The 144,179-nt window shown below is 43.6% G+C and overlaps 1 protein-coding gene across 1 annotated transcript; it reads left to right on the forward strand.

The window, feature by feature from the left end:
• The first annotated feature begins 9,774 nt into the window (after window positions 1-9,774).
• CNGA1 (cyclic nucleotide gated channel subunit alpha 1) lies at window positions 9,775-108,426 on the forward strand. Its single transcript, XM_069745786.1, has 9 exons — window positions 9,775-9,985; window positions 81,019-81,137; window positions 82,357-82,473; window positions 88,323-88,382; window positions 88,499-88,534; window positions 89,098-89,256; window positions 93,851-93,958; window positions 100,636-100,742; window positions 106,834-108,426. Exons 1-9 carry the CDS (start codon window positions 9,959-9,961, stop codon window positions 108,240-108,242), a joined length of 2,142 nt encoding a protein of 713 aa, XP_069601887.1. The 5' UTR covers window positions 9,775-9,958; the 3' UTR covers window positions 108,243-108,426.
• Window positions 108,427-144,179: the final 35,753 nt, after the last annotated feature.

Here is a 144,179-nt window from a genome sequence, read left to right on the forward strand (position 1 = left end):
AATTGTCTATACCGTGAAGATACGAGATGTGCAGCATCTGAAACAACAGATATTGGAAGCCTGTGCTAGCATTTCTTCTGCAGTGTTGCTATCAGTGTGTCAAGAATGGGAGAAGAGGGTTGCATTGACAATCCAACACACTGGGCAGCACTTTGAACACATTTTATAAGTGGTCATAAACTTGTAAATAACTCATGAAAGAATAAAGTTATGTTAAAACCAAGCACACCATTGTTTTTCTTGTGAAATTCTCAATAAGTTTGATGTGTCACATGACCCTTTTCCCATTGAAAAAAATAAAGTTGGATCCAAAATGGCCGACTTCAAAATGGCCACCAGGGTCACCACCCATCTTGAAAAGTTATCGCCCTCCCATATACTAATGTGCCACAAACAGGAAGTTGATATCTCTAACCATGCCCATTTTATTTAGGTGCATCCAAATAAATGGCCCACCCTGTAGTTGATGCAATATATGCAATAATAAGGTTAGGTTCACATGGCGTTGGTGCAGTCCATTCAACGTATACGTTAAACAAACTGCCTTAACGCAAGTGCCAAAAAAGATCGAGTTTATGCGATCGCACTAGCGCAGATGCTCTATCTGTGCTAGCGGTGACGGACCTGAAAATGCTGCAGACTGCATCCGAGGGTCCGTCACAGAATGACGGCACAACGCTAATGCATGCCGATTATGACATATGTTAGCGATGCGCTACATAATGGCAGTTAATGGGTGCGCTAACGCATCCGTTACATAGCGTTAGTGCCGCTATGTAACGGATGCCGTCAACGTATTGCCATTAACGCAATGTGAAGCCAGCCTTAGCATTATTCCAACAGAGGACTTTATTACAGAAAGGTGCCAGGATATAGGACATTATTAAAGGAAGGAGCCAGGATGGGGAACATTATTATAGGAAGGGGTCAGGATAGGGAACATTATTACTGTATGGGCTAATCAACCCTTTCATGACCTATGACGTACAGGTGCGTCATAAGTCAAATCCCTCTCTTTGATGCAGGTTTCGGTGCATAACCCGCATCTTTTTAAGCACATGACAGCATTTAAACTGCTCGATCTGGAAGCGTGTCACTAACTTCGTCTATCGGCACCACGTCATATAATCGCGGGGCACCGATGGGATGGCATCACAACTGGGGGTCTGCAGAAGACCCCCATGCTTGTCATTGCTGATGTGCTGTGGCCACTGGGTGGCCCTGCGGCCCTACTAAGTGTAGCACAAGCAATCAGAAAATCACAGGTTCAAGTCTCCCAAGGAGACCATTGAAGCATGTAAAAAGTTAAAACAATGTTTTTATAAACATAAAAAATTAAAAAAATATAAAAGTTCAAATCACCCCCCTTTTGCCACATTAAAAATAAAACAGTAAACAAAAATAAAAATTACACATATTTGGTATCGTCGAGTTCAGAAACACCCGATCTATCAAAATATAAAAAGAATGAATCCAAACGGTAAATGGCATAAATAAATAAGCCTTCACTCAGCCCCAGATTATGAAAAATTGAGACATTTTGGAAAATGCCACCATTTTTTGTTTTACAAACTTTGGATATGTTTTTCACCACTTAAAGAGGTTGTCCGCTACCAGGACAACCCCTTCTTGAACTAAATGTTTGGCCCAAAAATAAAATAATAAAGTCTGCACTCACCTCTCATGCTGATCTCATGGGGGCTCTTGTGCTGTTTTGTGACACGTGATGCCGGTGGTGGATACGGTGACGCCAGCGCTGATTGGGTGCCGGCGTCACTTGTCACATCACTGCACAAAAGCCCCAAGGAGGGCGCGTGTCGACACAGTGGGAATGGTGCCGGAATGGGAGGTGATTACAGGCTTTATTATTTTATCGAGGTCAAACATTTAGTTCAAGAAGGGGTTGTCCTAGTAGTGGACAACATGTACATGTTTAATATCTACTCATACTGACCTGGGAAATCATAGTGGTAGGTCAGTTTTAGCATCTAGTTTTAGCATTTAGTGAACATGGAAAAAAAATCTGAAAAACAATTGCACTTTTTTTGCAATTTCACAGCACTTGGAATGTTTTTGGGTACACTATATTGTAAAATCAGTGTAGTTCAAAAGAACAACTTGTTCCACAAAAAACAAGCCCTCACATGGCCATATTGATTAAAAAATACAAAAGTTATGGCTCTGGGAAGAAGGTGAGCAAAAAACAGAAATGCAAAAACGGGAAATCCCAAGGTCGTGAAGGTGTTAAGGTATATTTTTACTGCTATGATGCATTTTATTTTTGAGTATACTTTTATCAATGGGGGGTGTCTTGTTACTGTGCAGGGCGGCACTGTGTTCCTTTTTTTTCTTCATCTGGTGATGTGTAGAAAGTGGGGCATGTGCTCTAGAAGCGATCAGCTATAGATTATGATGTGTTATTTTCTGCAGAGACGAGTTCTGGCTGGAAGAAGAGATGGCGGTCTGCGCTGGATGAAGAAGAAAAGCTAAAAGCAACACTTCAAGTACAGAAGTCACTGGTGAGTCAGTGTGATACCTGTACACTTACACTATACACTATATAGTATATACAGAGCTCCTGTGTGTGAAGTCACCAGTTATAACTGTATTACCTGTACCCTGAAATTATATACAGATAGTTCTTGTGTATAATATCACCAGTGATTCCTGTATTACTTGTAAACTATACACTGGATACTATATACAGAGCTCCTGTGTATAATGGCACTTATGACAATACTAGTGTTATTAGTATTTTTTTAAATTATGACCAGCATTGTAGTATTCGGTCACTGCGTGGTGGTAATATGTGGTCTTTTCATTTCTGAAGAAAAACAGTGTGAAAATGATTCAGTGGCCAAATGTCTCCTGATCTGAACCCAATCAAACACACATGGGGACTTCTGACGAGACAAGTTGCCATCATTCTCCATCCAGCATCCAGGCTCGAAAAGTAGTCGTTCTTCAAGAATGGAAAAAGTTGTTGCAATATGTAACCAACTTATTCATTCCATGCCTAGAAAACTTGACCCTGTCCTTAAAAATCATGGTGGTCATACAAAATACTAGATGTAGTAGTTTTTCATGTGGGGTGCTATTATTTTTGCATCAACTAATTTGAATAAAACTGAAGTTATTGTAATGAAAGTTGAATTAGTAACCTTACTTTCATTTTCTGGGTTAAAAAATGTTCTATGAAACTTGTCAAAATATTTTAAATTGTTCTTGCATTTAGTGAGATATTGATTAAAATCTTACTTTTTCAAAGGGGGTGTACTAATTTAGGCTGATATAAAAATATCAAATACATATTAAGTGTAGTTGTTTGCAGCTCTATGTCTCGTTTATGCAAATTCACAGATATTCAACAAATAGGATTAGGTCGCATTATAGAGAGCTGAGCAAGCAAGATAAAAGGAGCAGATTATTGACCTGGTATCAACATAATCCAACGTTAGTGCAATTCCTTTCAGAGAAGGTGATGAGCCAACAAAGAGTTTGTAGCAATTTTCTACACTGAAAACAGGAGACATTAGTGAAATATTACTGTATCTACAGTATACCCTATACAGTGAGGAAAATAAATATTTGATACACTGACAATTTTGCAAGTTTTCCCACCAACTGTACAAAGAATAGAGAAGTCTGCAATTTTTATCACAGGTACACTTCAACTGTGATAGACAGAATCTAAGAATAGAAACCAGAAAATCACATTGTATGATTATTACATAATTAATTTTATTGCATGAAATACGTATTTGATACAATAGAAAACGGAACTTTATATTTGGTACAGACACCTTTGTTTGTAATTACAGAGGTCAGACGTTTCCTCTAATTCTTGACCAAGTTTGCACAGACTGCAGCAGGGATTTTGGCCCACTGCTCCATACAAAACTTCTCCAGATCTTCCAGGATGGGCAACATTAAGTTTCAGCTCCCTCCATAGATTTTCTATTGTGTTCAGGTCTTGAGACTGGCTAGGTCACTCCAGGACCTTGAAATTCTTCTTACGGAAGCACTGCTTAATTGCCCTGGCTGTGTGTTTCAGGTCATTTTCATGCTGGAAGACTCAGCCATGACCCATCTTCAATGCTCTTACTGAAGGAAGGAGAGTGTTGGCCAAAGTCTCGCAATACATGACCTCATCCATCCTCCAATATGGTGCAGCCATCATGTCTCCTTTGCAAAAAGCACCCCCAAAGTATGATGTTTCCCCCACCATGCTTCTCAATTGGGACGGTGTTCTTGGGAATGTACTCATCCTTCTTCTTCCTACAAACACGGTGAGTGAAGTTGATATCAAAAAGTTCTATTTTGGTCTCATCTGACCACATGACCTTCTCCCATGCCTCCTCTGGATCATCCAGGTGGTCATTGGTGAACTTCAAACGGGCGTGGACATGTGCTGGGGTGAGCAGGGCGACTTTTGCGTGCCTGCAGGAAAACAGGTGCAATTAATACAGGTAATGAGTGCAGAGTAGGAGAGCTTCTTAAAGAAAAACTAACAGGTCTGCGAGAGCCAGTATTTTTGCTGGTTGGTAGGTGATCAAAAACTTATTTCATGTAATAAAATGCAATTTAATTTCTTAAAAATCATACAATGTGATTTTCTGGTTTTTATTTTTAGGTTCTGTCTGTCACAGTAGAAGTGTACCTACAATAAAAATTATAGACGTCTCCATTCTTTGTAGGAGGAAAAACTTGTAAAATCAGTAGTGTATCAAATACCGTATATACTCGAGTATAAGCCAAGATTTTCAGCCCACTTTTTTGGGCTGAAAGTAACCCTCTTGGATTATACTCGAGTCATACCCAGGGGTCGGCAGGGGAGGTGGAGCGGAGCTGTGTAATAATACTCACCTGCTCCTGGCGCGGTCCCTGCACGTCGCTGGTTCCACGGCGCCGGCAGCTTCTTCCTGTAGTGAGCGGTCACATGGTACCGCTCATTACAGTAATAAATATGGACCCGACTCCACTCCCATAGGGGTGGAGCCGCATATTCATTACTGTAATGAGCGGTACCATGTGGCCGCTGACTACAGGAAGAAGCTGCCAGGGAACAGACGTGCAGGGACTCCGCCAGAAACAGGTGAGTATAACTCTGCGCGATATTTACCTGCTCCCCGTTCCACCATCGGCGCCACTGCGTCTTCCACGTCCTCTGCAGTGACGCTCAGGTCAGAGGGTGCGATGACGCGATTAGTGCGCGCCACCCTCTGCCTGAACATCAGTGCAGAGGACGGACAAGACACAGCGGCAGTCGGCGATGGAACGCGGAGCAGGTGAATATAGCAAGTGCCGGGGGCCTGAGAGGTGAGTGTGTCATTTTTTATTTTTTTAATCGCAGCAACAGTATATGGGGCAAATGTCTGTATGGAGCATCTTATGGGGCCATGTGCAACATTATATGGGGCAAATATCTGTATGGGGCCATGTGCAGCATTATATGGGACAAATATCTGTATGGGGCCATGTGCAGCATTATATGGGACAAATATCTGTATTTAGCATCTTATGGGGCTATGTGCAGCATTATATGGGGCAAATATCTGTATGGGGCCATGTGCAGCATTATATGGGGCAAATATCTCTATGGAGCATCTTATGGGGCCATAATCCACATTTGTGGAGCATTATACGGGGCAAATGTGTCTATGGAGCATCTTATGGGGTCATAATCAACATTTGCGCAGCATTATATGGGGCACATTTTAATATGGAGCATCTTATGGAGCCCATCATGAACTGTATGGAGCATTATATGGGGCGTATTTTGTATGGAGCATCTTATGGGGCCATCATGAACTGTATGGAGCATTATATGGGGCTCCTGATTCAATATGGATATTCCAAAACACTTAAACTACTGATGTCTCAATTAATTTTACTTTTATTGGTATCTATTTTTAATTTTGAAATTTATCAGTAGCTGCTGCAATTTCCACCCTAGGCTTATACTCGACTCATTAAGTTTTCCCAGTTTTTTGTGGCAAAATTAGGGGTCGGCTTATACTCGTGTCGGCTTATATTCGAGTATATACGGTACTTATTTTCCCCACTGTACACTGGATAATAATCACACAAGACATGACAATCATTATTGCATAATTCTACAAAGTGGAAAATAAATATAACAGAACAAGCCCTTCTCAATCTGAATATGTGGCCCCTTTAAAATAAAAACTCTTATACTCACCTCCAGTGCCAATGCCTTTCTAGCTGTGTCGGCACTTGCTTTCTCAGGACTCACATGAGGTTGTTCATTCACACAAGCTCTGCATCCAATAAGCGCAGATTGCAGTGTCCACGCTTTAGGACAAATCAAATATCAAGAAGATGTCAGAGAGCAGACGCAACTCTGACTTCCTCTTTGTGTTCAATTTGTAGTTGACAACCCCTTTAATTGATAACGTTTTATTAGTATGTGTTGTAAAATTTGTGTACAGTATATATATTTATATATATATTGTGGTAGGGCGGCTCACTCAGCTGAACACAGAGGTAAAACTAGAACACTGTTTCTCTAAGAAAAGGCTTGGTTTATTGTAGCAGCATAAACCAAGCAGGGAAAGTAAAGACAGCCCTCTGGGCAAAACAGCGAGACAAAGAAACTAAAAGAAACACAGTCCTTTTCCTAGTGGGATCAGCCCGCTCACAAGCAGCAATGTCCACGGTTCAGATTGAGCACACAACTTCCTGGAGTCCTATCTCTGCTGGAACCACTGAACACTGAAGGCTTTGGCAGTCAGCCATTTAAGTCCAGACCTTGTGACCCCTCCATCATGTGACTGATCACATTATTCTGACATCACACAGGTCCTGTAAAGACAATGCAAGTGGAGATACGTGAACCTCGTCCCACCCGCACTATGGAGGTCCACTAAAACCAGCCTATCATATAACTTTATATAAACAGTCCCAACACACAGTGTGCTGGAGGAAACTATTCTGATTTTACATCACTGATGCCATCATGCGCAGTGACACATATCTCCCCTCCATCACTTCACCAGTGACTCTGTCACAATATATATATATATATATATATATATATATATATATATATATACACACACAGTATATATATATATATATATATATATATATATAACTCAGTGATGGAGCAGGGAGATATCATTGCCCCGCACTACTACTCCATGTTCTACAGGTCTACAGAAAAGCAGGGAGATGCACAGAGGGGGCGGGGAGCAGGCACCGACGCGATGACATCACTCTATGTTCCCCTATGCAATGACATCACCGCATTAGATGAGTATAAGATGTTTGTTTTTTATTTTATTTTAATAGTGCTCGTGGAGAGACGACTGGGCTACTACTAGACTAATTTGGGCCATTCATACAGTGTGGGAACTACTAGGGGCCATCCATACAGTGTTGGGGGAATAACGGGGGCCATCATTCAGTGGGGTGACTACTGGGGGCCATCATGCAGTGCAAGGGGATTACTGGGGGCCATCATACAGTGGGGGATTGAGGGCCATCATATAGTGGGAGGCTACTGATGACTGTAATACAGTGGCTATCATGCGGCCCATGATGCTTTTTATGTGGGAGCTGTGATGGGATCATGCTGTGTATAGGGAGCTGTGTGCTCAACATGCTGTTTATAGTGAGCTGTGGGCTTTACAGGATGTGTATAAGGAGATGTGTGCTCAACATGCTGTGTATAGGGAGCTGTGGGCTCAGCATGCTGTGTATAGGGAGTTGTAGGCTCAACATGCTGTGTATAGGGAGCTGTATGTTCAGCATGCTGTGTATTGGAAGCTGTGGGCCCGAAATGCTGTGTATAGGGAGCTGTGGGCTCAACATGCTGTGTAGAGGGAGCTGTGGGCTCAACATGCTGTGTATATGGAGCTGTGGGTTTTTAAATAAGTTTGAAATAAAAAGTGAAACTCTATCAATTCCAGGCATTCTCATGGTAAAAATTTGTAATAACATGTTTCAATACATTAATAAAGTTGATCAAATTCACTAAACTTACATCCAAACAAAAGTGAGTAATTGGGTAAGGCTTTCAGACATCCGTATTTTACATACAGTACATGTTTTATCTGTAGATTTCACAGATAGAACTCGTTCCCAATATTGTTGAAGAGTCTGCTCACATGTCTGCCAAAAAAATCCTGATACATATCTAATTAGGATCTTATTCATGGCTCAACATCACACATTCACGAATAAACATTGGCCCTGTTTCATCAAGACTGACGATTTTTTTCTCACCGGTGTTGATAAGGGGGTGGAGGAGTCAGACTCTCCAGATACATGAAGAGGTGCACACCTCTTCATGAGTCTGGAGCATGTGAGGAATGCCGTACTCCATGTGCTACGCCAGAAATTTAGCTCCAGTCAGTGACTGGAGTGAGATTACTGGTGTATGGAATTCCGCAGCTCATCACGAATTAGATGAGCTGTGGCATCATGCCCCCACTGTATCCCCGGAAATGAGACCAAAACAAGGATCTTAGTGTTGAACCACAACGCGTTTCAACGGTTAAACCGTCTTCATCAGGTGGAAGTTCCACCTGATGAAGACAGTTTAGGCTACTTTCACACTAGCGTTTTTTGCAATACGTTGCAATGCGTCGTTTATGTGAAAAAACGCATCCTGCAAAGTTGTTTGTAGGATGCGTTTTTGCCCCATAGATTAACATTAGCGACGCATTGCAACACATTGCCACACGTCGCAACCGTCGTGCGACGGTTGCGCCGTGTTGTGGCGGACCGCCGGGAGCAAAAAACGCTACATGTAACGTTTTTTGCTGCCGACGGACTGCTTTTTCCGACCGCGCGTGCGCGGCCGGAACTCCTCCCCCACCTCCCCGCACCTCACAATAGGGCAGCGGATGCGATGAAAATCTGCATCTGCTGCACTCGTTGTGCGGCGCAAACAACGCTAGCGTCGGTAACCTTGGCCCGACGCACTGCGACGGGCCGAGCCCGACGCTAGTGTGAAAGTAGCCTTAACCGTTGAAACGCGTTGTGGTTCAACATTAAAATCCTTGTTTTGGTCTCATTTCCAGCGCTCCTAGGACCGTTATTACTATTTACTGCATTTTGTATCCTCCTAGAAGGTTAACGGCTGGAGCTGCGGTGGACCTTTTGCTTTCAATTCTAACTGTGACCCTCACAGCGCTCCCTAGTGACCGCTTTCTTTTCCCTTGAATCCCACTGTATCCCTGTCCCTCTCTGCACATTTCAGCGAAACTTGGAGAAACTGATAAGAAAATTCTAAAAGCCGCTAAATTTTGGCACCACTGCAAGTTGTGGCAAACTTTTGCAACTTTTCAAATCTGTTATGCCACCTTTTTTTTGCCAAAGCTTTGATGAACTGGAGCCTGTATGTGCTTTACTTTTTTTATTGTTTCATAGTAGGAGAGTTATAAAAATTGTATTTTCTTTTGCTAATGAAAAAAAAACTAATACCACATGTAAGGTAAAAATGGACACGTGGACCCAAAATGGGCGAAAATCGGATGCAGCGCATTGATGAAAAAAGGTCAGTTTTTTCCTCCTGCACAAAATGAATGGATGCTTGAATGAACACTTAAAAAACATTTTCTTTGGACAGTTAGCTTAAGAAACATTTGGAGTTACCTCTTCTATTTTGTATGACTATGGGGACACATATCACCGCCAGACATTTGTTTGTACTGTGTATAAAGACCTCTTAGTACATGGACCCTTCTGACATGTTCATGAGCCTCATAAGCTGCTTCTCAAGAGAAAGGATAATGATAACTCTATCTGTGCTAGCCGCCTCAATCTCCAAATCCTAAAGGAAATCTTATGCTGCATCAGAAAAAATTGTAGCCCTTATTCAGATGGGGGAAATTGTCTTATTCTAGGCATTTTATAGGCCTGCATTATTGCATGACTTTGGATATGGTTGGAACTTGTGGAAAAAATATATTGGCTATCCTGGCTGAGAATGCTGGAGAAGACGGACACTAAGGAGGTGAGAGAATTGCTTCAGAGATGCCTTTACTCGTATCTTCTCTAATAAGTAAGTTATGACATTTATTGATTACGGTAATAATAATAAGGTAATAAGTTAATTAATGCGAGTCACATATAGAAGACACTTGACCAAAGTAGGTGAAGCCAATGTATTATTATCATAGTTAATGCACATCTTTATGAATATGATAATCTAATATATCCATCAAATGCAAATAGCAATAACAGTGCAGCACGGTGGCTCAGTGGTTAGCATATATTGTATATATTATATATTATACTGTATATATATATATATATATATATATATATATATATACAGTATATATACTAGCTGAAGAGCCCGGCGTTGCCTGGGCATAGTAAATATCTGTGGTTAGTTATGTTAAGTCCTTCTCAGTCCCTGGCTTACTAGAGGTAGGGATCCTGAGTAAATGACACGCAAACAAGGTATTGTGTGATCATATACAGGGGAAGCCCAGGAGCACATCTCTCTCTCTGGGCTTTGCCCTTCCTTTATATAGAAAAGAATTATTCTTTTACAGACATGCGCACAAGCGCTCATATTTCACTATCTCTTACATAAACAATCTATACCAGTCTTTATCAGTAGAAAGTTACATCATCTGGAAGGTGAATGAAAGGCTGCTATTGAAAGAAGGAATGCACACATGATTACTTCCATAAAAGGAAATGTCAAGTCAGCAGAAATGTATCTTGTTGTAAGCGAGATTTCTCAGGAAGAAGACAAGATGGATTCCTTTAGTTCAGTCTGATCTCCACAATTCCCCCCTTTGACATTTTCTTTTATTTATTTTATTACCACAGGGCCAAAGACAAAGCCTTTATTTGGTATTACACATGTACATGCTTGTATTCAATAAGAGAATCAAATCTAGTATTAATTCTTCCGTTTAACTCTCGCAACCTTTTCTTTGTTTTGCAATAAGTACAGATATTACAAAGGGATAGCAAAATAAGCGCAATAATCAGTATTAGCAAAGGATAACATAAGAGAAGAAGGAAAAAAAACTTTTTCCACACAAACACAAAGTTTATCTGTGCATACTGAGATACTCTTGAGCACAATCTGGAATAGTACGTATATGACTACAATAATCATAACTATATGTATTATGCTCTGCATAATCCCAGCAACCCACCCACCGATTCCTCTGAACCAGTTGGCTGGGTTAAGAAAAGAAAAGGTATCTGACCACCAGCTATCCTTATTCTGGTCATTGTCTTTGTCATACTGATCTCTGAGTCGTTGTACGTCCTTTAATTTAAATGTCATACTCATAGTACTATTCGGGTCTATATAATGACAGCAGGTGGGTCCGATGATTTGACACATACCCCCTTGTGAGGCAGTTAGGTAATCCAATACCAGGGTATGTTGGTTAGTGACTATTATAAGCTGATTCTGTACAGCTATACTAGTGTTTAGTATATCCAATATATCCCAGATCTGATCATCTAGATAATCCGTGGCTCTAACTAATTTATCCCACATCTGTGTTAACATAGGATAAATAAAAATGGTACTAGCAATTTTGTTAGGAATTCCCATTTGTACTATATGTGGCCTCCCCGAGGGACGTGGTGAGTTATCTGCAGCTCTTTTATACAGTGTGTGCTTGGGCACGGCTTGCATATTCACTTGTTTATTTGAAATTATGAATGTAGCCGGGGTTAGGCGTCCTAATGTACAAGTACCCTTTATACCTACGGGAAGCCATTTATATGCTCCTTCTCCGCATATCCAAAATGTACCTTCAGGCAGATCCCATAGAGCTGAGTGCTGCAATACCAATCTGTGAGCCAAGTCCACAAATCTAGATACATTCTGAAGCATACACCAAGAGGGTTTTTGTCCCAAGGGGCTACAGTACCCGGCTGCGGGATTCCCACATACAGGCATTCCTTTGATATACTCATCGGATTTATTACAAACCAGGTTCCCCAGCTTACTTGTACAACTGTTTGCATCACCTTGGGGGAACAATTTAGAATGTTTCCATTTTCTATTATGTATGTATCTTTCCAATACTACAGGTTTGAAAGCATCAGAGGGGGGGACGGTTGTACTGAAACTAAGCTGTAGATTTTCTGTGGGGACCTGTCCTAAATTAGTTAATCCAGTCTTATTTCTAGGTACCCATTTTCCTCCCCTAAATGCTAAATATTGTAGATGTGTGTTACTCCCTGAGAGATTACCCTGCCACCAAGGAAATTCTACCCATCCCACAATTGGTATGGCGATTGTAGTATTCCACAGCCTAGCATTACCAATTTGGTTGTTGGCCAGGTTGTCTGAACAATTAGGCCAAGCGAATATTTCTTCTGCTAATACGGGAACTGCTAGAAAAGGTATACTTGTGGCTGATACCGGCGAATGGGTACAGATCCAACAATCTGTCAGGGTTTGTGTATTGTTTAACAAGTCATGCACTAATTTTCTATGATGTTGTACGAATCTATTGTTCAAAGGGGCTAGAGAATTCAGTCTATCCCACGCCTCCGTTGAGGTTATCATTATTAACATCAATATCATGAGTTTATACTGCTTTTCTTGCAATGGCTTGCATGTATCCATGATGCCTTTCCTTCAAGCTTGACTGATGTAGGTGTTGTCAACAGGACTTGGAAGGGTCCGTCAAACCTTGGTTCTAGAGCCTTTCTGGTGTGTCTTTTTACATAGACTTGATCACCTGGTTCCAACTTGTGACTTCCTTCTGTGTTGTCAGGATCTGGAAGGGAAGCAAAAACTTGTGCATGCACCTTAGTTAATTGTTTCTGAAGATTTTGCACATAAGAAGTCAATGACTCAATATTTAACACAAGTTGCTGTGGAAAATAACATCCTAAATTGGCAGTCCTGCCAAACAAAATTTCATATGGAGACAGTTTAGTCTTACCCCTTGGGGTATTGCGTATTGAGTAAAGGGCCAGTGGAAGGCATTCTGTCCAAGGCTTTCCTGTTTCAGCCATGGCTTTCTGTATTTTTAATTTTAAAGTTCCATTCATGCGTTCTACCTTACCAGAACTTTGAGGATGGTACGGAGTGTGTAACTGACTTTCAACACCCAACATTTTCAGTACATTTTGAAATATTTCTCCAGTGAAATGAGTACCCCTATCTGACTCGATCACTTCAGGGAGACCGTAACGGGGTATCAGTTCGGCAACTAGCTTTACAGCAGTGTTTTTAGCTGAAGCCTTCCGAACTGGATAGGCCTCTGGCCACCCCGAGAACATGTCCACACATACCAACACATACTCATACCCATTACTTTTTGGCAGCTGGATAAAGTCTATTTGTAATCGCTGAAACGGGTAGAGAGGTCGGACGTGGTGCTTCATAGGGGTCTTTGTTGTCTGTCCGGGATTATGTGCCAGGCATATAGCGCATGCAGCACAATAGTCTCTTGCATAGTTGCCAAAACCTGGAGCCAACCAGACTTGCTTTGCCAGTAGTGTCATTGCATTTGCAGACACATGAGTAGGGTGGTGCAGTCCACCAACTACAATCGGATACCAGGCTCTAGGTAGACATATTAGTCCATCTTTCTTCCAAATTCCCGCTTGTTCTTCTGCCCCTTCCTTTTTCCACCTGTCCCTCTCCTCTTCTCCTGCATCTTCCTGTGCTTGTCTCAGTCTATCTTCAGTATTTTCTGTGGGGTTTACAGTATGAACCTGTTGTAAGGGTTTGACAGCTGCTGCTTTGGCTGCTTTATCAGCCCTATCATTTCCCCTAGATTCCCTAGTGTCGAGTCTCACATGTGCAGCTACCTTGATTACTGCTACTTCTTTTGTTTCTTGTGCAGCCTCTAAGATCTGTTTGATCAGAGAAGCATGTTTTACAGGTTGTCCTGACACTGTCATGTAACCTCTAGCTCTCCAGATTACTCCAAAATCAAACACAATACCATGTGCATACCTAGAATCAGTGTATATATTAGCTGTCTGGTTCTCAGCTATTTTAAGAGCTTCAATCAATGCTGTTAGTTCTGCTTCTTGTGCAGACTGTTTCGGTGGAAGTGGTTCTGCTTTGAGAGTTTCAGATTCTGACACAACTGCATACCCTGTATGGAAGTTACCTGTGTCATCTGCAAACCTACTACCATCTATAAACAGCTCTAAATCTGGATTTTGAAGTGGTGTTTCGGATACATTGGGTAAGCCTACCGTTTCTTGTAAAATGAGCTCTGTACAATCATGTGTGTCTGTAGGGAAAAAATTTGCGTGTGGATCAGTGTCCTTATTCCCCCCTTCAGACTCGAGAGGTAGCAGTGTAGCTATATTGAGAGTCTGAAGCCTAGCAAATGTGATAGTAGAGGGGAGCAACAAAGAACACTGTAGCCGCAAATGTCTGGCCATGGAAATGTGTTTTGGTTGGACCTGGTTTAATATCCCATAAACATCATGTGTAGTTTGAACTGTGAGTGGATACTCTAGGACAATTTCTGATGCTTTGTCCAACAATAGTGAGACAGCAACAACTACACGTACACAGGTTGGCGCTGCTCTAGCTACGGGATCTAACCTTGCTGAAAGATATGCAATTGGTCTTTGTTTCCCTGCATGCTTCTGGGTAAGAACTCCTGTAGCATGGGAATCAACTTCTGCAGCCATAAGCTGAAACGGTTTGGTGTAGTCTGGTAGCCCTAACGCTGGAGCTGAAACAAGGGCATCTTTTAATTGTTGGAACGAAATCTGACCTTCTTTTGTCAACAAATAAGGTTCACTTTTTACACAGTCATACAGTGGTTGCATTAGTTGACTGGCATGTATAATCCATTGTCTACAATGAGACACTATTCCTAAAAATGCTCGTAGCTGTTTATGATTTCTAGGCTCATTCATCTGTCTTATTGCTTCAGTTCTTTGTGGTGTAAGATGCTTTTTACCTTGAGAAATGCAATGACCTAGAAAGACCACTTTGGTCTGACAAACTTGTAGCTTTTGTCTATTCACTTTACACCCTTCTTTTTCTAAAAAACATAGTAAACTCACAGTGGACCTTTCTGCAGTTTCTAGATCTGGGCAGCAAAGTAGTAGGTCATCCACATACTGCAAAATTACTACCTGTGGTTCGGGTTCAAACCTCTGAAGGACTGTTTGTAGGGCATTTGAATAAAGAGTAGGGGAGTGTATCATTCCCTGTGGAAGGCGTGTCCACGCCAACTGTTTGCCCTTAAATGTAAATGCAAACAAATGCCAACTATCTTGGTGTAAAGGAACCGAGAAAAATGCATTTGAAAGATCTATTACAGTAAATACTTGAGAACTGGCTGGTATCTGTGATAGTAACGTATGAGGATTGGGTACAACTGGGGTGATTGGATCTAGAACTTTGTTTATTTCTCTTAAATCATGTACCATACGATATTTGGGCATAGAACTCTTATCAAGAGTTCTCTTTTTGACTGGATACAGAGGAGTGTTAGCAGGTGATTGTATCTCTACCAAAACTCCTTTCTCTTTATATCCCTCTATCTGTTTTGTAATCGCTAGTTCCTGCTGGGCACTCACAGGGTATTGTCTGAGCTGTGGGAGAACAGTTCCTGGTTGCACAGATAGTTTTACAGGAGAGATATGCAATAGTCCCACATCGGTGTCACCCTGTGCCCACAGTGTTTCTGGGACCATTGAGAGGTCTAGATCTGTGGTGTACTCTTTTTCTTCAGCATAATCCTCAAAAGCCTGAATTCTAACATATTGTTCTAATGTTTCTGCATCATCAGGGATAGTCAGTATAACTGTGCCATCTTCCCTAAAATTGATGTTAGCTTCTAATTTCTTTAGGACATCAGTTCCTAACAAACATGTTGGGGCACCTCTGGCATACAAAAATCTGGATGCAAAACATTTAGGTCCTAATGAGACCTCTAGGGGCACAGTATATGGCAGTGTTCGAATTACCCCATCATAACCCTCAGCAAAAGTTGTTTGTTCTGAAATATCTTCCGGATTCGGAAGAAAATCTTGATTCAAAATTGAGGAAGTTGCACCTGTATCTATCAAAAATGGAATCTCTCTCCCCCCCACATTCACCTGTATCATAGGTCTTCTAGCTGGTAGGGAAGTTTGTAACACATCGAGTCAATCTGAATCTGGTATGGGACCATCTATGATGGTAGATTTCTGCTGGTTGTCCGTTTGGGGAGGGTTATTTCTGGGAACAAATTTGCCTGACTTTATATCTGCCAACTTCTTCCTGCACTCTCTTTGGAAATGACCTGGCTTTTTACAGTAGTGGCAAGGAAAGTTGTGTCTCACTCTTCCTCCTGTATTAGCTTGTGCTATTCTAACAGGCTTACGATTCTCTCTCATATCCATGACTATTCCTAAACATCGTTGTTTCACAATATTTGGTTGTTCAATTGTTCTCCAATCTGGAGTAGAGGATTTAAATTTTTCTCTGATTTTCGGATCTAGCCCCTCTATTAATTGTTTTGTAAAAAGTCTCCTTACTGAAGCATCAGTCAAATCCAATCCTTCATCCCTAAAGCTATTTTCTAATTCTTGACTATATTCTTCAATACTTTGCCCAAATTTCTGCATAATCACACCCGTAGATCCCCTTTCCCTCTGTTTTTCTCTCATGAAAATTATTAATGCCTCTGTGAACTGGGTACCTGATGCTTCTGTCTGTAAGGCACCCCCTTCTGCCACTGGTCTATTGGGCTGTAGGTGTGTCAATAATTCCTGAAAAAGTCCGGGGGACATTTTCATTCTACATAATTCTTCCCCGTCCGCCCAGACCCCAGCATGAGTCTGCATGATTTGTTGTATGTATTGTGCAAATCGGATGGGATATTGAGTGGGATCAGGCGCATTATGCAGGAGGGACATACCTTCAGCAGGGGACCAAGGAAAATACTGTCGGGTCTGGTGATATCTAGTTCCCATTACCCCGTCAGCACCAGGTTCCCTAAAGGGTCTTGGTACTACCCTAACAGGGGCAAGTACAGCGCCATGTCTAGGTGTACCACAGACTAGGCAATCATTTCTCCAATCTGGATTTTGTTGTCCACAGTGTGAACATACCCATCCTCCTACCCCACCAAGATTGGGATACAAGGCTGGAAATTGTTTTCCTCCTTCTGCTCCTCCAGATGGTACAAATGATTGGGCTTTTGGATCTAGGTAAGGTGGTGGGATTATGTCACAACTTTTTCCCTTCCCCATAATCCATTTGGAAGTGTCTGGATCATACTTCCAATTCTCCTCTTTAGCTGTTTTTGAGACCTCTATCATACAGTGTATGATTTCTTCCCACCCATTGTCTTTGATAATTCCACCTCGTTCTTTACTCAGTTTTTCCCATTCTGTACTGAACATAAGTGCTTCTGAAATTCCCAATTTTTCTCTTACCCTTCTAATCTGACTTCTGACTGTCTTCCCACATCTTTCCTGTATGATATCTGCTGCTTCCACTTGTCCTAAGACGGTTTTTGTCTGTTTATTTCCCATTTTTCTTTTTTTTTTTTTTTTTTTTTTTCAATATTAGCTATTTCTACCCCAGGTGACGTTTGGACAATCACTTATCCTAGGTGATGTCTCGTTGCCTTCTCTCCTAGGGAGCTAAAATATTGAAGGGCTGATCTGCTCCATTCTTTCTAATGTGCAGAATGTACTTAAGTGCTATTATGCACGCAAACAGACCCAGCAACACCATACAGATCACAAAACTTTCTGTGTCAGTTAGCATACTTGTCCCAGGCTCATGGACCCGCGTCCTGGGCTCATTCTATCAAACCTTATCCAGAAATGAAGGAGGTTAAGCACTTAAATGAGAGTCAAGCATGGGCGGAGGTCTCCCCGAAAGGACGCAACCACATGACCCAGTTAGGCTGACTTCCGTGTATAAGGCTTATACCCCAACTATTTCGGCTTATTTTTCTACGCACTTTTGCTCTTCTTTCACAACATACCACAACCTTCACACTGTTCACACACTGCCAGGGACAGGACTCATAAATCTATACAATATAGTAACCCGAGTTTTATAGGTATCTACTCACTACTAGACTAACCCAGCGTGACACGGCTCATAGAGATCTTTCGGATAATACAAGGCAGATAAAAGAGAACTAATAATGTCTCTTACCTGGCCAGGTTTTTCAGTTCATTTGCCGTCCATTATCCCAGATCTCCATTGTCCGTATCTGCAGGTGAATCTCGAGCAAATACTCTCATCTCGGGTCCCTGTTCGGTGCGCCAAAGAAATGTTAAGTCCTTCTCAGTCCCTGGCTTACTAGAGGTAGGGATCCTGAGTAAATGACACGCAAACAAGGTATTGTGTGATCATATACAGGGGAAGCCCAGGAGCACATCTCTCTCTCTGGGCTTTGCCCTTCCTTTATATAGAAAAGAATTATTCTTTTACAGACATGCGCACAAGCGCTCATATTTCACTATCTCTTACATAAACAATCTATACCAGTCTTTATCAGTAGAAAGTTACATCATCTGGAAGGTGAATGAAAGGCTGCTATTGAAAGAAGGAATGCACACATGATTACTTCCATAAAAGAAAATGTCAAGTCAGCAGAAATGTATCTTGTTGTAAGCGAGATTTCTCAGGAAGAAGACAAGATGGATTCCTTTAGTTCAGTCTGATCTCCACAGTTATAGCACCTCACGTCTCTTATTTTCCCATCATGCCTCTCATATTCTCCCTTACACCTCTCATTTTCTCCCTTACACCTCTCATTTTCTCCCTTACACCTCTCGTTTTCCCCCTCACTTCTCTCATTCCCCCCTAACACTTGTCATTTCGACCTCACATCTGTCATTTTCCGATCACTCCACTATTTTCCCTCACTCCTCTCATTTTGCACTCACACCTTTTCATTTTCACCTCACATCCCTCATTTTCACCTCAGTATATACATGTTTGTTATCTCCCTTACATATAGTATACACCTGTATGTCTTCTCTTGTATATAGTATATACCTGTATGCCATCTCCCCTGTAAATAGTATATACCTGCTGTATGTCATCTTCTCCTGTATATTGTATATACCCATGTGTCATCTCCTCCTGTATATATTATATACCTGTATGTCATCTCTTCTGTATATACTATATACCTGTATGTCATCTCCTCCTATATATAGTATATACCTGTATGTCATCTCCTGTATATAGTATATACCTGTATGTCATCTCCCCTGTATATAGTATATACCTGCTGTATGTCCTCTCCTCCTCTATACCTATGTGTCATCTCCTCTTTTATAAAGTATATACCTGTATGTCATCTCCTCCTGTATATAGTATATACACGTGTGTCATCTCCTCCTGTATATAGTATATACCTGTGTATCATCTGCTCCTGTATAAAGTATATACCTGTGTGTCATCTCCTCCAGTATATAGTATATACCTTTATGTCATCTCCACCTGTATATAGTATATACCTGTGTCATTTGCACTGTATATAGTATAAACCTGTGTGTCATCGCCCCTGTATATAGTATGTACCTGTATGTCATCTCCCCTGTATATAGTATATACCAGGATGTCATCTCCTCCTGTATATAGTATATACCTGTATGTCATCTCCTCCTGTATATAGTATATACCTGTGTGTCATCTACCCTGTATATAATATATATGTGTGTGTCATCTCCTCCTGTATATAGTATATACCTGTGTGTCATCTCCTCCTGTATATTATATACCTGTGTGTCATCTCCTCCTGTATATAGTATATATGTGTGTAATCTCCTCCTGTATATAGTATATACCTGTAAGTCATCTCCTCCTGTACATAGTATATACCTGTGTGTCATCTGCTCCTGTATATAGTATATATCTGTAAGTCATCTCCTCCTGTACATAGTATATACCTGTGTGTCATCTGCTCCTGTATATAGTATATACCTGTGTGTCATCTGCTCCTGTATATAGTATATACCTGTGTGTCATCTCCTCCTGTATATAGTATATACCTGTGTGTCATCTCCTCCTGTATATAGTAAATTGGCAGCCTGATAAATCCCCAGCCAACAGGAAGCCCTCCCCCTGGCAGTATATATTAGCTCACACATACACATAATAGACAGGTCATGTGACTGACAGCTGCCGTATTTTCTATATGGTATATTTGTTGCTCTTGTAGTTTGTCTGCTTGTTAATCAGATTTTTATTTTTAAAGGATAATACCAGACTTGTGTGTGTTTTAGGGCGAGTTTCATGTGTCAAGTTGTGTTTGTTGAGATGCATGTGGCGACATGCATGTAGTGACTTTTGTGAGATGAGTTTTGTGTGGCGACATGCGTGTAGCAACTTTTTGTGTGTCGAGTTGCATGTGACAGGTTAGTGTAGCAAGTTGTGTGCAGCAAGTTTTGCGCATGGCGAGTTTTGTGCGTGGCAAGTTTTATGTGTGGTGCATTTTGAGTATGTGCAAGTTTTGAGTGAGGCAACTTTTGCATGTGTTGCAACTTTTGTGCATGTAGCAATTTTTCCGCGTGTGCAAGTTTTGCGTGTGGCGAGTTTTCCATGAGGTGAGTTTTGCACGTGTGGCGAGTTTTGCGTGAGCCTAGTTTTGCATGTGGCGAGTTTTGAGCGGCGACTTTTGTGTTTCAACGTTTATGTGGTGAGGTTGGTGTATGTGTGGTGAAATGTGTGCTAAGGGTGGGATATGCGTTCAAGCACGTGGTAGTTTGTGGCGCCTTTTGTGTGTGTGTTCATATCCCCGTGTGTGGTGAGTATCCCATGTCAGGGCCCCACCTTAGCATCTGTACGGTATATACTCTTTGGTGCCATCGCTCTCACTCTTTAAGTCCCCCTTGTTCACATCTGGCATCTGTCAATTTGCCTCCAACACTTTTCCTTTCACTTTTTCCCATTATGTAGATAGGGGCAAAATTGTTTGGTGATTTGGAAAGCGCGGAGTTAAAATTTCACCTCACAACACAGCCTATGACGCTCTCAGGGTCCAGACGTGTGAGTGTGCAAAATTTTGTGGCTGTAGCTGCAACGTCTCCAACACTTTTCCTTTCACTTTTTCCCCATTATGTAGATAGGGGCAAAATTGTTTGGTGAATTGGAAAGCGCGGGGTTAAAATTTCACCTCACAACATAGCCTATGACGCTCTCAGGGTCCAGACGTGTGACTGTGCAAAATATTGTGGCTGTAGCTGCGACGGTGCAGATGCCAATCCTGGACATACACACATACATACATACATACACACATACACACACACATTCAGCTTTATATATTAGATATATATATATACACTGTTCAGAAAAATAAGTCCAAGTCAATCACACTTATGTGTCCAGTTAATAAGCAACCCCCATTGTGAATCAATTTCTCCTGCAGTTGTGCAAATGAAACAGACATCAGGTATAGGCAATTAGCAAGACAACCAATATAAAGGAGTGGTTCTGCAGGGGGTGACCACAGACCATTTCTCTGTTTTCATCCTTTTTGGTCACTTTTGCATTTTATTGTTGCTCCCGCCCCTAATGGTACTGTACAATAGAATGAGGCAGTGTCTACAGTACAACTCACAGAAGTTGCTCAGGTAGTGCAGCTCATCTAGGATGGCACTTCAATGTGAGCTGTGGCAAGAAGGTTTGCTTTGTCTGTCAACATAGTGTCCAGAGCATGGATCAGATACCAGGAGACAGGCCAGCACACCAGGCGACGTTGAGAGGGCCAGAAGAGGGCAACAACCCAGCAGCAGGACCTCTACCTCCTCCTTTGTGCAAGGAGGAACAGGAGGAGCACTGCCAGAGCCCTGCAAAATGACCTCCAGCAGGCCACAAATGTCCATGTGTCTGCACAAATGGTTAGAAACCGACTCCATGAGGATGGTCTGAGTGCCCGACGTCCACAGATGGGGGTTGTGCTCACAGCCCAGGATGCTTGGCATTTGTGACAGAACACCAGGATTGGCAAATTCGCCACTGGCGCCTTGTGCTCTTCACAGATGAAAGTAGTTTCACACTGAGCACAAGTGACAGATGTGACAGAGTCTGGAGACGCTGTGGAGAGTGATCTGCTGCCTGCAACATCCTTCAGCATGACCGGTTTGGCAGTGGGTCAGTAATGGTGTGGGGTGGCATTTTTTTTTGGGCTGCACAGCCCTCCATGTGCTCGTCAGAGGTAGCCAGACTGCCATTAGGTACCAAGATGAGATCCTCAGACCCCTTGTGAGACCATATGCTGGTGCGGTTGGCCCTGGGTTCCTCCTAATGCAGGACAATGCCAGACCTCATGTGGCTGGAGTATGTCAGCAGTTCCTGCAAGATGAAGGCGTTGAAACTATGGACTGGCCCGCCTGTTCCCCAGACGTGAATACGATTGAACGCACCTGGGACATCATGTCTCACACCATCCACCAACGTCACATTGCACCACAGACTGTCCAGGAGTTGGTAGATGCTTTAGTCCAGGTCTGGGAGGAGATCCCTCAGGAGACCATCCGCCGCCTCATCAGGAGCATGCTGAGGTGTTGTAGGGAGATCATACAGGCACTTGGAGGCCACACACCCTACAGAGCATCATTTCCTTGTCTTGAGGCATTTCCACTGAAGTTGGATCAGCCTGTAAATTAATTTTCCATTTTGATTTTGAGCATCACTCCAACTTCAGACCTCCATGGGATATTAGTTGTGATTTATGTTGATCATTTTTAGGTTTTATTGTTCTGAACACATTCCACTATGTAATGAATAAAGATTTACAACTGGAATATTTCATTTAGTGATATCTAGGATGTGGGATTTTAGTGTTCCCTTTCTTTTTTTGAGCAGTGTATTATATTAATGGATACAAATTATATATAAATTTCATGTGTATTTACAGTATGGATGTATATACAGTGAGTACGGAAAGTATTCAGACCCCTTTACATTTTTCACTCTTTGTTTCATTGCAGCCATTTGGTAAATTCAAAAAAGTTCTTTTTTTTCTCATTAATGTACACTCTGCACCCCATTTTGACTCAAAAAAATGTAGAAATTTTTGCAAATTTATTAAAAAAGAAAAATTGAAATATCACATGGTCACAAGTATTCAGACCCTTTGCTCAGACACTCATATTTAAGTCACATGCTGTCCATTTCCTTGTGATCCTCCTTGAGATGGTTCTACTCCTTCACTGGAGTTTAATTAAACTGATAGGACTTGATTTGGAAAGGCACACCCACTGTATATACACACAAGCACACATACAGTATATATCTTCTATCCTGGCATATACAGGTGCTTTTCACAAAAATTAAATATCATCAAAAAGTTCATTTGTTTCACTTTTTCAATACAAAAAGTGAAACTCATCTACTATATACTGTAATTGTCACTTCCGTCTTTCTGCCTGTCCTTCTGTTTTTCTGTCACAGATATTCATTGGTCATGGCCTCTGTCTGTCATGGAATCCAAGTCGCTGACTGGTCATGGCAAAACGCCCACGACCATTGCCACGATCAATCAGCGACGGCCACAGTGCAGCGGCAATATGGCCGCTCTTTCCTCCCCGCAGTCAGTGCCCGCTCCATACTCCCCTCCAGTCATCCAGTCAGCCCTCACACAGGGTTAATGCTAGCGTTACCGGAGCGCGGTGCAACGCACTCCGGTTACGCAGCTATTAACCCTGTGTGACCAACTTTTTACTATTGATGATGCGTATGCAGCATCAATAATAAAAAGATCTACTGTTACAAATAATAATAATAATAAAAGAAAAAAAGTTATTCTCACCCTCCGACATGTTGCCCTGTCCTCGGCAGTGCAAGCGGCAGGTTCCGGTGCTAAGGATGCTATGCGAAAAGGACCTGCCATGACATCACGGTCATGTGACTGCGACGTCATCACAGGTCCTGCGCTCATAACAACCCTGGGACCGGAAGCTGCCGCGTGCACCGCACACAGGCGACAGGACTACAAGGGGCCCTCGGATGGTGAGTATGTTTATTTTTTATTTTTTAACCTGTTACATACGTGGCTCGGCAATATACTACATAGCTGGGCAATATACTACGTGACTGGCCAATATACTACGTGACTGGGCAGTATACTATGTGGCTCTGTGCTGTATACTACGTCGCTGTGCAATATACTACGTTTCTGGGCAATATACTACGTCACTGGGCAATATACTACGTGACTGGGCAATATACTACGTGACTGGGCAATATACTACATGACTGGGCAATATACTACGTGACTGGTCAATCTACTACGTGGCTGGGCAATATACTATGTGGCTGGGCAATATACTACGTCACTGGGCAATATACTACGTAACTGGGCAATATACTACGTGACTGGGCAATATACTACGTGGCTGGGCAATATACTATGTCACTGGGCAATATACTACGTAGCTGGGCAATATACTACGTAGCTGGGCAATATACTATGTGGCTGGGCAATATACTACGTGGCTGGGCAATATACTACGTGACTGGGCAATATATTACGTGATTGTGCAATACACTACGTGGCTGGGCAATATACTACGTGGTTGGGCAATATACTACGTAGCTGGGCAATATACTATGTGGCTGGGCAATATACTACGTCACTGGGCAATATACTGCGTAACTGGGCAATATACTACGTTACTGGGCAATATACTACGTGGCTGGGCAATATACTACGTCACTGGGCAATATACTACGTAGCTGGGCAATATACTACGTAGCTGGGCAATGTACTATGTGGCTGGGCAATATACTACGTGGCTGGGCAATATACTACGTGACTGGGCAATATACTACGTGACTGGGCAATATACTATGTGGTTGGGCAATATACTACGTAGCTGGGCAATATACTACATGGCTGGGCAATATACTATGTGGCTGGGCAATATACTACATGGCTGGGCAATATACTACGTAGCTGGGCAATATACTACGTGGCTGGGCAATATACTACGTGGCTGGGCAATATACTACGTGGTTGGGCAATATACTACGTGGCTGGGCAATATACTAAGTGGACATGCATATTCTAGAACATCCGATGTGTTAGAATCGGGCCACCATCTAGTATATTATATAGAATCATTACAAACAGAGTGATCTATTTCAAGTGTTTATTTCTGTTAATGTAGATAATTATGGCTTACAGTCAAAGAAAACTCAAAGGTTGTTATCTCAGTAAATTAGTATACTTTATAAAACCAGCTTGAAAAATGATTTAAAAATTCGAAATGTTGGCCTACTGAAATGCAGTCAATACTTGGTCAGGGCTCCTTTTGCATCAATTACTGCATCAATGTGGAGCGTCATGGAGGTGATCAGCCTTAGGCACTGCTGAGGTGTTATGGAAGCCCAGGTTGCTTTGATAGCAGCCTTCAGCTCATCTGCTTTGTGGGGTCCGGTGTCTCTCATTTTCCTCTTAAGGTTAAGATCAGGTGAGTTTGCTGCCAATCAAGCACAGTGATACTGTTGTTTATAAACCAGGTATTGATACTTTTGGCATTGGGGACAGGTGCCAAGTCCTGCTGGAAAAAGAAATTTCCATTTCCAAAATGTTTGTCAGCAGAGGGAAGCATGAAGTGCTCTAAAATTTCCTGGTAGACGGCTGCGCTGACTTTGGTCTTGATAAAACACAGTGGACCTACACCAACAGATGACATAGCTCCCCAAACCATCACTGATTGTGGAAACTTCACACTAGACCTCAATCAGCTTGGATTGTGGCCTCTCCACTCTTCCTCCAGACTCTGGGACCTTGATTTCCAAATGAAAGGCAAACTGACCACTGAGCAACAGTCCAGTTCTTTTTCTCCTTGGCCCAGGTAAGATTCTTCTGGCGTTGTCTATTGGTCATGAGTGGCTTGACACAAGGAATGTGACACTTGTAGCCCATGTCCTGGATACCTCTGTGTGTGGTGGCTCTTGAAGCAATAACTCCAGCAGCAGTCCAATCCTTGTGAATCTCCCCCAAATTTTTGAATGGCCTCTTCTTAACAATCCTTTCAAGGCTGTTGTTATCCCAGTTGATTGTGCACCTTTTTCTAGCACACTTTTTCCTTCCACTCAACTTTCTATTAATATGCTTGGATACAGCACTCTGTGAACAGCCAGCTTCCTTTTGTGGCTTACCCTCCTTGTGGAGTGTCTCAATGACTGCCTTCTGGACATTTGTCAAGTCAGCAGTCTTCCACATGATTGTGGAGCCTACTGAAACAGGCTAAGGGACCTTTTTAAATGCTTAGGAAACCTTTGCAGGTGTTTTTTGTTAATTATTCTATTTTACTGAGATAATGACTTTTCGGTTTTCATTGGCTGTAAGCCATAATCATCAACATTAACAGAAATAAACACTTGAAATGGATCACTCTGTAATGACTTTATATAATATATGAGTTTCACTTTTTGTATTGTAGAACTGAAATTAACCTTTTGATGATATTCTTATTTTGTGAGAAGCACTTGTATATCCCCATCCTGGTATATATATGTGTACTCAATCGTGGTATTTATGTCCCTCGTCCTGGCCCCATCCTGGTATATATCCTCTATCCCCAATCCTGGTATATGTCCCCCACACCCGTTCTGCAGGTGTTTTTCAATATAATAATGAAATAAAAAATTATACTCACCAGGGGCAAACATAGAAGTCATCGGGCCCCATAGCAGAAGTATAATAAACTCCCCATAGTCCTCCATATAGTATGATGCATAGCCCATAGTCATGCATGTGGTATGATTCACAGCCCATAGTCTTACATGTAGTATGATGCAGAGCCCATAGTCATCCATGTAGTATGATGCACAGCCCATAGTCATCCATTTAGTGTAATTCACAGCCCATAGTCATAGATGTACTATAATTCATAGCCCATAGTCTTCCATTTATATATATAATTGACTAAGGGGTACTTCTGTCTGTTTGTCTGTCTGTCTGCAACTTCCATAACGGAAATCCCGCGTCGCTGATTTACCAATCAGGGACAGGCTTAGTCCGGCAGCGAATTGGCACTCCCTACTCTCCTCCTGTCAGTGCCCCCTCCCTACTCCCCTCCAGTCAGCGCCAGTGTGTTGTCCCATCCCAGACCAACTTTTTACTATTGATGCTGGCTATGCAGCATCAATAGTAAATAGATATAATGTTAAAAATAATAAAAAAATAAAAAATCATGCTATTCTCACCTTCCGTCGCCTCCGCAGCTTTCCCGCTCCTCGCTATGCGGCCGGCAGCTTCCATTCCCAGAGATGCATTGCGAAATTACCCAGATCACTTAGCAGTAATTTCACAATGCATCACTGGGAACGGAAGCTGGCGGCAGCATCGCGCGCATCGGCACAGCTTCACTGGACGCCGGAGGGTGAGTATATAACTATTTTTTTTTTTTAACAGGGATATGGTGCCCACACTGCTATATACTACATGGGCTGTGTTATATACTGCATGGGCTGAGTTATATACTGCATGGGCTGTGTTATATACTGCATGGGCTGTGTTATATACTATGTGGGCTGTGTTCTATACTACAAGGGCTGTGCTATATACTGCGTGGGCTGTGCTATATATTTCAAGGGTTGTGATATATATTACGTCGGCTGTGTTATATACTACATGGCTGTGTTATATATTATGTGGGCTGTGTTATATACTACGTGCCAGCTATATACTACATGGGCTGTTATATACTACGTGGGCTGTGTTATATATTACGTGGGCTATGTTATATACTACGTGGCTGCTATATACCATGTGGCTGTGCTATATACTACGTGGCTGTCTGTGTTACGTGGGCTGTGCTATATACTACGTGGGCTGTGTTATATACTGCATGTGCAGTGTTATATACTGCGTAAGCTGTGTTATATACTACGTGGGCTGTGTTATATACTGCATGGGCAGTGTTATATACTACGTGGCCTGTGTTATATACTACGTGGGCTGTGCTATATATTATGTGGGCTGTGCTATATATTATGTGGGCTGTGCTATATATTACGTGGGCTGTGCTATATATTACGTGGGCTGTGCTATCTACTATGTGGCTGTGCTATATACTACGTGGCTGTCTGTGTTATGTGGGCTGTGCTATATACTATGTGGCTGCTATATACTACGTGGCTGTGCTATATACTATGTGGGTGTGCTATATACTACATGGCTGTGTTATATACTACGTGGCTGTGTTATATACTACGTGGCTGTGTTATATACTACGTGGCTGTGCTATATACTACGTGGCTGTGTTATATACTACGTGGCTGTGTTATATACTACGTGGCTGTGTTATATACTACGTGGCTGTGCTATATACTACATGGCTGTGCTAAGCGCGATGTACATACAGACATACATATTCTAGAATACCCAATGCGTTAGAATCGGACCACCATCTAGTCTAGTATAATGCACATCCTATAGTCATCCATGTAGTATAATGCATAGCTTATATTAATCCATGCAGTATAATGAACAGCTCATATTCATCAATGTAGTATGATGCATAGCCCATAGTCATCCATGTAATATAAAGAACAGCCCATAGTCTAACTTGTAGAATAATGCACAGCCCATAGTCATCCATATAGTCTAATTCACAGCCCATAGTCATCCATGCTGTATGATGCACAGTCCATAATCTTCCATGTAGTATAATGCACAGCCCATAGTCATCCATATAGTCTAATTTAAAGCCCATAGTCATCCAAGTAGTATAATGCACAGCCCATAGTCATCTATGTAGTCTAATTCAAAGCCCATAGTCATCCATGTTGTATAATGCACAGCTCATAGTCATCCATACAGTCTAATTCATTGCCCATAGTCATCCATGTAGTATGATGCACAGCCCATAGTCATACATGTAGTATGATGCAGAGCCCATAGTCATCCATGTAATATAATGCACAGCCAATAGTCTTCCATGTAGTATAATGCACAGCCCATAGTAATCCAGGTAACATAATGAACAGCTAGTAGTCCTCCATGTAGTATGATGCACAGCCCACAGTCATCCACGTAGTATGTTGCACAGCCCAGTATGATGCATAGCACACAGTCATCCACGTAGTATGATGCACAGCCCATAGTTATCCATGTAGTATGATGCATAGCCCACAGTCATCCATTTGGTATAATGCACAGCTCATAGTCATAGATGTAGTATAATGCATAGCCCATAGTCCCATAGATGATTGCGTCCCCACGGCCACAGTTTCGCGGCTTTTAGACAACCACAAAATATGTGGTGATTGCCCCTGTTTGTCAGGCAATCCCTATTTACAGATTGCTGTTAGGCAAATACAACCCCAACTAAAGATTCCTCTTTTGTAAAATTTTACTTTTATTTGTACTATTAATATAGGGTTGGTGTATACTTTAAAAACACATCAGTTTCTGATGGTCAGCTTTACTGGAAACCTATTCCATAGGTCCTGAAAATCTACTATATAATTGTGTAAGGGTCACTTCCGTCTGTCTGTCTGTCTCTCACGGATATTCATTGGTCGCGGCCTCTGTCTGTCATGAAAATCCAAGTCGCTGATTGGTCGCGGAAAAACAGCCATGACCAATCAGCGACGGGCACAGTCTGGAAGAAAATGGCCGCTCCTTACTCCCCGCAGACAGTGCCCGACGCCCGCATACTCCCCTACAGTCACCGCTCACACAGGGTTAATGCCGGCGGTAATGGACCGCGTTATGAAGCGGGTAACGCACTCCGCTATTAACCCTGTGTGTCCCCAACTTTTTACTATTGATGTTGCCTATGCAACATCAATAGTAATAAAATGTAATGTTAACCCCTTAATCCCATATGACGTACTATCCCATCGAGGTGGGGTGGGCTTTAATTCCCACCGACGGGATAGTACGTCATAGACGATCGGCCGCGCTCACGGGGGGAGCGCGGCCGATCGCGGCCGGGTGTCAGCTGCCTATCGCAGCTGACATCCGGCACTATGTGCCAGGAGCGGTCACGGTCGCGGTATAGGGAAGCATCGCGCAGGGAGGGGGCTCCCTGCGGGCTTCCCTGAGGCCCCCGCAGCAACGCGATGTGATCGCGTTGCTGTGAGGGTCTCCTACCTCCTTCCTCCTTGCTGGACCCGGATCCAAGATGGCCGCGACATCCGGGTCCTACAGGGAGGGAGGTGGCTTACCAAGTGCTTGCTTAGAGCAGGCACTTGGTAACGCTGCACTGCTCTCAGACAGATCGGTGATCTGTCAGATTGCTGTGCAAACTGGCAGATCACCGATCTGTACTGTCCCCCCCTGGGACAAAGTAAAAAAGTTTAAAAAAAAATTTCCAAATGTGTAAAAAAAATAAAAAAAAGATTCCTAAATAATGAAAAAAAATATATATTATTCCCATAAATACATTTCTTTATCTAAATAATAAAAAAAAACAATAAAAGTACACATATTTAGTATCGCCGCGTCCGTAACGACCCCACCTATAAAACTGGCCCGCTAGTTAACCCCTTCAGTAAACACCGTAAGAAAAAAAAAAAAAAACGAGGCAAAAAACAACGCTTTATTATCATACCACCGAACAAAAAGTGGAATAACAAGCGATCAAAAAGACAGATATAAATAACCATGGTACCGCTGAAAGCGTCATCTTGTCCCACAAAAAACGAGCTGCCATATAGCATCATCAGCAAAAAAATAGAAAAGTTATAGTCCTGAGAATAAAGTGATGCAAAAATAATTATTTTTTCTATAAAATAGTTTTTATCGTATAAAAGCGCCAAAACATAAAAAAAATGATTTAAATGAGGTATCGCTGTAATCGTACTGACCCGAAGAATAAAACTGCTTTATCAATTTTACCAAACGCGGAACGATATAAACGCCTCCCCCAAAAGAAATTCATGAATAGCTGGTTTTTGGTCATTCTGCCTCACAAAAATCGTAATAAAAAGCGATCTAAAAGTGTCACGTGCCCGAAAATGTTACCAATAAAAACGTCAACTCGTCCTGCAAAAAACAAGACCTCACATGACTCTGTGGACCAAAATATGGAAAAATTATAGCTCTCAAAATGTGGTAACGCAAAAAATATTTTTTGCAATAAAAAGCGTCTTTCAGTGTGTGACGGCTGCCAATCATAAAAATCCGCTAAAAAACCCCGCTATAAAAGTAAATCAAACCCCCCTTCATCACCCCCTAGTTAGGGAAAAATTAAAAAAATGTATTTATTTCCATTTTCCCATTAGCGTTAGGGTTAGGGTTAGGGCTAGGGTTAGTGTGTCATGATCCCAATGGCAGGGGATCACAAAAAGGACAAGCACAGATACAAACAAGCTCTAGGGCGATGGAACCTGAGCTGACCGCGACCCTGAACCTAACACACAAATAAAAGTAGCCGGGGAACGTGCCTACGATGATCCTAGACGTCTCGCTCCAGCCGAAGATCTAACTTCCCCTATCAGAAGAAACACAGACCTCTCTTGCCTCCAGAGAAATACCCCACAGCAAATAGCAGCCCCCCACATATAATGACGGTGAAATGAGAGGAAAGCACATACGTAGTATGAAAACAGTTTCAGCAAAATGAGGCCCGCTAAAGCTAGATAGCAGAGGATACAAAAGTGAACTGCGCGGTCAGCGAAAAACCCTTCAAAAAACCATCCTGAAATTACTTGAACTCATGTGCCAACTCATGGTACATGAAAAGCAATTTCAGCCCACTAGAGCAACCAGCAGCAGAGAATCACATATCTGCAGGCTGGACTAAAAAACCAAATTAAGCAAAACACAAAACAGGAAAATCCAAACTTAGCTTGTCCAGAAGGTTCTAGGAGCAGGGAGCAGAGGTAACAAGACACACTGGATACATTGATAACCGGCGAGGAAATGCCAGCAAAGCCAGGTTAAATAGGAAACTCCCATATGCTGATGGAACAGGTGGAACCCAGAAACCCAGGAAAGACAAGTCACCCAGTACCATCAGTAACCACCAGAGGGAGCCCAAAAACAGAACTCACAACAGTACCCCCCCCTTGAGGAGGGGTCACCGAACCCTCACGAGAACCACCAGGGCGACCAGGATGAGCCCTATGAAAAGCGCGAACCAAATTATCAGCATGAACATCCGAGGCAACCACCCAAGAATTATCCTCCTGACCATAACCCTTCCACTTGACCAAATACTGGAGTTTCCGTCTGGAAACACGAGAATCCAAGATCTTCTCCACAACATACTCCAATTCTCCCTCCACCAGCACTGGAGCAGGAGGCTCAAGAGAAGGAACAACAGGTACCTCATACTTCCGCAACAACGACCGATGAAACACATTATGAATAGCAAACGATGCCGGGAGATCCAAACGAAACGACACAGGGTTAAGAATTTCCAAGATCCTATAGGGACCGATGAACCGAGGCTTGAACTTAGGAGAAGAGACCTTCATAGGAACAAAACGAGAAGATAACCACACCAAGTCACCAACAAGAAGTCGAGGACCCACGCGGCGACGGCGATTAGCAAACTGCTGAGCCTTCTCCTGGGACAACTTCAAATTGTCCACCACATGACTCCAAATCCGATGCAACCTATCCACCACCATGTCCACTCCAGGACAATCAGAAGGTTCCACCTGACCAGAGGAAAAACGAGGATGAAACCCCGAATTACAAAAGAAAGGAGAAACCAAGGTAGCAGAACTAGCCCGATTATTAAGCGCAAACTCGGCCAGCGGCAAAAAGGTAACCCAGTCATCCTGATCAGCAGAAACAAAACACCTTAAATAAGTTTCCAAGGTCTGATTAGTTCGTTCAGTCTGGCCATTCGTCTGAGGATGGAATGCAGACGAAAAGGACAAATCAATGCCCATCTTAGCACAGAAAGTCCGCCAAAATCTAGACACAAACTGGGATCCCCTGTCAGAAACGATGTTCTCAGGAATCCCATGCAAACGAACCACATTCTGAAAAAACAGAGGGACCAACTCAGAGGAGGAAGGCAACTTAGGCAAGGGTACCAGATGAACCATTTTAGAAAAGCGATCACACACAACCCAGATGACGGACATTTTTTGAGAGACAGGGAGATCCGAAATAAAGTCCATGGAAATGTGCGTCCAAGGCCTCTTCGGGATAGGCAAAGGTGACAACAATCCACTGGCCCGAGAACAGCAAGGCTTAGCCCGAGCACAAACCTCACAAGACTGCACAAAAGAACGCACATCCCTCGACAAGGAAGGCCACCAGAAAGACCTGGCCACCAAGTCTCTAGTACCAAATATTCCAGGATGACCTGCCAACGCAGAAGAATGGACCTCGGAGATGACTCTACTGGTCCAATTATCCGGAACAAACAGTCTCTCAGGCGGACAACGATCAGGTTTAGCCACCTGAAACTCCTGCAAAGCACGTCGCAAGTCTGGGGAGACAGCAGACAAAATCACCCCATCCCTAAGGATACCAGAGGGCTCAGAATTTCCAAGGGAGTCAGGCACAAAACTCCTAGAAAGAGCATCCGCCTTCACATTCTTTGAACCTGGCAGGTATGAAACCACAAAATTGAAACGAGAGAAAAACAGTGACCAACAAGCCTGTCTAGGATTCAGACGCCTGGCAGACTCAAGGTAAATCAAATTTTTGTGATCAGTCAAGACCACCACACGATGTCTAGCACCCTCTAGCCAATGACGCCACTCCTCAAATGCCCACTTCATGGCCAAAAGTTCCCGATTACCAACATCATAATTCCGCTCAGCCGGCGAAAACTTTCTAGAAAAAAACGCGCATGGCTTCATCACTGAGCCATCGGAGCTTCTCTGTGACAAAACCGCCCCCGCTCCAATCTCGGAAGCATCAACCTCAACCTGAAAAGGGAGCGAAACATCTGGCTGACGCAACACAGGAGCAGAAGAAAACCGGCGCTTAAGTTCCTGAAAGGCCTCCACAGCCGCAGGAGACCAATTAGCAACATCAGCACCCTTCTTAGTCAAATCCGTCAAAGGCTTAACAACACTAGAAAAATTAGTTATAAAACGACGATAGAAATTAGCAAAGCCCAAGAACTTCTGTAGACTCTTAAGAGATGTAGGCTGCGTCCAGTCACAAATAGCCTGAACCTTGACGGGATCCATCTCAATAATAGAAGGGGAAAAAATATACCCCAAGAAAGAAATCTTCTGGACTCCAAAGAGACACTTTGAGCCTTTTATAAAACAAGGAATTGGCCCGCAGGACCTGAAACACCTTCCTGACCTGCTGAACATGAGACTCCCAGTCATCAGAAAAAACCAAAATATCATCCAAATACACAATCATAAATTTATCCAGATATTCACGGAAAATATCGTGCATAAAGGACTGGAAGACTGAAGGAGCATTAGAAAGTCCAAAAGGCATTACCAAATACTCAAAATGGCCCTCAGGCGTATTAAATGCGGTTTTCCACTCATCACCTTGCTTTATTCGTATAAGATTATACGCACCCCGAAGATCAATCTTAGTGAACCATTTAGCCCCCTTAATGCGAGCAAACAAATCAGTCAACAATGGCAAAGGATACTGATATTTTACGGTAATCTTATTCAAAAGACGATAATCTATACAAGGCCTCAAGGAACCATCTTTCTTGGCCACGAAAAAAAAACCTGCTCCCAAAGGGGACAAAGATGGACGGATATGTCCCTTTTCCAAGGACTCCTTAACATAATCCCGCATAGCAGTATGCTCTGGCACTGACAGATTGAACAAACGACCTTTAGGAAATTTACTGCCCGGAATTAAATTTATAGCACAATCGCAATCCCTGTGAGGAGGAAGCGAACTGAGCTTAGGCTCCTCAAAAACATCCCGATAGTCAGACAAAAACACAGGAATCTCAGAAGGAGTAGATGAAGCGATAGAAATCGGAGGTGCATCATCATGAACCCCCTGACAACCCCAGCTTAACACAGACACTGATTTCCAGTCAAGGACTGGATTATGAGTTTGTAACCATGGCAGACCAAGTACTAGAACATCATGCAAATTATACAGTACCAGGAAGCGAATCACCTCCTGATGAACGGGAGTCATACGCATGGTCACTTGTGTCCAGTACTGAGGTTTATTCATAGCCAAAGGTGTAGAGTCAATTCCCTTCAAAGGAATAGGGACTTCCAGAGGCTCCAGACTAAACCCACAGCGATTGGCAAATGACCAATCCATAAGACTCAGGGCAGCGCCTGAATCCACATAGGCATCGACGGAAATGGATGATAATGAACAAATCAGAGTCACAGACAGAATGAACTTAGACTGTAAAGTACTAATGGCAACAGACTTATCAACCTTTTTTGTGCGTTTAGAGCATGCTGATATAACATGAGCTGAATCACCACAATAAAAGCACAACCCTTTTTTCCGCCTATACTTTTGCCGTTCACTTCTGGACTGAATTCTATCACATTGCATTATCTCAGGTGACGGTTCAGACGGCACCGCCAAATGATGCACAGGTTTGCGCTCCCGTAAACGCCGATCAATCTGAACAGCCATAGTCATAGACTCATTCAGACCAGCAGGCGCAGGGAACCCCACCATAACATCTTTAATGGCCTCAGAAAGGCCATCTCTAAACTTTGCAGCCAGAGCGCACTCATTCCACTGAGTAAGTACCGACCACTTCCGAAATTTTTGACAATAAATTTCTGCTTCATCTTGCCCCTGAGAGAGGGCCAACAAAGCTTTTTCAGCCTGAATCTCTTGGTTAGGTTCCTCATAGAGCAAACCCAATGCCAGAAAAAACGCATCTGCATTAAGCAACGCAGGGTCCCCTGGTGCCAATGCAAATGCCCAATCCTGAGGGTCACCCCGCAGGAAAGATATAATTATCTTGACTTGCTGAGCAGGGTCTCCAGAGGAGCGAGATTTCAAAGAAAGAAACAACTTGCAATTGTTCCTAAAATTCAGAAAACGAGATCTATCTCCAGAAAAAAACTCTGGGACAGGAATTCTAGGTTCAGACATAGGAGCATGTACAACAAAATCCTGTATATTTTGAACCTTAGTGGCAAGATTATTCAGGCTGGAAGCCAAACTCTGGACGTCCATGATAAACAGCTGAGATCAGAGCCATTCAAAGATTAAGAGGAGGAGGAAGTAGCCAGGCTGCAATAAGGCTAGGCAGCAAACTCTGAGGGGAAAAGAAAAAAAAAAAACTTCCTCAGACTACTTATCCTCCTACTTCAGCCAATACAATTAACACTTTGTGGGCCGGTTATACTGTCATGATCCCAATGGCAGGGGATCACAAAAAGGACAAGCACAGATACAAACAAGCTCTAGGGCGATGGAACCTGAGCTGACCGCGACCCTGAACCTAACACACAAATAAAAGTAGCCGGGGAACGTGCCTACGATGATCCTAGACGTCTCGCTCCAGCCGAAGATCTAACTTCCCCTATCAGAAGAAACACAGACCTCTCTTGCCTCCAGAGAAATACCCCACAGCAAATAGCAGCCCCCCACATATAATGACGGTGAAATGAGAGGAAAGCACATACGTAGTATGAAAACAGTTTCAGCAAAATGAGGCCCGCTAAAGCTAGATAGCAGAGGATACAAAAGTGAACTGCGCGGTCAGCGAAAAACCCTTCAAAAAACCATCCTGAAATTACTTGAACTCATGTGCCAACTCATGGTACATGAAAAGCAATTTCAGCCCACTAGAGCAACCAGCAGCAGAGAATCACATATCTGCAGGCTGGACTAAAAAACCAAATTAAGCAAAACACAAAACAGGAAAATCCAAACTTAGCTTGTCCAGAAGGTTCTAGGAGCAGGGAGCAGAGGTAACAAGACACACTGGATACATTGATAACCGGCGAGGAAATGCCAGCAAAGCCAGGTTAAATAGGAAACTCCCATATGCTGATGGAACAGGTGGAACCCAGAAACCCAGGAAAGACAAGTCACCCAGTACCATCAGTAACCACCAGAGGGAGCCCAAAAACAGAACTCACAACATTAGTGCTAGGGTTAGGGCTAGGGTTAGGGCTAGGGTTAGGGCTAGGGCTAGGGTTAGGGTTAGGGCTAGGGTTAGGGTTAGGGCTAGGTTTAGGGCCACAGTTAGGGTTGGGGCTAAAGTTAGGGCTAGGGTTGGGGCTAAAGTTACGGTTAGGGTTTAGATTACATAAACAGTTGGGAATAGGGTTGGGATTAGGGTTAGGGGTGTGTCAGGGTTAGAGGTGTGGTTATGGTTACTATTGGGATTAGGGTTAGGGGTGTGTTTGGATTAGGGTTTCAGTTATAATTGAGGGGTTTCCACTGTTTAGGCACATCAGGGGCTCTCCAAACGCGACATGGCATCCGATCTCAATTCCAGCCAATTCTGCGTTGAAAAAGTAAAACAGTGCTCCTTCCCTTCCGAGCTCTCCCGTGTGCCCAAACAGGGGTTTACCCCAACATATGGGGTATCAGCGTACTCAGGAAAAATAGGACAACAACTTTTGGGGTCCAATTTCTCCTGTTACCCTTGGGAAAATACAAAACTGGGGGCTAAAAAATAATTTTGGGGGAAATTTTTTTTATTTTATTTTCACGGCTCTGCGTTACAAACTGTAGTGAAACACTTGGGGGTTCAAAGCTCTCACAACACATCTAGATGAGTTCCTTAGGGGGTATACTTTCCAAAATGGTGTCACTTGTGGGGGGTTTCTACTGTTTAGGTACATTAGGGGCTCTGCAAACGCAATGTGACACCTGCAGACCATTCCATCTAAGTCTGCATTACAAATAGCGCTACTTCCCTTCCGAGCCCTCCCATACGGCCAAACGGTGGTTGCCCCCCACATATGGGGTATCAGCGCACTCAGGACAAATTGGACAACAACTTTTGGGGTCGAATTTCTCTTCTTACCCTCGGGAAAATACAAAACTGGGGGCTAAAAAATAATTTTTGTGGGAAAAAATTTTTGTTTTATTTTTACGGCTCTGCATTATAAACTTCTGTGAAGCCCTTGGTGGGTCAAAGCGTTCAAAACACATCTAGATAAATTCCTTAGGGGGTCTACTTTCCAAAATGGTGTCACTTGTGGGGGGTTTCAATGTTTAGGCACATCAGTGGCTCTCCAAAAGTAACATGGCGTCCCATCTCAATTCCTGTCAATTTTGCATTGAAAAGTCAAACGGCGCTCCTTCCCTTCTGAGCTCTCCCATGCGTCCAAACAGTGGTTTACCCCCACATATGGGGTATCAGCGTACTCAGGACAAATTGTACAACAACTTTTCGGGTCCAATTTCTTCGCTTACCCTTGGGAAAATAAAAAATTGGGGGCGAAAAGATAATTTTTTGTGAAAAAATATGATTTTTTATTTTTACGGTTCTGCATTATAAACTTCTGTGAAGCACTTGGTGGGTCAAAGTGCTCACCACACCTCTAGATAAGTTCCTTAGGGGGTCTACTTTCCAAAATGGTGTCACTTGTGGGGGGTTTCAATGTTTAGGCACATCAGGGGCTCTCCAAACACAACATGGTGTCCCATCTCGATTCCAGTCAATTTTGCATTGAAAAGTCAAATGGCGCTCCTTCGCTTCCGAGCTCTGTCATGCGCCCAAACAGTGGTTTACCCCCACATATGGGGTATCGGTGTACTCAAGACAAATTGTGCAACAACTTTTGGGGTCCATTTCTCCTGTTACCCTTGGTAAAATAAAACAAATTGGAGCTGAAGTAAATTTTTTGTGAAAAAAAGTTAAATGTTCATTTTTATTTAAACATTCCAAAAATTCCTGTGAAGCACCAGAAGGGTTAATAAACTTCTTGAATATGGTTTTGAGCACCTTGAGGGGTGCAGTTTTTAGAATGGTGTCACACTTGGGTATTTTCTATCATATAGATCCCTCAAAATGACTTCAAATGAGATGTGGTCCCTGAAAAAAAAATGGTGTTGTAAAAATGAGAAATTGCTGGTCAACTTTTAACCCTTATAACTCCCTAACAAAAAAAAATTTTGGTTCCAAAATTGTGCTGATGTAAAGTAAACATGTGGGAAATGTTACTTATTAAGTATTTTGTGTGACATATCTCTGTGATTTAATTGCATAAAAATTCAAAGTTGGAAAATTGCAAAATTTTCATAATTTTCGCCAAATTTCCATTTTTTTCACAAACAAACGCAGGTACTATCAAAGAATTTTTACCACTATCATGAAGTACATTGTGTCCTGAGAAAACAATGTCAGAATCACTGGGATCTGTTGAAGCGTTCCAGAGTTATAACCTCATAAAGGGACAGTGGTCAGAATTGTAAAAATTGGCCCGGTCATTAACGTGCAAACCACCCTCGGGGCTTAAGGGGTTAAAAATAATAAAAAAACAAAAAACCTGCTATTCTCACCCTCCATAGTCCGCTGAGCCGCTCGCGCCTGCCACCATCTTCCGTTCCCGGCGATGCATTGCGAAATTACCCAGAAGACTTAGCGGTCTCGCGAGACCGCTAAGTCATCTGGGTAATTTCGCAATGCATCCTGGGAACGGAAGATGGCGGCAGCTGCGTGCGTATCGCCGGAGCTTCAGTGGATCCTAGGGGGTGAATATATAACTATTTTTTATTCTAATTATTTTTTTAACAGGGAGATGGTGCCCACACTGCTGTATACTATGTGGGCTGTGTTAGATACCATGTGGCTGCTATATACTACATAGGCAGTGTTATATACTACGTAGGCAGTGTTATATACTACGTGGGCAGTGTTATATACTACGTGGCTACTATATAATGCGTGGGCTGTGTTAGATACCGCATGGCTGCTATATACTACATAGGCAGTGTTATATACTATGTGGGCTGTGTTATGTACTGCATGGGCTGTGCTATATATTACGTGGGCAGTGTTATATACTACGTGGCTGTGCTATATACTACGTGGGCTATGTTCTATGCTGCGTGCTCTGTACTACGTGGCCAGTGTTATGTACTACGTGGCTGCTATATACTGCATGGGCTGTGCTATATATTACGTGGCCAGTGTTATACACTGCGTGGCCTGTGTTATATACTGTGTGGCTGCTATATACTGCGTGGGCTGTGTTATATAGTACGTGGCTGTGTTATATACTGCGTGGCCACTGTTATATATTGCGTGGCCTGTATTAATGCATCAGGTATTCTACAATATGTATGTACTGTTGTGAATTCTGCTCTTGGGCTCCCTCCGGTGGTTATGAGTGGTAGTGCTGCTGTCTTTGGATCGCAGCATTTATCAGGTGTGTCCACTTGGACAAATTGCAATTTGGACTGGGCTATTTAGTCTTGCTTGATCCTTTAGTCAGTGCCAGTTGTCCATTGTTTTTGGAGGATTCACATCCCTGACTGGTCTCTCCTGTTTGCTGTTCTTTTCAACAAAGATAAGTTCCGGCTTTGTTTTTGCTGTCCACATGCTGTGGGCCTTATAGTTCTGTGCATTTTCATGTTTTGTCTTTCCAGCTTTGTCTGTGTTAGGATTTTTTGCAGCCAAGCTGTATATCTGGAGATGCAGATATACCCCCCATGTTTTTAGTCAGAGGTGGAGTTTTGTATTTTCTGTGGTGGATATTTTCTAGTGTTTTAATACTGACCGCATAGTTCTCTGTCCTATTCTTTCTTTTTAGCTAGAAAGGCCTCCTTTGCTAATCCTGATTTCAGTCTGCGTATGTCATTTCCCTCTCCTCTCACAGTCAATATTTGTGGGGGGCTGTCCATCCTTTGGGGATTTTCTCTGAGGCAAGATAGTTTTCCCGTTTCTATCTTTAGGGGAAGTTAGTCCTTAGGCTGTGTCGAGGTGTCTAGGGAGTGTTAGGTACATCCCACGGCTACTTCTAGTTGCGGTGCTTAGTTCAGGGTCTGCGGTCAGTACAGGTACCACCTTCTCCAGAGTACATCTCATGCTGCTCCTAGGCCACCAGAACATAACAATGTACATAGCAGCGACATAGTATATAGCACAGGCCACGTAGTATTTGTCTGCTATATACTACATGGCTCCTATATACTACGTGGCCTGTGCTATATACTATGTGGCTGCTATATACATACATAAATACATATTCTAGAATACCCGATGCTTTAGAATCGGGCCACCTTCTAGTAATATTATATTCATCTAATAATATAGGTGACCAATCGTAAATAGGGTAGCCAGTCTTGACATTCAAAGAATGTGGAGGCTAGATTGTTCCTGTGAAGTATCTAATGAGCACCAGTATTATTGCATAGACACATGTTACAACCTGGTACCTGTTCACACGTGAAAAGCTAGTATAGCTAAACATAGAACATCACTGTTGTGGCACTACAAATCCCATGTTGCCCGCTGCTTCTGTTCACCCCAATCTGCAGGTCTTTCATAGTGGTCACTGGCAGAAAAGTAAAACGTAAAAGTAGCCTCGAAACAACTTCATAAAGAAAGACAAGCCAAGGCACTCACCAGCACTTGTGGTTCAGTTCTTTATTACATTAGCAGCACGAGAGCATGGAGCCTTATGATCATAATGTAAAACGGTCATAGACTTTACTCAATGTTTTCATGCTGTTAATATAATAAAGTGCTAGTGATTACTGTGGCTGTTATTCTTTAGAAGTTGTGGTTTAACTGTAAACGTGCGTGTACCCCAATAAAAATGATAACTTTTTTTTTAGACGATTTTGCAATCATGAGAAATCTAGCATAGAAGCCCTATACAAATCAGGCTGGATGTGCACTGGGGTGTGTCAATGCACATAAACACATGGACGACTTCTTTTAAGTGCAGTGACACATCCCATTGCACTTCCAGTCGTATTTGCATATGGCTACAACACTAGATTGCATCACTTAAAATAACTATAATTTTTATGGGAACATATGCACATATACAGCAATTCCACTATTTCCATATATGAGAACATGCTGACATGTTATCTTCAAAAGAAATCTGTCAGAGTGTTTTTGCTATGTAATCTGAGAGCAGCATCATGTAGGGGCAGAGACCCTGATTCCAGTGATGTATCATTTACAGTGCTGTGTTTTGCTTTTTCAAGAAAATCAGGGTTTTATCAGAAGGAGATTATCACTAGAGGACTGGTTTTCTAGTGCCATAAAGTCCCACGCTCTGTGTAACCTCACCCCATCACCGATTGACAACTTCCTATGTACATTGTATAGTGACTGAAAACTAAGTACATGTGGGGATTCCCTAGCAACCAGGCAACCCCCACATGTACTTATGCTGGCTAACAGATGTAAATCATTCAGCTGCGGCAATAAAAACTAAATTTCCGAGCACTAAAAAATACTCGGAGGACCCCCGAGCATGCTCGAGAAATCTCGAGTAACGTGTATATTAGCTCATCACTAGTCATTGCTGATGAAAGGAGGTTTGCACTCAAAATCTCACAAAACATGCCCCATTCATTCTTTCATGTACACGGATCAGTCGTCCTGGTCCCTTTGCAAAGAAACAGCTCCAAAGCATAATGTTGCCACCCCCATACTTCACAGTAGGTATGGTGTTCTGTGGATGCAACTCAGCATTTTGTCTTCTCCAAACATGACGAATTTTGTTTCTACAAAACACTTCTACTTTGGTTTCATCAGACCATATGACATTCTCCCAATACTCCTCTGGATCATCCAAATGCTCTCTAGCAAAGTTCAGATGGGCCCGGACATGTACTGGCTTAAGCACAGGGACACGTCTGGCACTGCAGGATCTGAGTCCTTGGAGGCATAGTGTATTACTGATGGTAGCCTTTGTTACAGTGGTCCCAGCTCTATGCAGATCATTCACTAGGTCCTCCCGTGTGGTTCTGGGATTTTTGCTCACTGTACTTGTGATCATTTTGAGCCCACGGGGTGAGATCTTGCATGGAGCCCCAGATCGAGGGAGATTATCAGTGGTCTTGTATGTCTTCCATTTTCTTATTATTGCTCCCACTGTTGATTTCATCACACCAAGCTGCTTGTCTATTGCAGATTCAGTCTTCCCAGCCTGGTGCAGGGCTACAATCTTGTTTCTGGTGTCCTTTGACAGCTCTTTGGTCTTCACCATAGTGGAGTTTGGAGTGTGACTGTTTGAGGTTGTGGACAGGTGTCTTTTATACTGATAGCAAGTTCAAACAGGTGCCATTACTCCAGGGAATGAGTGGAGGACAGAGGAGCCTCTTAAAGAAGAAGTTAAAGGTCTGTGAGAGCCAGAAATCTTGCATGTTTTTAGGTGACCAAATACTTATTTTCCACCATAATTTGAAAAATAAATCTTGGCCAAATCAAACCAGGTGATTTTCTGGATTTGTTTTCTCACTTTGACTCTCATAGTTGAGGTCTACCTACGATGTCAATTACAGGCCTCTCTCATCTTTTTAAGTGGGAGAACATGCACAATTGTTGGCTGACTAAATACTTTTTTTCCCCACTGTACATCACGCTGCTATTAGATTATATAACAAAAACCTGCATCTGCAGCCCGCACTTCCTCTTCATGCTCGATTTGTCTGAAGGCGAGGACAATGATGTCGGCGCTGATTGGGCGCCAGGATCACATTTCAGAACAACCGCACGAGAGCCCCGCTACCGTGAGTGCTCACACCGCTGGAAAGGCGACAGCACGGTGGGAGAGTATATTTTTTTTATTTTATCGGGGCCAAACATTTAGATCAGGAAGGGGTTATAATAGTAGTGGACATTCCCTTTAAAACCATAAACGTTAAGGCTGTGTTCAGAAGTTGCATAAATGCTATTTTTTTTTTGCTGCTCTTTTTCAGCATGTTTTCTGCAGGTGTCCTACAAAATATGCAATCTTCAATGATTATTGTAATGAAATTGCGTTTTTTATGTGTTTAACCCTTTGTGTTGAGTTTTTGGTGCAGATTTCAAGCAGCGTTTAATGCACTTTTTAGTATAGAAAAGCTTTGACTCTACACTTAAAAATGCAACTGCGCTTTTTTTTTTTTTTTTACAAGGTTCCAATAAAGGTTTACAATGAAAAAAACGTGAAACCCCTTCCCCCCTGTTCAACAGCATCTTGATCTGCATAGTGGGCCCGAGTTTTAATGAAATCACATCCACTTTGCTTGGACTGGTAAACATAGATTTTCTGCACAAAAATCGCAGCTGAAAAAGGTGCTAATTACGCTATGTGAGAACATGGCCTAAAAGGTCAAATTACTGCAACCAAAGCATTGAAGCAGCTTATGCATTAGAAAGTAAGAAGATCTGTCGGATAAGGTTACGTGTTTATGCCTCATGTTTCCTAGACTGCTTTGTCACCTCGGTCAAGTCTTTCAAATGCAAAAAAAAATATTATTCATTGAAGACTAATTCCAAGGAGTGTGCTGCATGCCAAACTAAGGCCAAGTTCACATTTCCGTTTGCACCTTTTTATTTGCTTGTTCCATTTAAAGGATCAGATGGAATTTATGTGTGAAAAGAATACTTACATCTTCCAGATGTGCCTTTTCTGGGGTGGCTGTGGGCAGATGTTTTTAGCCGGGGGGGTGGAGGGGGGAGTCCAATAACCATGGACCCTCTCCAGGCTATTAATATCTGCCCTCAGTCACTGGCTTTCCCACTCTGGCGGAGAAAATTGCGCGGGAGCCCACGCCAGTTTTTTTTTTCCGGTGAATTAACCCTTTATTTTAACAGCTACAGCTCCCAAATTTTACACACAGACACTTGTAACATTATTAGTGAGGAATATGTTAAAAAAGAAGGATATAAAATGGTGTACTGTATGTAAATCATGTCTCATATCCTGGGAAGGAGATGGCAAAAGCCGGCAATTGAATTACCGGCTTTTGTGCTATCTAGCGCTGTATGAAATATATATATATATATATGTGTCTCACTGACGTATATATATGGATCGCCCCCAGACACAGGGCCACGAGTTCTCGGTACCGGGCCTCTCTGGTTCGGTTCTGAGGCTGTCATGGTGGCTAGACCCGGTCCGCGACCCTGCTAAGGGGCGTCCAATGAAGGTGGTGGTACAGTCTGTCAGGGGTTCGTGATGCCACCTGTGGTGTTCGGTCAGGGTGACCGACGCTGCTGTGGGGTCCGCTGGGGTGATGGAATGGCAGCTGGATGGTATAACTTCCCACAGGTGAAGTGTGTCCCCAGGGCTTCCCAGTAAGGTGGATGGTGATGGTGTGAGGTGCAGGCAATAACGAGGACACAGCGTTGCAGTCTCTTTACCTCTTTACTGTAGACTTCAGGATCCTCAATCCAGAGCACGTTTAACAGGGCTATCAGAGACCGGCCGGTCCGATGGGCACATCCAGAGTTTCCTTCCCAGATGGAAATCGTTGCCTACCACTAGCGCCTGTGTGTTGTAGTCCTACCCTGCTGAGCATTCGGAATAGTCCTCACAACTGCTGTTCTTGTTCGTTTGTTCTCTACAGCTCTCTCTCTCTCTTCAGTTCCAGATGTTACTAGTTTCTCGTCCCCCAGTATGTTTTGGCTAGGACGCACCCGTATGACGGGAAGTGTTATGACCTGGTGGTTAGGAGCACCAGAAATGACCTGATGGTTAAACTCACAGGACAAGCTCTGGGAAGTGGGAACTTTGCTGACCGCAATCCCTAATCCTATCACCACACTAGAAATAGCCGTGGAGCGTACCTAACAGGCCTAGACGCCTCGGCACAGCCTAAGAATTAGCTAGCCCTAGAGAAAGAAAATAAAGCCTACCTTGCCTCAGAGAAATTTCCCCAAAGGAAAAGGCAGCCCCCCACATATATTAACTGTGAGTTTAAGATGAAAGTCACAAACACAGAAATGAAACAGGTTTTAGCAAAGGGAGGCCAGACTAACTAAATAGACAGAGGATAGGAAAGGTATCTTTGCGGTCAGCACAAAAACTACAAAAGACCACGCAGAGTGTGCAAAAAGACCCCCGCACCGACTCACGGTGCGGAGGCACCACCCTGCATCCCAGAGCTTCCAGCTAGCAAGACAAAATCATGAAAGCCAGCTGGACTAGAAAACCAAGAACAGAAAATAACAAACGGGGACTTAGCTTCTTGCAGGAAGAGACAGGTCTCCAGAAAGATCCAAGAGCGAACTGAACCAGCACAGGAACATTGACAGCTGGCATGGAGTAACGATCAGAGTGGAGTTAAATAGAGCAGCCAACCAAAGGATAAACCACGTCACCTGTGTAAGGAACCTCAGAAGCAGCAGCTTCACTCACAGCCACCAGAGGGAGTCCATGGACAGAACTCGCCGGAGTACCATTCACGACCACAGGAGGGAGTTCAACAACAGAATTCACAACAGGGAAGGCTTGGAGGTCTTCCGGGACCCTAGAGATGCCCCTCTCCCAATGTTGCCCCCTATGTCTTCTTAGGAAATTTAAGGTAGACAGCCAACCTATAATTGACTGTCCGGTGGAGTTTGAAGTAAGGCTTGAAGTCAGTTACTCCTGCGGTGTTCCGGCCACCGACTACGCGCCTCAGTAAGATGTTGCCTCTCTCTCTCTCAGCACGACTCTTAATGGCTCTCCTTTGTGCTTGATCTCGTTTACACTGTTCCACAATATCCTTCCCTTCATGTCTCTCTCCTGGATACCGCCGCAGGGTGTGCAGGCGCGGTTCCATTACGTTCTGTTCTGTTCGCTAGGCACCTGCCAGGTTCCCACGCCTGACAGGGACCCCCCTGTGCTTTCTCCCTGCAACACCCCCTGCCACGGGATGTTGCCTGGTTCCAACCCAGTCAGCTTCTGACTAACTTCCTCCCCAGCCCCTAGTTTTACCAGTGTGAGGAGTGGCCCAATAAATAAAGCCTTTTTCTCCCCCTAGTGGCCGGAGTGTGAAGTGTAAAGTGTTCTGGTGATACCTGGTCAGGAGAACTCCTTAGTGCCATCAGACGTACCGCCACTCTCCTTAGCGGCAGAGTGCCATACTGCAACGACCAGGTCTCTGGGGCGCTGCACTCCCCCCCGGTTAAATCCAGTACTCCTGGACTGGGAAGAAGAACAACAATACAATACAGCAAAAGATATACAAAATTTTTGAAATGCTTAGAACAAGTAAATAGAAAAGGTGCTTCCCTTTATGGGAGGTAAGGACACTTGAAAGTTACAAACAAAAAACAGGATTAAATATTTTTAAATAACATTTTGAATAACTCTCAGTACCCAGCCGGGTATTCTACTAAGTGCAAACTTTTGAACAATAAGTTAACTTTCCTTTAAGGGCGTATACGCTGAACCCACTAAAGGCCTACTATAAAATGCTATATAAATAACTCAACTTTCTTTACGTTCTAACTTCACCAATGCAGGACCGCCTAGCTCCTTGGCTGGGCCTACTGTCATTGTACCGACCATCTTTCTACAGTTCTCAGGAGGACTCTCTCTCTAACCCCTACAGGTTCACTTCAAGCTTTCCTGTCCTCAGTCTCTGTCAACATTATCAAACTTTCTAAATTTTTTTACATTATTAACGTTTCAACTTTTATTAAGGCAACCGTGTAAACATTCCCTTTAAGAGGGACCCAAGTCTCTAGTGCAGATTCTCTCTCTGTCTGCAAGTCCACTGCAAGCAAGACCTTCTGCATCATGTCTTCGCAAAGTCTTCTTTTGCTTGTAAAACCAGTAGGGAGCACCTTTAAGAAGGTGCAAACTATATACAAAGCAGTTCTGAATCATTCACCGTCCATGATCCGGCAGTCTTTAAAACAATGATGAACTTTGTGCAACAGTAGAAAAACAATAGAAAACAATAGGGATCACGGGTACACAAAGGGATCCCTAGGAGTTAACCCTGGACGGGTTTAAGGTAGCAGCAGGAAACAGTTAACTATATACATATGTCGGGGTTTCGAGGTTTAGTTCTGTGAAGGTTGTGGTCTTACCTCGCAGACCACTCCTCTCCGCTGAGCAAGGGTGGGATCCACAGTCGCATGCGGGGCCTGGTCAGCCCGGCGATCCGCAGCGGGGACCTCATCATCCGGGATCCTAGCTGCGACCTGGAGGACTGCGCACCGCTGAACGCCCCTGGCCGTCCAGCCGGCCCCCCTCGACCATCGGGTATAAGTTACCGCATCTCCAGGCCTTAAGTCGCGGTCTTCGACCGTTCCCCAACATGGCTCCACCTCGCTCCGATCAACACGAACCTGCAGGGACTCTCCAATCTCCTGGATGACCCCCCTCTCCTCCTTGGGGTTGTAGAAGACCACCAGTCCCCAGTGCGACGGCAAGACCTCCACTTCCTCCGTGAGGTCGACAATGATCGTGGGTCGAGGTTGCTTCCTACGGGCCGCCACCAGGCATCGCTGATGCTCCGTCACGTCAGGATCTTCAGATCCGACCCCTGCGGTACACAATCCCCTGGCCGGGTTCGGGGGTCTGCCGCGGCCGGAACGGGTAAAAGAGGCGACATGGGCGACAGGCGAATCTCTGTCGGGTGGCCCAATCAGGAACTCACACGAGCTTGGGCCTTCAGGCAGCGCGCCAGATGCCGGGCTTCGGCCGTGGCCATCCCACTAACGGGCATCCATCCGCCGGGTGTTCCATGCGGCTGCTCCGCGATGGGAAGTCTCTGCAGTGGTGATGACTCTGAAGTCGCTGCAGGGGATGCAGGTCGCTGCCTGGCCGGGTTGTCGCCATGCGGTGTCCTGGACGTCGCCATCTTTGTCTCCTCCTCTGGGTCTTCTTCCCGGGCTCTTTTCCGAGGGCGGTCCCGTCTCCATTGTCTCCACCCTCCATGGAGAATGAGGCGGATCTCAGCCGCTGACGGACATGCCCTCAGGATACAACAATGCTTAGACTGGGCGGCCATTATCTTTCGCGCTCTCCAGCTTACTCACGCCCACTTCCACGCCCTTCTTCTCTTGCGCTCCTCGTGGCGCTACAATGGCGGCAGTCTTGGCGGGAATCTTGCGGCAGATAGCAATACACAGTCCTTGCAATAAATCACAGTCCAATACGTTTCAATCACAGTTCCAAGGCACACATGACCCAATTCTTCAGGCTTAAGTACGATCCTGTTCGTGACGCCAAGTTGGATCGCCCCCAGACACAGGGCCACGAGTTCTCAATACCTGGCCTCTCTGGTTCGGTTCTGAGGCTGTCACGGTGGCTAGACCCAGTCCGCGACCCTGCTAAGGGGCGTCCAATGAAGGTGGTGGTACAGTCTGTCAGGGGTTCGTGACGCCACCTGTGGTGTTCGGTCAGGGTGACCGACGCTGCTGTGGGGTCCGCTGGGGTGATGGAATGGCAGCTGGATGGTGTAACTTCCCACAGGTGAAGTATGTCCCCAGGGCTTCCCAGTAAGGTGAATGGTGATGGTGTGAGGTGCAGGCAATAACGAGGACACAGGGTTGCAGTCTCTTTACCTCTTTACTGTAGACTTCAGGATCCTCAATCCAGAGCATGTTTAACAGGGCTATTAGAGACCGGCCGGTCCGATGGGCACATCCAGAGTTTCCTTCCCAGATGGAAATCGTTGCCTACCACTAGCGCCTGTGTGTTGTAGTCCTACCCTGCTGAGCATTCGGAATAGTCCTCACAACTGCTGTTCTTGTTCGTTCGTTCTCTACAGCTCTCTCTCTCTCTTCAGTTCCAGATGTTACTAGTTTCTTGTCCCCCAGTATGTTTTGGCTAGGACGCACCCGTATGACGGGAAGGCTTGGAGGTCTTCCGGGACCCTAGAGACGGCCCTCTCCCAATGTTGCCCCCTATGTCTTCTTAGGAAATTTAAGGTAGACAGCCAACCTATAATTGACTGTCCGGCGGAGTTTGAAGTAAGGCTTGAAGTCAGTTACTCCTGCGGTGTTCCGGCCACCGACTACGCGCCTCAGTAAGATGTTGCCTCTCTCTCTCAGCACGACTCTTAATGGCTCTCCTTTGTGCTTGATCTCGTTTACACTGTTCCACAATATCCTTCCCTTCATGTCTCTCTCCTGGATACCGCCGCAGGGTGTGCAGGCACGGTTCCGTTACGTTCTGTTCTGTTCGCTAGGCACCTGCTTTCTCCCTGCAACACCCCCTGCCACGGGATGTTGCCTGGTTCTAACCCAGTCAGCTTCTGACTAACTTCCTCCCCAGCCCCTAGTTTTACCAGTGTGAGGAGTGGCCCAATAAATAAAGCCTTTTTCTCCCCCTAGTGGCCGGAGTGTGAAGTGTAAAGTGTTCTGGTGATACCTGGTCAGGAGAACTCCTTAGTGCCATCAGACGTACCGCCACTCTCCTTAGCGGCAGAGTGCCATACTGCAACGACCAGGTCTCTGGGGCGCTATATATATAGAGAGAGAGAGAGAGAGAGAGAGAGAGAGAGAAAAGCCAACCAGCACTCCCAATGTGAACACATGCAAGCTGTATCATATAGATATGAAAGAACACAGTAGCACATGTACATGAATCTAGGCCATGTGAAAACACAGACAAATATACCTATTATATGTTTATATACCGTATTTGTTCTATTCTAACCTGTCAGTGTGATTTTACTGTACACTGCGCTGAATTACCGGCTTTTCAAAGAACACCGATTTTTTTCTCGCACCCATTGACTTGCATTGGCGAGTCTCGTCTGAGACTTGCAGCAAATCGCAGCATGCTGCGATTTTTTTCTCAGTCCGATTTCGGCTGAGAATAAAATCGCAAATGAGATGTCACCTATTGACTAACATTGGTCCGCGTGCAATCCAATTTTTTATCGGATTGCACTCGTCCGTTTTTGCTCGCAAGTGAGTTTAAGTCCTTAGTGTGAGAGGGACTGGAGGGCATCATACTGTGTGTGAGAAATGTACTGTGGCCGCATCATACTGTTTGTGAGGGCTGTGTGGGCTCGATACTGTGAAGGGGGACTGTGCAGCCACTGAGAGAATGAATGGATCAATGGTAAAGTCTAAGTCATTGCCGCTCCAGTCTAATCGGGATAAAAGTTTCACATTCTGCCGATCTTCCTGGTCCCAGCAGTCATCCCCTACAAATCAATAACTTATCCTTAGGCCAATTTCACATGTTCAGTATTTTACATCATTAATTTGTAAGCCAAAACGAAGAGTGGAACAAACAGAGAAAAAGTATAGTAGAAACACATGCTCCACTTTTGCATTTTTCACCAATTCCTGGTCTATAAATACTGATGGAAAATACTGACCAAATACTGAATGTTTGAACATGGCCTTAGGATAGTCGATTATTTGATTTCACCAGTGAATCTCTGTAAGTGCATATTTGCTACTGTGTAATAGGCACAGGACAGGGACAGAGTTAAACTTCCTATTAATTGCCATATATACTCGAGTATAAGCTGACCCAAGTATAAGCCGAGGCACCTAATTTTGCCACGGAAAACTGGGTAAGCTTATTGACTCGAGTATAAGCCGGGCATGCATTGTCATCTCATCCCTATCCTTCTCTGTGTTGCTCCCCCCTTCATGTCCTGCTCTGTGTGGCTCCCCCGGTCCTCTCATTGTATGCATGGCTCCCACGGTTCCTTCTTATGTGTGGCTCTCCCTTCCTCCCCCATCATATGCGTGGCTCCCCCATCCTCCCCCGTCATATGTGTGGCTCCCCCGTCCTCCCCTTCATATGCGCGGCTCCCCCTTCCTCCCCCATCATATGCGTGGATCCCCGTCCTCCCCTGTTGTATGCGTGGCTCCCCCGTCCTCCCTGTCATACTCACCCTCCTCAGTCCGTTGCTGCATGTCCCTGCATCTCCGTTGTCCCAGCCGGCGTGGCACTGGCCACTCTCCTGTGCTGAGCGGTCAGTGGTACCACTCATTAAGGCAATGAATAGGCGCTCCACGCCTATGGGTGGAGACGCGTACATATTCATTACCTTAATGAGCAGTACCACGTGACCGCTCAGCACAGGAGAGCTGCCAGTGCCACGCCGGCTGGAACAATGGAGATGCAGGGACATTTAGCGATGGACCGAGGAGGGTGAGTATGACAGGGAGGACGGGGGAGCCATTCAGGGGCACTGCCATGGGGAGTCCATGTGCGCCAAGTTACGCCAACTTGTTCCTGAGCTGGTGGGAGGACAGTATTGTCTTTTCTGAGGCTCATGAGGAATTCACAGTCTATATTGATCTATGGGCAAGATACATAGATGATGTTTTTGTTTTATGTAAGGGCACGAGGGATACCTTCCAAAGGTTTATTGCATCTGTGAACAAAAATGATATTGGCTTGAGATTCACCTCTGATATAGAAGAAGCCAGGCTACCATTCCTGGACGTGATGATTGTTAAGTCAGCTAGAGGGGATTGTCTGGAAACAACTATTTATGGGAAACCTACATCCACCAACTCGCTACTGAGATGGGAGAGCCATCACCCCTATCCCCTGAAAAGGGGCATCCCAAAGGGCCAATATCTCCGACTTAGACGAAATTGTTCTAACGAATCCGACTTTAAGTCTAAAGCGGATGACCTCAGACAAATGTTTCTATCTAGGGGCTATCCTGACCGGGTGTTGAGAGAAGCCTTTCACCATACTAAGGGACAGGTGAGAGGTACATTATTAACACCGAGTGATAAAGAGGGGAAGACACCTAAGAAAACTAGGTTGACTTGTGCTTTTGACAATGGGGCTCCATTTGTCAGACAAGTCTTGAAGAGACACTGGGGTATTCTTGGGATGGACGAGGACCTAAAGGATGTCATAGGGGAGGAGCCACAAATCACCTATAGAAGATGCAAAACCTTGGGTGATCGGCTGGTGCACAGCCATTTCGACCCCCCTAAAGGGGAGACATGGTTGCCAAGGAGACCAACGGGATGCTTTAAATGTGGGACCTGTGTGGCTTGTGAGTTTGTTCAGGTTGGGAAAGAGTTCTTCAACATTAACACACAGGAAACATTCAGAATTAAGGACTTTATTAATTGTAAAACCAAAGGCGTCATTTATAGGGCTATATGTGAATGTGGTATTACCTACATTGGAAAGACCATCAAGGAGTTCAGAAGGAGGGTTGCGGAGCATTTGGGGGATATTAGGAACCAGAGGGACACTCCTATTGCCAGCATGTCAATGGGCATCATGGGGATAATGTCAATACTATGCGGTTTATGGACATTGACCAGGTCAAACCGCTGAGGAGGGGAGGTGACCTGGATAAAATGTTACTACAGAAAGAGGCAAGGTGGATATCTACCCTAGACACCTGCCATCCTCGAGGACTCAATGAGCAACTGAACTATGGATGCTTCCTGTGAATTATTTTCACCACGAGGTGCTTACCCGGGCCATCCATGTCCACCTCCTTATAGGATCCGGTTTATACTTACTGGAAATTACAATCTCCAGGTTTTGCTAATGGTCCTCTATATTTGCGCCCCACTTCTCTTCCCTCTTCCCCCCCTACCATTCCATCCTTCCCTCCCCCCCTTTACTCCCCTCGTTTCCTTCCCCCCTCCTCCTCCTCTTCCTATTACTCTCCCTCATGTTTTTGGAGAAAGCTACATCGTACGACACCCTATTTGGTTATAACTCCCCTCTCCCTCGTCTATTGCGGAGAAAATTGTAACTGAGTACTTCTCATGTAATATGACAATAATCCTCCTCTCCCTTCATCCCCTCCTCTCTCTTTCTTCCCCCCCCCCCCTTCTGTTGTGAAAACTACATCTTGCGATACCTTGAGTCATTCTTCTGTGCGGGTAGGGGACCGCCGACTTAAACAAAATAATCTTTTTATGTCTATTAGGACTATTTGGGAATGGGATCATTACCCCTCTCCTATACGATTACCCCCTTACATTCTTTTTGTATAGAAATTGGTGATATTGCTATTGGGTATTGGCCAATTCTATCAATATATGGGGATATTGTTCATTTGTATTGGACACCTGTCCTGCTTTGGGTCTGGGTATATTTATAGTCTCCCTTTATAATCAACTATGCTCCTTGGGTATTTAACTGCCATTACCTTTGGCGTATTCCCATATGTCAGTGGGCTACTGCCCTGTGTTTTGCGGTGCATTAGAACCGTAAGTGACGATTTTGGCATGGCGCAGATAAATCCGGCCATGGTGCACTCCATTTTTTTAACACAATCTCATTACAAGGTCCCTGGAGCGTCTCACTCTCTCCGTATACCGGAAGTGACGTATCCAAGATGGCGCGGACACCTCCGGTTGGTCTGCGTTCCCCGCTGTGGAGCACAGTGTGATTGAATGCCATGCGGCCTCTGCGAATACCGGAAGTGACATGGTGCGGACACTTCCGGTCGGTCTGCATTCCACGTAGTGAATGAATGCCATGCGGTCTGATTATGATTGGCAAGGCATTATTACCGTAGTCCGGATTGGATGTGGGTGTTTACAATGGGGGTTTGTTATTCTAGATAATAATAATCTTTATTTTTATATAGCGCTAACATATTCTGCAGCACTTTACAGTTTTGCACACATTTTCATTGCTGTCCCCGATGGGGCTCACAATCTAAATTCCCTATCAGTATGTCTTTGGAATATGGGAGGAAACCGGAGTACCCGGAGGAAACCCACACAAACACGGAGAGAACATACAAACTCTTTGCAGATGTTGTCCTTGGTGGGACTTGAACCCAGGACCCCAGCACTGCAAGGCTGCTGTGCTATCCACTGTGCCACCGTGCTGCCCGTGACGGGGGCGGACTATTCCTCCAGGAACCTATTTAAGGGGACTTGTACTGTGGGATACCCAAAACCCATATTAAGGCAGTGACACACAGTTAACACTCCCTCTTGATCATTCAGCCACTGCTGGTGTCTTTATTTCTGACGGACATTTAAGACTTTGAATTTATATCTCTGACCTACTGGCTATTTTGAACTCCCCTGATGAATCCCCATATTTGGGGAGGAAACACGTAGGGAGATGTATGACCCTATTTTTGTGTTGGGGGGTGCCTATAGCAGGGCTTACTTGGGGCCTATCCTTGTTAGGACACGAGCTTCGCAGGGGCACGACAGGGGTTTAGGGAAAGAACCCCGCATCTCCTACCCCACCCTGTTATCTGGACCTCCGCTGTTCCTGCCATACATGTTGTGAGGAACCCTGTCTGTGGTTATCCGTCTGTGTATATTGGTGAGATCAAACCGATTTTTAAATTAGAGCACTGGTTGGCACGATCACTTTATTTATGTGTTTTTTTTTGTGTGTTATGCATGTCCATTTTAGAATTTTGATTAAAGGTTATATTTTACTATATTGGGATACCCTTGCTATACTCCTGATATCTTGAGGGTGGTATAACAGTGTTGACAACTGCACACTGTAGCTTATTTCCCTCTTTACAACACACCATACATTCTCTATGGGAGTAAGGTCAGGCGAGTTTTCTGCCTATCAAGCACAGTGATACTGTTGTTTTTAAACTAGGTCTTGGTACTTTTAGCAGTGTGAACAGGTGCCAAGTCCTGCTGGAGAATGAAATTTTCATCTCCATAAAGCTTGTCAGCAGAGGGAATCATAAAGTGCTCTAAAATTTCCTGGTAGACGGCTGTGCTGACTTTGGTCTTGATAAAACACAGTGTACCTACACCAGCAGATGAGAGCTCCCCAAACCATCACTGATTGTGGAAACTTCACACAGACCCAGCAATGCACAAGAGCTGAAGGCTGCTATCAAATCAACCTCGGCTTCCAACAGACCCAGCAATGCACAAGAGCTGAAGGCTGCTATCAAATCAACCTGGGCTTCCATAACACCTCAGCAGTGCCACATGGGGTCAGCAGCTAGTGAAGTGGCGCCTAGCAGCTACCTGCTGTACAAGCCTGACCTCACCACTAGAGGCTCTTAGAGCAGTGGATGCAGCATTTTGAAGTTTTCAGTCAGCAATTTCTACAGATTGTGCCAAGGTAGGATTCGTGAATGATTGGTTTAATCAGCTATAATTGCGGGGAAAGATGTGGGCTCGTAGTTCAAACTCAAAGGTCATGAAGGGGTTAATTGTAGGCAGAATGTTACTCACCTGTCCTGGCTCCAGTACTGGGCTTTGCTCCTCCTATGACGGCTACCTCTGTAATAGCTCATGCCAGGTTATTGTGGTAACTCAGCAAGCCCCTATGTTGTCATTATTCAAGGTCTTTTTAGGCTGGCTCAGACAGCTGTGTGCTGCCACCTCCACATGCACTGATATTTCTGTTACTGGAAAAACCAGCACCAGTGTTATCCGTGTCCATGTGTACAATCCGTGTGCTGTCCGTGTGACACATACTGGAATAGAAAGTAGAAGAGAAAAGACAGTTATTCAGTTGTTAGATGTGCAAAGATGTAGATAGATAGATATCGGTGAGGTATATAATTAGTGCTCTCGGTATGTAGCTTATATTTAGCTTATAAATAAAAAATGATGTGGGATTCCCATATTTTTGATAACCAGCCAAGGTAAAGTAGACAAATCTGCTGGTTATCAAAGATAGGGTGGACTCCATGTCATTTTTTAAAAATTATTTATTTGTGTAAAGTAAAATACACATGAACGGCACTAATTATATATGTCACAAATATCTTTCTTGCTATCTACCTCATATCTATCTATCTATCTCGATCTTTGCACATCTAAACATCTGTCATTTCTATTCTGTATTCTATTTCGGTACATGTCACACCGACGGGAAAACTGATGTTGCACTTCATGTCTTCTGTATGTACATGAGCAGGATGTATTGACAGCCGTGCGCCAGAAAAAATCATGTAGTTTTTTGCAGAGTTGGCCGATATCGTAAGTTGGGTCATCCTTTGTGGTATCAAAAAAGGCCCAGGCTAGGCAACACTTGCCTCCCCTGCAAACAGCACACCCACAAAGGCTGCTGGCCCACAACCGGAGTTGTGGCTGGGGATGCAGTGCTTGTCGTGATTGCATCACTCAGTGTCTGTGCAGGAAGCCACAATGTAACCTCCTCGTCTTCTTCCTCCTCCACCTCCTCTGCTGAGCTACTCAGCTGTGTGCCTCTGAGTTCACACCAAGTGGGATCTACAACCTCATCATCAGCCTCTCTGTTCTGCTACCCCACATCCTAAGAGTCACCCTCCTCCTCTTTCTGCCCTGACAGCACAGGACAGTTCATGTGCACCTCAAGTATCTGAGTTTTATTAAGATCACCTCCAGGTGATCAAGGGTTTACGTCTGGTGACAAGGGTCTGGATTCTGCTTGGACTTCGTCCAGCCCCAGGTCTAACTGAAAATTAATTTGCCCATCGATGCAGATGCTTTCCTCCTGATTCTGTGAATCTTTGGTGCAGACCTCTGATGCCCATGGAATAGAATGTATGAAAAGCTCTGCAGACTTGCCCATCTATAGTTCCCCACAGTCAGTTGGGCAGTTGGAGAGTTGTGATGGGGGGGAAACAAGGGCAGTTGGGGTGCTGTTGTGAATTCTGTGGCAAAGCTCCCTCCTGTGGTCACAAGTGGTACTTCGGCTGATTCTCTCTGGGAGCTTCCGTTTGTGGAGGAAAGTGGTACTGCAGCTTCTGAGTTTCCTCCCTCAGGTGATCTGGTGAGGTCGTTAGCTGCTTCTCTACTTAACTCCACCTGATGCTTTGATCCATGCTTCCTGTCAATGTTCCAGTGTTGGACTTGTGTTTCTCTGGATCATTCCTGTGGCCTGCTGCTCTGCATAGCTAAGTGCTTCTTTGCTATTTGTTGCTATTTTTTCTGTCCAGCTTGTCTATTTGTTTTGCTGGAAGCTCTGGGACGCAAAGGGTGTACCTCCGTGCCGTTAGTTCGGTACGGAGGGTCTTTTTGCCCCCTTTGCGTGGTTTTCTTTAGGGTTTTGTGTAGACCGCAAAGTTATCTTTCCTATCCTCGTTCTGTCTAGAATATCGGGCCTCACTTTGCTGAATCTATTTCATCCCTACGTTTGTCTTTTCATCTTACTCACAGTCATTATATGTGGGGAGCTGCCTTTTCCTTTGGGGTATTTCTCTGAGGCAAGGTAGGCTTATTTTTCTATCTTCAGGCTAGTTAGTTTCTCAGGCTGTGCCGAGTTGCATAGGGAGGGTTATTCGCAATCTACAGCTGCCTCTAGTTGTGTTTGGAGAGGATCAGGAATTGCGGTCTACAGAGTTTCCACGTCTCAGAGCTCGTTCTATTATTTTGGGTTATTGTCAGATCACTGTATGTGCTCTGATCGCTATGTACATTGTGTTACTGAATTGCCTATCATAACAGCAGCCCCCCACATATAATGACTGTGAGTTAAGATGAAAAGACAAACGTAGAGATGAAATAGATTCAGCAAAGTGAGGCCCGACTTTCTTAACAGAGCGAGGATTGAAAAGGTAGCTTTGCGGTCTACACAAAACCCTAAAGAAAACCACGCAAAGGGGGCAAAAAGACCCTCCGTACCGAACTAACGGCACGGAGGTACACCCTTTGCTTCCCAGAGCTTCCAGCAACAAATTAGACAAGCTGGACAGAAAAACTAGCAAACAAATAGCAAAGAAGAACTTAGCTATGCAGAGCAGCAGGCCACAGGAATGATCCAGGGAAAAGCAAGTCCAACACTGGAACATTGACAGGGAGCCAAGATCAAAGCATTAGGTGGAGTTAAGTAGAGAAGCACCTAACGACCTCACCAGATCACCTAACATAGTAACATAGTAACATAGTTAGTAAGGCCGAAAAAAGACATTTGTCCATCCAGTTCAGCCTATATTCCATCATAATAAATACCCAGATCTACGTCCTTCTACAGAACCTAATAATTGTATGATACAATATTGTTCTGCTCCAGGAAGACATCCAGGCCTCTCTTGAACCCCTCGACTGAGTTCGCCATCACCACCTCCTCAGGCAAGCAATTTCCACCTCCTCAGGCAAGCAAGTTCCCACCTGAGGGAGGAAACTCAGAAGCCGCAGTACCACTTCCCTCCACCAACAGAAGCTCACAGAGAGAATCAGCCGAAGTACCACTTGTGACCACAGGAGGGAGCTCTGCCACAGAATTCACAACAGTACCCCCCCCCCTTGAGGAGGGGTCACCGAACCCTCACCAGAGCCCCCAGGCCGACCAGGATGAGCCACATGAAAGGCACGAACAAGATCGGGAGCATGGACATCAGAGGCAAAAACCCAGGAATTATCTTCCTGAGCATAACCCTTCCATTTAACCAGATACTGGAGTTTCCGTCTTGAAACACGAGAATCCAAAATCTTCTCCACAATATACTCCAATTCCCCCTCCACCAAAACCGGGGCAGAAGGATCAACAGATGGAACCATAGGTGCCACGTATCTCCGCAACAATGACCTATGGAATACGTTATGTATGGAAAAAGAATCTGGAAGGGTCAGACGAAAAGACACAGGATTAAGAACCTCAGAAATCCTATACGGACCAATGAAACGAGGTTTAAACTTAGGAGAGGAAACCTTCATAGGAATATGACGAGAAGATAACCAAACCAGATCCCCAACACGAAGTCGGGGACCCACACGGAGTCTGCGATTAGCGAAACGTTGAGCCTTCTCCTGGGACAAGGTCAAATTGTCCACTACATGAGTCCAAATCTGCTGCAACCTGTCCACCACAGTATCCACACCAGGACAGTCCGAAGACTCAACCTGTCCTGAAGAGAAACGAGGATGGAACCCAGAATTGCAGAAAAATGGCGAAACCAAGGTAGCCGAGCTGTCCCGATTATTAAGGGCGAACTCAGCCAAAGGCAAAAAGGACACCCAGTCATCCTGATCAGCAGAAACAAAGCATCTCAGATATGTTTCCAAGGTCTGATTGGTTCGTTCGGTCTGGCCATTAGTCTGAGGATGGAAAGCCGAGGAAAAAGACAAGTCAATGCCCATCCTACCACAAAAGGCTCGCCAAAACCTCGAAACAAACTGGGAACCTCTGTCAGAAACAATATTCTCTGGAATGCCATGCAAACGAACCACATGCTGGAAGAACAAAGGCACCAAATCAGAAGAGGAAGGCAATTTAGACAAGGGTACCAGATGGACCATCTTAGAAAAGGGATCACAGACCACCCAAATGACTGACATCTTTTGAGAAACGGGAAGGTCAGAAATAAAATCCATAGAGATATGTGTCCAAGGCCTCTTCGGGACCGGCAAGGGCAAAAGCAACCCACTGGCACGAGAACAGCAGGGCTTAGCCCGAGCACAAATCCCACAGGACTGCACAAAAGTACGCACATCCCGCGACAGAGAGTGCCACCAAAAGGATCTAGCCACTAACTCTCTGGTACCAAAGATTCCAGGATGACCAGCCAACACCGAACAATGAAGTTCAGAGATAACTCTATTCGTCCACCTATCAGGGACAAACAGTTTCTCCGCTGGGCAACGATCAGGTTTATTAGCCTGAAATTTTTGCAGCACCCGCCGCAAATCAGGGGAGATGGCAGACACAATTACTCCTTCCTTGAGGATACCCGCCGGCTCAGATAAACCCGGAGAGTCGGGCACAAAACTCCTAGACAGAGCATCCGCCTTCACATTTTTAGAGCCCGGAAGGTACGAAATCACAAAGTCAAAACGGGCAAAAAACAACGACCAACGAGCTTGTCTAGGATTCAAGCGCTTGGCAGACTTGAGATAAGTCAAGTTCTTATGATCAGTCAATACCACCACGCGATGCTTAGCTCCTTCAAGCCAATGACGCCACTCCTCGAATGCCCACTGTTATGTTTGCTAATGACAGGTGTTATGAAGGCAATCCAGAAACACAGTGTGCTTAGCGATCAGAGCGCACACAGTGATCTGACAAATACCCAAAAATACAAGAACGAGCTCTGAGACGTGGAAACTCTGTAGACTGCACACCTGATCCTATCCTAAACACAACTAAAAGCGGCTGTGGATTGCACCTAACAACTACCTAGGCAACTCGGCACAGCCTAAGAAACTAGCTAGCCTGAAGATAGAAAAATAGGCCTGACTTGCCTCAGAGAAATTCCCCAAAGGAAAAGGCAGCCCCCCACATATAATGACTGTGAGTAAGATGAAAAGACAAAACGTAGGGATGAAATAGATTCAGCAAAGTGGGGCCCGATATTCTAGGACAGAGCGAGGACAGTAAAGCGAACTTTGCAGTCTACAAAAAACCCTAAAGCAAAACCACGCAAAGGGGGCAAAAAAAAACCCACCGTGCCGAACTAACGGCACGGCGGTACACCCTTTGCGTCTCAGAGCTTCCAGCAAAACAAAAGACAAGCTGGACAGAAAAAAAGCAACAAAAAAGCAAAAGGCACTTAGCTATACAGAGCAGCAGGTCACAGGAACAATCAGGAGAAGCTCAGATCCAACACTGAAACATTGACAAGGAGCAAGGATAGCAGCATCAGGCGGAGTTAAGTAATGAAGCAGTTAACGAGCTCACCAGAACACCTGAGGGAGGAAGCTCAGAAGCTGCAGTACCACTTGTGACCACAGGAGTGAATTCAGCCACAGAATTCACAACAGTACCCCCCCCTGGAGGAGGGGTCACCGAACCCTCACCAGAGCCCCCAGGCCGACCAGGATGAGCCGCATGAAAGGCACGAACAAGATCGGAAGCATGAACATCAGAGGCAAAAACCCAGGAATTATCTTCCTGAGCATAACCCTTCCATTTAACCAGATACTGGAGTCTCCGTCTAGAAACACGAGAATCCAAAATCTTCTCCACAATATACTCCAATTCCCCCTCCACCAAAACCGGGGCAGGAGGCTCAACAGATGGAACCATAGGTGCCACGTATCTCCGCAACAACGACCTATGGAATACATTATGTATGGAAAAGGAGTCTGGGAGGGTCAAACGAAAAGACACAGGATTGAGAACCTCAGAAATCCTATACGGACCAATAAAACGAGGTTTAAATTTAGGAGAGGAAACCTTCATAGGAATATGACGAGAAGATAACCAAACCAGATCCCCAACACGAAGTCGGGGACCCACACGGCGTCTGCGATTAGCGAAAAGTTGAGCTTTCTCCTGGGACAAGATCAAGTTGTCCACTACCTGAGTCCAGATCTGCTGCAACCTATCCACCACAGAATCCACACCAGGACAGTCCGAAGACTCAACCTGTCCTGAAGAGAAACGAGGATGGAACCCAGAATTGCAAAAAAATGGAGAAACCAAGGTAGCCGAGCTGGCCCGATTATTAAGGGCGAACTCAGCCAACGGCAAAAAGGACACCCAATCATCCTGGTCTGCAGAAACAAAACATCTCAGATATGTTTCCAAGGTCTGATTGGTTCGTTCGGTCTGGCCATTAGTCTGAGGATGGAAAGCCGAGGAAAAGGATAGGTCAATGCCCATCCTACCACAAAAGGCTCGCCAAAACCTTGAAACAAACTGGGAACCTCTGTCAGAAACAATATTCTCAGGAATGCCATGCAACCGAACCACATGCTGAAAGAACAAAGGTACCAAATCAGAGGAGGAAGGCAATTTAGCCAAGGGCACCAGATGGACCATTTTAGAAAAGCGATCACAGACCACCCAAATGACTGACATCTTTTGAGAAACGGTAAGGTCAGAAATGAAATCCATCGAAATATGTGTCCAAGGCCTCTTTGGGACTGGCAAGGGCAAAAGCAACCCACTGGCACGAGAACAGCAGGGCTTAGCCCTAGCACAAATCCCACAGGACTGCACAAAAGTACGTACATCCCGTGACAGAGATGGCCACCAGAAGGATCTAGCCACTAACTCTCTGGTACCAAAGATTCCAGGATGACCAGCCAACACCGAACAATGAAGTTCAGAGATAAGTTTATTAGTCCACCTATCAGGGATGAACAGTTTCTCTGCTGGACAACGATCAGGTTTATTCGCCTGAAATTTTTGCAGCACCCGCCGCAAATCAGGGGAGATGGCAGACACAATGACTCCTTCCTTGAGGATACCCGCTGGCTCAGATAAACCCGGAGAGTCGGGCACAAAACTCCTAGACAGAGCATCCGCCTTCACATTTTTAGAGCCCGGAAGGTACGAAATCACAAAGTCGAAGCGGGCAAAAAATAACGACCAACGGGCCTGTCTAGGATTCAAGCGCTTGGCAGACTCGAGATAAGTCAAGTTCTTATGATCAGTCAATACCACCACGCGATGCTTAGCTCCTTCAAGCCAATGACGCCACTCCTCGAATGCCCACTTCATGGCCAGCAACTCTCGATTGCCCACATCATAATTACGCTCAGCGGGCGAAAACTTCCTGGAAAAGAAAGCACATGGTTTCATCACTGAGCAATCAGAACCTCTCTGTGACAAAACCGCCCCTGCTCCAATCTCAGAAGCATCAACCTCGACCTGAAACGGAAGAGAAACATCTGGCTGACACAACACAGGGGCAGAACAAAAACGACGCTTCAACTCCTGAAAAGCTTCCACAGCAGCAGAAGACCAATTAACCAAATCAGCACCCTTCTTGGTCAAATCGGTCAATGGTTTGGCAATGCTAGAAAAATTACAGATGAAGCGACGATAAAAATTAGCAAAGCCCAGGAACTTTTGCAGACTTTTCAGAGATGTCGGCTGAATCCAATCCTGGATGGCTTGGACCTTAACTGGATCCATCTCGATAGTAGAAGGGGTAAAGATGAACCCTAAAAATGAAACTTTCTGCACACCGAAGAAACACTTTGATCCCTTCACAAACAAAGAGTTAGCACGCAGGACCTGAAAAACCATTCTGACCTGCTTCACATGAGACTCCCAATCATCTGAGAAGATCAAAATGTCATCCAAGTAAACAATCAGGAATTTATCCAGATACTCACGGAAGATGTCATGCATAAAAGACTGAAACACAGATGGAGCATTGGCAAGTCCGAACGGCATCACTAGATACTCAAAATGACCCTCGGGCGTATTGAATGCAGTTTTCCATTCATCTCCTTGCCTGATTCTCACCAGATTATACGCACCACGAAGTTCTATCTTAGTGAACCAACTAGCCCCCTTAATCCGAGCAAACAAGTCAGATAACAATGGCAAGGGATACTGAAATTTAACAGTGATCTTATTAAGAAGGCGGTAATCAATACACGGTCTCAGCGAACCATCCTTCTTGGCTACAAAGAAGAACCCTGCTCCCAGTGGTGATGACGATGGGCGAATATGTCCCTTCTCCAGGGATTCCTTCACATAACTGCGCATAGCGGCGTGTTCGGGCACGGATAAATTAAATAATCGACCTTTAGGGAATTTACAACCAGGAATCAAATTGATAGCACAATCACAATCCCTATGCGGAGGTAGGTAATCAGAAAAGAACTCTGGGACCTCAGAAGGGGTGGATGACGAAATCGACAAAAATGGAACATCTCCATGTACCCCCTGACAACCCCAACTGGATACCGACATGGAATTCCAATCCAATACTGGATTATGGGTTTGTAGCCATGGCAACCCCAACACGACCACATCATGCAGATTATGCAACACCAGAAAGCGAATAACTTCCTGATGTGCAGGAGCCATGCACATAGTCAGCTGGGCCCAGTATTGAGGTTTATTCTTGGCCAAAGGTGTAGCATCAATTCCTCTCAATGGAATAGGACACCGCAAAGGCTCCAAGAAAAACCCACAACGTTTAGCATAATCCAAATCCATCAGATTCAGGGCAGCGCCCGAATCCACAAACGCCATGACAGAAAACGACGACAAAGAGCATATCAAGGTAATGGACAGAAGGAATTTGGACTGTACAGTACCAATGACGGCAGACCTAGCGGACCGCTTAGTGCGCTTAGGACAATCAGAAATAGCATGAGTGGAATCACCACAGTAGAAACACAGACCATTCAGACGTCTGTATTCCTGCCGTTCAACTCTAGTCATAGTCCTATCGCACTGCATAGGCTCAGGTTTAACCTCAGGCAGTACCGCCAAATGGTGCACAGATTTACGCTCGCGCAAGCGTCGACCGATCTGAATGGCCAAAGACAAAGACTCATTCAAACCAGCAGGCATAGGAAATCCCACCATGACATCCTTAAGAGCCTCAGAGAGACCCTTTCTGAACAAAGCTGCCAGCGCAGATTCATTCCACTGAGTGAGTACTGACCATTTCCTAAATTTCTGACAATATACTTCTATATCATCCTGACCCTGGCACAAAGCCAGCAAATTTTTCTCAGCCTGATCCACTGAATTAGGCTCATCGTACAGCAATCCGAGCGCCAGGAAAAACGCATCGACACTACTCAATGCAGGGTCTCCTGGCGCAAGAGAAAATGCCCAGTCTTGAGTGTCGCCGCGCAAAAAAGAAATAATAATCAAAACCTGTTGAATAGGATTACCAGAAGAATGAGGTTTCAAGGCCAGAAATAGCTTACAATTATTTTTGAAACTTAGAAACTTAGTTCTATCTCCAAAAAACAAATCAGGAATAGGAATTCTTGGTTCTAACATAGATTTCTGATCAATAGTATCTTGAATTTTTTGTACATTTATAACGAGATTATCCATTGAAGAACACAGACCCTGAAAATCCATGTCCACACCTGTGTCCAGAATCACCCAAATGTCTAGGGGAAAAAAAAAAAGTGAACACAGAGCAGAAAAAAAAAAAAATGATGTCAGAACTTTTTCTTTCCCTCTATTGAGAATCATTAGTTGGGCTCCTTGTACTGTTATGTTTGCTAATGACAGGTGTTATGAAGGCAATCCAGAAACACAGTGTGCTTAGCGATCAGAGCGCACACAGTGATCTGACAAATACCCAAAAATACAAGAACGAGCTCTGAGACGTGGAAACTCTGTAGACTGCACACCTGATCCTATCCTAAACACAACTAAAAGCGGCTGTGGATTGCGCCTAACAACTACCTAGGCAACTCGGCATAGCCTAAGAAACTAGCTAGCCTGAAGATAGAAAAATAGGCCTGACTTGCCCCAGAGAAATTCCCCAAAGGAAAAGGCAGCCCCCCACATATAATGACTGTGAGTAAGATGAAAAGACAAAACGTAGGGATGAAATAGATTCAGCAAAGTGGGGCCCGATATTCTAGGACAGAGCGAGGACAGTAAAGCGAACTTTGCAGTCTACAAAAAACCCTAAAGCAAAACCACGCAAAGGGGGCAAAAAAAAACCCACCGTGCCGAACTAACGGCACGGCGGTACACCCTTTGCGTCTCAGAGCTTCCAGCAAAACAAAAGACAAGCTGGACAGAAAAAAAGCAACAAAAAAGCAAAAGGCACTTAGCTATACAGAGCAGCAGGTCACAGGAACAATCAGGAGAAGCTCAGATCCAACACTGAAACATTGACAAGGAGCAAGGATAGCAGCATCAGGCGGAGTTAAGTAATGAAGCAGTTAACGAGCTCACCAGAACACCTGAGGGAGGAAGCTCAGAAGCTGCAGTACCACTTGTGACCACAGGAGTGAATTCAGCCACAGAATTCACAACAGCCCACTTCATGGCCAGCAACTCTCGGTTGCCCACATCATAATTTCGCTCAGCAGGCGAAAACTTCCTGGAAAAGAAAGCGCATGGTTTCATCACTGAGCAACCAGAACCTCTCTGTGACAAAACAGCCCCTGCTCCAATCTCAGAAGCATCAACCTCGACCTGGAACGGAAGAGAAACATCTGGTTGACACAACACAGGGGCAGAAGAAAAACGACACTTCAACTCTTGAAAAGCTTCCACAGCAGCAGAAGACCAATTGACCAAATCAGCACCCTTCTTGGTCAAATCGGTCAATGGTTTGGCAACACTAGAAAAATTGCAGATGAAGCGACGATAAAAATTAGCAAAGCCCAGGAACTTTTGCAGACTTTTCAGAGATGTCGGCTGAGTCCAATCATGGATGGCTTGGACCTTAACCGGATCCATCTCGATAGTAGAAGGTGAAAAGATGAACCCCAAAAATGAAACCTTCTGCACACCAAAGAGACACTTTGATCCCTTCACAAACAAAGAATTAGCACGCAGGACCTGAAAAACCGTTCTGACCTGCTTCACATGAGACTCCCAATCATCCGAGAAGATCAAAATGTCAACCAAGTACACAATCAGGAATTTATCCAGGTACTCACGGAAGATGTCATGCATAAAGGATTGAAACACTGATGGAGCATTGGCAAGTCCGAACGGCATCACTAGATACTCAAAATGACCCTCGGGCGTATTAAATGCAGTTTTCCATTCATCGCCTTGCCTGATTCTCACCAGATTATACGCACCACGAAGATCTATCTTAGTGAACCAACTAGCCCCCTTAATCCGAGCAAACAAATCAGATAACAATGGCAAGGGGTACTGAAATTTAACAGTGATCTTATTAAGAAGGCGGTAATCTATACACGGTCTCAGCGAACCATCCTTCTTGGCCACAAAAAAGAACCTGCTCCCAATGGCGACGACGACGGGCGAATATGCCCCTTCTCCAGGGATTCCTTCACATAACTGCGCATAGCGGTGTGCTCAGGCACGGATAAATTAAACAGTCGACCTTTTGGGAATTTACTACCAGGAATCAAATTGATAGCACAATCACAATCCCTATGCGGAGGCAGGGCATCGGACTTGGGCTCATCAAATACATCCCGGTAATGAGACAAGAACTCTGGAACCTCAGAAGGGGTGGATGACGAAATTGACAGAAATGGAACATCACCATGTACCCCCTGACAACCCCAGCTGGACACCAACATGGAATTCCAATCCAATACTGGATTATGGGCTTGTAGCCATGGCAACCCCAACACGACCACATCATGCAGATTATGCAACACCAGAAAGCGAATAACCTCCTGATGTGCAGGAGCCATGCACATGGTCAGCTGGGTCCAGTATTGAGGCTTATTCTTGGCCAAAGGTGTAGCATCAATTCCTCTCAATGGAATAGGACACTGCAAGGGCTCCAATAAAAACCCACAACGTTTAGCATAATTCAAGTCCATCAAATTCAGGGCAGCGCCTGAATCCACAAACGCCATGACAGAATACGACGACAAGGAGCATATCAAGGTAACGGACAGAAGAAATTTTGACTGTACAGTACCAATGGCGGCAGACCTAGCGAACCGCTTAGTGCGCTTAGGACAATCAGAGATAGCATGAGTGGAATCACCACAGTAGAAACACAGCCCATTCAGACGTCTGTGTTCTTGCCGTTCAACTCTGGTCATAGTCCTATCGCACTGCATAGGCTCAGGTTTAATCTCAGGTAATACCGCCAAATGGTACACAGATTTACGCTCACGCAAGCGTCGACCGATCTGAATGGCCAAAGACATAGACTCATTCAAACCAGCGGGCATAGGAAATCCCACCATGACATCCTTAATGGCTTCAGAGAGACCCTTTCTGAAAATGGCTGCAAGCGTAGATTCATTCCATTGAGTGAGCACGGACCATTTTCTAAATTTCTGGCAATATAGCTCTATCTCATCCTGAGCCTGACAAAGAGCCAGCAAATTTTTTTCTGCCTGATCTACTGAATTAGGCTCATCGTACAGCAATCCAAGCGCCAGGAAAAACGCATCGATATCACTCAATGCAGGATCTCCTGACGCAAGAGAAAATGCCCAGTCCTGAGGGTCGCCACGCAAAAAAGAAATGACGATCCTAACCTGTTGCGCTGGGTCACCAGAGGAGCGAGGTTTCAAAGCCAGAAACAGTTTACAATTATTCTTGAAACTCAGAAATTTAGTTCTATCTCCAAAAAACAAATCTGGAATAGGAATTCTCGGTTCTAACAAAGAATTCTGAACCACAAAATTTTGAATATCTTGAACTCTTGCCGTGAGCTGATCTACACATGAAGACAGACCTTTAACCCCTTCCCGACCTTTGACGCCACGTAGGCGTCATGAAAGTCGGTGCCATTCCGACCCATGACGCCTATGCGGCGTCATGGAAAGATCGCGTCCCTGCAGATCGGGTGAAAGGGTTAACTCCCATTTCACCCGATCTGCAGGGACAGGGGGAGTGGTAGTTTAGCCCAGGGGGGGTGGCTTCACCCCCTCGTGGCTACGATCGCTCTGATTGGCTGTTGAAAGTGAAACTGCCAATCAGAGCGATTTGTAATATTTCACCCATTATAACGGGTGAAATATTACAATCCAGCCATGGCCGATGCTGAAATATCATCGGCCATGGCTGGAAATACTAGTGTGCCCCCACCCCACCCCTCCGATCGCCCCCCCACCCCCCCGATCTGGCCGGTACACTGCTCCGGCTCCCCTCTGTCCAGTGCTCCGCTCCCCCCCGTGCTCGTGTCCGCTCCCCCCCGTGCTCCAATCACCCCCCCGTGCTCCAATCACCCCCCCTGCACTCCGATCCACACCCCCCGGTGCTCCGTTCCACCCCCCCGTGCTCCATTCCAGCCCCCCCGTGCTCCGTTCCACGCCCCCCGCGCTCCGTTCCACCCCTCCCGCGCTCCGATTCCCCCCCCCGTGCTCCGATCCCCCCCCCGTGGTCCCCCCCCACCCTATCATACTTACCGATCCAGCCGTGGTCCCGTCCGTCTTCTCCCGGGCGCCGCCATCTTCCAAAATGGCGGGCGCATGCGCAGTGCGCCCGCCGAATCTGCCGGCCGGCAGATTCGTTCCAAAGTGCATTTTGATCACTGAGATATAATCTATCTCAGTGATCAAAATAAAAAAAATAATAAATGACCCCCCCCCTTTGTCACCCCCATAGGTAGGGACAATAAAAAAATAAAGAAATTTTTTTTTTTCCACTAATGTTAGAATAGGGTTAGGGTTAGGGGTAGGGTTAGGGTTAGGGGTAGGGTTAGGGTTAAGGTTAGGGCTAGGGGTAGGGGTAGGGGTAGGGTTAGGGTTAGGGTTAGGGGTAGGGTTAGGGGTAGGGTTAGGGGTAGGGTTAGGGTTAGGGTTAGGGGTAGGGTTAGGGCTAGGGTTAGGGCTAGGGTTAGGGCTAGGGTTAGGGTTAGGAATGTGCACACGTATTCTGGTCCTCTGCGGATTTTTCCGCTGCGGATTTGATAAATCCGCAGTGCTAAACCGCTGCGGATTTATGGCGGATTTACCGCGTTTTTTTCTGCGCATTTCACTGCGGTTTTACAATTGCGATTTTCTATTGGAGCAGTTGTAAAACCGCTGCGGAATCCGCACAAAGAAGTGACATGCTGCGGAATGTAAACCGCTGCGTTTCCGTGCAGTTTTTCCGCAGCATGTGTACAGCGATTTTTGTTTCCCATAGGTTTACATTGAACTGTACACTCATGGGAAACTGCTGCGGATCCGCAGCGTGTGCACATACCTTTAGAATTAGGCTATGTGCACACGGTGCGGATTTGGCTGCGGATTCGCAGCAGTGTTCCATCAGGTTTACAGTACCATGTAAACATATGAAAAACCAAATCCGCTGTGCCCATGGTGCGGAAAATACCGCGCGGGAACGCTGCGTTGTATTTTCCGCAGCATGTCAATTCTTTGTGCGGATTCCGCAGCGTTTTACACCTGTTCCTCAATAGGAATCCGCAGGTGAAATCCGCACAAAAAACACTGGAAATCCGCGGAAAATCCGCAGGTAAAACACAGTGCCTTTTACCCGCAGATTTTTCAAAAATGGTGCGGAAATATCTCACACGAATCCGCAACGTGGGCACATAGCCTTAGGGTTAGGGTTGGAATTAGGGTTGTGGTTAGGGTTAGGGGTGTGTTGGGGTTAGTGTTGTGGTTAGGGGTGTGTTGGGGTTAGGGTTGTGATTAGGATTATGGCTACAGTTGGGATTAGGGTTAGGGGTGTGTTGGGGTTAGTGTTGGAGGTAGAATTGAGGGGTTACCACTGTTTAGGCACATCAGGGGTCTCCAAACGCAACATGGCGCCACCATTGATTCCAGCCAATCTCGTATTCAAAAAGTCAAATGGTGCTCCCTCACTTCCGAGCCCTGACGTGTGCCCAAACAGTGGTTTACCCCCACATATGGGGTATCAGCATACTCAGGACAAACTGCGCAACAATTACTGGGGTCCAATTTCTCCTGTTACCCTTGTGAATCTAAAAAAATGCTTGCTAAAACATAATTTTTGAGGAAAGAAAAATGATTTTTTATTTTCACGGCTCTGCGTTGTAAACGTCTGTGAAGCACTTGGGGGTTCAAAGTGCTCACCACATATCTAGATAAGTTCCTTGGGGGGTCTAGTTTCTAAAATGGGGTCACTTGTGGGGGGTCTCTACTGTTTAGGCACACCAGGGGCTCTGCAAACGCAACGTGACACCCGCAGACCATTCCATCAAAGTCTGCATTTCAAAAGTCACTACTTCCCTTCTGAGCCCCGACGTGTGCCCAAACAGTGGTTTACCCCCACATATGGGGTATCAGCGTACTCAGGAGAAACTGGACAACAACTTTTGGGGTCCAATTTCTCCTGTAACCCTTGGGAAAATAAAAAATTCTGGACTAAATAATTATTTTTGAGGAAAGAAAACGTATTTATTATTTTCACGGCTCTGCATTATAAACTTCTATGAAGCACTTGGGGGTTCAAAGTGCTCACCACACATCTAGATAAGTTCCTTTCAGGGTCTAGTTTCCAAAATGGGGTCACTTGTGGGGGGTTTCTACTGTTTAGGCACATCAGGGGCTCTGCAAACGCAACGTGACGCCCGCAGAGCATTCCATCAAAGTCTGCATTTCAAAACGTCACTACTTCAATTCCAAGCCCCGGCATGTGCCCAAACAGTAGTTTACCCCCACATATGGGGTATCACCGTACTCAGGAGAAACTGGACAACAAATATTGGGGTCAAATTTCTCCTGTTACCCTTGGGAAAATTAAAAAATTCTGGGCTAAATAATTATTTTTGAGGAAAGAAAACGTATTTATTATTTTCACGGCTCTGCATTATAAACTTCTATGAAGCACTTGGGGGTTCAAAGTGCTCACCACACATCTAGATAAGTTCCTTTGGGGGTCTAGTTTCCAAAATGGGGTCACTTGTGGGGGGTTTCTACTGTTAAGCCACATCAGGGGCTCTGCAAACGCAACGTGACGCCCTGCATTTCAAAACGTCACTACTTCACTTCCGAGCCCCGGCATGTGCCCAAACAGTGATTTACCCCCACATATGGGGTATCAGCGTACTCAGGAGAAACTGGACAACAACTTTTGGGGTCAAATTTCTCCTGTTACCCTTGGGAAAATAAAAAATTGCAGGCTAAAAGATCATTTTTGAGAAAATAATTTTTTTCTTTTTTTCATGGCTCTGCGTTATAAACTTCTGTGAAGCACTTGGGGGTTCAAAGTCCTCACCACACATCTAGATTAGTTCCTTTGGGGGTCTAGTTTCCAAAATGGTGTCATTTCTGGGGGATCTCCAATGTTTAGGCACACAGGGGCTCTCCAAACGTGACATGGTGTCCGCTAATGATTGGAGCTAATTTTCCATTTAAAAAGCCAAATGGCGTGCCATCCCTTCCGAGCCCTGCCGTGCGCCCAAACAGTGGTTTACCCCCACATATGGGGTATCAGCGTACTCAGGACAAACTGGACAACAATATTTGGGGTCCAATTTCTCCCATTATCCTTGGCAAAATAGGAAATTCCAGGCTAAAAAATCATTTTTGAGGAAAGAAAAATTATTTTTTATTTTCATGGCTCTGCGTTATAAACTTCTGTGAAGCACCTGGGGGTTTAAAGTGCTCAATATGCATCTAGATAAGTTCCTTGGGGGGTCTAGTTTCCAAAATGGGGTCACTTGTGGGGGAGCTCCAATGTTTAGGCACACAGGGGGCTCTCCAAACGCGACATGGTGTCCGCTAACAATTGGAGCTAATTTTCCATTCAAAAAGTCAAATGGCGCGCCTTCCCTTCCGAGCCCTGCCGTGTGCCCAAACAGTGGTTTACCCCCACATATGAGGTATCGGCGTACTCGGGAGAAATTGCCCAACAAATTTTATGATCCATTTTATCCTACTGCCCATGTGAAAATGAAAAAATTGAGGCGAAAATAATTTTTTTGTGAAAAAAAAGTACTTTTTCATTTTTACAGATCAATTTGTGAAGCACCTGAGGGTTTAAAGTGCTCACTAGGCATCTAAATAAGTTCCTTGGGGGGTCTAGTTTCCAAAATGGGGTCACTTGTGGGGGAGCGCCAATGTTTAGGCACACAGGAGCTATCCAAACGCGACATGGTGTCCGCTAACGATGGAAATCATTTTTCATTCAAAAAGTCAAATGGCGCTCCTTCCCTTCCGAGCCTTACCATGTGCCCAAACAGTGGTTTACCCCCACATGTGAGGTATTGGTGTACTCAGGAGAAATTGCCCAACACATTTTAGGATCCATTTTATCCTGTTGCCCATGTGAAAATGAAAAAATTGAGGCTAAAAGAATTTTTTTGTGAAAAAAAAGTACTTTTTCATTTTTACGGATCAATTTGTGAAGCACCTGGGGGTTCAAAGTGCTCACTATGCATCTAGATAAGTTCCTTGGGGCATCTAGTTTCCAAAATGGGGTCACTTGTGGGGGAGCTCCAATTTTTAGGCACACGGGGGCTCTCCAAACGTGACATGGTGTCCGCTAAAGAGTGGAGCCAATTTTTGATTCAAAAAGTCAAATGGCGCTCCTTCCCTTCCAAGCCCTGCCGTGCGCCCAAACAGTGGTTTACCCCCACATATGAGGTATCAGCGTACTCAGGACAAATTGGACAACAACTTTCGTGGTTCAGTTTCTCCTTTTACCATTGGGAAAATAAAAAAATTGTTGCTAAAAGATAATTTTTGTGACTAAAAAGTTAAATGTTCATTTTTTCCTTCCATGTTGCTTCTGCTGCTGTGAAGCACCTGAAGGGTTAATAAACTTCTTGAATGTGGTTTTGAGTACCTTGAGGGGTGCAGTTTTTAGAATGGTGTCACTTTTGGGTATTTTCAGCCATATAGACCCCTCAAACTGACTTCAAATGTCAGGTGGTCCCTAAAAAAAATGGTTTTGTAAATTTCGTTGTAAAAATGACAAATCGCTGGTCAAATTTTAACCCTTATAACTTCCTAACAAAAAAAAATTTTGTTTCCAAAATTGTGCTGATGTAAAGTAAACATGTGGGAAATGTTATTTATTAACTATTTTGTGTCACATATCTCTCTGGTTTAACAGAATAAAAATTCAAAATGTGAAAATTGCGAAATTTTCAAAATTTTCGCCAAATTTCCGTGTTTATCACAAATAAATGCAGAATTTATTGACCTAAATTTACCACTAACATGAAGCCCAATATGTCACAAAAAAACAATCTCAGAACCGCTAGGATCCGTTGAAGCGTTCCTGAGTTATTACCTCATAAAGGGACACTGGTCAGAATTGCAAAAAACGGCAAGGTCTTTAAGGTCAAAATAGGCTGGGTCTTGAAGGGGTTAATGTCCATTGTAACACCTGTGTCCTGAACCACCCAAATGTCTAGGGGAAAAAAAAGACAAATCACAGTGCAAAGGAAAAAAAATGGTCTCAGAACTTCTTTTTTCCCTCTATTGAGAATCATTAGTACTTTTGGCTTCTTGTACTGTTATGATAGGCAATTCAGTAACACAATGTACATAGCGATCAGAGCACATACAGTGATCTGACAATAACCCAAAATAATAGAACGAGCTCTGAGACGTGGAAACTCTGTAGACCGCAATTCCTGATCCTCTCCAAACACAACTAGAGGCAGCTGTGGATTGCGCCTAACGCTCCCTATGCAACTCGGCACAGCCTGAGAAACTAACTAGCCTGAAGATAGAAAAATAAGCCTACCTTGCCTCAGAGAAATACCCCAAAGGAAAAGGCAGCCCCCCACATATAATGACTGTGAGTAAGATGAAAAGACAAACGTAGGGATGAAATAGATTCAGCAAAGTGAGGCCCGATATTCTAGACAGAACGAGGATAGGAAAGATAACTTTGCGGTCTACACAAAACCCTAAAGAAAACCACGCAAAGGGGGCAAAAAGACCCTCCGTACCGAACTAACGGCACGGAGGTACACCATTTGCGTCCCAGAGCTTCCAGCAAAACAAATAGACAAGCTGGACAGAAAAAATAGCAACAAATAGCAAAGAAGCACTTAGCTATGCAGAGCAGCAGGACACAGGAATGATCCAGAGAAACACAAGTCCAACACTGGAACATTGACAGGAAGCATGGATCAAAGCATCAGGTGGAGTTAAGTAGAGAAGCAGCTAACGACCTCACCAGATCACCTGAGGGAGGAAACTCAGAAGCTGCAGTACCACTTTCCTCCACAAACGGAAGCTCCCAGAGAGAATCAGCCGAAGTACCACTTGTGACCACAGGAGTGAACTCTGCCACAGAATTCACAACAGGCTGCCTTTTCCTTTGGGGTATTTCTCTGAGGCAAGGTAGGCTTATTTTCTATCTTCAGGCTAGTTAGTTTCTCAGGCTGTGCCGAGTTGCATAGGTAGAGTTAGGCGCAATCCACGGCTGCCTCTAGTGTTGTTTGGAGAGGATTAGGGATTGCGGTCTGCAGAGTTCCCACGTCTCAGAGCTCGTTCTATGATTTTGGGTTATTGTCAGATCACTGTATGTGCTCTGACCGCTATGTCCATTGTGGTACTGAATTGCCTTTCATAACAGGGTGCCACCTCTGTGGCATGTACTGTGTGTGATATTAAAGTGGAGGAAGAGGAGGAGAGGCCACTTGATGCAATACTTGCCATCCACTGAATCACATGCTCTTTCTGGCCCTCATCTACAAGGTAGCCGCTGTGCTGCTGCCAGAGAAAGAGAATCAAGTAGCCCTTGCAGGAACAGATGTTGTCAGTTGTCTTTGGATAGGATGAGATGGTGTTTGTTCAGTGGAGGTTTCAGTAACATTACCACCTAACCCACGTACACCTTTAACAACAAGCCTATTCCCCCTTTAACCATCACCTTGCTTTTTATGTTGGATGTACCCTTCCCCCTTTTTAACCAGCTGTTTTACAACCCTAGGCCCAGACCTGTCGCTAAATTAACAATCAATATATATTTGCTTAGATAGTGTATCTGGACTGCACTATTAGCAGAAAATATTCAGAAATGTGGCCTGGTGTCTGCACCACACTATTAGCAGAAAGGATTTCGATTGAGAAATGTGGCCTGGTGTCTGCACCACACTACTACCACAAACTATTTAGATTCTGAAAGTGGCCTAGTCTCTGGCCTACATTATAAATCACAAATGATTTATATGCTGGAAAGTCAATTTCACACATGATCCTATCTATGTGAACTAGCTGACAATAAACATCCTGGCTAACTATCTGACTACTTATAGCAGAAGCAGTCTCTGCCCTGTTACACTGACAAAATGGTGCAAAAACAGCATGTCCTCTTTTTATACAGAGAGAGACATGTGACTTCGGCAGCCAATGATAGAAGCCCTTATGTCTGGACATTGTGGATGGTTTCTGTGCCATGATTTGCTGCCGGAATCTCCACACATTAAGTTAATTAAAAAAAAAATACAGTCTGACGCTACTCTGACATCTCTCCACCACCTCCCCTCATCAAACACGTCCTCCCCGATCATCATTCAGTACCACTATCCTAGCCAAAGTCCTAACAAAAGCATTAGTGGAAACTCGATAATTTACTGAGCTTTGGCTGAATTTTGCCGATTTTGAGGGAAAATGCTTGGGAATCGGAATGTGCAACGTTCGTGTCGAATTTAAGATTGGTGAAAGTTTTCCGAACAAGTTCGCTCATCTCTAATTGTGTGCACAGTTTTTCAGAACATGTTAATCTCAAGTACTGGATATCTATAAAGTATAGTACATCTACTTGAAAGAAAACTTTCCCATTTCACATACATGATTTCCCCATCATATCCCATCTTGACTACTATAACACCCTACTCTGTGACTCCCACATAAGGGCTCAATCAGTCATTCATTTTTCTATTTTTTATTTTTTTTGGTCCTTGCAAAATCATGGAGAAATGTTGAATATTGATCCGAGTGTTGGATCAAAATCAGCAAAGCAAGTCTACACATCCATTAAAAAAAAATCAGAAAATATTTGGATGTCATCTGAGTGCTGTCCATTTTTCACTGACTGCTAGATAGGAAAAGATAGAGAAACTTGTTTATTTTTTCTCTCCCAAGGATCCCCCATCCTCAGTAACTCACTTCTTCAACATATCTGATTGTCTTCATGATCAAAGCTTTCAGATGTAACCAGAAAACTCAACTAATCAGGAAAGCCTACAGGCTTTAATAACCCTGATGACACCATATTACCAATGGACCTGCTTTAAACCACCCCCAATCTACTGTCTCCTTGCCTAACACCTTGTAGATTGTGTCCTTGATGGCACATCCCCTCTGTACCAGTCTACCACTGATAGTTTAAAAGAACTCTCTGAGCACAAAATGACTGTTCAAACCAAGTACAGGGCCACACAGTTCAGTGCACCTTCTCACCTACTTGTTTCCCCTATATCTCCTCCACCCTCTATTTTAATTGACAGTTCTGGCTTTATAGATGCAGAGATAGAGGGAAAGAAAGTAGGTGGGACAATGCATGTAAATGTTTGGCCACACCAAGGTGCACCAAGCTCCTGTGCTTGGTTTAAACAGTCATTCTGTGCTGACACAGTCCCTTTAATATACTTGCCTGCATATTATACAGTGGGGCAAAAAAGTATTTAGTCAGTCAGCAATAGTGCAAGTTCCACCACTTAGTTTGTCTCCCATAGTTGAGGTCTACCTATGATGTAAATTACAGACGCCTCTCATCTTTTTAAGTGGTGGAACTTGCACTATTGCTGACTGACTAAATACTTTTTTGCCCCACTGTATACTAGCTATTGAACCCGTTCTACACCCGGGTGGCGAGCTTTTATATTGGTATATGGTCTCCATCCTGGTATGTGCTGCTCCATCCTGCGCCCCCATCCTGTCATGTGCTGCACCCATCCTGCGCCCCCATTCTGACATGTGCTGCTCCATCCTGCGCCCCCATTCTGTCATGTGCTGTTGCCATCCTGCCCTCCCGTTCTGTCATGTGCTGCTCCCATCCTGCGCCTCCGTTCTGTCATGTGCTGCTCCCATCCTGCGCCCCCATTCTGACATGTGCTGCTCCATCCTGCGCCCCCATTCTGTCATGTGCTGCTCCCATCCAGCGCCCCGTTCTGTCATGTGCTGCTTCCATCTTGCACCCCCGTTCTGTCATGTGCTGCTGCCATCCTGCACCCCCGTTCTGTCATGTGCTGTCCTATTCTGTCATGTGCTGCTCCCATCCTGCGCCCCTGTTCTGTCATGTGCTGCTCCCATCCTGCGCCACCGTTCTGTCATGTGCTGCTCCCATCCTGGGCCCCCATTCTGTCATGTGCTGCTCCCATCCAGCGCCCCCGTTCTGTCATGTGCTGCTTCCATCTTGCACCCCCGTTCTGTCATGTGCTGCTGCCATCCTGCACCCCCGTTCTGTCATGTGCTGCTCCCATCCTGCGCCCCCGTTCTGTCATGTGCTGCTCCCATCCTGCGCCCTGTTATGTAGGCAATCCAGTGACACAGTGTGCCAGCAATCAGAGCACATACAGTGATCTGACAATAACCCAAAAACAATAGAACGAGCTCTGAGACATGGAATCTCTGTAGACCGCAATACCTGAACCTATCCTAAACACAACTAAAGGCAGCTGTGGATTGCGCCTGGCACTACCTATGCAACTCGGCACAGCCTGAGGAGCTGACTAGCCTGAAGATAGAAAAACAAGCCTTACTTGCCTCAGAGAAATACCCCAAAGGAAAAGGCAGCCCCCCACATATAATGACTGTTAGCAAGATGAAAAGACAAACGTAGGGATGAAATAGATTCAGCAAAGTGAGGCCCGATATTCTAGATAGAGCGAGGATAGCAAAGAGAACTTTGCAGTCTACAAAAAACCCTAAAGCAAAAAACCACGCAAAGGGGGCAAAAAGACCCACCGTGCCGAACTAACGGCACGGCGGTGCACCCTTTGCGTCTCAGAGCTTCCAGCAAAAACGAATAGACAAGCTGGACAGAAAAAGTAGCAACAAAAGCAAAGAAGCACTTATCTAAGCAGAGCAGCAGGCCACAGGAAAGATCCAGAAGCTCAGGTCCAACACTGGAACATAGACAAGGAGCAAGGAAGACAGAATCAGGTGGAGTTAAATAACAAAGCAGCCAACGAGCTCACCAGAACACCTGAGGGAGGAAGCTCAGAAGCTGCAGTACCACTTGTGACCACAGGAGTGAATTCAGCCACAGAATTCACAACAGCGCCCCCATTCTGACATGTGCTGCTCCCATCCTGGGCCCCCATTCTGTCATGTGCTGCTCCCATCCAGCGCCCAGTTCTGTCATGTGCTGCTTCCATCTTGCACCCCCGTTCTGTCATGTGCTGCTGCCATCCTGCACCCCCGTTCTGTCATGTGCTGCCCTATTCTGTCATGTGCTGCTCCCATCCTGCGCCCCCGTTCTGTCATGTGCTGCTCCCATCCTGCGCCACCGTTCTGTCATGTGCTGCTCCCATCCTGCGCCCCCGTTCTGTCATGTGCTGCTCCCATCCAGCGCCCCCGTTCTGTCATGTGCTGCTTCCATCTTGCACCCCCGTTCTGTCATGTGCTGCTGCCATCCTGCACCCCCGTTCTGTCATGTGCTGCCCTATTCTGTCATGTGCTGCTCCCATCCTGCGTCCCCGTTCTGTCATGTGCTGCTCCCATCCTGCGCCACCGTTCTTTAATTTGCTGCTCCCATCCATATGCCCCATACGCTGCTCCATAAGATGCTCCATAATATATGCCCCGTATCAGGGGGCGTAAGTAACAAATAGCTGTGGCATGAAGTGCCATAGCCTCATGCCACAGCAATTTGTTACTTGCGCCACCTGATTCCTTTCCGCCACCATTTTCTTGGTCCTCCTGCTGGCGGAATCGGCGCCTGCGCAGTCTGCGCTTTCCGGCGCCATTTTCTTGAAGACACACTGCAGTATGGCTCTACATTATAAACTTCTGTGAAGCACTTGGGGGTTCAAAGTGCTCACCACACATCTAGATAAGTTCCTTAGGGGAATTATTCCTATAGTCCTAGTCTGAAGGCGATTAAGGAGAACTTCAACAATACATTATCTCTTTGGATTTAAAGACTATATGTGAGCCTAATTGTTTTTTTATGGGGGCGCTTTAAATTACATTCTACTTTACTGTGCTACTTTATTACTTGCTGCTGCTACTGCTCCCCATTTGTATAGAGGCTTTACTCTGCCCTGTCTTTTTAACTATATTTTTTTATTTTTGTTATTCAATAAAGTATTTCTTTTAATTTTACTACTGTGTTTCTTCTCACTTCTTATCTACATGGCACCTACCATAGAAAATTATGTTGATAAAGTTCCTTAGGGGGTCTTTTTTCCAAAATGGTGTCACTTGTGGGGGTTTCCACTGTTTAGGCACATCAGGGGCTCTCCAAACGCGACATGGCGTCCGATCTCAATTCCAGCCAATTTTGCATTGCCATGCGCCCAAACAGTGGTTTACCCCCACATATGGGGTATCGGCATACTCAGGACAAATTGTACAACAACTTTTGGTGTCCAATTTCTCCTGTTACCCTTGGTAAAATAAAACAAATTGGATCTGAAGTAATTTTTTTGTGAAAAAAATTAAATGTTTTTTTTTTAAACATTCCAAAAATTCCTGTGAAGCACCTGAAGGGTTAATAGACTTGTTGAATGTGGATTTGAGCACCTGGACAGGTGCAGTTTTTAGAATGGTATCACTTTGGGGTATTTTCTATCATATAGACCCCCCAAAGTGATTTCAAATGTGATGTGGTTCCTAAAAAAAAACTGGGGTTGTAAAAATGAGAACTCATTGTTCAACTTTTAACCCTTATAACTTCCTAACAAAAAAAATTTTGGTTCCAAAATTGTGCTGATGTAAAGTAGACATGTGGGAAATGTTACTTATTAAGTACAGTATTTGACTTATCTCTGTGATTTAAGGGCATGAAAATTCAAAGTTGGAAAATTGCAAAATTGTCAAAATTTTTGACAAATTTCCGTTTTTTTCACAAAGAAACGCAAATCATATCAAAGAAATTTTACCACTAAAGTGACGTGAAATATGTAATGAGAAAACATTGTCAAAATCACTGGGCTCCATGGAAGCATTCCACAGTTATTACCTCATAAAAGGACAGTGGTCAGAATTGTAAAAATTGGCCCGGTCATTAACGTGCAAACCACCCTTGGGGGTTAAGGGGTTAAAGCAAAAAGTAACAATTTTTTTATCTTGTAGAACATAATGACAATGGACAAATTAATTAATACATATCACACCTATGGTGCTGCCGTCCCAAAGGTTTCCATCCAAGACATGGATGAAGAGATTAACAACATGGAAAACGGTGAAAGCAGGTACAACATACATGTCATTTTTCAGCATAGCGCAGGCATTCTCAGACTGGGCTAAAAAACTCATGATGAAATCAATGCAATGTATAATACATACAGGACATACAGTGGGGGAATGAGAATTTGATCCCCTTCTGATTTTTGTAAGTTTGCCCACTGACAAAGACATGAACAGTCTATAAATTTAAGGGTAGGTTAATTTTGACATTGAGAGATAGAATATCAAAAATAAAATCCAGAAAATCACATTGTATAAATTATATAAATTTATTTGCATTTTGCAGTCAGAAATAAGTATTTGATCCCCTACCAACCATGCAAAATCTCACCTCGTGGGGTATCCTTGATCATGAGGAAGGTGAAAGATCAGCCTAAAACTACACGGGTGGAACTTGTTAATGATCTCAAGGCAGCTGGGACCACAGTCACCAAGAATACCATTGGTAACATATTACGCCATAAAGGTTTAAAATCCTGCAGTGCTGCAGTGCCCGCTAGGTCCCCCTGCTCAAGAAGGCACATGTGCAAGCCCGTCTAAAGTTTGCCAATGAACACCTGGATGATTCTGTGAATGATTGGGAGAAGGTGCTGTGGTCAGATGAGAAAAAAAAATTGAGATCTTTGGCATTAACTCAACTCGCCATGTTTGGAGGAAGAGAAATGCTGCCTATGACCCAAAGAACACCATCCCCACTGTCAAGCATGGAGGTGGAAACATTATGTTTTGGGGGTGTTTCTCTGCTAAGGGCACAGGACTACTTCACTGCATCAATGGGAGAATGGATGGAGCCATGTATCGTAAAATCCTGAGTGACAACCTCCTTCCATCTGCCAAGACATTAAAAATGGGTCGTGGCTGGGTCTTCCAGTAAGACAATGACCCAAAACATACAGCCAAGGCAGCAAAGGAGTTAATGTTAAAATTAACCTAAACAACGGGATTTTCTGGATTTCATCTTTGATATTTTATCTCTCAATGTTAAAATTAACCTAAACTTAAAATTATAGACTGTTCATGTCTTTGTAAGTGGGCAAACTTACAAAATCAGGAAAGGATCAAATACTTATTTCCCCCACTGTAGTATAATACATGATATGTTACTCCTTATGTCACACTTTAAAACCTCCATAGGCCTCATCAAATTACAATTTTGCCATTGAAATATTGCAACATTTTCAAAATATTTAAGTTATTACCTAGTTTTTATCTTGTTGATATCAGGCTTGTAAGTAAGCGAGGAGAAAGCAATGATATGATAAATCCAAAGGACCACGTAAATTGCTACAGCATATTCTCAAGCAGGAATCGAGTACAGATGGTCACTGCATCCTCACACCGGTAAGTACTTATGGTAGTTATCTTTGCATCCTTAAAAGTTTTTACCAGAATGAGTGAAGAATTGTCTGTTTTTGTCTCCAGATAAACCAACACATTTCTACATTGGTTATATCAGGTTTGCAGCTATGCCCCATTCACTTGCATTGGGAACAGCTGCAATACCAGACACAGGTCAGAAACAGATATGGGACTGTTCCTGTGTTTTTGTTTTTTATTAATCCCGTGCAACCCCTATAAATTAAAGTTAGTTCACTTTAAATTAACAAATTGTTATGAACAGGAGGAGTAGGACAACTCTACCTGCGCACTAAGAACCAGAGGAAGAGATTCTTATACAAAGCTCCCAGATGGCTCATGACATTAGTGTATAGGAGATGAGATGAGTGAATATGTTCGGAAAACGATTGCCAAACATAAATTCGGCACAAATATGGTACATTCGGATTCGTGATCGGTAACACGAGCATTTTTCTTAAAATCGGGAAAAGTCGGTAACATTCGGTAAAAGATAGAATAAAAGCCAGCAATTCATGTGCCGCTTTCAGTGAAATTACAGAGTGACAGGTTAGAATAGAAAAGATAGAATAGGTATATACACATAGAATACATATATATATAGGTTTTACCGTCCTTCTGACTTTTACAGTAACAAATACATACAGAAAATACAATACAAATAGAATATGTAGATATACAGATGACAGTGACAGATACAATTAGTACAGTGTGTGTGCAGCTTACTGTACATGTACAGTTAGGTCCATATATATTTGGACAGAGACAACATTTTTCTAATTTTGGTTATAGACATTACCACAATGAATTTTAAACAAAACAACTCAGATGCAGTTGAAGTTCAGACTTTCAGCTTTCATTTGAGGGTATCCACATTAAAATTGGATGAAGGGTTTAGGAGTTTCAGCTCCTTAACATGTGCCACCCTGTTTTTAAAAGGACCAAAAGTAATTGGACAATTGACTCCAATGCTATTTCATGGACAGGTGTGGGCAATCCCTTCGTTCTGTCATTCTCAATTAAGCAGATAAAAGGCCTGGAGTTGATTTGAGGTGTGGTGCTTGCATTTGGAAGGTTTTGCTGTGAAGTAAACATGCGGTCAAAGGAGCTCTCTATGCGGGTAGAAACAAGCCATCCCTAAGCTGAGAAAACAGAAAAAACCCATCCAAGAAATTGCTATAATATTAGGAGTGGCAAAATCTACAGTTTGGTACATCCTGAGAAAGAAAGAAAGCACTGGTGAACTCATCAATGCAAAAAGACCTGGGCGCCCACGGAAAACAACAGTGGTGGATGATCGCAGAATAATCTCCATGGTGAAGAAAAACCCCTTCACAACAGCCAATCAAGTGAACAACACTCTCCAGAAGGTCGGCGTATCAATATCCAAATCTACCATAAAGAGAAGACTGCATGAAAGTAAATACAGAGGGTTCACTGCACGGTGCAAGCCACTCATAAGAATCAAGAATAAAAAGGCTAGACTGGACTTTGATAAAAAACATCTAAAAAAGCCAGCACAGTTCTGGAAGAACATTCTTTGGACAGATGAAACAAAGCTCAACCTCTACCAGAATGATGGAAAGAGAAAAGTATGGCGAAGTCGTGGTACAGCTCATGATCCAAAGGAAACCACATCATCTGTAACACACGGCGGAAGCAGTGTGATGGCTTGGGCATGCATGGCTGCCAGTGGCACTGGGTCACTAGTATTTATTGATGATGTGACACAGGACAGAAGCAGCCGAATGAATTCTGAGGTATTCAGAGCCGCCATACTGTGTGCTCAGATCCAGCCAAATGCAGCCAAACTGATTGTCCATCTGTAGTATGAAACGACGACCAATGACCCAAAACATAATGCCAAAGCAACCCAGGAGTTTATTAAAGCAAAGAAGTGGAATATTCTTGAATGGCCAAGTCAGTCACCTGATCTCAACCCAATTGAGCATGCATTTCACTTGTTAAAGTCTAAACTTCAGACAGAGATGCCCACAAACAAACATCAACTGGAAACCACCACAGTAAAGGCCTGGCAGAGCATCAAAAAGGAGGAAACACAGCGTCTGGTGATGTCCATGAGTTCAAGACTTCAGGCAGTCATTGCCAAAAAAGGGTTTTCAATCAAGTACTAAAAATGAACATTTTATTTAAAATTATTGAATCTGTCCAATTACTTTTGGTCCATTTAAAAACAGGGTGGTACATGTTAAAGAGCTGAAATTCCTAAACCCTTCATCCAATTTTAATGTGGATGCCCTCAAATGAAAGCTGAAAGTCTGAACTTCAACTGCATCTGAATTGTTTTGTTTAAAATTCATTGTGGCAATGTCTATAACCAAAATTAGAAAAATGTTGTCTCTGTCCAAACATATATGGACCTAACTGTATTTAATTAATAAAAGATTATTTTTCTCAAAAAAATGGTGTGGACTCCCGCGTAATTTTCGTAACTAGCAGAGAGAAAGACAATGGCTGAGGGCCGATGTTTATAGCATGGGAAGGGGGGGTAATACCCATGAAGCTTCCCAGGCTATTAATATCAGCTCACAGCTGTATACTTAGTCTTTTGTTGTGAATTCTGTTGTCGAGCTCCCTCCTGTGGTCATGAATGGTACTTCGGTGAGTTCGGTCCGTGGGCTCCCTCTGGTGGCTGTGAGTGGAGCTGCTGCTTCTGAGGTTCCTTACACAGGTGACGTGGTTTATCCTTTGGTTGGCTTCTCTATTTAACTCCACTCAGATCGTTTCTCCATGCCAGCTGTCAATGTTTTAGCATTGGTTCAGTTCGCTCCTGGATCTGTCTGGTGTCCTGTCTTCTCCTGCAGAAGCTAAGTTCCTGATTGTTATTATTGTTCTTGTTTCTTTGTCCAGCTGGTTATCTTGATTTTGTCTTGCTAGCTGGAAGCTCTGGGATGCAGGGTGGCACCCCCGCACCGTGAGTCGGTGCGGAGGACCCTTTTGCACACTCTGTGTGGTCTTTTGTAGGTTTTTGTGCTGACCGCAAAGATTCCTTTCCTATCCTCTGTCTATTTAGTAAGTCGTGCCTCCCTTTGCTGTAACCTATCTCATTTCTGCATTTGTGACTTTCATCTTTACTCACAGTCATTACATGTGGGGGGCTGCCTATTCCTTTGGGGAATTTCTCTGAGGCAAGGTAGGCTTTATTTTCTTCTCTAGGGCTAGCTAGCTCTTAGGCTGTGACGAGGCGCATAGGGAGCGTCAGGAGCGCTCCACGGCTATTTCTAGTGTGTGCGATAGGATTAGGGCTTGCGGTCAGCAGAGCTCCCAAATCCCAGAGCTCGTCCTGTATGAGTTTAACTATCAGGTCGGGTGCTCCTAACCACCAGGTCATAACAGTCTTTACTGGCTATTAAAATGGGGGACCCCAAAAAAATGACGTAGGGTCCCCCTATAATTAATAACCAGCAAATGCTATGCAGACAGCTTCGGGCTGAAATTAATAGCCTAAGAAGGGGCCATGGATACTGCCCCCAGGCTAAAAACATCAGTTCTCAGCTGCCCCAGAAAAAGCACATCTCTAGGATGTGCCAATTGGGCACTTAGCCTCCCTCATCCCACTTGCCCTCTAGCAGTGGCAAGCGGGGTAATATCTGGGGGGGTTGATGTCACCATCAGGTGACATCATGCCCCAATGTTAGTAATGGAGAGGTGTCAATAAGATGCCCCCATTACTAACCCCATAGTCACATTGTATAAAAATACAGACATCCAGACAAAAGACCTTTAATTTAAAAAATTACACAGACTCCTTTAATAATCTCAATTAAACCATACTTACAACCTCGCAAAATTCAACCAAAGCCCTCGTTCTCCTGTAATAAACCAAAATAAAAAAACAACAATATACCATACCTGTCGGTCGTTCTGTCCCACACAGTAATCCATGTCTGGGGGATAATTAGTTTTCAACCTGGACGGTGCCAAGAGGCTACCGTCTAAGCTGTGAACCACTGGTGAATGAGATGCTACGAGCTCAGCCTCGGTGACTAGCGGTGACATCACTGAGGCTCCGTTCTGAGTCAGGATGAACTGCAGTGACCTCGGTGATATCCCCGCTAGTACCGTGAAAAAGTTGCACGGTGCAGAGGCAAGTTCACCGCAGTGAAATTCTCCCGGTGAGATTCTCCTGGTGAACTCGCCTCTGCACCGTATGACGTTCTCACGGTACTAGTGGGGATATCACCGAGGTCACGAAATTCATCCTGGCTGTGAACGTAGCCTCAGTGATGTCTCTGCTTGTCGCCGAGGCTGCGCTCGCAGCACCGCATTCACCAGTGGTTCTCAACCTGGACTGTTGCATCTTGGCACCATATATTGTTGTTTAATTGAGATTATTAAAGGAGTCTGTGTCATTCTTTCAATTAAAGGACTTTATTCTGGCTGTGTCTTTTTTACCATATAACTATAGGATTAGTAATGGATAGGGGTCTTATAAACACCTCTCTATTACTAACCTTGGCGCTTGATGTCACTGGACAATACAAAGGTGACATCAACCCCACAAATATGAACCTCACTTGCCACTGATACAGGGCAAGTAGGAAGATCGCCAGAATTGCCATATCTAATAGATGTGCCTTTTCTGGGCAGCTGTGGGCTGCTATTTTTAGGCTGGGGGGGGCCTATATCCATGGACCCTTACCCACGTGAAAATACCAGCCCCCAGCTGTCTGCTTTAGCAAGGCTGATTGTCAAAAATGAAGGTGAGGCTCTTGGCTTTTTTTAAATTAGTTATTTAAATAATTAAAAATACCCCTCTATTCTTGATAACCAACATTGCCGAAGCTGTCAGCTGAGGGTTGCAGCCCCCAGCTGTGAGTTTTGCCTGACTGGTTACCAAAAATACAGGGGAACCAACGCAGGTTTTTTTAAATTACTTATTTACATCTCAGGAGTGGCTGATGAATACTCCCATCCGCCGCTCCTGCTCCCACTGTTATTAGCGGCAGTGTCAGCTGATGGGAGCTGTAGTCCCATCAGCTGACACCAGAGATTTTTTACCTCCGATCACAGCTGCTGGCTGTGTGACCGGCGGGGATGATTTGACTGCCGATCAGAAGCGCTATGCCGGTGTTTCCCATGCTGTCTCACAGCTTGGGGACCACCAGCTTTTGTGCTGTGTATGCATAATCAACAATTAAATCGGTGAATATTCCAAATTCGGCCATCGTGAGACGAACCGAACATTGAAATATTCGCTCATTTCTATTTAGGAGCCTTGACCAAAGCAGGTAATGCCATGGCTCAAAAAATTGAATTGGATTATGGGATGCGCATGCATGGCATGATGGGATAGCCATTATGGGATGGACATTGTGTTGTCACTTCCCGTTTTACCCCATTTTTACAGCAAAAATAACGCTAGAAATCCGCAAATTTTTATATCTTTGCGGATTTCTAGCGTTCCAATGCAAGCCTATGTGTGCAGGAAATCAGCGATTCCGCAAAATTAATGAACATGTTGCTTTTTTTTCCGCGATTCGTTTTTTTCGCGGAAAAAATCGCAACATTTGCACAAGTTTTGAGGAATACATAGAAACGATTGGGAACCATATGTAAGCATTTGTTTCACGTTTTTATCATGTTTTTATAGCTAAAAAAACACGAAAAATACTGAACGTGTGCATATAGCCTGAGAGAGCCAGAGAGGAACAGTTTAGCCATTGTAAGGAAAGTTGCAAACTTTGACAAAAGATATGTTTACCTCTAGAATTACACCATAAAAACTGTGCATCTTTTTTTTTAACAGAGGATCTGCATTGTCTTTTTAAACTCTACGGCTTTGAGTAAAAATATTAACATTTTTTCCCCAGTGAACATCTTCCTGGCACAGCTGTCACCAGTAACACTAATAACAGTAACAATAAGGATGAGTAAGTATTCAATATTCGTTGTTTGTATTACCAATATCAACTTTAAAGGGAACTTGTCAGCTCATTTAATTATGTATTAAAGTAACCTAACTAACCCATGGTCCTTTTATTTGTAGGGAAGAAAAAAAGAATAAGAAAAAAGAAAAAAAAGAGTATGCATTGAAATTTACAAAAATTAAAAGCTGATCTCATTTCTGTTTGTTTTTAGTTCTCAGTTAACATCATGGTAAATCATTGGCTGATCGCATCTTTCATGTGGGTATACAAATAGTTGTTAATCAGCAGCACATCCTCAGTGCAAACGGATATGCTGCCGACAATGACAGGAACTGGAACAAATTATCACATAAATTATTGTTTGTACAAATACCACAGTGAAACAATTGAGTTCCTATATCATCGTCATGTTCTTGTTGCAGCCAAAGTAAAACCCTTGTTCGCTGGGTTAAATGAGTTTTAAGCTTATTTGAAATCATCGTTCTCGGCAGCACCTCGTCTTGTGTAAACAGGACATGTGCTGCCGGGAACATTCATTCTTTATGTGCACAGAACGGTCTATTACTAATCGTTCTGGGCACCTCGAAAGGTTGTCACTCAGTCTTAACAGGCTTAATCAGGGATGATTTAATAGTTGCCTGTTATTTGTAAATGGACCCTACGATTATCGTGGTTTATTCTATGTTGTTTTCAAATATCCATTTTTTTTTAAATTTAGCAAATCTGATCATAAAAAGGAAAAGAAAAAAGACAAAGAAAAAAAGAAAAACATGGAAAAAGTAACAAAAGACAAAAAGGAAAATGATAAGGATAAAAAGGAAAAAGAAAAATCTGGCAAGGACAAAGATAAAGGCAAAGATAAAGACAAAAAAGATGAGTAAGTGGTCACTGTGATCAGAAGCAGGATGTACAATATAGAGTATAAAGAATATAAGGAGATTGTGTAAATCTGCACATAATTTACATATGCACAAGAATGCTTATACACTTCCCAGTTTAGAAATATTTACTCTCAAGCGTTATATCTTGTATTCATTCTACGAAATGGGATCAAAACTATGTCTCTAATATGAATTGTCTGGTTTACAAAGACAAACCATTGATTAGTAAATGTACCATTTAGTGTCTTACTTCTACTGCGGTAGCACTACATTTTGATCATGTAACAAAAAGATAGTCTATTACAGAGAACTTCTTTAAAGAAGCACTCCAGACAAAATTTGTATGATAATATATTACAATCATCATTACACAGCACTGTGAATTCATATTTATTCATTTTGACTTTCGACCCATTAAATTCTTCTTCTTTCTATGCCCTATACAGAAACAGGAAGTCTCTTGTTCCTACATTTATCATTCCCCTCTTCAGCTCCTGACCCAGATGTTGCCTTGTCCCCCTGCCACAAACTTTTGTAGTGACTCAGGATTCATGCAGAAAAAAGAGACTTCCTGTTTCTACATAGAGCATAGAAGGATTCAGCTAGTCAGTTATTAATCACGTGATATCATAGATCTAATAGAAAAGAGAAGAATTACGGTAACTGGGAAGAAAGGCAAAATGAGCAATTGTAAGTACATGATTGAAATATATTAAGAGGATAAAAACTTTGATGGGAGCAGGAGGAGTGCTTCAAGGAGTTGTCTTAATGGGTAAAACTGCAAAGTGCAAGCAACTTTACGATTTACCCCTTAGTAAAACTCCTGTTTTCAAGATGTCATGGGCAGAGGCCCCAGGGTCTGATTTCTCCTACTCCTGCACTGATTAGAAGCACTTCACCTTCATATTAAACGGTGTAAGTTTCTTTTAACAGTGCAGGGGTTAATCTGCTCAGATGAGTGCTCCTGGAAGCTTTTTTATGTTAAGGCTCTCAGCCGTGCACTGTTAGCCACTCTCATCTCCTATATAAACCAGGCCCTGGATAGCACTCAATGTCAGAACTAGCTTATGCTACATTGTTGGAGGTTGTAGTTGTTGGTGATTATTGGAGAAGGCGTTTGGTGGGTTTATCTATGACTGTTGCTAGGACTTAACAATTGAGTATGTGATAATTCCCTTTCTTCTCCTTCTTTGATTTAACCCCATCTTCCACTCCCTGGTGTTTGTCTCTGATGTTTATGTGTGTATATTTGTATGATTGATATTTTCCTTTATCCCTGTTCGTATTATCTTGTTAGTCTGGTTGGTGTATTATGATGTATTAAGTTACACTACTATTACCCTCTTCTCTGAGTGGAGGAAGGGTACAGACTGAGGGTGGATTCAGTAGTTAAAGCAAGTTACGTGGCCCCGGCGTGTTCACCATCAGAAGTAATCCTTGGAACAAGGCGAGCTAGAGCGTTAGGAACAGAGAAGGAGCCTCTAGTCCTGGGGCACTCAACAACAGAGTTGCGACACAAGAATGGAGGGCTTTTTAATGGCATACTGCTCATTGACTAGCCTATCGGCCACGTCTGCAGTGACCAACTTCCTGGGCAAGCACAGCTCTGAAGCTAGCAGGATCGCTTGATTGGCCAGCTTCAGTGCCCTTACTCACCTTTCATATTGAATAGGCAAAGCTCAAAGAGGCTCAGATCAGCAAAATAGACAAGTGGCACAACTATTCTGCTGGCAGGAACCATCAAGCAGCCGGAGCACATGTGAGGATATGGACATGCTGCCCACGTTTGCCCATGTTTCCTTCTAAAGAAACAAGTTTACTGTTAAGTGGTGTAATAAGAAATGTAATATATAATGTTATGCAATGCGATATAATTTGAATTGTGATGTGCTTTAGTAATATGTGGCGTTTGACCATGGGGATAGAGTAATGTTTGGGACTAGCCCAGTGTGTGAGGTTCTGAATTACAGGGAAACTGACAATTTCCTGTCAGAGAGTCAGATAGGCCCTGGAATGCATAGAGAGTGGATCAAAAGGTGCAGGGCGAGCAGTGTCGCATTCTGGGGTGACCCTATCTGAGCAGAGGCCAAAAAAAGGGAAGATCCCTAACATAAGTGACTAAGAGACAGAGTGACCTTCTTGAAACGGGTCCTAGGAGTGGATGCCTAGCTATGAGACACCAAACTTATAACGCTGGAAGGTAACGGGCCTAAAGCAGGACAGAATACATGGGACAAGCAAAGTGTCACGGGCGGGAGATCCAGAGCATCAGCATTATCGATCAGCATTATCGACCATTCTGGCACCTTAAAGGGAAAGGAGGATGGAGAATGTCAGGACAATTGTTAATAAGGAGTCAGGACTAAAGCTGGGTTGTGGTGAAGTAGTGAGAAACTGTGGCCATAGAGGGCACTATAGACTACAGTGTAAGGAAACTGTAGAAAAGGCTTCAAGTTGTAAAGGAAACATTCATAAGACTTTGTACCTGCTATTCCTTGTATCTAACCTGTGAGGCAGCGAGGGGGATCATATATGAGGGCCGGTATGCGTCTCCCAGTTTGCGTATAGAGACATATTAGACCAGCTGGAGCGCATTGTGATTACAGCAAACGTCTATGATTACAAGGCAGAATAAAAGTAAGTGTGGATTTAGGAAAAGTAGTTAAGCAAATCAGATTTTAGGAAATTCCAAATGGGCTTTGATTTTTGGAGGGATTTGCAGGTTTGGTAAAGGGGCGAATCCCTCCCTCCACTCCGGGATTTGAGAATGGCTCGATGTCCATGATTCCCATTTAAACTCTCAGTTTTGTCTTGGGTGTGTCAGTGTTTTGCTTTGCAAGCTGCAGAGCAGGAGGCTTTGTGCAACCCAGGCGTGTGTGAAGCTAATGCAGCTCCCCAGAGTCCTGGTTCGTTGCAGTAATGTTGTTCTTCCACCAGGGGGAGTGATGTTACGTCTGAAGGCAATGAAAGAGATCTGCTGTCCAGGTGTCACAGCCACACACACACTTCACACACCAGTCCACCAGGGGGAGCTAAGGGTTCTATCTATTAAGCCACTCTTGGGGACCAACGAGGAAAGGTCTCCCAGTCGAGCTGGCTGGGGTGATCCCTGGTCAGATCCAGACTGAAGTATGAGGAGGAAGGAAAGAAGGACACGGAGCTGCGCCTGCAACCCATGCGGCAGCATCCTAAGAAAGGACAAGAAAGGAATTGTGCTGTAGTGAGTGAGAAACAAAGTCATAGCAACAGGAGTGTAACATCAGTGGGAGACCAGCTAGAAGCAAGCTGCCTCCATCTGAAGCGCAGATCCGGTGGCCAGAATACCGAGGGAGTAAAGAGCTCTATGTCATTACTTCAGAGACTGGCAGGCCGGGGCGTCTCTGGGGTCCCTATGAAAAGCCTCAGGCCATCAGTCATACGGGTTTTGTCCTATCCGTACCATCTGGGGGACAGAGAGAGAAGTAACAACAGTGAGGACCTTATGATAGCTTATGCAAGTAGGGACCTACTATGTTACTGTGCGCAAGGGGAAGGCTATTGAATTCCTCCTGGACAAGGGGACTCTGCATTTGCCTTCAGACCGGCTGGACTCTGCCTACCCTGTGGTCCCTACTCTGCACTGTGGATGCCGAACCTTCAGTAAAAGGTAAAGAGGCTGCAACCTTGTGTCCTCGTTATTCACTGCGCCTTACACCATCCACCACCTACACTCTGGGAAGCCCTGGGGACATACTTCACCTGTGGGAAGGTATACCATCTAGCTGCCATAACATCACCCCAGTGGACCCCTAAGCTGCGTCGGTCACCCTGACCGAATACCACAGGTGGCATCACAAACATTATCCATTTAAAGACCTTTCCCCAATTCCCAACGGACGTTCACCTAGGGCCACGGACCGGGTCAGCCACCATGACATCCCCACTGAGTACTGAGAACCAAAGGACCCAGCTCCGAGTACCCCACAGCCCTTGGGGACAATCCACTAACTCAGAGCTAGGGTCTTCAAAGCTGCTGACGCACCCATGAGATAAACGATGGTGCAGTGGTTTGGACACGGACTGTTTTGAGGATCTGGCTGCGAGCCGGAGGATATTGCTGACCTGTTTTTGTGAGTTCTCTGGAATAAAGACATTTTATGTTGAACTTTCATGGGTCCCTGCCTATCTGTCGCACTGTGTGAACACCACTGCACTGCAAACCCTTATCAAGTTGCCATTCAGTAAAGAGTTTATTTTTGAATGGTGATCTCCCTCATTGAACTGTAAAACATCTGGTCCTGGCAAACCAGCAACATCAGTTACATGTGGCCTGAACAGGGGAAATGCCCTGCACAAGTCCATACACCCAGCCAGGACCCCCCTTTCACGTAACCTGACCGGGAGCAGGAAACAAGCGCCTCGCCATGGCTACCTTCCCGCTCCACGTTACACACACTCTATCCCGGCATCTATCTGAAAAAGATTAGACAACATCTAAGATGCCTCCCAAAAATTGTTGTTTGGCCACTTTCAAATTTTAAAGGATTGACTACAGCAAGGATGTTTGTATGTAATAAGGTATGACTTATCTTTTTTATTTTCTTTCTGCAGGAAGAAGAAAACAATTTTTGTTATTGATCCAGCAGGCAATTTATATTACAATTGGCTTTTTTGCATCACGATGCCTGTAATGTACAACTGGACCATGATTATAGCAAGGTGAACGTCTACAGCTTAAAACTCCATATGTTAGATGAAAATATCAGCCATATCTAGTAGATAAAGCCCCTTCTCACTATAACATTTTTACACTAAATGCTTAATGCAAATAAACAACTCGAGCTATGCTTTTTATCCCGTTGCAGTCCAAGTCAAATTTTTTCTTTTGCCATTTCCTTTTTCTTCTTTCTTTCAAGAACCATAACTTTTTTTCCCCATCAACATAGCCATATGAGGGCTTGCATTTTGCAAAATGATTTGTGGTTTCCAATATAAGCTTAACCATTAACCATAATGTATTGAAAAACAGGAAAAAAGTCCAAGTCTGTTGAAAAAAAAACAATTCCGCCATTTTATTGGGGCTTATACTTTTACAGATTTTACTGTGCAGTGTAAAGACCTGGTAATTTAATGCTACTGATCAGTACAATTACACAGGAGACACCTGAAAGTAACTACCATGAGTACCAATCCCAAAAGTTTAACCTCTTAGTCCACGGGTGGGCATTTCTTTTTCCCAAGGGGCCACATGAGAGACTGACTTTTGTGGAGGGATGAACTAAAGGTCCAAACTTAATTCTGTTCATTATGATTATTTATATTATGCTGGACCCCACTCAACATAATGGACCCCATAGCTCACCACACACATCATGATGGACCAAATAGCTCCCACCACACAGCATGATAGAACCCACAGCTTCTCACACAGAATAATGGACTCCATGGCTCCCCACACACATAGCAGGATGGACCCCATAGCTTTTCACACACATCATAATGGACTCTAGAGCTTCTCAGAAAGTGTGATGGACCCCACTTACACAGTTTGTGTAAGTTTTTTGTTCTCTCATAGTATGATGGCCACCACACAATTACAATCCACCGTAGTCTCTCCCCATACCATTATGGCCCCATACAAATTCTGACCATTAAGTACAAAAAATAAAACTACTCCCCTAACTGCATTCCCTCTGATGCACTGCTCCAATTTGTGCTCTGAGGCTCCATACAACAGGCGCAACATAGTGATGTCATTGTGCATGCTGCGTCAAGCCGCATACTCACAACCTGAATAGTGGAAATTGAGATGCGGTGGTGGGGAGGCCCCTGTGGTGCTGCTTGCTCTCTCCAAATTTTTGCACAGGAGCAGCCAAAGGAGTGACTGTGGCCACACATTCTTCCCCCACATGATGTGATGAGTGCCAGTAGACCCTGTGCTTGTACGCCTATGAAGCCTTTGTTGCAGTGTATTGTATAGATCAGGTGCTTGCAAGGTTCACATTCACTAAGAGCAGTAATTAATTTACAAATACTAAAAAATACACAGTATATAATATAAAAGTCTAAATCAAAACAAAAAAACTATTAACATATTCGATTTTTCTCGATGCATAATTTTCCAAACTAATAAAATATTAAAGTATTTATCCAATATGGTGAATGTGAAAACAGGATAAAAAAGTGTAGCGTAGAATTGCTGTTTCTTGGTTACTTTGCTTCCACAAAAACTGTCATAAAAGTACATTAGAAAGTTCCATGGACCCTAAAATGGTAAATAAAACTACACATTGACCCACAAGTCCTTAAACAACTCTATCATCTGAAAAATATAAAAATTATGGCTCTCTCTGTTTAAGTAGTTAAAAAAGGCTACTATTTAAATTTGGCACCATATACGGTAACTGCACTGAGCCTTAGCAGAAAGATGTCAGGTCATAAAAAAAACAGCAATATATATATTTTTTTTCATTTCACAGTCTGATCGGTACTGATGCACTACTGAGCTGGCTGTCAGTCAGTGCTGGGCTGTGGCTACAGTTAGTTTTAGTGGGGCCCTGGGCAAAACTTTAAAGTGGGGCCCCAAACTGCGCCATCACAAAGAAATATTTTTTGGTTGTATTTATATGCGCTGAGTTCAGAACGTTAAACGAGCGTGATCGACAGTATTCGTGTCCCTGTTTACCGGACTCTTCACGCTGGCTGAGGACGAACGATGACTTTTGTTCCACAATAGACAATCCAATCATTCGATGAATGAGCAGCATTTTGCTCGATCGTTGGGCGATTCCTGACATATTTACATGTATAAATTCTCATTACTGCCAGGACTTATAAATGCGGATGCTACACACACAGTATGTGACACACACATTGTATGTTACACAAACACACATACAGTGGCTTGCGAAAGTATTCACCCACTTGGCTTTATACCTATTTTTTTACATTACAACCTGTGTTTAAATATTTTTGTAATTCGATTTATGTATGATGCATCAGCACTAAATAGTCTAAGTTTGAGAAGTGAAGTGAAGTGAGAAAAATATAGGCATAAATTACATTTATGGGATCAAAACAGTAAAAATTGGCATGTGCATATGTATTCACCCCATTTGCTATGAAGTCCCTAAAATTTCTGGTTCAAGCAACTACCTTCATAAGTCACATGCTTAGTGAAAGGAAGTCTACTTGTGAGCAATCTAAGTGTCACATGGTCTGTCAGTATATACACTTTACCTTTTCTGAAAAGCCACAGAGGCTGCAACATCATTAAGCAAGAGGCTCCACTGACCAAACCACACCATGAAGACCAAGGGGCAAAGTCCAATCAGGGTTGGGTTATAAAAAAATATCTCAACGTCTGATGATCCCCAAAGCACCATCAAATCCATTATCATCAAATCGAAAGAACATGGCACCACAACAAATCTGCCAAGAGAGGGCCGCCCACCAAAACTGCAAGCCCAGGCAAGGAGGGCATTAACCAGAGAGGCAGCACAGAGACCAAAGGTAACCCTGAAGGAGCTGCGGAGTTCCCAAGTAGAGACAAGAGAATCTGTCCATGTGACCACAATAAGCTGTACACTCCACAGAGCTGACCATTATGGAAAAGTTGTTAGAAAAAAAGCCTTTACTTACACACAATTATTGTAAGGTTCATTTTCAGTTTGCCAAAAGACACGTGGAAGACTCCACAAACATATGGAAGAAGGTGCTATAGTCAGATGAGACCAAAATTTTACTTTTTAGCCACCAAGGTAAACACTCTGTCTGGTGCCAATCCAGCACAGCTCATCACCCCAAGAACACCATCCTCACAGTGAAACATGTTGATGGCAGTATCATGCTGTGGGGATGTTTTTCAACAGCAGGGACAGGGAAAATGGTCCAAGTTGATGGGAAGATGGATGGTGCGAAATACAGGGCTATTCTTGAGCAAAATCTGTTTCAGTCTGTCAGTGATTTGAGACTAGGATGGAGGTTCACCTTCCAACAAGAAAATGACCCAGAGCATACTGCTAAAACATCACTCGAGTGGTGTAAGGGGAAATGTGTAAATGTTTTGGAGTGGCCTGGTCAAAGCCCAGACCTTATTCCATTTGAAAATCTGTGGTCAGACTTGAAGATAGCTGTTCACCAGATGTAACAATCTAACTTGAAAGAGTTGGTACAGTTTGCCTTGAGGAATGGGCAAAAATCCCAGTGGCAAGACAAGGAAAGCTCATAGAGACTTATGCAAAATGACTTGCAGCTTTAATTGCCGCAAAATGAGGCACTACAAATTTTCACTTATTTTGTCCTATTTGTAGTTTGCTTTAAAATAAAAGGAATACCAAATGTTCACTGTTGTTGACATGTTCTTTACATTACTTTTGCAAGTCATTGTAGGTATATGCAGTTAGGCTCAAAAGTTTACATACCCCAGCAGAATTTTTGCATTCTTGGGCTTTTTCCAGAGAATATGAATGATAACACCAAAACTTTATCTCCACTTATGTGTAGTGGTCGGTTGAAGCCATTTATTGTCAAACTACTGTGCTTTCTCTTTAAATCATATTGACAACCGCAAAAATCCAAATGACCCTGATCAAAAGTTTACATACCCTGTTAATTTGGCCTGATAATATGCACAGAAGTTGACACAAATGGGTTTGAATGGCTACTAAAAGGTAACATGCTCACATGTGACCTGTTAGCTTGTAATCAGTGTGTGTACATAAAAGCTGAGTGAGTTTCTGGGATCCAGACAGACTCTTGCATCTTTCATCCAGCCACTGACATTTCTGGATTGTGAGTTTGTAAGTCATGGGGAAAGCAAAAGAATTGTCAATGGATCTACGGGAAAAGGTAGCTGAACTGTATAAAACAGGAAAGGGATACAAAAAGATATCCAGTTAATTGATAATGTCAGTCAGCAGAGTTCAAACTGTGATGAACAAGTGGAAAATCAGGGGCTCTGTAAAAACAAAACCACTGTCAGGTAGACCAGCAAAAAATTCATCCACAACTACCAGGAAAATGGTTCAGGATGCAAAGAAAAACCCACAAATAACATGAGCTGAAATACAAGACTCTCTGAAAACTAGCGGTGTGGCTGATTGAAGATGAACAATAAGGAGGCACTTGAAGAAAAATTGGCTGCATGGTCGAGTCGCCAGAAAAAAGCCATTACTGCACAAATGCCACAAAGTATCTTGCCTGCAATACGCAAAACAGCACAGAGACAGGCCTCAAAACTTCTGGAACAAGGTAATTTGGAGTGATGAGACCAAAATTTTGGCCCCAACCATAAACGTTACATTTGGAGAGAGGTTAACAAGGCCTATGATGAAATGACCACCATTCCTACTGTAAAGCACGAAGGTGGATCGCTGATGTTTTGGGGATGTGTGAGCTGCAAAGGCACAGGAAACTTTGTCAAAGTTGAAGAAAAGATGAATGCAGAACGTTATCAGCAAATACTGGAGGCAAATTTGCACTCATCAACCCGGAAACTGCGCCTTGGGTGTATTTGGATGTTCCAACATGACAACTATCCAAAACACAAGGCCAAGTCGACCTGCCTTTGGCTACAGCAGATCAAAGTGAAGGTTCTGGAGTGGCCATCTCATTCTCCTGGCCTCAATATCATTGAGCCACTCTGGGGAGATCTCAAGCGTGCAGTTCATGCTAGACAGCCCAGGAATTTACAGGAACTGGAGGCTTTTTGCCAAGAAGAGTGGGCAGCTTTACCATCTAAGGAAATAAAGAACCTCATCCACAACTACCACAAAAGACTGCAAGCTGTCATTGATGTTAGAGGTGGCAATGCATGGTATTAAGAAATGGGGTGTATGAGCTTTTATCAGGGTCATTTGGATGTTTTGGGTTCTCATTATGATTTAAAAAGAGAAAACACAGTAGTTTCACAATAAATTGCTTCACTCTAACACTAACCATGAGTAGAGAAAAAGTTTTGGAGATTGCTTGTGATGTTGAATACCCTCATGGTATATTAGAAACCTGCAGAAAATGACAATGTATCCTCCTAGTGAGGTCTATAATGTATCAAACACCCTGGTGGTGTATGAGAATTGGTCAAACTTCAAATGGTGAACACACCGTAATGGCGTATTAGATTTCATATTCACACTATAGGATTCATAAATTTGGAGTAAGCTCCTTTATGGTGTATTAGATTAATTAAACACCCTATGATTAGTGATGAGCGAGAATACTCGTTGCTCGGGTGATCTCCGAATATTTGTAAGTGCTTGAAGATTTAGTTTTTGTCACCTCAGCTGAATGATTTACAGTTACTACCCAGCTTGAATACATGTGGAGATTCCCTACATGTGGGGATTCCCTAGCAACCAGGCAACCCCCACATGTAATCAACCTGTCTAGCAGCCGTAAATCATGCAGCTGAGGTGACAAAAGCTAAATCTCCGAGCACTTTCAAATATTCGGAGATCACCTGAGCAACGAGTATCCTCGCTCATCACTACCTATGATGAATAAGATTGATTAATCCTTCACAGTGAGGTAAATGTGATAACTAAAGAACACCCCAATGATGTATTCAATTTATCTCACGAATACAATGATGAGAATTTAATTCAACACCTTTGAAATGCTTCTTATGGAGCTACTCCTTAGATGTCCTGGTTTTCTGTTTCGGGTTATTGTCATGCTGGAAAACCCAGCCATGAGCCGTGAGCCTGGCTACAAATCTTACTCCGGTCATAGCCTAGAGTAGTATTTTCTGGCATAAGTAACAGCGCAAGTCATCATGAATTAGATAAGCTGTAGTGTTACATTACTCGCCGCCCCTTGTCACGGCACAAATCCATTTTGTAAGAGCTAGGAGAAACTGTCAAGGAAAATTCACAAAATTTGTCCGTGAATCTGAGCCACAGAATAAAAATTGTGACTTTTCAAAGCCATTTATGCCAGAAATTGCTTTAATAAATTGCCACCCTTGTATATAGAATTTAGTCTAGACTTTAGAGATGTTTGCTCTTTGTGTGTCGAACATTAGTTGTAATACTTAGGCCAAGTTCAAACATTCAGTATTTGCTCAGTATTTTACATCAGTATTTGTAAGACAAAACCAGGAGTGGGTGATAAATACAGAAGTGGTGCATATGTTTCTATTATACTTTTCCTCTGATTCTCCTGGTTTTGGCTTACAAATACTGATGCAAAATACTGAGCAAATACTGAACGTGTGAATGTGGCGAAAGTGAAATTGTTGTTTTGTAAACATTTACTGAATTTAGTTATGTTTTTTAAATTTTTCATTAATTTTGAACAGTTCCATGGCAAACTTTACCTTTGTATTTTTATCTACTTCTTTGTCCAATGTGCTTTCTTTTTTTTTACATTTCATAGCTTTTTTTTTTATTTTGCAGGGCTTGTTTTGATGAACTCCAGCAGGATTATCTGGAATTGTGGTTCTTTCTTGACTACTTATCAGATGTCATCTATATTACAGATATGTTTGTAAGAACAAGAACAGGTAAACATAATCTATACAAATTCTGCATGCAAAAAATGTGCCAGATGCTCAAAGTGGAAAAAGTATAAAAGTATAATTTATTCAAACATACTTGTACATTGACAGAACATAAAGTGCTCAGCATAAATGAGTACACCCACTTTGAAAAGTAAGGTTTTAATCAATGTAACTGAACACAAGAACAATTTCTTACATTTTGACAAGACTGAGCGTCATAGAACATTTTTAACCCATAAAATGTAGATTAAAGTTAATAATATTGCTTGCATTACAAAATCTTTACTTTTACTCAAATAAGTTGATGGAAAAATGAACACACCCACATAAAAAACTACTACATTTAGTATTTTGAAGGACCACACCAAGTCTTCTAGGATTCGAATGAACAAGGTAGTGACGTATTGGAACTTCTGTCACTTTCCATTCTTCAAGAATGACTTCTTTTATAGTCTGGATGCTAGATGGCGACAAATGGTCAACCTGTCTAATTCATATGAATTCCCCATAGGTGGTCAATTCGGTTCAGATCATGAGACACTTGACCACTGAATCACTTTTACTCTCTTTTCTTAAAAAATGCAAAAGTGGTCATAGATGTGTGATTTGAATCGTTAGTATGTTGTAAAAGTGCACATCTACCAAGGACACAGAGTGTGAGCATCTTATTTTTTCAATATAGAGCACTATATCTGTGAATTCATGGTACCATCACTGAAATGTAGCTTCTCATATTTTCAGCACTCATGTAGCCCCACATAAAGACAATGCCACCACCATGCTTCACTGTAGGCACCATGCATTTTTCTATATACTTCTCACTTTTATGACATCATACAGTTTTAAGCCATCAGTTCCAAAAACTTTTATCTTAGTCTCATCACTCCAGAATATGGAGTCCCAGTAGTCTTCTTATTTTCAGCATGAATCCTGGCATTTTGTAGGTGTGCTTTATTATGCATGGGCTTTTGAGAGGCTTACTTTGTGGATGACACCCATGCATGTCATTCCTCTGCAGTATGCTCTGTATTATGTCATGGGAAACACTCAACCCTTTTTGGCTTTTTGCTCACTGCAGTGACTTTGCATGTCGAGTTTCTTTAACCGTGTTTAGGTGTTAACTTTCGTGGTCGGCCTGGACGTTTCTGTGAGAAGGTTTTAGTTTTATGTTTTTTAAATTTTTGTTATCACTTTTTCTACAATATTCTGACTGAGAAATAAAGTTTTGCTTATCTTCTTGCATGCTTCCCGTTTCTTGTGTAAATCATTTCTTTTTTCTCTCAGGTCTTCCGTGCGGTGCCATTGCTGAGCACTTGAAATGGGAAGGGTTTTTTGTTAAGCAACGCTTTTTTTCTTTATGGTCAACTGTCTGCTGGACATCTGTTGGTTCTTAGTTCAACACTCTGATCAGACTGTATGACGCCCACTGCCACGTTACGGCAAACCTCTCAGTGGGTCCTAACTTTTATTGTCTTAAAGGAGTGTTGTGAGCTAACCACCGTTGCAGCAACAATGCACCAGCAGGGCAGGCAACCTGGTGCCTCATAGCCCCTACGCTGCAAGACTGAGTGCCCGAGGATCGCATCGCAATCCTCGTACTGGCTCTCTGCTCTCCAAACCTGAGCTTGACAGCTGCATAGAAATACATCACGCTATCATGCTCTGGTCAAGAGAGGTGTCGGGCCAGTCTATGCAGTGTGATGCCATCATCACTCGAGTTATACGACAGTCTGTCTCTGTAATAAGATGTAAAGTAGCTTATGGAGTTAAAACAGCCCAATTTGACTCAGTATATATACAGTATGTATCCGTATGGACTTCTCCCGCTTATGTGGTGAAGGCCCCAATTCATATTTCGATGCAAACTCTTCACAACGTGCAATTAATTTTTAACTATGTCCGTTCAATTTATGTTTGAATAAAGTATATTTTTATGTTTTGGTTTTTTACACCTTTATCTCTTGGCTCATTTTAGGTATGTAGGATTTGTATTTTATTTTGATGCAGAGCCTTTTCTAACTTATTCATCTCATGTTATAATATTGGCATATCTAGACATTCAGAACACGGTCCGTCAGTTTTTCTTTTGTTTGTATATACTGTCTGATTAATCATAGCTATAGAAGATACAATTACTCATACAAAAATGGTAAACCTGGTTTCACACATCCGTCATTCTTAGTCTGTTCAACAATTGGCCATGGGTCTCTGGAACAAAATCCAACAGTCTCACAGGCACATATGAAGCTGTTGAGTTATAAACAAGAGACCTGCCACCTGTCCAGACATCGCATTCCGTACTCAGACCCTAAATGTGTGGAGCCAGTATAAGACCACTATCACACTATCAATATTTGGTCAGTATTTTACATCAGTATTTGTAAGACAAAACCAGGAGTGGGTGATAAATACAGAAGTGGTGCATATGTTTCTATTATACTTTTCCTCTGATTGTTCCACTCCTGGTTTTGTCTTACAAATACTGATGAAAAAACACTGACCGTGTGAATGTGGCCTTAGGATGAGTTCAGAAGTGGCAGAGTTGTTGATGATTTTTAGTGCTGGTTCTGCAGCACAGATCTACCATAATTTTCAATACATTATACCTGGATGGGGTCGTAAAATATCGTCATGGAATTCACTGCATGCATATTATTTTGTAGAAATAATGTAGAACCTCACAGAGGATTTGGAACTTTGCAATGAAGTTTGTTTCAATTGTTTAAAGCTGGTTCTAACTTGCTCTTATATGTTAATACCATCTAGCAATCACAGACACAATGAGGCAAACACTAAAGTTGACAAGAGTATGAAACCAATAAAACATGATTTTCTTTCTTAAGTTTTTTTTGCCCATCAAAGCAAATGTAATAACTTTGAAGACCCCAAATTAACACATGACAAGATTTTGGGCACATTAGCTAGATATGAATTTGGCTATGATTATTAAAGTTTATTAATTTCCAGAAACACAGACAATATTAAGACCTGGAAGTGAATATCTAAGTCTATGAAGCGTCAGAATGAGGCCCCATAGTCTTTCATGGTACAACAGACTTCCAGCTCACATATAGAACGCTATTTGGTGCAGAGAGTCTGAACTGCCTATACGTGACTCCGAAGAGGAGCACAACGGTGATCGGTGAGTATTTAACACATTCAAATATTATCTTCAAAAAATCGAGAGGACTAGTAGTCTAGTACCATCTAGTGAGGGTGGCAATACTAAAAGGCAATAACGACTGTTTAGGAGTCTTGCCACATGACTAAGGATAAACAGCCAAACCGGAAACTCCAATTGAAAACACATGTTTTGGGGTATTTGCCCCTCTTGAGTGAAAAACAGGAGATGTGACTAAGCTAGGTGAGAGGCTTCTGATGTGGTCTTAGGGGAAACATTTTTCTTTATGGAGGATGCCAAGTTGGCATAGGGAGACTTATAGATTATGCAATGCCCCTCTCGGTATTTAAATATGCAAATATCCTCTTTGATTGGAACTCTAGTGCCACCTATTGGAAGTAGAAATCCTAAAAGGCAATATCGACAGTTTAACGATCCTTGCCACATGACCGGATATATTAACATCATAACACTACACTAACATTTATACAAGTTCATGGAATAATAAGAATTAACGGAAGTGCTTCTTTAAGTGTTTTTGTAAGTATAACTGTTTGGCAAAACCTTGTGGTTGTAACCAAAATTGTTGTTAGAGAAATTAAACATTATCCTAACCTCCCTGAACTAATTTCAATAAGCAATAGGGATAGGCAATTAATCAAATTAATGCATAATTTTAGGCCAGTTTGCACCAAAATCAAGCAGTTGATTCTTGTTCTGCTCTGGCAGTGCTCTTTATCATTGGTGGAGGGAGCACCAAGATTCAAAGGAACAGCAGAAACCTGAGCAGGAGCTCTGCAGGAATAGCAATGAAGAGAAGCTATTTCTTCACAGGGAAGCTGGGTAACACAAGGGAGAACTGTCAGGAGGTGAACTGTGCCAAATCTGTGGCTTCACAGACACTGCTTCTAATAACCCCCTAACAGCCAGAGTACAGCTTTGGAAGGCTACTTAAAGTGTATGTTCACTACTTTAGCGCAGGATAGGTCATCAATGTCTGATCGGTCGGGGTCCAACACCCGGCACCTTCTCCGATCAGCTGTTATTGATGTTAGTGGAGGCCAATGGCTGGAAGTACTCACCAGCAGAGCTGGCTGTCTTCTCTTAGTGGCCATGGCTTGGTACTACACATCCGCATCCTATGCAAATCAATAGGAGGCGGATGTGTAGTACCCTGCGGCAGCCACTATGAGAAGACAGCCAGCTTCGCAAGTGAGTATCTCCAGCCAGAGAAAAGGTGCTCAGCGGGGGTGCCAGGTGTCAGATTAGGATAGGTTATTAATAGTGATGAGCGAATATACTCATTACTCGAGATTTCTCGAGCTCACTCGGGGGTCCCCCGAGTATTTTTTAGTGTTCGGAGATGTAGTTTTTCTTGCCGCAGCTGAATGATTTACAACTGTTAGCCAGCATAAGTACATGTGGGGGTTATCTGGTTGCTAGGGAATCCCCACATGTACTTATGCTAGCTAACAGATGTAAATCATTCAGCTGCGGCAAGAAAAACTAAATCTCCGAGCACTAAAAAATACTCAGAGGACCCCCGATCATGCTCGAGAAATCTCTAGTAACGAGTATATTCGCTCATCACTAGTTATTAATGCTAAAGTAATGGACAACCTCTTTAAGTGTCAGAAGAGTAGCACATTAGCAGTTGTTGCATCTCCATAAAAGCTTCTCTTCCCCCTGCCTCTTCTGTTCTTCAGTGTTTTCAGTAACTCTGGTTCTCCTTCTGTCTGTAAGAGTGAAACCATTTCCTTCCTTTTGGATCCAGTGTTCTGTCCCGTGCTGAAGAGGAATTAAAAGTTAACCTCTCGTTTGTGCAACCTACTGTGTTTGGTCCCAACTGTTCTGCGCCCTCCATGAACTGCAGGAAAGATGGTTTCTAACCCCTTGCCTGTCCATTCCCTCTTCCTTTGTGTGACCCCTCCATCAACCCTCTCTCCCTCACAAAAAAAGTAGTATGATGTCAACATGATCAGTATGGTTATCCAGATACAAGGTGGAGTAGATTCTATCATTTACTCCACTTTCTGGCATAGATTATACTAAATTTGATCGGCTGTGGATGGATACACCCTCCTAGTAAGCTCGATTCACAAAATAAAATCTAAATTTTACTACATGATGCCACAGGAAGCAGAATAATTGACTACAGGAGCAGCCATGATCAGTCTGAGCCAGAAGAGATCATTGCCAAGCAGAACAGGGAAGTAGCTAGCAACTACCTGCCGGAAACTTCTTAGCCCCATTTGAAAAAAATAAACAAAGTCCTGGATAACCCATTTAAGTTTAATAAGACTAAATAACTTGGTCTCAGAGGTGACATATCAGAATATGGAACACAACATCTAAAGGAAAGGCTCGGCTTTTGTGACATGATAAAATAGTGATTGATTAATTCTGTCTAGGGTCTAAAAGATTTTGTATGGTAGGCTGGGTTCACTAGAGGCATGCAAAATCCTCCATTTTACACCAAGAAAAAAATTATGATATTTCATCACTATTGTCATGCGTATGCAATCAGTATGTCATTCACGAGTCCGTTTTTTACATCCATATGGTTCTTGTGTCCATTTTGTACATACGTATGGCATCCATTTTTTACATGTACAATTTACTAAATAATAAAATGGCAGACATAGTTTCCAATTGTAATGTATCCATGAAAAACACATTGCATGTGGATGGTACGCCATATGTGATATGATTCTTGCGCACCCATTGACTTATAATGAGCGGGTCTGATCCAGAATACCGACCACAATAGTGCATGATGCGATTTTTTATGTACTGACCACAGGTCCTTATGTATTAATGGTCATATGAACTACCACACAGACTTGCACTGATTAGTGTGCCGTCTGTATGCTACGCGTTTTGTATATGGACAGCTCACAGATGTTTATTTTTGTTAATCTGCATGAGTCCCCAGATGTTCTACGTTATTAACACCATTTCTTCTCTTTCAAGGCTATTTGGAACAAGGTCTTCTGGTCAGTAATGAAGGAAAACTTAGGGACAAGTATAAAAAGACTTTACAGTTTAAGTTGGATGTGATGTCCATTATACCGACAGATATACTGTATTTTAAATTTGGACTAAACTATCCAGAGCTCAGACTTAACAAATTGCTACGAGTTGCTCGCATGTTTGAGTTTTTCCAACGAACTGAAACAAGGACCAACTACCCCAACATCTTCAGGATTTCTAACCTCATCATGTACATCGTCATCATCATTCACTGGAATGCGTGTGTCTACTATTCCATCTCTAAAGCTATAGGATTTGGACAAGATACATGGGTCTACCCCAACACTTCACACCCCGAATATGGGCGTTTAGCTAGGAAATATGTATATAGTCTTTATTGGTCAACCCTGACTCTAACTACTATTGGGGAAACTCCTCCTCCTGTGCAAGATTCTGAGTTTTGGTTTGTAGTTGCTGATTTCTTAGTAGGAGTATTGATTTTCGCTACCATCGTCGGTAATGTCGGATCCATGATTTCAAACATGAATGCCGCCAGAGCAGAGTTCCAGAGCAGGATAGATGCAATTAAACAGTATATGCATTTCCGTAAAGTCAGCAAAGACTTAGAAAAACGAGTGATTAAGTGGTTTGATTATTTGTGGACAAATAAGAAAGCCGTTGATGAAAGAGAAGTGTTGAAGTACCTACCCGACAAGTTAAGAGCAGAAATTGCCATCAATGTCCATCTAGACACACTAAAGAAAGTCAGAATCTTTGCGGATTGCGAAGCTGGACTCTTGATTGAACTTGTATTAAAGCTACAACCTCAGGTTTACAGTCCTGGGGATTACATATGTAGGAAAGGAGACATTGGACGAGAAATGTACATTATCAAAGAAGGTAAGCTTGCTGTCGTGGCAGATGATGGAATTACACAATTTGTGGTGTTGAGTGATGGCAGCTATTTTGGAGAGATCAGTATTCTAAACATCAAGGGCAGTAAAGCTGGTAATAGAAGAACAGCAAACATTAAGAGTATTGGCTATTCTGATCTTTTTTGCTTGTCCAAAGATGACTTAATGGAAGCTCTCACTGAATATCCGGATGCTAAGGCCATGCTTGAGGAAAAGGGAAGGCAAATTCTAATGAAAGATGGTCTACTTGACATGGACATTGCTAATGCTGGAGCGGATCCCAAAGATATTGAAGAGAAAGTTGCTCACATGGAAGGTTTAGTTGACAATCTGCAAACAAAATTTGCAAGACTGTTGGCAGAATATGACTCCGCACAACAGAAACTTAAAAAGCGGGTGACCCAAATAGAAGAAATGTTAAAGCCTGCACCTGAAGTTGTTGAAACTGTAGAAATGGAGGCACCAAAAGAAGGAGAGCCTCCTCCAAATGAATAATTTGGTGAATGCACAACTGGCTGAGGGACTTTTATCATTAAATGATTGCAACTAATGGTCAACGGCATTAAAGTACAATGAACAGTCACCAGAGACTTTTGTTCAGTCTTGAATCAGTCCTTCCTTTTAATAGGATAATTAGAACTATACAATGCTATACAAATAGTGTTGAAGTGTTAAGGAACAACATAAAAAAAGGATTAACTTTAAAAAACATTTTATGTATTATAATTTTCTTAAAAAAATAGTTTGCTAAAAAAAAAAAAAAATCGAGTAGATCTACAGTATCACATACCCAACAGAATGACCATCTCAATAACACAAGTAACCATGAACATTACTCTGCCCCTTAGGTTGCAAGGCAAGTCCATCAAGTTCAACCTTTTCAATTCAATACTAAATTATTAATTATCATTAGATAAAAGTTAAATCTTTATTAAATGCTAAGATTCAAACATTACTACCACTTTGTGTGGGGCATTTTATAGCTTGGAAGCTCGAACTGTAAAGAACCCTTTTTTATTTTGATAACTAAAAAGGCTTTCGCCTACGTGTAAATATTCTTTAATCTTTTGTACAGTTCTCGGAAAGAATGAATCATTTGCCAGTTCTTAGTCCTAAACATATCTATACACGTTATTAGGATCACCACTTATTTCGTTCACATTTTTTTTAATTTGTTTATTAAACATCAGAAAAAAAAGAGAACAATAAGACATACATGTTTTGCTTGCAACCAAACCAGTACAAATGTAAACAATAAGTCTTATCAGTACACATCATAACAATATGTCTAAAAAACCTGTAATAAGACTCTAAAACTGGGCTAGGTTCACATTTGCGATTGAGTCCGCAGTGTATCATCTGCAACCGCAAACGCATGCAAAAAGTGCAGCGTTTGTGCTTTTTATGCGCATGCGTTTGATATTTCCAGGAGGGCGTGTCTCAATGGGCGTTTCTACATCAGTCCCTGGACATGCGCAGTCCGAAGTACGCAAGCGCATCGAACGCATGCATACGCAAAGACATGCGTACGCATGCGTTCCCATAGACAGTAATGCGTTTTTAAATGCACTCATCCACATGCCTGCGCATATTTGATGGAAATTTGCTGCCTCAAAAATTCCACCATGGTGCGTTAGCCGTGCCCTGCCGCACACTGCGAAAAAACGCATGCATAAGCAAACATGGACGAATGCATGCAAACAATGTTAAAGATAGGAAATTAAGACAAGCATGCAGATGTATGTGTCAGAAATGCTGCGGACACAACCGCAAATGTGAAACCGGCCTAAGACATTTTTTGTAAGCTGGACAAGCTCGACACTTTAATTTAATAATGTATTAACCTTTTAACCTTCTACAGTTACCATAAAACCTTTTTTTTTTACAATGCAGAGCCCAGAGCAGAATACTACATTTGTTCTCACAAGTTTTTAAACACTCAATATTTGCATTTGCTTCTTGTAGCTGCTGCTTGATATTGAGTACTGCTGCTCAGCATACTTGTATCTACATTACTCAAGTACTAATCTTGTTTTGCAATCTCACTTGTAATTAATTTTATTTATATGCAAAATAGTATTACTTTGACCTAGGATTATAGTGGCCGAGGTGCATTCTTTAACATTTATCATGATAAATATAATTTATAAATGGTTAACCATTTCTGAGCATTTAAATTGTGTGACAGGGACACTGTTCGAGGCAGTCTTACAACTGTTAATAGGGCTTCCACAGAAAGGCTTAGCACAAGCCAATCAGTCTATGAGATTGCAGGGGTTGCCCTGGTCTTTACCCTTTCCTTTCATCCCAGCACGTGGCTCTGGATTTACACAGGGAACCCTAGGTTGGAGCCACAGAGTCAGCTAGAGTAGAGAAACCTAGAAGTAAGAAGTTTAGATGGGGACACATTGGAAAGCAAGCAGGTGATCAAATAACAATCTAAGGTCAGAAAATGGGTTGATCAAAATAGCACAACAGCAGCAATAGCACTAAGGGTACCGTCACACTATAACATTTCGATCGCTACGATGGTACGATTCGTGACGTTCCAGCGATATCGTTACGATATCGCTGTGTCTGACACGCAGCAGCGATCAGGGATCCTGCTGAGAATCGTACGTCGTAGCAGATCGTTTAGAACTTTCTTTCATCGCTGGATCTCCCGCTGTCATCGCTAGATTGGTTTGTGTGACACCGATCTAGCGATCTAGCGATGCGATCCAGCGATGCGTTCGCTTGTAACCAGGGTAAACATCGGGTAACTAAGCGCAGGACCGCGCTTAGTTACCCGATGTTTACCCTGGTTACAAGCGTTAAACTAAATAAAAACAAACAGCACATACTTACATTCTGGTGTCCGTCAGGTCCCTTGCCGTCTGCTTCCCGCACTGTGACTGCCGGATTAGGGTTAGGGTTAGGGGTAGGGTTAGGGTTAGGATCCCTTAGGGTTAGGGGTAGGGTTAGGGTTAGGGGTAGGGTTAGGGTTAGGGTTAGGGGTAGGGTTATGGTTAGGATCCCTTAGGGTTAGGGTTAGGGGTAGGGGTAGGGTTAGGGTTAGGGGTAGGGTTAGGGTTAGGATCCCTTAGGGTTTAGGGTTAGGGGTAAGGTTAGGGTTAGGGGTAGGGTTAGGGTTAGGGGTAGGGTTAGGGTTATGGGTAGGGTTAGGGTTAGGATCCCTTTATCACCTTTATGTTGGGGGGTGGCATATCAGTGTGTTTTCAGGGTTTTTAATAGAAAAACGCATGCGTTTTTAACGCAAAAAAACGCATGCACAAAAAAACGCATGCGTCCCCATTGACTCCAATGTATTTTTTGACCCAAAAAAAAATGCATGAAAACGCATGCGTTTTTTTGGTCCAAAAAACGCCTCACAAAAATACTACAAGTTGCATTTCTGAAAATGAACGCATGCAGTAAAAAACGCATGCGTTTCAAAACGCGACCAAACGCGTACACACAAAAACGCATGCGTTTTCAATGTTAAATATAGGAAAAAAAACGCATGCGTTTTTAAAAAAAAAACGCTGCAGACAAAAACGCAAGTGTGAAACCACCCTAACATGTGCTCATCATTAGATTTCAAAGACTACTTCACCAACTTGTTAAAATGTATTAAAGGGTTATTCCCCTAAAAAACAGGCTATTACTTATCCATGCTCAACCTCTGTTCCATTCTGTCTATGGCACGGCCAGAAGTAGCGGAGCACTGTATTTGGAAAACCTATAGACAATAAATGGAATGGAGACATAGAATGCACATCCCTGCTCCACTCAGGATAGGGCTGCAGAGCCTTGATCTAGAGATCATTGATGGTACCACTAGTTGAACCCCCTGCACTAACCAAGTTACCTACTATCATATGAATGGAAAATAACTTGTTTGTTTTATTTGGGTATAATCCTTTAGTTAAAACATATTGGAGCTGATAAAAGTGAAAAAAGAATCAATGAGCCCATGCAGGTCCTGTTCTGGTGCCTATTCCTTAACAGCCTGGAAATGTTCACTCAGCAGAGGTAGGTCACTACTGTGGTGACCTGTGATTGACCAACTGTATAGTCTATGCTTACACTGCCTAAAGATTGGACAGGTCTCATAAATTTGCCCATTTTGTGCATCTTGTGACAAAGTCACTGGTAAAGTTCTGGAGGGGAGATATGTGTCACTACGCTTAACCTCTTCCCGACCTTTGACGCCACATAGGCATCATGAAAGTCGGTGCCAATCCGACCCATGACGCCTATGTGGCGTCATGGAAAGATCGCGTCCCTGCAGATCGGGTGAAAGGGTTAACTCCAATTTCACCCGATCTGCAGGGACAGGGGGAGTGGTAGTTTAGCCCAGGGGGGGTGGCTTCACCCCCCCGTGGCTACGATCTCTCTGATTGGCAGTTTCACTTTCAACAGCCAATCAGAGCGATTTGTAATATTTCACCTATTAAAACTGGTGAAATATTACAATCCAGCCATGGCCGATGCTGCAATATCATCGGCCATGGCTGGAAACACTAATGTGCCCCCACCCCACCCCACCGATCGCCCCCCCCAAGCCACCGATCTGTCCGGTACACTGCTCCGGCTCCCCTGCGTCCTGTGCTCCGCTCCCTCCGTGCTCTTCTCCGCTCCCCTCGTGCTCCAATCACCCCCTGTGCTCTGATCCAACCCCCCTGCACTCCGATCCACCCCCCATGCTCCGATCCACCCCCCGTGCTCCGATCCACCCCCCCGCGCTCCGATCCACCCCCACATGCTCCGATCCCCCCCGTGCTCCCCCTCACCCCATCATACTTACCGTTCCTCCCGGGGTCCATCCGTCTTCTCCCTGGGTGCCGCCATCTTCCATCCGGCCGGCAGATTCGTTCTAATGTGCATTTTGATCACTGAGATATAACCTATCACAGTGATCAAAATAAAAAAAATAGTAAATGACCCCCCCCCCCCCTCTGTCACCTCCATAGGTAGGGACAATAAAAAAATCAAGAATTTTTTTTTTTTCCACTAAGGTTAGAATAGGGTTAGGGTTAGGGTTAGGGTTTCGGTATGTGCACACGTATTCTGGTCCTCTGCGGATTTTTCCGCTGTGGATTTCATAAATCCGCAGCGCTAAACCGCTGCGGATTTATGGCGGATTTACCGCGGTTTTTCTGCACATTTCACTGCAGTTTTACAACTGCGATTTTCTATTGGAGCAGTTGTAAAACTGCTGCGTTTCCGTGCAGTTTTTCTGCAGCATGTGTACAGCGATTTTTGTTTCCCATAGGTTTACATTGAACTGTAAACTCATGGGAAACTGCTGCGGATCCGCAGCATTTTCCGCAGCGTGTGCACATACCTTTAGAATTAGTCTATGTGCACACGGTGCGGATTTGGCTGCGGATCCGCAGCGGATTGGCCGCTGCGGATTCGCAGCAGTGTTCCATCAGGTTTACAGTACCATGAAAACCTATGGAAAACCAAATCCGCTGTGCCCATGGTGCGGAAAATACAGCGCGGAAACGCTGCGTTGTATTTTCCGCAGCATGTCAATTCTTTGTGCAGATTCCGCAGCGTTTTACACCTGTTCCTCAATAGGAATCCACAGGTGAAATCCGCACAAAAAACACTGGAAATCCGCGGTAAATCCGCAGGTAAAACGCAGTGCCTTTTACTCGCAGATTTTTCAAAAATGATGCTGAAAAATCTCACACGAATCTGCAACGTGGGCACATAGCCTTAGGGTTAGGGGTGTGTTGTGGTTAGGGTTGTGATTAGGGTTATGGCTACAGTTGGGATTAGGGTTAGGGGTGTGTTGTTGTTAGTGTTGGAGGTAGAATTGAGGGGTTTCCACTGTTTAGGCACATCAGGGATCTCCAAACGCAACATGGCGCCACCATTGATTCCAGCCAATCTTGTATTCAAAAAGTCAAATGGTGCTCCCTCACTTCCGAGCCCCAACGTGCACCCAAACAGTGGTTTACCCCCACATATGGGGTACCAGCATACTCAGGACAAACTGCGCAACAATAACTGGGGTCCAATTTCTCCTGTTACCCTTGTGAAAATTAATAAATGCTTGCTAAAACATCATTTTTGAGGAAAGAAAAATGATTTTTTTATTTTCACGGCTCTGCGTTGTAAACGTCTGTGAAGCACTTGGGGGTTCAAAGTGCTCACCACATATCTAGATATGTTCCTTTGGGGGTCTAGTTTCCAAAATAGGGGTCACTTGTGGGGGGTTTCTACTGTTTAGGCACACCAGGGGCTCTGCAAACGCAACGTGACGCCCGCAGACCATTCCATCAAAGTCTGCATTTCAAAAGTCACTACTTCCCTTCTGAGCCCCAACGTGTGCCCAAACAGTGGTTTACCCCCACACATGGGGTATCAGCGTTCTCAGGAGAAACTGGACAACAACTTTTGGGGTCCAATTTCTCCTGTTACCCTTGGGAAAATTAAAAAATTCTGGGCTAAATAATTATTTTTGAGGAAAGAAAACGTATTTATTATTTTCACGGCTCTGCGTTATAAACTTCTGTGAAGCACTTGGGGGTTCAAAGTGCTCACCACACATCTAGATAAGTTCCTTTCGGGGTCTAGTTTCCAAAATGTGGTCACTTATGGGGGGTTTCTACTGTTTAGCCACATCAGGGTCTCTGCAAACGCAAAGTGATGCCCGCAGAGCATTCCATCAAAGTCTGCATTTCAAAATGTCACTACTTCACTTCCGAGCCCCGACATGTGCCCAAACAGTGGTTTACTCCCACATATGGGGTATCAGCGTACTCAGAAGAAACTGGACAACAACTTTTGGGGTCAAATTTCTCCTGTAACCCTTGGGAAAATAAAAAATTGCAGGCTAAAAGATCATTTTTGAGAAAATAATTTTTTTTTTTTATTTTCATGGCTCTGCGTTATAAACTTATGTGAAGCACTTAGGGGTTCAAAGTCCTCACCACATATCTAGATTAGTTCCTTTGGGGGTCTAGTTTCCAAAATGGGGTCATTTGTGGGGGATCTCCAATGTTTAGGCACACAGGGGCTCTCCAAACGTGACATGGTGTCCGCTAATGATTGGAGCTAATTTTCCATTTAAAAAGCCAAATGGCGTGCCTTCCCTTCCGAGCCCTGCCGTGCGCCCAAACAGTGGTTTACCCCCACATATGGGGTATCAGCATACTCAGGACAAACTGGACAACAACATTTGGGGTCCAATTTCTCCTATTACCCTTGGCAAAATAGGAAATTCCAGGCTAAAAATCATTTTTGAGGAAAGAAAAATTATTTTTTATTTTCATGGCTCTGCGTTATAAACTTCTGTGAAGCACCTGGGGGTTTAAAGTGCTCAATATGCATCTAGATAAGTTTCTTGGAGGGTCTAGTTTCCAAAATGGGGTCACTTGTGGGGGAGCTCCAATGTTTAGGCACACAGGGGCTCTCCAAACGCGACATGGTGTCCGCTGACAATTGGAGCTAATTTTCCATTCAAAAAGTCAAATGGCGCGCCTTCCCTTCCGAGCCCTGCCGTGTGCCCAAACAGTGGTTTACCCCCATATATGAGGTATCGGCGTACTCAGGAGAAATTGCCCAACAAATTTTAGGATCCATTTTATCCTATTACCCATGTGAAAATTAAAAAATTGAGGCGAAAAAATTTTTTTTGTGAAAAAAAAAGTACTTTTTCATTTTTACAGATCAATTTGTGAAGCACCTGAGGGTTTAAAGTGCTCACTTGGCATCTAGATAAGTTCCTTGGGGGGTCTAGTTTCCAAAATAGGGTCACTTGTGGGGGAGCTCCAATGTTTAGGCACACAGGGGCTCTCCAAACGCGACATGGTGTCCGCTAACGATGGAGATAATTTTTCATTCAAAAAGTCAAATGGCGCTCCTTCCCTTCCGAGCCTTACCATGTGCCCAAACAGTGGTTTACCCCCACATGTGAGGTATCGGTGTACTCAGGAGAAATTGCCCAACAAATTTTAGGATCCATTTTATCCTGTTGCCCATGTGAAAATGAAAAAATTGAGGCTAAAAGAATTTTTTTGTGAAAAAAAAAGTACTTTTTCATTTTTACAGATCAATTTGTGAAGCACCTGGGGGTTCAAAGTGCTCACTATGCATCTAGATAAGTTCCTTGGGGTGTCTAGTTTCCAAAATGGGGTCACTTGTGGGGGAGCTCCAATTTTTAGGCACACGGGGGCTCTCCAAACGTGACATGGTGTCCGCTAAAGAGTGAAGCCAATTTTTCATTCAAAAAGTCAAATGGTTCTCCTTCCCTTTCAAGCCCTGCCGTGCGCCCAAACAGTGGTTTACCCCCACATATGAGGTATCAGCGTACTCAGGACAAATTGGACAACAACTTTCATGGTCCAGTTTCTCCTTTTACCATTGGGAAAATAAAAAAATTGTTGCTAAAAGATAATTTTTGTGACTAAAAAGTTAAATGTTCATTTTTTCCTTCCATGTTGCTTCTGCTGCTGTGAAGCACCTGAAGGGTTATTAAACTTCTTGAATGTAGTTTTGAGCACCTTGAGGGGTGCATTTTTTAGAATGGTGTCACTTTTGGGTATTTTCAGCCATATAGACCCCTCAAACTGACTTCAAATGTGAGGTGGTCCCTAAAAACAATGGTTTTGTAAATTTCGTTGTAAAAATGAGAAATCGCTGGTCAAATTTTAACCCTTATAACTTCCTAGCAAAAAAAATTTTTGTTTCCAAAATTGTGCTGATGTAAAGTAGACATGTGTGAAATGTTATTTATTAACTATTTTGTGTCACATAACTCTCTGGTTTAACAGAATAAAAATTCAAAATGTGAAAATTGCGAAATTTTCAAAATTTTCGCCAAATTTCCGTTTTTATCACAAATAAACGCAGAATTTATTGACCTAAATTTACCACTATCATGAAGCCCAATATGTCACGAAAAAACAGTCTCAGAACCGCTAGGATCCGTTGAAGCGTTCCTGAGTTATTACCTCATAAAGGAACACTGGTCAGAATTGCAAAAAACGGCCAGGTCATTAAGGTCAAAATAGGCTGGGTCATGAAGGGGTTAATGGTGTCAGTGATGTAAACACAGAATATTTTTCCTCCAGCACACTACGTGCTGTGAGGTTTAAGCTAAGGTGCATAATAGGCTGTTTTTTTAATGTGGAAATCCATAGAGTGGGTGGGAGGGTATCCACCTTATCTCCACCTGCAGAGCCAGCATCGCCGTGTGCTGACAGGACCTGTGTGATGTCACAGTCATGTGATCAGCATATGGGTGGAGAGGTCACATGGTCTGGGGCTTAAGTAGCTGGACTCCAATGTCAGGGGGTTGTCAGTGGCTGGAGAGGAACACTCCAGAGAAGTGTTTGTGGTTTGCTGATACCTGAACTGTGGGTTTGCCAAAAGAGCGGGCTGATCCACTAATGCAAGGACTGTATCTAGTGCTACCGATTTGATTTCTTTTGCTGTTTTGCCCAGAGGGCAGTGTTTATTTTCGTACTTAAACTTGGCTTATTATGATGTGTCTAAAAAACCAAGTGTATATTTAGCGCCGCAGTGTTCCCGTGACTACCTCCGTGTGCAGCAGCGTGAGTCGATCTACCACAATATCTATTCTACTACCACAATCTGTATAATTATTCTACATGTGGAAGGAAAGTACAAGAACAAGTGGAATGTCACACCTAAAAGAAACACGTGGCAACACAACACCAAACTGATGATGGAGTGACAGGTAAGGTCTTAGAGTAGGAGCAGTTCTTGGATTCTGTTACTCTTTGAAGGACATCAAAGTAATGACTGATGGTCACTAATGGATCGCTGGGGTCCAACCACTGGGAGCCACACAAATCCGGAGGAATCCAAAATGCCACATAAAAATGGATTGGTAGCTGGCATGCAAGTCACTGTTTGATCCAATGGCTACAAACTGAGCGTCGTGTCTCCCACAGACAATAAGCAAAAAAATGGCAAGCATGGGTGGCAACCACTCCATCCTGTCTAAGCCTTTTAAAGTTCCATTTCCAAGTTGAGAAAATCCGTTTAAGAAGGAAATGGGAGAATGAAAAGCTGAAATAAGGAGTCATTAGTGGATGAGGGGAATATGAGAGAGGATAAAAGAACACAGAAGGGGAAAAGTAAATTGGAAAGAGTAATCATAAAGCAAAGAAACTGTCTACAAAGGATAGTGAAGTTGCGTAACTTCCAGTCTGGCAGACCCGATCACTACTAATTTGGTCAGTGCAGGTCAAATTTATGGGTAACAGAAGCAAACAGACACTAACAACAAATAGACATGGGTTTGAAATATTTATTTCTTTATGTTTTCAGAGACTGAAATTAATAACAGACTAAGTTCACATTGCCTGTATACACTAGGTTCAATGTGTACACCAGGAAAAACTCTGTCCTTAATAAACTTTCATCTTACTCTAGGGCATTTTAGAATAAACGCGGGTTTACGCTGGATGAAAAAAAACTAAGAAATCCAGCAAAGGATCCAATAAAATAATTCTTCTTTATTTAAAGTCCATTAAAATCCAATTGCTATAGCCAAAATATGTGATAATCAGGTATAGTATGTCCAATATAGCAGAATATAGTAAAAGTTAATTTTAATATATTGTTTCAAATTAAAAAAAAATAAATCTAAAATTAGTAGTGAAGCCTAAACAATCCAAAGTGTAATGTGCAACAAATATGGACAACAATGATAAAATGTATATGTTGGTATGTCTGTATACCCTCAACCAAAAAGCACCTTGGTTTCTCCTTAGTGTCTCAAACACCAGGATGCAGGGGTCTCACACACCAACGGATGACCCTAAATAACAATCACAGCATAGATACAAAAATACAAACACAAAGGCCTATTTTAAAGTCCTAATGACTGATGCACAAAGCTGTGTAGTATATCGGTGGTTAGAGCATACCAGTGGCGTGTTACAAATCTGCCATGTTAATAGAGTATGTATCAGTATCGGATGCCACATACCCTGGCGAGTAATATATACAGTGCCTTGCGAAAGTTTTCGCCCCCCTGGAACTTTTCAACCTTTTCCCACATATCATGCCTCAAACAAAGATACCAAACGTAAATTTTTGGTGAAGAATCAACAACAAGTGGAACACAATTGTGAAGTTGAACGAAATTTATTGGTTATTTAAAATTTTTGTGGAAATTCAAAACTGAAAAGTGGGGCGTGCAATATTATTCGGCCCCTTTAACTTAATACTTTGTTGCGCCACCTTTTGCTGCGATTACAGCTGCAAGTCGCTTGGGGTATGTCTCGATCAGTTTTGTACATCAAGAGACTGAAATTCTTGCCCATTCTTCCTTGGCAAACAGCTCGAGCTCAGTGAGGTTTGATGGCGATCGTTTGTGAACAGCAGTTTTCAGCTCTTTCCACAGATTCTCGATTGGATTGAGGTCTGGACTTTGACTTGGCCATTCTAACACCTGGATACGTTTATTTGTGAACCATTCCATTGTAGATTTTGCTTTATGTTTGGGATCATTGTCTTGTTGGAAGACAAATCTCCGACCCAGTCTCAGGTCTTTTGCAGACTCCAACAGGTTTTCTTCAAGAATGGTCCTGTACTTGGCCCCATCCAACTTAACATCAATTTTAACAATATTCCTTGTCCCTGCTGAAGAAAAGCAGGCCCAAACCATGATGCTGCCACCACCATGTTTGACAGTGGGGATGGTGTGTTCAGGGTTATGAGCTGTGTTGCCTTTATGCCAATCATATCATTTGGCATTGTTGCCAAAAAGTTCGATTTTGGTTTCATCTGACCAAAGCACCTTCTTCCACGTTTGGTGTGTCTACCAGGTAGCTTGTTACAAACTTTAAACTACACTTTTTATTGATATCTTTGAGAAATGGCTTTCTTGTTGCCACTCTTCCATAAAGGCCAGATTTGTGCAGTGTACGACTGATTGTTGTCCTATGGACAGACTGTCCCACCTCAGCTGTAGATCTCTGCAGTTCATCCAGAGTGATCATGGGCCTCTTGGCTGCATCTCTGATCAGTCTTCTCCTTGTTTGAGATGAAAGTTTAGAGGGACGGCCGGGTCTTGGTAGATTTGCAGTGGTATGATGCTCCTTCCATTTCGATATGATCGCTTGCACAGTGCTCCTTGGGATGTTTAAAGTTTTGGAAATAATTTTGTGTAAAAATCCAGCTTTAAAACTTTTCCACAACAGTATCACGGACCAGCCTGTTGTGTTCCTTGGTCTTCATAATGCTCTCTGTGCTTCAAACAGAACCATGAGACTATCACAGAGCAGGTGCATTTATATGGAGACTTGATTACACACAGGTGGATTATATTTATCATCATTAGGCATTTAGGACAACATTGGATCATTCAGAGATCTACAATGAACTTCTGGAGTGAGTTTGCTGCACTGAAAATAAAGTGGCTGAATAATATTGCACGCCCCAGTTTTCAGTTTTTGAATTTCCACAAAACTTTAAAATAATCAATAAATTTCGTTTAACTTCACAATTGTGTTCCACTTGTTGGTGATTCTTCGCCAAAAATTTACATTTGGCATCTTTCTGTTTGAAGCATGATATGTGTGAAAAGGTTGAAAAGTTCCAGGGGGCCGAATACTTTCGCAAGGCACTGTACTTCTCTATAAACAATGAATGCACAGAAACTAAGACATACCAATATTGTAATGCAAGCCTGCTATAATGATAGAGTATGCACCAGTGTCAAAAATTATTTCTATAGCACCATTGATTCTATGGTGCTGTACATGGAAGGGGTGACATCAAATACAAGTATCACTTACAGTAAACAAACTAACAATGACAGACTGGTACAGAGGGAAGAGGACCCTTCCCTTAAGATTTTACATTCTACAGGATTATGGGGAAGGAGATAGTAGGTTGGGGGTTGCAGTAGCTCCGATGGTGTTGAGGTGGCCGCGCGGTGATTACAGGTTGTAAGTAGTGTTGAGCGATACCGTCCGATACTTGAAAGTATCGGTATCGGATAGTATCGGCCGATACCCGAAAAGTATCGGATATCGCCGATACCGATACCCGATACCAATACAAGTCAATGGGACACCAAGTATCGGAAGGTATCCTGATGGTTTCCAGGGTCTGAAGGAGAGAAAACTCTCCTTCAGGCCCTGGGATCCATATTAATGTGTAAAATAAATAATTAAAATAAAAAATATTCATATACTTACCTCTCCGGAGGCCCCTGGACATCACCGCTGGTAACCGGCAGCTTTCTGTGCTTAAAATGCGCGCGTTTAGGGACTTCCATGACGTCACGGCTTCTGATTGGTCGCGTGCCGCTCATGTGACCGCCACGCGACCAATCACAAGCCGCGACGTCATTCTCAGGCCCTAAACTCCTCATTCTAGGAATTTAGGACCTGAGAATGACGTCGCGGCTTCTGATTGGTCGCGTGGCGGTCACGTGAGCGGCACGCAACCAATCAGAAGCCGCGACGTCATTCTCAGGTCCTAAATTCCTAGAATTCCTGGAGGCGACAGGAGGTGGCGAGAGCTTGGATGTGCAGTTTGAAGGACAGGGCAGAGTCAAGGGTTACTCCGAGGCAGCAGAACCACATATCCTGGTAATATAAACTTATCAACATATAGCATATCCATATAAGCATGATGGCTGCAGCACTCGAACAGTAACACATATTCATCATACCACCCACAATGCTGCCAACCACATGGTGAGGCAGCAATATTTATTATTGTAAACAGTATAAGATATGGAACAATATCCCCAAAATAGACAGGGACACATCATCACAGCATATTTGGATTTCTAGGATGTCTCGCCGGTACGCGGGTGGTTGTCCCCCTTTAAACTTCCAACACGTTTCTTCACTTATGATTCATCAGGGGAGCTGATCAAGGTACACTATGTCCTGCGGCTAAAGAGAAATGAAATGCTGCCATGTAATACTTACTCATGTGTGTCCATTTAAGTATTGCACCCCTTCATGGTGTTTGTAGTGTGTGACGTATTTTTGGTTTCCCTTTAAGGGGATTTACATACCAAAATACACATTTTATCATTGGTGTCCATATTTGTTGCACATTGCACTTTGATTGTCTAGGCTTCACTACTAATTTAGATTTTAAAACCTACAGGAGAAAAAGTGAGCAAAAACCCTGATGTAACTAAGTAAATAAAAAGCAAAAAGTGCATTTAAATAACACAGAGTTTTTAGTAATACTGTTTTTGATCAAAAATAGCATAAAAGCCATCCCACCACAACAAGGTAACTCTGATCGGGACAGTCCTACACTGTCTAATATTAAAACCTTACCATGTGTCAATGTTGACCCTAGTGTGAATAATGGCAGACAACAGGGCTGGGCCCAACCAGTGGAACACCAGCCTGGGAAAGCCCTATGTATATACAGTCTTTAGCTCAGAAACAGGGAGGCCATACCCCGGCCTGCACAGAATGGAATAATGCAAATGCTATTTCTTTTTTGTGATGAAAAAAAGTATTACTAAAAACTCTGGGTTTTAGAGCAGGGTTTTTGCTAACTTTTTCTCTTGTAGGTTTTATATGTTTTGTGGCCAATGTCAACATGCGTTTAAGTTCTGCATGTGTACCAACTCAAGTAACGCTCAATTTGTGTTTTTTTTAATTTATATTTTATTTTAAACAACATATCAAAAGATAATTTTTAATCTATTCTGCTATATTGGATATCCATTAACCCCTTCCTGACATGAGCCGTACTGGTGCAGCGTTCCCGCAAACCGCAGTACTAGTACGGCGCTGCTATTTCCGGTCACCGTGCTACATCGCGCGGTGACCAGGTGAGGATGGCTGCTGTTTCTGACAGCAGACCATCCTGGCACGTCACCACGAGGGGCTGATCTGCCCCCCCGCATCGGCGATCCCTGTGATTGGCTGGTGAACTCTCACCAGCCAATCACAGCAAAGCTGACAAAGTTGTGGAAAAAAAAAAGCATGTGACAGTAGGTGGGGTGATCACCACGTCACCTCACCTAATTAACCCCTATGGCGCTAATTGGCTGAACAATAGCTTCTAGCCAATCAGCGCCAAAGGGGTTAATTTAAAATAGCGATCACCGCCCTGCGCACCATCTTTACCTCAGATTTGACATACAGAGCGGTGGTCTAAGCCCCTCTGTCTCACCTGAGAAAAGATTCCAATGGTGGCCAGTGCAATCGTCCCTGCGATCTCCTTGCCTTCCTGTGCTGATCTGCGATCTACTGCTATCTGCCTGCTGTGTGACTCCTGTGATCACAGCAGCACCTCCCCCATCCCTTTCCCATTCTCCCGTCCCTGTTCCAGTACCCCCCACCCCTCCCTCCAATTGAATTTTTAACACACTTTTTTGCACTTTTTTCCTGTGTACGGCGTCCCGCGCAGAGCATTTGTGCTCTTCCTGTGTCCGCCGCGCTTTGATCAGTATCACTGCTGATCAGAGACTGCGCCACAGGAATTTTTCTTTTTTAGCTAGTTAGTGTAGCGGACTTCGCAGTCTAAGCGACGTCCAAGTTTTTTTTAGAAAAAAAAATAGTAGTACAGCATAGTTTTAGAGAAAAAAAATTGACCAGCGTAGTTTTAGTGGTAGCGTGTTAGTACAGCCGGCGTCACAGCGTTAGTGACGACCGATATTGTTTTAGAAAAAAAAGCACAGAGTAGTTTTATAGGTAGGGAGGTAGCTTTTTTTTTTTCTTGCATAAAAAGTGCATTAGGGGAGCGTACGTCACATTGTTGGTGACGTCCGTTTTTCTTTTGTAAAAAAAAAATTAGTTAAATCGATTAACTTTTTAGCGAGTGCATTAGGGAGCGTACGTCACATGGATGGTGACGTCTGTTTTTCTTTTGTAAAAAAGAATTTGCGTCGGATAAATTTATAGGGAGGGCATTAGTGTAGTGAACGTGTTTTTTTTATATACAAACTTTTTTTTTTTTAAATCTGATTTTTCTTTACATTTTTTCTTCTACATTTTACCTCTCTACTTCTTTTTCTCTCTGTTTTGTTATAATAAAGAGTACCCCACACATTACACGTGTAAAAGCACCACTTACATACACATCCCTGGGGTTTGGGAAAAAAAATAAAAATGGCGCATTCGTCAACACGGCACTATTCACCAGAGGAGACTTACGCCATCCTTGCGTCCGACACGGTTTCAGCCAGTGAGGAAGATCCCACAATCCTCTATTCCTCCTCCTCCTCATCTGGTGAGGTAGGACCCCCAACAAGGCGCCCTAGGACCCAGGCACCTCCTGCAGCAATCGATCCTGTATGGATTGCACCCACAAAAAATTTTCAGCCCGTCATTCCGGATTTGAGCAGCAGCTCAGGAATCCAGTTTGACACCACTTGCCTCACTGAAATTGACTTCTTCAAATTCTTTTTCAGTGAGGAAATAATATATCTTATGGTGGCCCAGACGAACCTGTATGCCCAGCAATTTTTCACCCAAAATCCCACGTCATCATACACCAGATGGACCCCCGTAAATGCAGCAGAGATTATGACATTTTGGGGAATTGTGCTGCATATGGGCATAATAAAAAAACAGATTCATCAGTACTGGAGTACTGATATTCTCTACAGTACACCGGTATTCCACATGGCCATGACAAGGACACGATTTGAAGGGATCCAAAGATTTTTGCATTATAGTGATATTGCGCAGTGTCCTCCCCGAGACGATCCTAACTTTGATCATCAATATAAAATTCGGCCAGTGGTTGAACACTTCAGCAGAAAATTTGCTGAGGCGTACACACCCCAGAGAGACATCGCTATTGATGAATCTCTCGTTCATTTCAAAGGGAGGCTAAAATTCAGACAATACCTGCCCAGTAAGAGGTCCAGGTACGGAATAAAGCTGTACAAACTGTGCGAGAGTACCTCAGGGTACACCCACAGATTTAGGGTCTACGAGGGGAAAGACACCCAAATTAACCCCCCTGAATGCCCCCCCATCCTGGGGGTGAGTGGGAAAATTGTGTGGGAATTGCTGCACCCACTGCTGGATAAGGGTTATCACCTCTACATTGATAACTTTCACACCAGCATCCCACTCTTCAAGGCCCTCTCTGCCAGAGGTATAGCTGCATGTGGCACCCTGCAAAAAAAATCAGCGAGGCCTCCCTAAGCCGCTAATTGGGCAAATGCTGAGAAAAGGGGAAAGCAGAGCCCAATGCAGCGACAACATGCTGGTGGTCAAGTATAAGGACAAAAGGGACCACAGCACCCTTGTCACTGTTCGTGGGACCACAGCACAAGTCCGAAAGCCAGATTGTATCTTATGATTACAATCAGTACATGGGGGGTGTGAATCTTTTAGATCAGGTCCTCCAACCATACAGTGCCATGCGAAAAGCCAAAGTATGGTACAAAAAAATTGGTCGTGCACATTGTACAGATGGCACTGTACAATGCTTTTGTGTTGTCTTGATCTGCAGGCAATTAGGTGACCTTCCTTCAGTTTCAGGAGGAAGTCATCAAGGCCCTAATGTTTGGCACTCAGGGAGATGAGGGCCCCAGTACTTCTGAATCTGATAGTGCCCGTATTGTTCCAGGTCAACATTTCCCAGGACAGGTTCCCCAAGCAGCAAGGACAGGCCGATCACAAAAACGGTGCAGAGTATGCTCCAAGAGGGGAATCCGAAAGGATACAACTTACTACTGTGAAACCTGCCTTGAGAAACCTGGCCTTTCCATTAAGGATTGTTTCAAAGAGTACCACACGTCCACAAATTAATAAAGTTAGTTTATACCCTTTTGACACAACACATCTATAATCTGATGTACCGAGCACATCTTACACATACCGCCACATTATAAATTCATACAGTAAAACCAAAAGCATTATAGTTATTACTATAAAACTATGCCTCTAGATAAATTCTTTCAGAGGTGTAGTTTCCAAAATGGGGTCAATTGTGCAGGATTTCCACTGTTTAGGCACATCAGGGGCTCTGTAAATGCAACATGATGTCCGCAGACCATTCCATCAAAGTCTGCAATCCAAAAGTCACTCCTTCCATTCTGAGCCCTGCCGTGCGCACAGTGGTTTTCCCCCACATATAGGGTATCGGCGTATTCAGGAGAAAATGTGCAACAACTTTAGTGGTTTATTTTTTCCCGTTACCTTTGTGAAAATAAAAAAATTGGGGCTAAAAGATCATTTTTTGTGGAAAAAATTTGATTTTTTTTCACGGCTCTACTTTATAAACTTCTGTGAAGCACCTGGGGGTTCAAAGTGCTCACCAGACAGCTACATAAGTTCGATAAAGGGTCTAGTTTCCAAAATGGGGTCACTTGTGGGGGTTTTCCAATGTTTAGGCACATCAGGGGCTCTTCAAACGCAACATGGCGTCCCATCTCAATTGCAGCCAATTTTGCGTTCAAAAAGTCAAAAGGCGCTCCTTCCCTTCCGAGCCCTGCTGTGCGCCCAAACAGTGGTTTTCCCCCACATACAGTAACATAGTTATTAAGGTTGAAGGAAGACTTTAAGTCCATCTAGTTCAACCCATAGACTAACCTAACATGCCCTAACATGTTGATCCAGAGGAAGGCAAAAAAAACCCATGTGGCAATTAGTAAGCTCCACTTTAGGGAAAGAAATTCCTTCCCGACTCCACATACGGCAATCAGACTAGTTCCCTGGATCAACGTCCTATCAAGGAATCTGGTATATATACCCTGTAGCATTATACTTTTCCAGAAAGGTATCCAGTCCCCTCGTAAATTTAAGAAATGAATCACTCATTACAGCATCATATGGCAGAGAGTTCTATAGTCTCACTTACAGTACTTACAGCTCTTACAGTAAAGAACACGCGTCTGTTATTATGCTTAAACCTTCTTTCCTCCAGACGTAGAGGATGTCCCTATCTCAGGTCTATGATTAAAAAGATCATCAGAAAGGTCTTTGTACTGTCCCCTCATATATTTATACATTAAAATAAGAGATCACCCCTTAGTCTTCGTTTTCCCTAACTAAATAGCCCCAAGTGTAATAACCTACCTTGGTATTGCAGACCCCCCAGTCCTCTAATGACCTTGGTCACTCTTCTCTGCACCCGCTCTAGTTCAGCTATGTCTTTCTTATACACCGGAGACCAGACCTGCACACAGTATTCTAAGTGTGGTCAAACTAGTGACTTGTATAGAGGTAAAATTATGTTCTCCTCATGAGCATCTATGCCTCTTCTAATGCATCCCATTATTTCATTTGCCTTTGTAGCAGCTGCCTGACACTGGCCACTGAATATGAGTTTGTCATCCACCCATACACCCAGGTCTTTTTTATTGACGGTTTTGCTCAGAGTTTTAGAATTAAACATATAGTTATTCATCTTCTTACTTCTACCCAAGTGCATGACCTTACATTTATCCCCATTAAAGCTCATTTGCCATTTATCAACCCAAGCTTCTAGATTACATAAATCATCCTGTGATATAAAATTGTCCTCCTCTGTATTGATTACCCTGCAGAGTTTAATGTCATCTGCAAATACTGAAATTCTGCTCTGAATGCCCCCTACAAGGTCATTAATAAATATGTTAAAAAGACGAGGGCCCAATACTGACCCCTGTGGTACCCCACTGCTAACCGCAACCCAGTCCGAGTGTGCTCCATTAATAACCACCCTTTGTTTCCTATCCCTGAGCCAGCTCTTAACCCACTTACACATATTTTCCCCTATCCCCATTATTCTCATTTTATGTATCAACCTTTTGTGTGGCACCGTATCAAAAGCTTTGGAAAACTCCATATACACTACATCCACTGGGTTCCTTTGGTCCAGTCCGGAACTTACCTCTTCATAGAAACTGATCAAATTAGTCTGACATGAACGGTCCCTAGTAAACCCGTGTTGATATTGGGTCATGAGGTTATTCCTCTTCAGATACTCCAGTATAGCATCCCTTAGAATGCCCTCCAGGATTTTACCCACAGTAGAAGTTAAGCTTACTGGCCTATAATTACCGAGTTCAGTTTTTGTTCCCCTTTTTGAATATTGGCACCACATTTGCTATACGCCAGTCCTGTGGTACAGACCCTGTTATTATGGACTCTTTAAAGATTAAAAATATGGGGTATCGGCGTATTCAGGAGACATTGCTCACCAACTTTAGTGGATCATTTTCTCCTTTTACCCTTGTGAAAATAAACAAATTATTGCCGAATGATCATTTTTGTGACTAAAAAGTAAAATGTTCATTTTTTCCTTCCACATTGCTTCAGCTCCTGTGAAGCACCCGAAGGGTTAATAAACTTCCTGAATGTGGGTTTGAGTACTTTGAGGGGTGCAGTTTTTGGAATGGTGTCACTTTTGGGTATTTTCAGTTATATAGACCCCTCAAAGTAACTTCAAGTGTGAGGTGGTCCCTAAAAAAAGAAAGAAATGGTTTCCTAAATTTTATTGAAAAAATTAAAAATCGCAGGTCATCTTTTAACCCTTGTAACTTCCTGACCAAAAAATATTTTGGTTCCAAAATTGTGCTGATGTATAGTACACATGTGGGAAATGTTATTTATGAACCAATTTTTGTCACATATCTCTCTGATTTAAGGGCATAAAAATTAAAAGTTCATAAATTGTTAAATTTTCAAAATTTTCGCCAAATTTCCGTTTTTCACACAAATAAACTCAAGTGAAATCGAAGAAATTTTTACCACTATCAAAGTACAATATGTCACGAGAAAAATCTCAGAATCACAAGGATACGTTGAAGCGTTTCAGAGTTATGACCTCATAAAGTGACAGTGGTCAGAATTGAAAAAAATTGCCTGGTCAGGAAGCTGAAAACAGGCTTCGGGGTGAAGGGGTTAAAATCCATTTTCATGAATAATCACATACACATTTCTGACCGAGTCCTCATTCATTTCCTATATGTTACTGACTGGGTATTCAAGGTATATAAGTGTTTCAGCTTCAGAAATATTAGCCATAACTGAACTACAGGCTAATTCGAACCTTATAATTTGACAGGTAGATAAGGGACTATATGAGAAATTAAATATGGACATCTTAAATGATCAAGAGGTTTATATAGAGTTTAGTACAGACCCCACATTGTGCTTTCGGGAAAACTAAGAAAAAAAAGTTTTAGAAGGAAAGACTTTAGGAGCGATTATAAAAAAAAAAGAGTCAAATTAGATCTCTTAGGCTACGTTCAGATTAGTGTTTCCCGACGCTGCGTCGGGCGACGCAGCGGCGACGCACGCGTCATGCGCCCCTATGTTTACCATGGGGGGACGCATGCGTTTTTCTTGTTGCGTTTTCCGACACGTGCGTCGTTTTTGAGGCTAGCGTCGGACGCAAGAAAATGCAACAAGTTGCATTTTTCTTGCGTCCGATTTTCGTCAAAAAACGACGCACGCGTCGCAAAACGCAGCGTTTTTGCATGCGTTTGCACGCGTTTTTTCGTGCGTTGCGTTGCGTCGCCGACGCAGCGGCGCGCAACGCTAATCTGAACGTAGCCTTAGTATAGTTTCCTATAACAGCAGCATTCCATTCTGCCGAAAACTAGTCAAATGGGTAGATTTATATCTACAGCCGCTAGTTAAAATTCTCCTTGACTTTTTCCAAGATAAAAAACAGGCTATTTCATCGTTAGCTGGATAAGAATAGCAATCTAATTACATGTGGTTAACCCGTGATGTTGTTTTTTTGTATCCTGCATCATCAAGCTTTGACGGTTTTATCTTACCATCCGGATAAGTAACGCACTTACAATTTAGGTAGAAAACTATTTCTGATAGAACAGTGATTTTATCAAAACTGCAGCAAGCAGCCCTGTAAGTGACACACCACTGGAATCAGGGTCACTGTCTCTACATTATGCTGCTCTCAGATTAGGTGGCAAAAACCTTTTGACTGATTCCCTTTAAGCTCTGTGTGATATATTTTCAGGATTTTGAACATTTGTTTTTTTCCTCTTCTTTTTCCAAGAAACATAATATTTTTATTTCCTGTTGAGATAGCTGAATGGCTTTTGTAAAAGATGATCTCGGCAACAAGGCATCCGATACGAGACATACAGGTATCACTCTCCTCAGCATTCTACAGGTCCTTCTCAAAAAATTAGCATATAGTGTTAAATTTCATTATTTACCATAATGTAATGATTACAATAAAACTTTCATATATTATAGATTCATTATCCACCAACTGAAATTTGTCAGGTCTTTTATTGTTTTAATACTGATGATTTTGGCATACAACTCCTGATAACCCAAAAACCTGTCTCAATAAATTAGCATATTTCACCCATCCAATCAAATAAAAGTGTTTTTTAATAACAAACAAAAAAAACATCAAATAATAATGTTCAGTTATGCACTCAATACTTGGTCGGGAATCCTTTGGCAGAAATGACTGCTTCAATGCGGCGTGGCATGGAGGCAATCAGCCTGTGACACTGCTGAGATGTTATGGAGGCCCAGGATGCTTCAATAGCGGCCTTAAGCTCATCCAGAGTGTTGGGTCTTGCGTCTCTCAACTTTCTCTTCTCAATATCCCACAGATTCTCTATGGGGTTCAGGTCAGGAGAGTTGGCAGGCCAATTGAGCACAGTAATACCATGGTCAGTAAACCATTTACCAGTGGTTTTGGCACTGTGAGCAGGTGCCAGGTCGTGCTGAAAAATGAAATCTTCATCTCCATAAAGCATTTCAGCCGATGGAAGCATGAAGTGCTCCAAAATCTCCTGATAGCTAGCTGCATTGACCCTGCCCTTGATGAAACACAGTGGACCAACACCAGCAGCTGACATGGCACCCCACACCATCACTGACTGTGGGTACTTGACACTGGACTTCAGGCATTTTGGCATTTCCTTCTCCCCAGTCTTCCTCCAGACTCTGGCACCTTGATTTCCGAATGACATGCAAAATTTGCTTTCATCAGAAAAAAGTACTTGGGACCACTTAGCAACAGTCCAGTGCTGCTTCTCTGTAGCCCAGGTCAGGCGCCTCTGCCGCTGTTTATGGTTCAAAAGTGGCTTTACCTGGGGAATGCGGCACCTGTAGCCCATTTCCTGCACACGCCTGTGCACGGTGGCTCTGGATGTTTCCACACCAGACTCAGTCCACTGCTTCCTCAGGTTCCCCAAGGTCTGGAATCGGTCCTTCTCCACAATCTTCCTCAGGGTCCGGTCTCCTCTTCTCGTTGTACAGCGTTTTCTGCCACATTGTTTCCTTCCAACAGACTTACCATTGAGGTGCCTTGATACAGCACTCTGGGAACAGCCTATTTGTTGAGAAATTTCTTTCTGGGTCTTACCCTCTTGCTTGAGGGTGTCAATGATGGCCTTCTTGACATCTGGCAGGTCGCTAGTCTTACCCATGATGGGGGTTTTGAGTAATGAACCAGGCAGGGAGTTTATAAAAGCCTCAGGTATCTTTTGCATGTGTTTAGAGTTAATTAGTTGATTCAGAAGATTAGGGTAATAGGTCGTTTAGAGAACCTTTTCTTGATATGCTAATTTATTGAGACAGGTTTTTTGGGTTATCAGGAGTTGTATGCCAAAATCATCAGTATTAAAACAATAAAAGACGTGACAAATTTCAGTTGGTGGATAATGAATCTATAATATATGAAAGTTTAATTGTAATCATTACATTATGGTAAATAATGAAATTTAACACTATATGCTAATTTTTTGAGAAGGACCTGTATAACCTGTATCCCAAATTAATAGTATACATAGGTCAAATGAGGTGACAGATTCCCTTTAAATGCCACTGCCAGAGATGAACAGCGGCTTCTCAGTGGATAAACAGCAGCAGTTAGAGGCAAGTGCTGGCTGTATAACACAGTCTGCACCCAACGTGGGCTAAAGTGACTGCCAGCACAGAGTGGCTGTTCAAAGCAAGCGTTCAGCTGCATAGAAATACATGCAGGCGCAAACTCCGGTCCCAAGTGCCGGGTATTTAGGTGCGAGTTTCTCGAATTGCAGTTGCAAGTGTGACCCCGGCCTTAACATGATTTAAATATTTGCTAGGAAACCAAGGATAATCATTTTTATTAAAAGCACCACTCCAGCCCTTTTTTATTACACGGCTGGAGTGACGCTTTAAAAGTACTGTAATTCCTCTGCCCCTTACTCACCTGCCGCCGAAAAAAACCCAAAAAAACAACGCTCAGGCAGGACTTTTGCCAGGTACATATTTAGTATTTTGCTTGCTTGCAGGCAGACTGTTAAACTTGCTGAATCTGAATTTTTAGATATTCTTGAATTTTCTATTTTGTGACTCTACACACAAAGGTATAAACAAACACCCCCAAAAAAACACTGATATACAGTCAGTAAGATAAGTAATGCTCATAAAAGCACAACACATACTGAATATGCGTTAACCCCTTTACCCCCAAGGGTGGTTTGCACGTTAATGACGGGCCAATTTTTACAATTCTGACCAGTCCATTTATGAGGTTATAACTCTGGAACGCTTCAACGGATCCTGGTGATTCTGACACTGTTTTCTCGTGACATATTGCACTTCATGATAGTGGTAAAATTTCTTTGATAATACCTGCGTTTATTTGTGAAAAAAACGGAAATTTGGCGAAAATTTTGAAAATTTAGCAATTTTCCAACTTTGAATTTTTATGCAATTAAATCACAGAGATATGTCACACAAAATACTTAATAAGTAACATTTACCACCTGTCTATTTTACATCAGCACAATTTTGGAACCAAAATTTTGTTTTTGTTAGGGAGTTATAAGGGTTAAAAGTTGACCAGCAATTTCTCATTTTTACAACACCATTTTTTTTTTAGGGACCACATTTCATTTGAAGTCATTTTGAGGGCACTATATGATAGAAAATACCAAAGTGTGACACCATTCTAAAAACTGCACCCCTCATGGTGCTCAAAACCATATTCAAGAAGTTTATTAACCCTTCTGGTGCTTCACAGGAATTTTTGGAATGTTTATATAAAAATGAACATTTAACTTTTTTTGACAAAAAATTTACTTCAGCTCCAATTTGTTTTATTTTACCAAGGGTAACAGGAGAAAATGGACCCCAAAAGTTGTTGTACAATTTGTCCTGAGTACGCCGATACCCCATATGTGGGGGTAAACCACTGTTTGGGCGCATGACAGAGCTCGGAAGCGAAGGAGGGCAATTTGACTTTTCAATGCAAAATTGACAGGAATTGAGATGGGACGCCATGTTGCGTTTGGAGAGCCACTGATGTGCCTAAACATTGAAACCCCCCACAAGTGATACCATTTTGAAAATTAGACGCCCTAAGGAACTTATCTAGAGGTGTGGTGAGCACTTTGACCCACCAAGTGCTTCACAGAAGTTTATAATGCAGAACCATAAAAATAAAAAATCATATTTTTTCACAAAAATTATGTTTTCGCCCCCAATTTTTTATTTTCCCAAGGGTAACAGAAGAAATTGGACCCCAAAAGTTGTTGTACAATTTGTCCTGAGTACGCTGATACCCCATATGTGGCGGTAAACCACTGTTTGGGCGCATGGGAGAGCTCAGAAGAGAAGGAGCGCCGTTTGACTTTTCAGTGCAAAATTGACAGGAATTGAGATGGGACGACATGTTGCGTTTGGAGAGCCACTGATGTGTAGAGTTGAGCGACCTTGACCTTTTTAGAGTCGAGCCAGGTTTCACGAAACCCGACTATCTCAAAAGTCAAGTCGAGTGGAATCGGCCGATTATCGCGAAAAGTCGAGGATCGACCGAAACACGAAACCCAATGCAAGTCAATGGGGGAGCATAGTCGGCAGTGAGTAGAGGCCAGGAAAACATGTACAGAGCCCATTGTATTGGCAAAAACATCCATTCTTGCTACTGAAGCTTGTCAATCGTAATTTAGCTTATAATAATTGTAAGGCATTTGAAATTGGGGGTCATTTGGCTAAAGTTGTGGGGGGTAGGGCTGGTTCAAGTAATTAGTGGGCCCAGTAAATCTGGACCACGTCACGGCAGTGGAGCAGGGAGAGGTAAGTATTTCAACTTTGCAAGTGCTGTGATCCTGAGCAAGCAGGGGGGTCCACTCGTTGGCATTGGCACTGGCACAGGGCCCCTCAAAGTACAGCAGTGTGTTTGCACGGCGGGGATGCCTCCCACCGGCAGCAACACTTTTGCGTACTATGAGAGGCCCTGTGCCAGTGACGTCGCCAATGAGTATTCCTCCCCCCACCTGATGAAGGAACCTGCACCTTCATCTGCACCTTCCTCTTTGTCCCCGTGTAATGTGGTATGGTATGCGGGAAGGGGGACCTGACTTTCAGCAGGGTCACAATCTTGCAGTGTAGTGTGCACGGGGAATGTTGCGTTATGGGTCAATGTACCAGCAGACTCATCTATCACTGGCTGGGCAATGGGCAGGATGAGGGGGAAACAGATATGGGCCCAAAGAATAAAGTGGGCTAAATGCAGTTCAAAATTGGTAACAGGACTAACCAGGGGGCATTGCTTTGTTCAGTGGAGTACAACTGGAATGAGAGGCTGACACAGAGAGTAGGCCCAAATCAGTAAGTATTCTAAATGCAGTTCAAAATTGGCAACAGTAGTAAACCGGCGGCACAGCTTTGTTCACTGTAGGAGAACAGCAAGGAGCGGCAGACACAGATAGAAGGCCCCAACCCAACTAGTAGGCCTAATGCAGTGTTGTTTTCAACAACTACTAAACGAGAGTCAGAAGATCGAAGCAATGGAGAGGAAACCTGGGGAACACCTTGGAGTGGAACACACCGTCTCTACACCCCATACCCAATTTGTAGGCCTAATGCAGTGTAGTTTTCAACAACTACTAAACGAGAGTCGGAAGATCGAAGCAATGTGGACGAAACCTGGGGAACACCTTGGAGTGGAACACACCGTCTCTACACCCCATACCCAATTTGTAGGCCTAATGCAGTGTAGTTTTCTACAACTACTAAACGAGAGTCGGAAGATCGAAGCAATGGTGAGGAAACCTGGGGAACACCTTGGAGTGGAACACACCGTCTCTACACCCCAAACCCAATTTGTAGGCCTAATGCAGTGTAGTTTTCTACAACTACTAAATGAGAGTCGGAAGACCGAAGCAATGGAGAGGATACCTGGGGAACACCTTGGAGTGGAACACACCGTCTCTACACCCCATACCCAATTTGTAGGCCTAATGCAGTGTAGTTTGCAACAACTACTAAACGAGAGTCGGAAGACTGAAGCAATGGAGAGGAAACCTGGGGAACACCTTGGAGTGGAACACACCGTCTCTACACCCCATACCCAATTTGTAAGCCTAATGCAGTGTAGTTTTCTACAACTACTAAACGAGAGTCGGAAGACCGAAGCAATGTAGAAGAAACCTGGGAAACACCTTGGAGTGGAACACACCGTCTCTACACCCCATACCCAATTTGTAGAGTTGCGAGACCGAAGCAATGGAGAGGAAATCTGGGGAACACCTTGGAGTGGAACACACCGTCTCTACACCCCATACCAAATTTGTGGGCCTAATGCAGTGTAGTTTGCAACAACTACTAAACGAGAGTTGCGAGACCGAAGCAATGGAGAGGAAATCTGGGGAACACCTTGGAGTGGAACACACCGTCTCTACACCCCATACCCAATTTGTGGGCCTAATGCAGTGTAGTTTGCAACAACTACTAAACGAGAGTTGCGAGACCGAAGCAATGGAGAGGAAACCTGGGGAACACCTTGGAGTGGAACACACCGTCTCTACACCCCATACCCAATTTGTAGGCCTAATGCAGTGTAGTTTGCAACAACTACTAAACGAGAGTCGGAAGACCGAAGCAATGTAGACGAAACCTGGGGAACACCTTGGAGTGGAACACACCGTCTCTACACCCCATACCCAATTTGTATGCCTAATGCAGTGTAGTTTTCTACAACTACTAAACGAGAGTCGGAAGATCGAAGCAATGGCGAGGAAACCTGGGGAACACCTTGGAGTGGAACACACCGTCTCTACACCCCATACCCAATTTGTAGGCCTAATGCAGTGTAGTTTGCAACAACTACTAAACGAGAGTCGGAAGACCGAAGCAATGGAGACGAAACCTGGGGAACACCTTGGAGTGGAACACACCGTCTCTACACCCCATACCCAATTTGTAGGCCTAATGCAGTGTAGTTTTCTACAACTACTAAATGAGAGTCGGAAGACCGAAGCAATGTAGACGAAACCTGGGGAACACCTTGGAGTGGAACACACCGTCTCTACACCCCATACCCAATTTGTAAGCCTAATGCAGTCTAGTTTGCAACAACTACTAAACGAGAGTCGGAAGACCGAAGCAATGGAGACGAAACCTGGGGAACACCTTGGAGTGGAACACACCGTCTCTACACCCCATACCCAATTTGTAGGCCTAATGCAGTGTAGTTTTCTACAACTACTAAACGAGAGTCGGAAGACCGAAGCAATGGAGACGAAACCTGGGGAACACCTTGGAGTGGAACACACCGTCTCTACACCCCATACCCAATTTGTAGGCCTAATGCAGTGTAGTTTGCAACAACTACTAAACGAGAGTCGGAAGACTGAAGCAATGTAGACGAAACCTGGGGAACACCTTGGAGTGGAACACACCGTCTCTACACCCCATACCCAATTTGTAGGCCTAATGCAGTGTAGTTTGCAACAACTACTAAACGAGAGTCGGAAGACCGAAGCAATGGAGAGGAAACCTGGGGAACACCTTGGAGTGGAACACACCGTCTCTACACCCCATACCCAATTTGTAGGCCTAATGCAGTGTAGTTTGCAACAACTACTAAACGAGAGTCGGAAGACCGAAGCAATGTAGACGAAACCTGGGAAACACCTTGGAGTGGAACACACCGTCTCTACACCCCATACCCAATTTGTAGGCCTAATTCAGTGTAGTTTTCTACAACTACTAAACAAGAGTCGGAAGATCGAAGCAATGGCGAGGAAACCTGGGGAACACCTTGGAGTGGAACACACCGTCTCTACACCCCATACCCAATTTGTAGGCCTAATGCAGTGTAGTTTGCAACAACTACTAAATGAGAGTCGGAAGACCGAAGCAATGGAGAGGAAACCTGGGGAACACCTTGGAGTGGAACACACCGTCTCTACACCCCATACCCAATTTGTAGGCCTAATGCAGTGTAGTTTTCAAAAACTACTAAACGAGAGTCAGAAGATTGAAGCAATGGCGAGGAAACCTGGGGAACACCTTGGAGCGGCAGACACCGTTAGTAGGCAATACCGAAGTAGTAGCCCCAATTCAGTTTTCAAATTCCTAGAGGCTGAAAACCAGACTATTGACGCTCAGCTTTTTTCAAAGGAGGACAGCTGTATTGAGTGGCGCTGACAGACACAGGTAGTAGGCCGTAAACCAAAAATGTGGCTCAATGCAGTTTAAAAAAGGTTACAGGGGTACACAGGCAGCATTGGTCTGGTCAGTGGAGGACTATTTCAATTATGGACCGCAGACAGACTTTGTACGCCTACTATTAAAAAAAGGATGCTCTATGCAATTAAAAATAGGTTCCAGGGGTACACGGGCAGCAGTGGTGTGGTCAGTGGAGGAGTATTGGAAGGAGGGACCACAAACAGGCGTAGTAGGCCTAACATAACAAAATTTGTCTGTAGGCACTTTAAAATTGGTTCCAGGGGTACACGGGCAGCAGTGGTGTGGTCAACGGAGGACAATTTGAATTAGGGACTGCAGACAGACTTTGTTGGCTGTCCCCTGTGGACCATGCATCCAACACATTAACCCAGTGCGCCGTAATGGACACGTAACTTTTTGTGGACATGCCTACTGGTCCATGTGTCTCTTGTCAGGTCAGGTGCACCTTTCTACTGTTTGATTGCCTGAGGGCTATGACAATGCAGAATTTTTCATGCCGGTGGAGGGCTGGGATGGCTTTTCTCGCAAAAGAAGTGACGACTGGGTAGCTTGAACTGTGGTACAGAGTAGTTCATCTGGGCTTTATAAATATAAAACAAAGAAAAAAAGTAGGCTCCATGCACTTTCAGCTGGGTTCCAGGGGTACACGGCCAGCATTGGTCTGGTCAGTGGAGAACTATTGGAAGGAGGGCCCGCAGACAGGCTTCGAAGGCCTAACATAATAAAATTGGGCTGTAGGCACTTTATAATTGGTTCCAGGGGTACACGGGCAGCAGTAGACAGGTCAGTGGAGGCCTAGTGGAAGGAGGGACCGCAGACAGGCTTCGAAGGCCTAACATAATAAAATTGGGCTGTAGGCACTTTAAAATTGGTTCCAGGGGTACACAGGCAGCAGTGGTCTGGTCAGTGGAGACCTAGTGGAAGGAGGGACGGCAGACAGGCTTCGAAAGCCTAACATAATAAAATTGGGCTGTAGGCACTTTATAATTGGTTCCAGGGGTACACGGGCAGCAGTAGACAGGTCAGTGGAGGCCTAGTGGAAGGAGGGACCGCAGACAGGCTTCGAAGGCCTAACATAATAAAATTGGGCTGTAGGCACTTTAAAATTGGTTCCAGGGGTACACGGGCAGCAGTGGTCTGGTCAGTGGAGACCTAGTGGAAGGAGGGACCGCAGACAGGCTTCGAAGGCCTAACATAATAAAATTGGGCTGTAGGCACTTTAAAATTGGTTCCAGGGGTACACGGGCAGCAGTGGTCTGGTCAGTGAAGACCTAGTGGAAGGAGGGACGGCAGACAGGCTTCGAAGGCCTAACATAATAAAATTGGGCTGTAGGCACTTTATAATTGGTTCCAGGGGTACACGGGCAGCAGTAGACAGGTCAGTGGAGGCCTAGTGGAAGGAGGGACCGCAGACAGGCTTCGAAGGCCTAACATAATAAAATTGGGATGTAGGCACTTTAAAATTGGTTCCAGGGGTACACGGGCAGCAGTGGTCTGGTCAGTGGAGACCTAGTGGAAGGAGGGACGGCAGACAGGCTTCGAACGCCTAACATAATAAAATTGGGCTGTAAGCACTTTATAATTGGTTCCAGGGGTACACGGGCAGCAGTAGACAGGTCAGTGGAGGCCTAGTGGAAGGAGGGACCGCAGACAGGCTTCGAAGGCCTAACATAATAAAATTGGGCTGTAGGCACTTTAAAATTGGTTCCAGGTGTACACGGGCAGCAGTGGTCTGGTCAGTGGAGACCTAGTGGAAGGAGGGACCGCAGACAGGCTTCGAAGGCCTAACATAATAAAATTGGGCTGTAGGCACTTTAAAATTGGTTCCAGGGGTACACGGGCAGCAGTGGTCTGGTCAGTGGAGACCTAGTGGAAGGAGGGACGGCAGACAGGCTTCGAAGGCCTAACATAATAAAATTGGGCTGTAGGCACTTTATAATTGGTTCCAGGGGTACACGGGCAGCAGTAGACAGGTCAGTGGAGGCCTAGTGGAAGGAGGGACCGCAGACAGGCTTCGAAGGCCTAACATAATAAAATTGGGCTGTAGGCACTTTATAATTGGTTCCAGGGGTACACGTGCAGCAGTGGTCTGGTCAGTGGAGACCTAGTGGAAGGAGGGACCGCAGACAGGCTTTGAAGGCCTAACATAATAAAATTGGGCTGTAGGCACTTTATAATTGGTTCCGGGGGTACACGGGCAGCAGTAGACAGGTCTGTACTATGAGGGACCCAGTGGCAGTGCCGTCGACCAAAAGCGGGCACACCCACCTCTTCAGACAAATAGCACTCACGGGTGCTTGCGCCAAGTGGCGAGACCACGGCCCCGTGTGGGGAGTTTGGCCATTTAGGGAGGTGTAAACATGTCGTATGCTGGACAATCAGCTGCTGCAAATTACGAGATTGGTAAAGTCATTCAGAGTAGTCCACAGGCAATACCTTTTTATAGGAAAGCTAGGTGTCGGCCGGGCAAGGTGGGGCAAAAGAATTTGAAATCCAGTTGTGGTTCATTTTAATGAAGGTTAGATCATCAACATTTTGGGTAGCCAGACGAGTCCTTTTTTCGGTTAATATTGAACCTGCAGCACTGAATACTCTTTCTGATAGGACACTAGCTGCCGGGCAAGCAAGCTCCTGCAATGCATATTCTGCCAATTCTGGCCAGGTGTCTAATTTGGATGCCCAGTAATCAAATGGGAATGACGGTTGAGGTAGAACATCGATAAGGGATGAAAAATAGTTAGTAACCATACTGGACAAATGTTGTCTCCTGTCACTTTGAATTGATGCAGCAGTACCTGTCCTGTCTGCGGTCATAGCAAAATCACTCCACAACCTGGTCAGAAAACCCCTCTGTCCAACGCCACTTCTGATTTCTGCACCTCTAACACTTCTGGTCTGCTGCCCCCTGCAGCTCGTGTGAGAACGATCACGGGCGCTGTGTGCTGGGAATGTCTGAAGCAAACGGTCAACAAGAGTTGATTGTTTGGTTGCTAATATTAGTTCCAAGTTCTCATGTGGCATAATATTTTGCAATTTGCCTTTATAGCGAGGATCAAGGAGGCAGGCCAACCAGTAATCGTCATCGTTCATCATTTTCGTAATACGTGTGTCCCTTTTGAGGATACGTAAGGCATAATCCGCCATGTGTGCCAAAGTTCCAGTTGTCAAATCTGCGGTTGTGCTTGGTTGAGGGGCAGTTTCAGGCAAATCTACGTCACTTGTGTCCATCAAAAAACCAGAACCCGGCCTTGACACGCCACCAATTTCCAGTGGCCCCGGAGAAGCTTCCTCATTAACAAAATACTCATCCCCATCATCCTCCTCGTCCTCCTCCTCCTGTTCGCCCGCTACCTCGTCCTGTACACTGCCCTGACCAGACAATGGCTGACTGTCATCAAGGCTTTCCTCTTCCTCTTCCTCGGCTGCAGATGTCTGCTCCTTTACGTGCGTCAAACTTTGCATCAGCAGACGCATTATGGGGATGCTCATGCTTATTATGGCGTTGTCTGCACTAACCAGCCATGTGCATTCACTGAAGGACTTGAAACATGTCTTGTATCTTCGACCACTGCACACCTGACAACTCCATGTCTGCCATCCTACTGCCTGCCCGTGTATGTGTATCCTCCCACAAATACATAACAGCCCGCCTCTGTTCGCACAGTCTCTGAAGCATGTGCAGTGTTGAGTTCCACCTTGTTGCAACGTCTATGATTAGGCGATGCTGGGGAAGGTTCAAAGACCGCTGATAGGTCTGCATACGGCTGGAGTGTACGGGCGAACGGTGGATATGTGAGCAAAGTCCGCGCACTTTGAGGAGCAGGCCAGATAACCCCGGATAACTTTTCAGGAAGCACTGCACCACCAGGTTTAAGGTGTGAGCCAGGCAAGGAATGTGTTTCAGTTGGGAAAGGGAGATGGCAGCCATGAAATTCCTTCCGTTATCAATCACTACCTTGCCTGCCTCAAGATCTACTGTGCCCAGCCACGACTGCGTTTCTGTCTGCAAGAACTCGGACAGAACTTCCGCGGTGTGTCTGTTGTCGCCCAAACACTTCATAGCCAATACAGCCTGCTGACGCTTGCCAGTAGCTGGCCCATAATGGGACAACTGGTGTGCAACAGTGGCAGCTGCGGATGGAGTGGTTTGCCGACTGTGGTCTGTGGACGAGCTCTCGCTTCTGCAGAAGGACGAGGAGGAGGAGGGGGTGCGAACACCTACAGCCAACTGTTTCCTAGACCATGGGCTAGGCAGAACTGTCCTGAAATTGATGTCCCCTGTGGACCCTGCATCCACCACATTCACCCAGTGTGCCGTGATGGACACGTAACGTCCCTGGCCATGCCTACTGGTCCATGCATCTGTTGTCAGGTGTACCTTTGTACTCACAGATTGCCTGAGTGCATGGACGATGCGCTCTTTAACATGCTGGTGGAGGGCTGGGATGGCTTTTCTCGAAAAGAAGTGTCGACTGGGTAGCTCGTAGCGTGGTTCAGCGTAGTCCATCAGGGCTTTGAAAGCTTCGCTTTCAACTAACCGGTAGGGCATCATCTCTAACGAGATTAGTCTAGCTATGTGGGCGTTCAAACCCTGTGTACGCGGATGCGAGGATAAGTATTTCCTTTTTCTAACCAGAGTCTCATGTAGGGTGAGCTGGACCGGAGAGCTGGAGATCGTGGAACTAGCGGGTGTGCCGGTGGACATGGCAGAATGAGAGACGGTTGGAGACGGTATTGTTTCCGCCGGTGCCCTACATGCAATGTTTCCTACTACGAAACTGGTGATTCCCTGACCCTGACTGCTTTGGCCTGGCAAAGAAACCTGCTCAGATACTGCAGGTGGTGCGGAAAATGGTGGCCTTACAGTGACGGCAGGGATGTAGCGTTGCTGACTAGCTTCATTGGCCGAGGGTGCTACAACTTTAAGGGACGTTTGGTAGTTAGTCCAGGCTTGCAAATGCATGGTGGTTAAATGTCTATGCATGCAACTTGTATTGAGACTTTTCAGATTCTGACCGCTGCTTAAGGTAGTTGAACACTTTTGACAGATGACTTTGCGCTGATCAATTGGATGTTGTTTAAAAAAATGCCAGACTGCACTCTTTCGAGCCTCGGATCCCTTTTCAGGCATTGCAGACTGAGCTTTAACCGGATGGCCACGCTGTCCTCCAACAGGTTTTGGCTTTGCCACACGTTTTGTCCCATCTACGGGCCCGGCAGATGGAACCTGTTGCAATGTTGATGCCTGCTGCGGCCCCTCCTCCTCCGCTTCAGAACTACTGCCGCCTGCACCCTGTTCCCCCAATGGCTGCCAATCGGGGTCAACAACTGGGTCATCTATAACCTCCTCTTCTAGCTCGTGCGCAACTTCGTCTGTGTCACCGTGTAAGTCGGTGGTAGAGTGTTCGTGACGGGGCAACATAGTCTCATCAGGGTCTGATTCTGGATCAGTACCCTGAGAGGGCAATGTTGTGGTCTGAGTCAAAGGACCAGCATAGTAGTCTGGCTGTAGCTGTGCATCAGTGCACTCCATGTCAGATTCAACTTGTAATGGGCATGGCCTGTTAACTGTTTCACTTTCTAAGCCAGGGACGGTATGTGTAAAGAGCTCCATGGAGTAACCCGTTGTGTCGCCTGCTGCATCCTTCTCTGTTGTTGTTTTTGCTGAAGAGGACAAGGAAGTGACTTGTCCCTGACCGTGAACATCCACTAACGACGCGCTGCTTTTACATTTACCAGTTTCAAAAGAGGAGGCAAAAGAGCTAGAGGCTGAGTCAGCAAGGTAAGCCAAAACTTGCTCTTGCTGCTCCGGCTTTAAAAGCGGTTTTCCTACTCCCATAAAAGGGAGCGTTTGAGGCCTTCTGTAGCCAGACGACGAACCTGGCTCCACAGCTCCAGACTTGGGTGCAATATTTTTTTTCCCACGACCACCTGATGCTCCACTACCACTACCATCATTACCAGCTGACAATGAACGCCCACGGCCACGACCTCTTCCACCAGACTTCCTCATTGTTTTAAAAACTTAAACAAAGTAACGGTATTTGTTGCTGTCAAACAACTTACACGGTGAGCTATAACTTCACTATGATTTAGATATCCCTTTACAGGTGGGTGAGACCGCAAGGAAAATCAGGCACAATGTTACACACTCTGTTTTCGGTGGCACCAAATGAGAGAGATGCCACACATGCAGGACTGTCACTCAAGCACAAATGTCAATATTGATCTCCCCCCCTTTTTTTTTTCAGGGAGAATTTAGAAACCAAATTTAAAAAAAATGATTTTTTCAGGAAGAATTTAGAAACCAAATTAAAAAAATTGATTTTTTCAGGGAGAATTTAGAAACCAAAAAAAAAAGGCTTTCTATGGCCCACTATTTGAGAGAGAGAGATGACACACCCAGGAGTCAAGACTGGCACACAAGCAGAAAGGCAATATTAATCTCCCACTGATTTTTTTTTATTTTTCAGGGAGAATTTAGAAACCAAATAAAAAAAAAAAAGGCTTTCTATGGCCCACTATTTGAGAGACAGAGATGGCACACCCAGGAGTCAGGAATGGCACACAAGCAGAAAGGCCAATATTAATCTCCCACTGATTTTTTTTTTATTTTTACAGGGAGACTTTAGAAACCAAATAAAAAAAAATGATTTTTTCAGGGAGAATTTAGAAACCAAATTAAAAAATGTTTTTTTCAGGGAGAATTTAGAAACCAAAAAAAAAAAAAATAGGCTTTCTATGGCCCACTATTTGAGAGAGAGAGAGATGGCACACCCAGGAGTCAAGACTGGCACACAAGCAGAAAGGCCAATATTAATCTCCCACTGATTTTTTTTTATTTTTTCAGGGAGAATTTAGAAACCAAATTAAAAAAAAAAAAGGCTTTCTATGGCCCACTATTTGAGAGAGAGAGATGGCACACCCAGGAGTCAACACTGGCACACAAGCAGAAAGGCCAATATTAATCTCCCACTGATTTTTTTTTATTTTTTCAGGGAGAATTTAGAAACCAAATAAAAAACAAACAAAAAAAAGGCTTTCTATGGCCCACTATTTGAGAGACAGA

The sequence above is a fragment of the Ranitomeya imitator genome, chromosome 1 (genome assembly GCF_032444005.1).
Source record: "Ranitomeya imitator isolate aRanImi1 chromosome 1, aRanImi1.pri, whole genome shotgun sequence".
Taxonomy (NCBI): domain Eukaryota; kingdom Metazoa; phylum Chordata; class Amphibia; order Anura; family Dendrobatidae; genus Ranitomeya; species Ranitomeya imitator.

What these genes read in the sequence shown, in the direction of transcription:
- CNGA1 (XM_069745786.1), top strand. Translation starts at nt 9,959, where the DNA reads ATGCTGGAGAAGACGGACACTAAGGAG. An exon ending in AAGAAAAAAGAAAAAAAAGA is followed by an intron (nt 88,535 to 89,097) that starts GTATGCATTGAA and finishes TTTTAAATTTAG; the next exon opens with CAAATCTGATCATAAAAAGG. An exon ending in GATAAAGACAAAAAAGATGA is followed by an intron (nt 89,257 to 93,850) that starts GTAAGTGGTCAC and finishes TTCTTTCTGCAG; the next exon opens with GAAGAAGAAAACAATTTTTG.